Source organism: Boleophthalmus pectinirostris, unplaced genomic scaffold, assembly GCF_026225935.1.
Source record: "Boleophthalmus pectinirostris isolate CB_2022bp ecotype Guang Dong unplaced genomic scaffold, ASM2622593v1 HiC_scaffold_21, whole genome shotgun sequence".
Taxonomy (NCBI): Eukaryota; Metazoa; Chordata; class Actinopteri; order Gobiiformes; family Gobiidae; genus Boleophthalmus; species Boleophthalmus pectinirostris.
This window is the reverse complement of record NW_026571175.1, coordinates 19,434,480-19,577,480: the sequence shown is the minus strand read 5'-3', so window position 1 is coordinate 19,577,480 and position 143,001 is coordinate 19,434,480. Positions and strand designations below refer to the sequence as shown.

At 38.9% G+C, this 143,001-nt stretch overlaps 12 protein-coding genes across 16 annotated transcripts in view; 8 read left to right on the top strand and 4 right to left on the bottom strand.

Annotated features, from left to right (window-relative positions):
• ankib1a (ankyrin repeat and IBR domain containing 1a) overlaps window positions 1-3,870 on the top strand; it is a 14,217-nt gene extending 10,347 nt beyond the window's left edge. The window contains exons 17-21 of the mRNA XM_020932567.2: window positions 1-157; window positions 233-284; window positions 363-419; window positions 555-678; window positions 771-3,870. The exon at window positions 1-157 is cut by the window's left edge and continues 22 nt beyond it. Of these exons, the coding sequence (XP_020788226.1) occupies window positions 1-157; window positions 233-284; window positions 363-419; window positions 555-678; window positions 771-1,996 (1,616 nt within the window). The 3' untranslated portion in view covers window positions 1,997-3,870. The remainder of the gene's footprint in view (window positions 158-232; window positions 285-362; window positions 420-554; window positions 679-770) is intronic.
• An 878-nt stretch (window positions 3,871-4,748) lies between these two features.
• snrpd1 (small nuclear ribonucleoprotein D1 polypeptide) lies at window positions 4,749-7,211 on the top strand. The gene is made up of 4 exons (XM_020932839.2): window positions 4,749-4,873; window positions 5,322-5,398; window positions 5,900-6,091; window positions 7,037-7,211. The coding sequence occupies exons 1-4, from the start codon at window positions 4,860-4,862 to the stop codon at window positions 7,111-7,113; spliced, it is 360 nt and encodes a 119-aa protein (XP_020788498.1). The 5' UTR covers window positions 4,749-4,859; the 3' UTR covers window positions 7,114-7,211.
• Window positions 7,212-7,918: 707 nt separating this feature from the next.
• ggcta (gamma-glutamylcyclotransferase a) lies at window positions 7,919-9,570 on the top strand. 4 transcript variants are annotated; one of them, XM_055157007.1, is made up of 5 exons: window positions 7,919-8,157; window positions 8,233-8,375; window positions 8,559-8,704; window positions 8,792-8,831; window positions 9,332-9,570. In XM_055157007.1, the coding sequence occupies exons 2-5, from the start codon at window positions 8,259-8,261 to the stop codon at window positions 9,446-9,448; spliced, it is 420 nt and encodes a 139-aa protein (XP_055012982.1). In that variant the 5' UTR covers window positions 7,919-8,157; window positions 8,233-8,258; the 3' UTR covers window positions 9,449-9,570. The 4 variants fall into 4 exon arrangements, with proteins under 4 accessions (XP_055012982.1, XP_020788486.1, XP_055012981.1 ...); XM_020932827.2 differs by having other exon boundaries at window positions 7,951-8,157; window positions 8,792-8,924; XM_055157006.1 differs by having other exon boundaries at window positions 7,952-8,092; window positions 8,792-8,924.
• A 150-nt stretch (window positions 9,571-9,720) lies between these two features.
• Window positions 9,721-15,703, bottom strand: adnp2b (ADNP homeobox 2b). Its single transcript, XM_020932586.2, has 4 exons — window positions 14,794-15,703; window positions 13,903-14,038; window positions 13,460-13,564; window positions 9,721-13,390 (listed from the first exon to the last, which is right to left on the bottom strand). The coding sequence occupies exons 2-4, from the start codon at window positions 14,008-14,010 to the stop codon at window positions 10,457-10,459; spliced, it is 3,147 nt and encodes a 1,048-aa protein (XP_020788245.2). The 5' UTR covers window positions 14,011-14,038; window positions 14,794-15,703; the 3' UTR covers window positions 9,721-10,456.
• A 149-nt stretch (window positions 15,704-15,852) lies between these two features.
• Window positions 15,853-21,071, bottom strand: azin1b (antizyme inhibitor 1b). The gene is made up of 11 exons (XM_020932611.2): window positions 20,897-21,071; window positions 20,083-20,226; window positions 19,587-19,782; window positions 19,331-19,504; window positions 18,982-19,154; window positions 18,668-18,881; window positions 18,454-18,528; window positions 18,136-18,289; window positions 17,948-18,057; window positions 17,409-17,626; window positions 15,853-17,097 (listed from the first exon to the last, which is right to left on the bottom strand). Exons 3-11 carry the CDS (start codon window positions 19,686-19,688, stop codon window positions 17,022-17,024), a joined length of 1,296 nt encoding a protein of 431 aa, XP_020788270.1. The 5' UTR covers window positions 19,689-19,782; window positions 20,083-20,226; window positions 20,897-21,071; the 3' UTR covers window positions 15,853-17,021.
• Window positions 21,072-23,457: 2,386 nt separating this feature from the next.
• atp6v1c1b (ATPase H+ transporting V1 subunit C1b) lies at window positions 23,458-28,112 on the top strand. The gene is made up of 13 exons (XM_020932772.2): window positions 23,458-23,618; window positions 24,195-24,343; window positions 24,482-24,549; window positions 24,640-24,725; window positions 25,041-25,135; window positions 25,249-25,340; window positions 25,574-25,672; window positions 25,901-25,969; window positions 26,538-26,630; window positions 26,746-26,839; window positions 26,994-27,091; window positions 27,174-27,297; window positions 27,467-28,112. The coding sequence occupies exons 2-13, from the start codon at window positions 24,212-24,214 to the stop codon at window positions 27,563-27,565; spliced, it is 1,149 nt and encodes a 382-aa protein (XP_020788431.1). The 5' UTR covers window positions 23,458-23,618; window positions 24,195-24,211; the 3' UTR covers window positions 27,566-28,112.
• Window positions 28,113-28,538: 426 nt separating this feature from the next.
• si:ch211-215i13.3 (brain and acute leukemia cytoplasmic protein) lies at window positions 28,539-29,593 on the top strand. The gene is made up of 3 exons (XM_020932692.2): window positions 28,539-28,677; window positions 28,833-28,957; window positions 29,468-29,593. The coding sequence occupies exons 1-3, from the start codon at window positions 28,539-28,541 to the stop codon at window positions 29,591-29,593; spliced, it is 390 nt and encodes a 129-aa protein (XP_020788351.2).
• Window positions 29,594-31,608: 2,015 nt separating this feature from the next.
• Window positions 31,609-59,931, top strand: spire1a (spire-type actin nucleation factor 1a). 2 transcript variants are annotated; one of them, XM_020932726.2, is made up of 18 exons: window positions 31,609-32,067; window positions 37,540-37,571; window positions 45,058-45,318; window positions 47,673-47,798; window positions 49,904-49,978; window positions 50,378-50,542; window positions 51,099-51,185; window positions 51,717-51,846; window positions 54,356-54,403; window positions 54,821-54,975; window positions 55,058-55,124; window positions 55,206-55,351; window positions 56,239-56,268; window positions 57,017-57,154; window positions 57,241-57,311; window positions 57,391-57,418; window positions 57,494-57,645; window positions 58,045-59,931. In XM_020932726.2, exons 1-18 carry the CDS (start codon window positions 31,722-31,724, stop codon window positions 58,301-58,303), a joined length of 2,316 nt encoding a protein of 771 aa, XP_020788385.1. In that variant the 5' UTR covers window positions 31,609-31,721; the 3' UTR covers window positions 58,304-59,931. The 2 variants fall into 2 exon arrangements, with proteins under 2 accessions (XP_020788385.1, XP_020788386.1); XM_020932727.2 differs by lacking the exon at window positions 56,239-56,268.
• A 3,269-nt stretch (window positions 59,932-63,200) lies between these two features.
• Window positions 63,201-67,276, bottom strand: klhl38a (kelch-like family member 38a). The gene is made up of 4 exons (XM_020932459.2): window positions 67,192-67,276; window positions 64,183-65,539; window positions 63,602-63,707; window positions 63,201-63,490 (listed from the first exon to the last, which is right to left on the bottom strand). Exons 2-4 carry the CDS (start codon window positions 65,536-65,538, stop codon window positions 63,201-63,203), a joined length of 1,752 nt encoding a protein of 583 aa, XP_020788118.1. The 5' UTR covers window position 65,539; window positions 67,192-67,276.
• An 11-nt stretch (window positions 67,277-67,287) lies between these two features.
• On the top strand, window positions 67,288-79,242 carry fam91a1 (family with sequence similarity 91 member A1). The gene is given in 25 exon segments (XM_055157454.1): window positions 67,288-67,544; window positions 68,293-68,377; window positions 68,679-68,830; window positions 69,703-69,760; window positions 70,970-71,037; window positions 71,115-71,228; window positions 71,355-71,445; window positions 71,522-71,584; window positions 71,773-71,879; window positions 71,984-72,022; window positions 72,435-72,547; window positions 72,634-72,743; window positions 72,990-73,102; window positions 73,474-73,560; window positions 73,638-73,767; window positions 74,222-74,370; window positions 74,990-75,124; window positions 75,549-75,662; window positions 75,730-75,802; window positions 75,892-76,038; window positions 76,411-76,512; window positions 76,654-76,777; window positions 76,880-76,949; window positions 77,244-77,275; window positions 77,277-79,242. Coding segments are annotated over 25 exon segments (2,496 nt in total). The 5' UTR covers window positions 67,288-67,472; the 3' UTR covers window positions 77,425-79,242.
• A 4,403-nt stretch (window positions 79,243-83,645) lies between these two features.
• Window positions 83,646-85,562, top strand: lratd2a (LRAT domain containing 2a). The gene has a single exon (XM_020932835.2). It carries the CDS (start codon window positions 84,072-84,074, stop codon window positions 84,900-84,902), a length of 831 nt encoding a protein of 276 aa, XP_020788494.1. The 5' UTR covers window positions 83,646-84,071; the 3' UTR covers window positions 84,903-85,562.
• A 17,760-nt stretch (window positions 85,563-103,322) lies between these two features.
• Window positions 103,323-109,201, bottom strand: trib1 (tribbles pseudokinase 1). The gene is made up of 3 exons (XM_020932719.2): window positions 108,589-109,201; window positions 107,651-107,943; window positions 103,323-105,254 (listed from the first exon to the last, which is right to left on the bottom strand). Exons 1-3 carry the CDS (start codon window positions 108,913-108,915, stop codon window positions 104,780-104,782), a joined length of 1,095 nt encoding a protein of 364 aa, XP_020788378.1. The 5' UTR covers window positions 108,916-109,201; the 3' UTR covers window positions 103,323-104,779.
• Window positions 109,202-143,001: the final 33,800 nt, after the last annotated feature.

Genomic DNA, 143,001 nt, shown 5'->3' with positions numbered 1-143,001 from the left:
AAGACTTGGCTCAGAAAGTCAACCGACCGTACCTGCGCACGCCCTGCCATAAAATTGTCAGTGCAACGCGTCTGGTACAGCAGAAGAGGCAGGAGTTTCTGGCATCTGTGGCCCGAGGAGTGGCTCCAAATGATTCTCCTGAACCTCCACGCAGAAAGTATGCTCTTAAATGTAAATGGCTAAATCCTACACTCCTAACGGACCTAGTTTTAACAGATTTAACTTTTCTCAGTTACCCGGGAGCATCGTGGGATTGGGAATACCTGGGTTTTGCCTCTCCTGAGGTAAAATATGCTGTAACAAATTATAGACACAGTGATTTTTTTTTTTTTTTTGTAGATGTCTGCATTGTTTGTTTTTAGATGGGCAGTCGGCACTCAGTCTTGGGAGCAGGAGACCAAAGAGATCGACATTCACAGGTAGCACACTTAGAGCTTTCTATGCAGGTGCAATAGCTACATTCACTTTTGTACAAACCTAAGTGTACAAAACATGATTTATTAAGCTCAGCGGAGCTTTGCGTTATTACAGTGTAACAAGTGGACTGTGTGCAGGATTTTGCTGACATTCAGTACCGGCGCAGACACCGGCCCCGCCGCAGAGGAGACATGCTGAGTCTGCACAGCCTCCGAAGCAGCAGCAACACTCCAGAGACCAGCCGCAGGAGCGACAACACAGGTGAGCCAGGGCATGATTGGAAAAGCCATAAATCTCCTCAGGTAAAATGTGTGATGTATGTTACTCTGCTACATTTTACCTTTGCTACATAGATGGTTTGGAGAGAGGTGAAGGGCGCAGACGTGTGCTGGGATCTCTGGATGAAGACGACCCCAACATCCTCTTGGCCATCCAGCTGTCCCTGCAGGACACCCGCAGAGAGAGGGGTCTGGAGGAGAGGCCCCCAGATCGAAGAGCCGCTTCTGCTGGAGAGTTGGTGGACCTTGCTCTACACTCCCTCAGCACAGATGCACCTTTGGGTGCTTCTACAAATGCACCTTTGGGCCCCAGAGGCTCATCCTTCCCCTTGTCTCTCCTGGACCCTCCTCAGCCCCCCAACAGGACCGATTCACAGCCCCCTGTCCCAAGCTCCATCCCACTCCCTCCTCCTCCCCCCTCCCTGAGCGCAGAGCTGCTAGAGCTGGGAGATAGCCTCTTAAAACTAACCAGTCTTTCCCATTCCTATGACCCCAACACACAGCGGCCATGGGCGTGCTCTCAGTCCATCTGTGGGCCTCCTTTCTCTATGGAGGCAAATCATAGTGACCCCACCCACCGAGCTGATCAGGACCACCTCAGTCTGACCGAACTCCACTATTGCCCCTCTAGTGGTTACTCTGAGCCTGAGCATAGTGCTCCCTCTGCACAGACGTCCACTCTCCTCGCCTCATCTGCCCCGGACCACCTGCCCTTACATGTCCCAAAGCTGGACAGCGCCTACTGCTCAGAGCCCCAGTCTGCCTCTGCCCCTCACTCAGAGCCCCAGCCGCCCACCCAGCTGTGCCTGCCTTCACCAGAGCCTGAACCAGAGCTGCTGCTCTCCCCAGTCATTCCTCCGGGGGGCCCTTTCACCCCCAGTGACCCTGAGAGCCTCCAGGCTCTGGACCCCACTGCCAGTGCCCAGCTGTTGGACAACATCATGGCCTGGTTTAACAACAACATCAACCCCCAGAACAACCCCCAGAGCCTGGCCCTGATCCCCTCACCTCCCACTACGGAGACTGATTCTTCTCCGGACACCCTCACAGAGACAGAGAGCGTGGCGTCCAGAGACACTGCACCTGTCCCGGCGCTCTGGCAGCCCCTGGAGGGTGAGCCAGTCCCTGGCACTGCCAGCCCTCGTCTGGAGCTGGAACACAGGGAGTCAGAGGGGAGTGCGGGGGGTACGCTGTCGCTGGACGAAGAGCACACACCCCCTCCCCCTCTGAGCTGTAGTCCCACTGCCCCACAGGATGAGTCCTCACCGGAGGAGTGGGAAGAGCAGGTGCACCTAGTTTGACAAAAGCTGAGACAGGACGATGTAGTTATGTCAAAAGCACTGATCACAAACCCCAGTGAAGCCTCTGAGTGGTTCATGTATTTTACTGTAATATCTAGAGAGGACTCGCTCTGCATACTTTGTCCAAATGATGTCATACTTTATTTTTAAGTGCTTTTGTCTGTTGTAAAAACAGACATTTTTGTTAAGTTATACAGATGATTAGTTTAATACATACATGAAAAAGCTACTGATATCATGCACATACAATGCTGCATATGTTTTGTTTGTAATAATTTATTCTCCATATTTATCTTTGTAGTTCAGGGTAAAGTTGTGGTGCTGTCCCTGCTAAACTCCAAACTTGCCTCATAAACACAATTGTTCTGTTAGCGACACACTGATACTGTTAGCCTGTGTGCAGCTCCTGGAGCCTGTTGAGCGTACTGTACAATCAGGGCCTGAAAGTGTTTGGACCTTCCCCCTACTCTGTGCCTCAACACTGGACCAGAGGACCTGCTCCTCACATTCAGAGCTGTTACTTTGAACAGGTCTGTGTGAAACAACACCTGAGGGAACGTGTTTCCATGAAGGCTTCCTGTTTGGTCCATCCTGCCACACTCCACATGCCAGTATTTAGATTTCTGTGCTTCACTAAACTATTGCTTTGGCTCAGTTTAAACCAAAACTATATTTCACAACACTACTCTTAGTTAAAAATTTTGTTAGTTATTTTTTTTCTGTGATTTTTGAAACACATTTCACTCTACTGTTGTACACTACTCTATGAAATACTGTGTATAATTCTGTACATGTATTTTGACTCAGTTTTGAGTACAACCGATACAGTATTTCTGTTTATACTCAAGATTGTGCAATGACAATATTTATGACAATTAAACAATTATTGAGCCAAAGCAATTTTTTAAATTATCAATAGAAAGTCTATGCTGACACATTTCCAGTTTGTCCTGATTTTAGTGATATTTCTACCACTACTGGCTGTTACTCTCGGTGATGTTAATAGTGTCAGTGAATGAAGTTTTACACTAATTAATCTTTTTGTCTTAATTTTTCATGGCAAGATGTATGTCCATGTGACATCACAATTATGTGTGCCTTTATTTTAATTTGTGTAATTAGTTATTGATTAGAGTCATTTAGGCATTTTACATTTCTTGGTCTGGAAAACATTACGTAATTACAGATTTTACAAAAAGTTAACGCTATTCAAGAAATATATTTTACTATAAATCTACCTTTATGTACAGTAGTGTTATCAGTCATTTAGTTTCTGGGGTTGCCATATAAGGTTTACTTTCTATCAACTACCTGTTTACAAAAATATTCAACACTGCCTGTAAGAAGGCTGATGGTAATACACTTGGCCAAAGGCAGTTTTGATATTAACATTATTAATGTTTCACAAATCCATCAATCATTCCTAGTGTTAAGGTTTAGTGGTGTCAGGGCAGTTTATTTAGTAAGGTGTTTACGGCATGTTTTAAAGAGGGCCAGTGCTGAAGTCATGGGCACTCAAGGTTTTATCTTTTCTTTTCTTCAATAAAAAAATACACAAGTGCTGACACTTGACCCAGAGCAAGTTACTGCAGACAGGACAGATCAACTTAAGCATGCTCTTAACATGTTCAAATGTTAAATGATGTATGGATTACTGTTTTGATGGGATTTGGTCCAGTGCCATTTAATTTATCTCAGATCAAATTGTTCATTTGACTGAATCTACAACCAACCAACATGACAGAGAACTGCACTCTTGCAGATCATACTTGATACATTCCCTATGGGTCTTGAGGCGCCTGATATGGCCAATAAATACTGTAAATGAAAAAGTCAGTGCAAAGTTTACCCTCAATAAAATGGACTGGAAGTATGTTGTGTCTTCCTTCTTCCTTTATCCAGTTTTGGGGCACCTTAAACCACATTATGTCCATATAATGAAAGTATATATACTTTATACATTTTAAAGTGTTGGTGAGTTCTTGAAGTAGTGTATCCTTTATTAAATTTGTATGTATATTATACTTTATTGACCCCGAAGGAAATTCAAGTTTTTCTGCAGCAAACTTGCACATTTGCTACAACAGTTACACTGCATTTCTCAGTTTCCTTTGAGTAACAGTTTAAGTGTAGTTTAACAGGAGGACTGGGCAGGTAGGTCAGACCCTGTGAAAGAGCCAAAAGTGTCCATCTATTTGCTGCAGCATCACAGCATCCAGGGGGAACCAGGTGAACACAACAAGAAAGGTCTTGTTTTTTCTCTGCTTAGGTGATTCAGTTGGTAATGAAATGGTTCATTCCTTCAAAGTGTTTCCTCTGAAAGGTCTTCTGCCGCATTTTGAGCCACATATAGTGTTAAAATTCTGTAGCATCTCAACTGTCCATAGCTAGCTCCTTAGTTAGCCTTTTGCAAAGTCTCCATGGATACGGGAAAAACAAACGGCTCATTTCACAAAGTCCAGCAATCCCTTACTTGTGTCCTTTGAACTGCACATGTTGCACTTCTTAGTTGGTTAAAATCTCCACCACTCTCACCAGTTGTCACCTACTCTGTTGCAATAGTTCAGGGCATTTTGACAAAAGTCGATACAACACCAATAATTATACACAATTCCTCAAGGGCCTATTAATTGTTTGATATTATTAAGTCCTTCCAAAATGAAATTAAGGAAAGAAAACTTTCTTTTTGTTGCTTTCAACACCTTACCAATAGGCGGCGCTGAAGGGATGGAAGGAAGGGATTTTTAATTGACGTCATTTTTCGGCGACATAAACGTACACCCAACAACAGCGGCCTGTGAACCACAGGAGAGCTGCAATTTTTCTCTTTTGGTGGAGGATTTGTCTTTAGTCCATCACCACTATGAAACTAGTTCGGTAAGTGCATTTAGGGTGAGCCTGATTGTTAAGAAAGATGCACAGAAATGTGATAGATTTTGCGATGCGTTTGGATGGAGTTGGATGTTTATAGATCAGGCGGGAACGGTTGAATGGGAACTAACCCGGACTGGATATGATTGTATTAACAGGCATTTTTCTTTTGGCAATGTTACATGTGAACGTTACAAAAAACTGCACCAAGCAGCATTTTGCAAAAAACAAACAAACAAACAAACAAAAAAAAAACTTATGTGCCTGCATTTTCGAATGGATGAGGAGGCGTCTTTGTTTTGGTGCTTCGGTCTCATAAGTAGCAATCGGCTGGCTAATGCTAGCTGTTCCCATTTGTGTCATTTTTCTTTGCAGGTTTACAATTCAGGACGACGCACAGCAGGTCACGATTAAGACTACAATAAATGTTAAATGTTTTCTTTGTCATCTACAGGTTTTTGATGAAACTCAGTCACGAGACGGTTACAATTGAGCTTAAAAATGGCACCCAGGTCCATGGCACCATCACAGGTAAGTTCTGAATGTGAAATATAGGCCAAGCTACCCTGAAGTATTTAATTATTGGCGTTAGTGCTCTTTGTAGGACCTGTGTAAGATAATGGCAAATTACCATCTTTCTAAAAAAAAAATTTTCGAGTTATGATACATTTGTGCCAACTCTTCGTGTAACCACAGACTAAAACTGCTCAATCTGTAAGTTAATTATATATATATATATATATATATATATATATATATATATATATATATATATATATAGTGTATGTATAAATACACATATATATTTTTTTAAAGGGGGGTGGGGGGGTCCTAACTGTAACCTGCACATTGCCATTATAGTTTGTTTAAATGCATATTATCTGTAGTGTTATGTTCATCAAAACTTTTAAGAGACAATAAAAGCTGCATAAAACATACTGACCTACTGATGCATGAGGATAATGTAATTTTATTTCACAGAATTGATTGTTTTTCAAGTATACTCATGATATTTCTCACTCATTTTCAAAGGTGTTGATGTGAGTATGAACACCCATCTGAAGGCTGTCAAAATGACCCTGAAAAACCGGGAGCCGACTCAACTGGAATCACTTAGTATCCGTGGCAACAATATTCGATATTTTATTTTGCCAGACAGCCTGCCTCTGGACACCCTGCTGGTCGACATTGAGCCTAAAATCAAGTCTAAGAAGAGGGAAGCAGGTGGGTGATGAGCTATATTAAATAAATGCAACAGCTAAACCTACAGTTCACACATTGAAAGTGTTAAGGGCCACAGACCATTTACAATTGGCCATCCAGACCTCGTCGTATTCACACGTCATCTAGATGCTACTTGCATTACTGCGGTCTGGCAGAAGAACACCGTAACCTGCCCACTGTAGTGAGTCCAACACTGTAAATGCAAAACAGTGAGCAACGCCATAGACCGTGTGAGATATAAGTTACAGTCTTTAGCAACGTGCACAGCTCTGCATGGGAAAAGTCATGGGAAAAGTTGTGGTAAATGCATTTGACCTGCAGGTGCAGCTGGAGTTTGAATTATCTGAAATGCAACTTAGACAAACTTTATTGGCCCACAAGGGAAATTTTTAGGACATGGTAGCTCAATATATTATAATAACAATGAGAAATTTTAAATAGTAATAATAAGTTCAAAATAAGTAGCAAAAATGGCAAGAGACTGGTGTCAAATAAGTCATAATTATAAAAATGTATATGTACAGGGTATAATACAAATAGAGAAATAGTAATACAGATATATCTTTGCTATGTACAAGAGGTTGCGTAGAAAAACAGTGCGAAGATGATATGATGATTGACAGAATGTAGTTATCTATTACATGAGGGCGAGTTGTTGTTTAGCTGTAGTCTTTTGGTTTGTTCTCTAATTTCTGCCACAAGTGATTTTTGTATTTTTAAAACGTTGCTTTGCAATAAGTGCCAGGGAAGTTTAAAGATGGCCATTTAAAACATTCAAAAATCAAATAAACTTATATTTTACAAGGCTATCATCATTTTGCAAATTAGTATTTTATGTTTTTGTGCAGTAAATAACTACTGAAAATTTATACAATTTATGTACAATCTACTCATGAGAAAAAAAATCTAATAATTTATTGACATTTCTAATTTTGGCTTTTTCAGTGGCAGGCCGTGGTCGAGGCAGGGGCCGAGGCCGTGGGAGAGGCCGTGGAAGAGGCAGAGGTGGTCCGAGGAGATGAGCCACTAAAGCTGCGTGTACAGGATTTTTGTTTAATTTTGCAGAGACAAGGTTTTGTGAATTTAATTGTTTTGTACATTAAAGTGCTCAAAATGTAAATGAAGTTGAGCTTGTGTGTTATTGCTGCACAATTTTTCTTTATTCTTTTGTTTACAGTTTATATCAAACAGTTCAATAAAACCTTACCTTTTTTTTCTTGTATACCCTCATTAGAAAATGATATTTGGACTAACCTTTTAAGAAACATAAATTTATATGAAAACCTGTACTCTCACATGCTTTTTTTGGGAGAGGGGGGGCATTATGTAATATGCTCGTAGTCACTTCAAAATATTTTTTTTTCCCAGTTGGGAGGGAAACTTTTAAGGTATGGGCTCCTTTAAACAAATGATTCTATAAGCTCAGTTTGTACCGTATATAAAGCCCATGTCCATGAATATTGAATTAACCAACAGTCCCATTAGTTCCCGTTCTAGTCTAAAAGGGAGAGGAGAATGTGCACTGGCTAATTTTATGTTTAAAAAGCCTGACTGATGAAAAAAATTATCATTTGTAACTCAAATCTGGGAAAGGGGGTCTTTTATTTGGAAGGGTGATTTTTTTTTCAAGATATGAAAATAGAGAACACATAACAAATGGTATAAATTCTTCAACTTTTAAAACTAAAGCTTAAATCACTTGTTTTTGTTGAGTCACTATAAGGTTGCATACAGTTAAAAATTACGTAATTTGAACTGTATTGAAGAACTGAATCGAGCAGCTGCCACAACAAGACCCAGCCTGCTGAGAACACAAGACCCTGGCGGCACTGTAAAGGTGAACTGTTCACCTCTGCGCCTGTTGAGTTTTTTTTTTTTTTTTTTTTTCCCTACAGTGGTATTTTACGGACAACGCGCGGTAAAGATTTTGCTTCTCAGTTCAATTAAATTCATTCTGATTTTCAAAGCACTTCCGGTATGAAAAGTCAACAAGCGGAAGCGGTACGTTGTATTTAGTTTGGGAGCAAACAGCTGACCGTCATTGTACAACGTAGTCACAAGTGCAGGTTGTACGGTCCATTCATTTTATTATTTATGTATTTATTTTTATGTATTTTTATTTATTTATTTATTTTTGACAGATCTGATCTTGCTCCAGTTTGAGAAAATGTCTAGTAATGATGACGGGCACTTTTCATATTTTGCGTTTGGAAGCAATATGTTAAAGCAAAGACTTCAGTTTAAAAATCCCTCGGCAACATTTTATAGTACTGGACGACTCAAGGTAAACAATCTGAAAATATCTCTTATTTATGTACAAGATTCCTTATGTTAGATGCCGTTACGTCGATTTATCCTGAAATTAAACCGTTCACAAATTAAAATATGATTGTTCTCACGCATAATATGAGCACTAATGATGCCTCTTCTGTGTCATTGAATCTGTTCATTTTTATTTTGTGCACAGGACTATGAACTCAAATTCGGCTACTGGAGAGTTGGTGTGACATCGGCTTGGAAAGGTGCGGCAGCCACCATCGAGTACTGTCCAGGTGCTGAAGTCTGGGGAGTCATCTGGACCATGAGCAACAGCAATCTGTCATCACTTGACAAGTGAGACACGTAGTTTTGTTATAACATGTTGAGGATCGTGTTGTCTTCATTAAATCTAGCCAATAACATCTCTAATTTCTCTAATAGTCAAGAAGGGGTGCAAAGAGGGATTTACTCGCCTTTGGAGGTGAGTGTGGAGACGGAGCATGGGCCAATACTTTGCAGGACCTACCAGATGAATAATTTAATCGTAGACCTCCCTTCACCCCAGTATAAAAAGGTAAATCCCAGGTCTAGCATTTGCTTTGTCCGTAACAAATACATTTCATACAGACATAGTATTACCATATTGTAGTCCGTGTTCCCATGTACTACTCTACCCCTCAAAAAGAAATTCTAATGGTTTATATTTTGCAGTATTGTCCAATGTAATAAGGATGTGCTTTGCAGCGGTCTACGTTTGTTTGAAATTTCAACATGGCCGTTATCTGACTCTATATGCTGCTTTTTAACAATACTTCATTTGTTTGCACTGCTAGTTTTTGTTTTCGTTTTTCAGTCTATCGTGTGAAACATATCTATTCTATAACTTATTCTATATCTGCACCATATTGCTAAGGTATTCCAAGTTTTGTGAAGTTTATTCCTTGATAATGCCAATAAAACCTTTTCTAATTGTGATTTTAGGTTGTGTGTTTGGGGGCGGAGGAGAATGGACTTCCAACAGAGTACCTCAACAAACTTAAAAGTATTGAAACGAACGGCTACAGTGGCCCCTCCTTACTAGATCAGCTGAAAATATAAATTAGACCAGAATGTTTATGTAAATGTAAAACGGTTTTACAAGTTAATTACTGGTTAAACAGAAGTCATGTGACTCATTGTATTTAACCGGGGGACAAAAATAAAATGAATCCAACAACTTATTTTCTACTTTCATCCCAAGTGTTAAAATGACATTCAAGATTTTGGTGTGCTCCATGTAACACAAATTGAAGCTTTTTATCTTTAACTTCACCTTGATATAGAAAAACTACTTCTCAGCTTTAGCATGCTTGCAATTTAAATTTGCTCTGGGTCATTTACAATTAGAAAACAATTTTATTTAACCATACATATTTGCCTTAACCAGGTTTCCACATAGCAATGCTTTATGAAATAGAGTAAGAAATATAGTACAAAACATGTGAGGACAATAAGATATCTCAGGAATTTAAAACACTTTCTACCTTTAGTACTTTTTATAAGACACTGAAAATGCACACTTTACAACATCTTCAATATGGTAATTGACAGAACAATGTCATGCAAGCATGGTCAGAGAAAAGCAGTAACCAGACACTCATGAACTGCTTTAATAATGTTACATTCTTATGGCCTTTTACATGGCACCGTCAACATATTGAAACACACTGAAAATATATCTCCTATGATGAATGTAATGTATTTCAATGTCAGGGGAGGAAGTGGCAATAAACAATCCAATGCACATTAATGGTGTAAAGGTAAAAATGACTATCCTAGATTTGAAACAGGAAACATAAATACATGTTAATTTAAAAAGTGCAGCAGCAGGAATCAGTGCTTTAGTGAAGATTCTATGGTGGGGTGAGGCTGTACCCTGTACCCTTAAGATACGTAATCTTGTTGACATTAAAGAAAAGAAATCCAGACTAATGTGGGGAAAAACTAAACCTCACTGTCAAGTTGATGTGCAATATACCATTATCTATATGAAATGTAAAATGTGGCACAGTTCTATTCTTTACTGTGTAACAAACATATGGACATATAAGGCCATTCATATTTTTTTTAAATCTCTTTTTCATCTTCTGATAGTGGCTGCGCCGCTTCCACTGGTTGCGCCGCTTCCACTGGTTGCGCCGCTTCCACTGGTTGCGCCGCTTCCACTGGTTGCGCCGCTTCCACTGGCTGCGCCGCTTCCACTGGCTGCGCCGCTTCCACTGGCTGCGCCGCTTCCACTGGCTGCGCCGCTTCCACTGGCTGCTCCGGTGATTTTGTCTCCTCCTCGTTCTGGTCCTCCATGTGCTCCTCATCAGTGTCTTGCTCGGTTTGGTCCGAGGTTTCTGGGGGCTTCTGTTCAGGAATGTCCAGGTTGTGTTTGATTTTGTTCAGCTCCGCCATGTTAAAGCCAAGGAGTATAGCTGCTCTATTGTTCTTAATGTTCTTCATACACTTCGTACGGCGTGCACTAAAAATGGCTGCTAGCTCTGGTTTTGTGAAAGACAGCCTTTTGCACAGCTCCTCAGTCTCTGCTTTTGTCGCATATGGATTACAGTTGAAATATTTGGTACAAAATAGTCGCCGTTCCTCTTCACTGCGGCGCTCCATTGGTGTAGGCTCCAATGCCAGCTTCACAGTGGGATTGACCTGAGGTTCAAGAGGAGGCTTTCCCTGCAGGTGTGGCTCGATCTTTAGCTTCTGCCTCTCCGATCTTTCATGCTCCAGCTTTTGGCGCTTGGCAGCCCTCTCCTCTCTTTCTCTTTTGTTGGCCTCCATCACTGCCTTCAAAGCCGCTTCTATCCTTTTTTGGGACTGCACCTCCTCTGGGGTTTTAAGTTGCATGTCTGAGTTTTTACTGACAAGCCCTTTGACTAGAGTCGAAGCAGGTGCTAAACCTTGTTTAACTGCTATCCCCTGTGGTACTTGAAGGAAGTAGAGACCAGATGATTTGTTTGTCATTTGTGGAACAGGTTTTGCAGGAGCAGCTCTTGTTATAGTCATGGTTGTTCTGGAGGGTTCTGGTACAGGTTTGGAAGGCTGTGGCTGTTTGGGGGAGCAACGGCAGCGCTGAATGTGAAGCATCACAGCCTGTTGCGTCACCTTCCCTGTGTACACGCCATTGCAGTAAATGCACTTGAAGGCTTCAGTCTGAAGAATGGCATGGATAGTCGGTGCCACAAAATGTTTCTGTTTGAGATGCTGCAGGTGTTTAGCTTCACTGGAAGACTTTTCATCACAAAATGGACAATAGGTGCTGCTGACTTTAACAGGCCCAGTACTGGAGCTAGATTTGATGCACGGCTTTAATTTAAAATACATGTGTTCGTTTGTACTTGTGATGAGAGCCAGATGAACCTCATTATCTCCAAGCACTTCTTTTGGGCCAGTTGTCTGTACATCAAAGTGCGGAAATGAAAGCACCCCTGGACTTTGACTGTATATTTTGCAATTGAGTTTGAGGAAATCACTGTAGGCTTTACTTGTTGGATTATGTTGTTTTACATGTTCAGATAGCTGTTTGATTGAGAAGAACACAGATGGGCAAGACACACAATTCAAACCATGCAGCAGATGCTGGAAGATTGTCGTCTCAGTGACCAGAATCTTGCACATTAGACATTTCATGGATTTATCTGCCATTTTCTTCAGGAAAGGTGCTCGAGCAACCAGATGTTCAGACTTGTCTGGAGTAGATTTAACTTGGTGCACTACCTCTGTGTGCATATCAAAGACATTCGAAGGGAACAGTTCATTGCAGTGGGGACAAGTGACCCATTTCTTTACTTGTGAGTTGTTTGATTGCTCAATGGGCTGAAGAGGTATGGATGTGCTTTGAGATACAGGCAATGTAACCTGCAATGGTGCAAATGTATATGTTGGCATGCCATTCACCCTGTTACCAGTTGGTATTAGGTGACTTAGGAGTGATTGTGAAGTCAACATTGTACCCTGTAGGGTAGGTGTATTTGGGGCTGTTATGTGTGTCGTTACTGCAGGCTTCACAGCAGTTGCAGCAAGAGCTGTCCCATTGGCTTGTAGTCCAGAAGCAAGTAGCATGGGCTGTGTTTGATGAACGGGTTTTGGTTGAGCAGGAGCTTGAACCAGAGGTAACGCTGCTGACTTGATGGCCACATTGGAGACAGTGGGAATCTGGATAGACTGCCCTTGTGGCAAAGTACCTTGCAGTGTTATGGTGGCACCAGGCTGAAGCAAGCCTTTAGCTTCGGCACTAGCTAACTGCACCAGAGCAGAGGCTTGAGGGGGCAGAAAGGCCTGGTTACTTCCCGGAGCACATATAAGAGTTGCACTGTTTGGAGTTCCTTGTAGAGTCAATACAGTTCCTGCAGACTGTCCATTGGTTGGTAACACCAAAGTGTTAGTGTTTAACAGCTGAGGTTGCTGTTGCTGTGCTTTTGAAATAATGTTTGGAAGTGTGAGAAATATTCCTCCATTTCCATTGACTGTTGGTTTGGGGACATAGTTCTTGTTCTCATAAATGTAAGATTGTACTTGTGTACTAACGTTATAGTGTGTTGGTGAAACCAACATGTGATGCAGCATTTGGTCCAAGGTGCCTGTGTTTCCTTTACACATTTTGCAGCAGTATATCTTCATAGTTTTTCCTCCCTGGCTCATATATCTGTATCCTATATATTTCTCAGCCAGCTTCCCAAGATGCTTCAGAATAATATGTTTCTTCAGTGCAAATATTAAAGAGGTTGGGAATCCACATCTCTGACAGTTGTACCTCTCATTTGCACGGTGAGTGACAGCCCTTTCTGTTGTTTGTGGTGAGTCTTTTAGAGTTTGACCATGAAAGAGGTATGCATGTTTTCTGAGGACCTTGGGGTGGCCAGTGAAGGAGCAGTGTGCACACACTGCCAGAGAACAGAGGGACTGCATAAAGGAATGACATCTTGAGACATGGCTCCTGAAGTTGTAGAGATTTTGTGTCGAGTACTTGCACATGGCACAACACAGACTCCGAGAACGGTAAGGCCACTAAAACAAACAAATGCATTTTTAATGCCATGACCAACTTGTCAATTTCAATCCATGTGCAAAACTTACCCTCTTTTCCATTCTTCCATTGAATCCTTCTGTGAAATCAACCCACTCTGTGTCCTCAAATGCATCTTCGTCATCTGAATTTTTCTCTGAGTTTTCATTAAGACTCTGTAAGTAATAGTATGATATTATTTTTTGTCAAACTTCATACCAATTTATGTGCCACATGTATTTCTATTTATATGCATCTCTGAAGATACAGGATACAAAAAAATATTCTGCCTTAGTTCCAACAGATGACCAATGGAACAGAAAAAAAAATAAAAAATTTCCATGGGAGAACTGGGGGGTCTTGCCTTAGTCAAGGCAAGACCCCCCAGTTCTCCCATTCTAGCCACAAGGCATCCAGGGAACAACATAGTACAAGCACACAATAGTAAGGCAAAGATGTTCATAAATTTAACATCTCTACAATGTGCAAGTTAAACCAAGAAAAAGTTGTGTACCTTGAGATACTCCTGGCAGTCCTCAAGGCCGATATCACCAAGGACCTTTTTAACAGATCTCCGCGCCTTCCGAATTTTGTCCACACTTGTAACTGGAAGTTGATACATATTTCCTCCAGGAAGATTGGGGAATGGGCTGTAAAAAGTTAAGAAAATGTAACAGTGACCATCCACTAATAAAAAAATAATTAAACTACTCTTGTTCATTTTATCAATACATTTGCTTTTATGTCAAAATACTCATGTAGACACATTAAAAAAATTGCACCCCAATACTAGTAAACTAGAACTAGTGTAGTAACTAGATACTCAATTGAGCATGATCTATACTAAAGAAAATTGTATTATAAATGAATTATTAAGTGTTACAATGGATCAGGCCAATTATGTGTACAACTGTAATAATAAAAGAGATGGTAAAGGAGACGTGCGTGTATGTTTTGTAAGTGGAGTACTGAGATCTGTATTAAATAACTATCTTATTCCCTAGTATTAACGTGCTTTAAATGTATAGTCAATCTATTCATTGACGAGCAAAATCAAATGTTTTTATTAGTACCCAGTAACCTATGTTTTAAAATACACCTAATAAACCATTTTAAAACAAAACAAAAAACAAACACGGGCAGATCACATTTGGGGTCACGGAGAACTGACATCCCTGATGCTCATGCGACACAACTCTCAGCAAAATATATGGTAGAAGTTGGATTAGTTTATGTAGGCTACTGCAGAGAACAGCGCGGTCACCTTTCTCCCCAATACACTGTCCATCAACACCGGTCAATGCTTCAATGCAGCCCCATATTTGACACACATGTACGATGATCAGAAGGATGTGACGTTGTTTTCTTTAATCTGAGGATGCCCCACAGCACTCGGCATATTTACCTCGTCCAAATCCAGCAGTGTTGATAGTGGTCGCTGTCTCCTCCACCGATGTGACTGCTCACTGTGTGTGCGTCGATGACTGCGCCTACTGCCGGTGCAGCTCACGCACAGTCATTAAAACGCTCCCTCGCCACTGAGCGCACAGCAGTACACACAAACTTATGGAGTATAAACACGAAAATTGCAAACGTACTGTTTATACAAGTTATTTCTGCTCCAGCTTTTGTCCCTTTCTTCCACTAAAGAGAAAAAAATGGCGCTCAAGTTCAGGATATGACGTATTGTGTCTAATTTGCATACTGCCCTGAACTGACCAATGGGAACGGTTTTACTTTAAAACGATAAATAGCGTTTTATCTCCAATAAACAAAATCAGTTTTTGTTCAGGTAGTGTTCAGATTACATATTTTTGCGATACCTTCAAAGTTTATTAAACCAAGTAGTTGTTAATCGATTGGCTATCACACTCCATCAAAAAGTTAGCATAGGGGCGTGGCCAGCCAGCCCACTTTCAACAGTCACGTGATACAAGAATGGGGCTAGCCAATGAGCTGTCGAGTAAACGAGCTAAATGGGCGTGGTTTCGCCAATTACGTCATATCATGCCATTTTATTGTCCAATGACATCCGTACACAATTTTGATTGGCCGTGAATTAAAACGGATAGTATTAAAACAGATAATGTTAATGATCATGTTAATTGGTTCTATACACATTTTTAACTCCGAAATATTGAATGTGAATTGCATTTGCTGCGATTTTTTTGGTGTTGCGCTAAACGGCGCTAAATGCGCAATGGCTAAAAACTGGAATAAAATTACAAAATTATGTTTATAATGATTTTTTTTAATAAACTATAACATTTTCCACATTGTCTGTACTGAAATCAAGGATACTGTACCACAACTGCTAATAAACGGTTACCGCTAACCATTTACTGTCGCTTCAGAATACATTTGAGTACCACCGTAGAATTAGGATAAAAAAAATAGATATATACACATAACCTCTAAAATGGATTCAGAAGTTATCAAAATGACACAAAAATGAAGCAAATAATTTCTGTCAGAAATGTATTAAATTATCAATTATTACTTTAACAAGTACAATTTACAGTCAAAACCGGGTATGGTCCATTAGTGCCTTTGACAGCAAGTCATTAATACATCAGTATTTAGTCACAAAAGAACAGGATTTTAAGAAGCTGTAGATGTTTCTAAACAGACTATTGCTTTACATAAAACCTTTTTGCCATCATTACAATTGGAAGGCATGAGGGAAAATGAGGCAAATGAGGTGTGCGTACAGCTCATCAGTGTTAGCTAATGTACCGACTGTTAAGATACATGCTTTTTTCCTGGTTCAATGGATGCATCCCCCCCTCCCAAACAAATATAGTTCAGTGATTGCAGCATTGCAGCAGGATAATTTACAACTTCAACAAAGTTGCAACTTCTGGCAAGAGCCGATAGTATTTGAGTGAGTTACTCCATTAGCTTTGACTCCTATAAATTATCCTTCATGCCTTACAAATAAATGGAAAGGCAGCGTTCACAAATGTCAATTACAATACCTTTAATTCATGTAGTTTTTAAATAACACATTCTGTCAGGATTCAGGAACACTGTAGGGCCACAGCATAATTCATGGCCTAAATATCTCTAGTTTTGAAGAAATTGGTCATCAAAACTATCAAATAAATATATTGCAATGAGGTGAAATGCAACAACAAATAAATTATTATGAAAGGCATTAACTTTTATACAATGCAAATAATAGGGTCTGCTGTATGAAGACATTTGATCTAATGCTTCAAAAAATCTAGACAAAACTGATGTGTTCAAGACAGGGTTTACAGACTGTAAAACAGTTAATAATTAAAGCAATTGGTTTAAATTAATTGTGCACATTGTAAACTGAATTTGAGATAGGAAACAAAAAACACCATCTCTAAAGAGTCATCCATTTTGTTGCATGTTTCTGAGAAGGTTATATCTACAAACAAGAAGTAAATTAGAGAAAGGAGTGAAATGTTCTTGAGGTACCAGATTCTGTAAACGGATAATTTACTTCTAAGTCCAATTAGTGAGGAATTTGTATGACATAACACTTTCTGAGGTGGTTGGAATGTTGACCACTTTGTGACCCTCGTTCTAAAACACCACATTGACCCCTCTTGTGATGGAGAACCGTGCAACATTATAAAGGACAGGGGTAGTAGGTGGCATTTACGCACTGTACTGGCCCATGGTGAACATCTTCATGGCACTGTCCAAGGAAACACCAGCCTCCTGCAGGTCATCCCTGTACATAGCAAAAAAACTGGGTCAGTCAAACTTACAAAAAGATAACTCCCTTTGACCGACAGGTAGTATGTAGTCATTTATTTGAAAAAATATATATTCTAAAGAGTAGTTTTATCATTCCACTTTTAACATCTCTTTAACTTATCTGTAACAATATGAATCTTTGTTATTAGCAAAGATAGCTCAATAATGATCAATATGTATTCCTTCTTACCATTCTAGCATACAATTTTGACTACTTGAGCGACCGCTGCTCTTGACCCATCTTAAAACTGACACTTATTGAACTGCTGACTCATGCATACTGACCAGTCAGAGATGGACACTGTGTAGAACACAGGCAGCTGAGACGAGCTGGACAGGCCGGTGGAGTCGTCCAAACCAAAGGCGCCTATGTTGGAGAAGATTAGCCAGTTCCCCACAAACAGCTCAGGCAGCAGGCAGCGCTCCACCACTTGGTCTAACTGGTCCAGAGAGGGGCCCCACAGGCTAGAGGGATATGCCACTTCTTCCGCACACAGTGAATGCTTCAAGATGAATAAATATATATTATTATGAATATTTTACAATAACCACAGACTTAAACAATTAGGACAGATCCCATAACTTATTCCAATTGGGCAACACAGGACTTTCTCTGTTGTATGTCCATTATGGCAGGTCGTTGCTTTAAAACTACAATTATTCTCAAATGTTTACAAAATGTGCATTTCATAACCTTTACAAATTCTGACACCACTTCCCAAAATAGCTACAAAGCATGACTTGTACTGCTTCCTGAGAGTGGCCATCAGATGAGTAATTATCCTTGAATGAAAGTTATCTCTCCTGGATGGAGACCTACTAACCTTGTGCACAGTAGGGGCAGCAATTGTGTTTCCCAGCAGCTTTGGGCTGAATGAACCATAAACACCTTCATTCATATAATACAGGAACTCTGTATTATCATTGTTCTCTCCTGCAAAAAAGTGCATTGGGTTAGGTCAGTAATACAACCTTTCCATTTGTTGAAAGAGCGGACTCAAAAGACACGTACCATCCCAGGGAGAAGTTGCTAACTTTTTGCCGATGACATTAACTGCCAGACTTAGAGCAGAAGCAACATAAAAACTGCCTGGTTCGGCAAGCACTTGAACCCCCGACAGTGGAGGAAAGTAAGCATCCAACAGCGGCCTAATTGCAGACTCGACCTCCAAAAGAGTCACAGAATTAATCCACGTTCTAAATAAAATTCACAAGTCATGAAAATGAATGCCATTCATCGGTTTAAGTAATGGCAACGGTTCTCTGTTAGTATCCATCATTTGTGTTACTACACAGGTACAACATTACAACTATGCAGTAAAAATGGTACCTGTTTGAGCTGAAACTCAGATCCGCTGAAACCGCCACCAATGTCCAGAATGTCCATGCTGAAGCCGAGCTCCGCCTAAACAAAAGAAGACCAAAAATCCTACGTTGAATTACAGAACTGCATCATCAAAAACAATATAGTTCTGTTTATTTTGGTGAACTGAGTAAAAACAGTTTCAATTAAAATCCATAACAGTGAGGAGAAAACTACTGACCCCCATGTCAAACACACAGCGGGCATCAGACAGAGCATGGGTGTAAGCCTCCTGTGCGTCTTGGCATGATGTGGGAATATGAAACGTGACCCCAACCACCTGGACACCCAGCTCCTTTGCTGCTTCCAAAAGATGGCGGCAGCTCTTCAAAGAAGAACCAAAAGCCATGCTGGTTTCAGCTGCATGAGCATCTGTGGTCAACTGCACCAGTAATCTACAACAAGTCAATTAAACAAAATTAAACATTTCCATAAAAATAAATAAATAAATATAAAAACTAGAGTTCAAACCCTTTAAGAGATCATTTGTCTTACTTTGCACCAGGATGGAGTCGAGAAATCTTGGCCAATTCGGCTTCATTTTCACAAACAAGGAGCTGCACGTTGTTCTTGGCTGCATGTTTGATGTGGGCCAGCTGCTTGCAAACACCAGACAGAATAATATTCTCTGGTGGGACACCGTTCTCCAGTACCAGGTTGACTTCACCCTGAATTGATTATTTATTTATTATTATAGAGTTTATTAAAAACTCATCAGCATACAAGCAATCAACTTGTGACTGTTATGCAATCATAAAATAAGTTTTGTGAAGCATTGTGTATAAGTATAAGTATTGTTCTATAACAGGATTAACAGATTACAAAAAAGATAAGCTTTCCTTACCTTGCTGGCGCATACAAAGCCCAGTCCCAAAGAGGCCAACACCTCAATCACTAAAGGATTGCTGTTGCACTTGACTGGAAAGTATGGCTGAAGATATGGCACAGTGCTTTGCCAGCACACGTGCTGTCGCATTAGGGCACCAATGTCTGCCACTACAAATGCATTCTTCTCAGCCTGCAATGAAATCACAACTTTAAATGAGGAATTGATGCAAGTAACGCCTTGACCAGACAAAACAAACAGTGTTTTAACTAACCAGAGCTTGCTCGTAGATGTGTCCATCAATGACGTCTTCAAGCGTCACTCCTCCCTCCATTAGTTCAATGATGTAGCTAGGGTTGTCTGTGAGTCCTTTCATCTCAACCGTATTCCGCAAAGCAAACAATCATAGGAAAAGATAATAAATCAAGGGGTCACGACTGAGCCAATGGGTCCTGCCGGTATGCAACAAACTGAAAAAGAAAAAGTGAGTTCAGAGAGTGAACATGAGACATAAAATAAAAGCATACACATATTGTGTATTTGTTAAATGCATTCAAGTATTGAATTTCCATTGCAAAATTATTCTCACTTTCTATAACTGGAACATGGTTTCTAGAGACATGTAATGTGTCATTTTTGCCTTGTGTTTATAGTCAATAGTAACAAAACTGACTGATCTATACAGAAATACAATGTCCTGTTGTTTTGTTTTCATCCCCAGAATTTAAAGAAGAACCCCAGGTAACTGAGAGCAAAAATACTACACTCACATGGACAAGTCAGGAGATGGACCTGTCCCGCTATCAGCTAGGATCCCAAGGTGGCTCAGCGTTGAAGTCAAAGTGCTCCCGGTAAAGGGCCGCCCCTAGGCCCTCCGAGAAGCGCTCATACACTGGTGCTGTAATGGGGGAGCCCTGGGACAAAGAGAGTAAAGATGACTTTGTATACAAAATATAATGACACATACTGTACATAATGTCAAGACAGACACCCTGTGTTGTTTCAAATTATTAAATTAAGTTGTAGATAAAAGGACATCAAAACAAATACTTTACAGCCTGTAAGGCAAACATATCGCCAACAAAAAATAGCAGCAATGTAACCTGACAAAATAGAAATGCGCATGCGCAATACTAGCAGTGTCAAAGTTGACTAATGCGATATTAATATTTAACAGCGTCAGAGAAGTAAAACCTGGAGGCTTTGTTAACACAAATATCATATACCGCAAACACAGAATACGATGGCAATGAGTAAATGCGGTAACAGCCACGAGCATTATGGCTGATGAGACAGTCTTTGAGAGTATCGAAGGCACGTCGCAATGTCTGTAGCTCTTCGAATAAAATTATAAATAACTACATTACGGCCGTAAATATTAACACATTTTGCAGTGGCTATCCTATCATCCCACCGAAAACAACTAGGGTGTGTGGAAAAACAACGTATGGCTGAGAATTTGTTCAGAGAATATAATGAATCAGTCAGTCATGTGCGGCAAGAAGGCAGAAAGACTAGCCCGCCATGTTACCGTCCGTTTGATTCACTCCAAGGAATTCCTCTCAAGAAGTCCGTTGTACTTACGTGAGATAACGGCTTGAATGTTTTGGAAAATCGTCTTCTCTTTTTCGGCGGAATTTTTAAAGAGTAGTGGACACAACGACGAAAGAAAGAAAGGCGGCTGTTTTGGCCATATGTTTAGGAGGACGGTTTGACTGCGGCTTCTCTCTCTGCATGAGGAGGGAAATGAAGCGAGAGAGGGACGAAGAGGAAAAGGTAATCAAACAGCCCGGGGGCGGGGCCAGCGCTCATTTGAGCCAATCAGAGGAGAGCATTGCCTAGACCATACCAAATATGTATTTCCGAATGTCTTACAGCTAGCGGTGGATGTTTGTTCAGGTTACATAACCATGAACCTCCGTAGATGGCAACTCCCTCAATCAAGCAGTACAAGATACACGGCTGTACTATGTTGTTGGGACATCTTAAAGTTGTGTGTATTCTGTTGGTCGAAAGAAGTCAATTCACAATTCTGGTAGACTACTTAGTCAACTACCAGACTGCTGTCACAATTTCAGTCATTCATTCTTCATCCATTTAGCTCAGACAACGGCAATAGTCTAATGGCCATTAAGCTCATCTTGACAGTATATACAGTCAATATTCATAATGCACATGTGCTACACTTTAACAATGTATTTTGTCTTTAAAAAAAAAAAAATAAAAATAATATATATATATATATATATATATATTATATATATATATATATATATATATTATATATATATATAATATATATATATAATTATTTACCCAGTAGGCTATTATACGCCCATTTCAGTTGCCTAATTTTATTTCAACAAACTATTTTCTTCTGTCAAGGTTATGTTATTAATTAGACTACTGTTGGGAAATTATGAAGCAAAATTGAAGCTAAATAATTAATAATATATACATTTTTTTTTCTATTTTACTAGGCATTGTAATATAACCTAATTGGCATTTAAGTAACTTGTTTGCTCTCACACCCATGGAAATCTTTGGTTCAGAAGGTAAACAAAATACCTTATAGCTAGACTGTATATAGCACACTAATATTATGTAGGTTATGTGTTATTCAGTATGCTATTTTATTATGAGTGAATACAAGCATATGTCATTGGTCAGTTCTCAGTGGTGACACTGGGTCAAAAGGCAGACTCAGGCAATCACATGCCACTGCTGTTTTCGCAACATCTCTCAGCTGTCCCACTTTGTTACTATTATCTGTACTTGAAAACGTAAACAATTTCAGTACTAAGATATTATAGTTAAACTGCACATATATTTATAGCATTCAGTTCAATACTTTGTAGATTTTCTACTAATTTGTGATGAAAATCATAATGCTTGTTGTTAAAACGAGAATGAACATGGCAATTATAATTTTTTTCTTAATGAAGAGTGAGCCTGCAGCTAAATCCCGGTCTTATGACATATATTTCTGTAGTGCAAACCACTATGTGTTTTCATGTGTTTATATGATACTGCCTGACCACAACAACTCTTATCTTTAGATTATGGCACTTCTGGATGGCATGGCCTTAAAACAGACAATAAAACTTTTTTTTTTTTTTTTTTTTATGATGAATATAAGAAATTCATTGCTGCCTGAATGATTTTAATAAAAAAGAAGTGTGATTTTATTAATAAATATGACATATCCTAAAGCACACATCAGTAATTGCCGATAACAACAAGGGTTGTAGGCATACACCATTTATTACATTATAATAATGCCAGTCGGTGCCTGTAAGCCTGCTATCTGCTATATTGAACTGAGTCATTTGCAATATGAGTCCACAGAATAAAGCCCAAACATAAACCTCAAAACAGCGTGAGAACATGTTTAATCTGATTTTATGCATCCATTCCACTAACATCAATGAGCTTATTATCCAGAGGAAGGAAATGTAATTTTCAGCCAGAATAAACCACAAACAAACAAAATGCATAAATAATCAGTTCTCTCTAGTTTTAAAATAAACATTGTGGGACATTTCTTAAATGTTATAAGAATGATGTGGTTAAAAACTCATGTTTCAAATAGTACTGCATGACAATAAGCTTTTAAATAGGCCTTACAAACTAGCCTAATCATTATGTTACAGAATGAATTGTTCCATTGACATTGCTACCTTATAAACTCTATTTCACTTGTTCACTATGTTCACCTGTTTTGTGTTTATCACTAGAATTACTGGGTAGAAATATCCACAAAAACAAACAAACAAACAAACAAACAACAAACAAACAAACAAACAAACAAAAAACACTTTGATTAATTGAATTGAGTAAAAGCCCAATGGTTTAATGGTTTCTATTTCAAAGATGAACATTTTCTTCATCTTAATATAAGTTTGGAGTTCAACATTTGTTTTTGAGCATGTGATAACATGCCACATTGGCTCGGGGAATGATACAGCTATATTATAAAATAATAATAATAATAATAATAATAATAATAATAATAATAATAATAATAACTTTTTTCAGTTTTGTGATATTTTTGATATATTTTTTGACATAAAGCCCCTGTTTTTAAACCCTATGGTTTTAACTCCGCCCATCACAAGTGTCCGCAAAAGACATTACGCATGCGCAGCATGACTCCACTGATCAGCTGACTTTGAATGAGATGCTTTGCTGTCGAAGGACCTTTTAAGCTTAAAACCAGCCAATAGATCCGCGCAATGCACGAGAAGACGGTTCAGTTTCATTAAAACAATCAACACGGATTCAACACTGAAACTGCTCTATTTAGGTAGGTTACAGACAAAGCAAAGGTTGATGTCGTGATTACGTTGCGATCATCAACAGAAAGCTACTCCATTAACTGCTGCATGGTCTGTTATTTGTAGAGTATCTTTAATCGTAGACGTTCTGGCAGATGTTGCCTGATTATTATTGTATTCGTTTCATTTTTAAAAAATGTCTTGCTTTACTGATTAGGATTTATTGACCATGTTGTTGTTCGTTCCTCATAACACGCTGGTCATGTGACAGTATCAGCAGACTCGTACAGAAAGGCCTCAGCCATGTCTGTCACAGCTAAATATTATGGACACGAACTCCCATTCAAAGTGTAGAAGAGGGAATGCCATTTATGTTAATTTTAGGTTAAACAGCCTTACTTATTTGGCCATTTATGGTATTTTAATTTGTTTATATCTTCAAAAGTTACAGTATATTCCCATTTGTAGAAGATTTCATAGTTTCAAATAAATAAATATATATATATATATATATATATATATATATATATATATATATATATATATATATATGAAGTCATTCTGTTTGTTAACTCTTGTCATTAACAAGCTTTTCTATTGCATAGTCTTCTAAACCACCACCATGACCGAATTCTGGTTGATCTCAGCACCAGGAGAGAAAACATGCCAACAGACCTGGGACAAGCTGATGATGGCCACGACCCGCACAAACAACCTGTCAACCAACAACAAGTTTAACATCCCGGATCTCAAGGTTGTCAACTACTCTAATGTTAAATTCTTGAGATTGTTTTAAAAGGATGAACTCTGTCCTAAACTGATTAGTCATTTAGGCAAAACAAGAACTCAACATGGAACATTGTTGAAACCTAGTAATTTTTCTTTATTACAGGTGGGAACATTAGATGTCTTGGTTGGTTTGTCAGATGAACTAGCTAAATTAGATACCTTTGTGGAAAGGTAAAAATTCCCAATCTTAATTTTACACAGTAATTGTAATAATATATAGTGAGCCTCATTTCAATGTCTGTGCTATTTGATGGGTCTCAGTGTGGTGAAGAAGGTGGCCCAGTACATGGCAGATGTTCTGGAGGACAGCAGGGATAAAGTTCAAGAAAACCTACTGGCCAATGGAGGTAATTCATGTAGGGTAGGCATGTCACAATAACAAATCTTGAAGTGCATATATTGCTAATAAGTAATAAATTCTATTATTGGAATATTATTGAAACATATTTTTGCCATTGACATAACAACTCTAAAGCTTAAGTACTCTTACTCTAAAGCTAGTTATCAAATATTTTGATATATATGATTGTTCCTTCTAACACGTAATGAACAACATGTTGATATAGTGATTATCGTGACAGGTCTATGTAGCATCTTACTCTTCAAATGCAGTAGAGGTTTGAACAGCATATAAACCCTTGAATGTCTTTTGTTCTCTGCAGTTGATTTGGTAACTTACATCACAAGATTTCAATGGGACATGGCTAAATATCCCATTAAACAATCTCTCAAGAACATATCAGAAATCATCTCCAAGGTAGGCAAATATGCTGTGCATAAGCAATTGAAACAATGTATTATCTAGTATTTGATTATACATAATATTAGTGTTTAGGTCTTAATAATACATAGATTATTATTTTTCTGCAGCAAGCAATGCAAATTGACAATGACCTAAAGGCTCGGGCTTCAGCTTACAACAACCTGAAAGGAAATTTGCAGAATCTTGAAAGAAAAAATGCGTAAGCACTTTTTTCAAATTTTCTTTGGTAAATACATTGTCCCTTTTAATTAAGCTTTTTGTTGGAGCATTTCAGTTTTGTCTTGATTTAGGACACCATCTTGTGGTTTAATGTTGTATAGTCTGCTACAGCAGTCTTCATATTACAAAAAACTGTTTTTACAACACTTGTTTGCAGGTTGGTTGTTTTTAATGTTTTGCATAATTTCTGTTTTGTTTTGTTATTTTGTTTAGGGGAAGCTTGTTGACCAGGAGTTTGGCTGACATAGTGAAGAAAGAGGACTTTGTATTGGATTCCGAGTACCTGATTACTATGCTGGTTGTCGTCCCTAAGTTAGTACATTATTCTACCCACATAAATATTGCTTGTTATTATTAGATATTTAAGATTAAATTAAGTAGAATTTTTATTGAATGTATATGCATCAACCCAAAGACATCTCACATAATCAGTTGGCAAAGTAGTCAGTGTCGGTCTTCTGTCCCTTTTGCAGTAAAAAAAGATTTGGACATGCTAGTTACTTTATATGTACCTGTAATTTTCTTTTGTTTTTCTTTTAGAACTGGCTATGCTGAGTGGCAGAAAACATACGAAACTCTGTCAGAAATGGTGGTACCCCGTTCAACAAAGTAAGGAGTATTTATGTCACGATAACTTATAATTCACGATAATTACACACATAATACTAGAAAAGCACTCAGAGAGCGCAGACCTCTGCCAAGGACTACCCCCATTTTTTATATAAATTGCGATAAAATCAGTCTTCTGGATCAGATCCGGATCAGCCTTTGCAATATGAAAGAGGATCCCATTGTCCATCCCTGAGTCAAATTTCATGGGGTTTGGTCAATAATTAACCGAGATATTGAGAAACAAAATTTTTGGCCCCATTTACCACAATGTTAACTAAAATTTCAAAGTGATCCAGAATCCAGGATTTCTTCCGGATCACCCCCAAAATGAAATCAGTTCTTCCTTTTCACATTTCCAACAAATCCTGAAAATTTAATCAAAATCGGTCCATAACTTTTTGAGTTATGTTGCTAACAGACAAACAAACAAACAAACAAACAAACAGACAAACGCCGGCAAAAACATAACCTCCTTGGCGGAGGTAATAATGGCCTTCAATTTGTTTGTTTTGTTTTTTTAGAGTGTTAGCCTAATCATGATGTTATTTTACCTTTTTTACTACAGGCTGCTGTTTGAGGACACTGAAAGTGGCCTGTTCAGCGTCACTCTGTTCAGAAAAGCCATTGATGACTTCAAACACAAAGCCAGAGAAAACAAGTAAATATTGATTTAATCTTAGTTGACTTAGAGACAGAAAATTAATTTTCTCTTGTTGTAGTAAATCTGTGCCTTCATTTATAGTGTTTGGTGGCTGTTTTGTGCCTTTATGTAGGTTTACTGTGCGTGATTTCCAGTACAATGAGGAGGAAATGAAGGCAGACAAAGAGGAGATGACACGCCTGTCCACCGACAAGAAGAAACAGTTTGTACGAATGTATTTAACAAAGCTCTTAGAGATGCGTTACGGCAATACACTGTGCTAGTCTGTATGAGGGCAATTTAGCTAATAACACATTTGTTAAATGTGTACTGCATGTGTTACCTGATATCTAACTTATTTGATCTGCTTATTTGAATAAGGGACCATTGGTACGATGGCTCAAAGTGAATTTCAGTGAAGCATTCATTGCATGGATTCACATAAAAGCCCTTCGTGTTTTTGTGGAGTCGGTGCTGAGGTAAGAACACATCTGTTCATCTGTGCTCATGATTTATTTGGAACCTTTTCTGATTATTTTATTTTATTTTATTTTGGTGTAGATATGGGCTGCCTGTGAACTTCCAGGCTATGTTGCTTCAGCCAAACAAGAAGAACATGAAGAAGTTGAGAGAGGTCCTTTATGATCTGTACAAACATTTGGACAGCAGTGCTGCAATCATTGATGTGAGTTTTCCTCTTTAGTAATTATTTCCTGCTGATAGTCATGACAGAATTGAAGAAGAATTTAGTTGTATGCCTATGGTTAAATATTACTTTTTAATAAACATGTTCTTGTATACAACATGAAATTATTTGTTATACATATGTAAAATTATAAAATGCCTTTTTACAGGCCTCTATGGACATTCCAGGGCTAAACCTGAGTCAACAGGAGTACTACCCTTATGTTTACTACAAGATAGACTGCAACTTGCTGGACTTCAAAGTTTAGTTACATTACATTGCCATCTTGCATTGAGTTTTATGTGACATTTACACATATATAACTGTGCTTTTTTAAACACTTTTGATTCTTTGTGTCTCTTATTTTGGGACAAAACCAACATTTTTGTTTGAAAGTCTGACTGAGAAATATCCTCTAACTTCACAAACATTTTGTACATTCCCTGTATTAAAGTTGAAAATTGTGCATTATGAAAGTACTTTATTCAAAGTGGCAATTTGCTTTGTATGCTGTTAGGGAGGAGTAACTAGATAATGTTGCATATTTTATTTATTTATATAATTATTCTAAACTGATGTATATTTTTATTTGTTGTGAGCTCTATGTAAAAACTGTCTGTTTGCTAGTGTTCTATTTAAGTCTGTAAAAATACTCGAAGCGTTTGCTTTAACAGGTCCTAATATATAATGCTTGGTGGTTGTAAACTTTTAATATGTCTGTATATTAAGCTACAAATCCCACTGTCTCGCAGTATCTGAAATTGTATTTAAAGCTCATATAATACAGAATTAATAAATACTGTATGTGGTTAACACTCTCGTCTACGATGTCATGTATTTTGAAGGGACTAAGTTGTTAACAAACAATTATTAGTGAGTAAAAATGATCCCTGTGGTCAAACTTAACCATGCCTATAAGCAGCAATTATACATTTTAACTTAAACTGGTCACCGATTAATGATTTATTTATTACATTTAGTGAAAATACTCTTTTCTAAAAACAGTAAAACCTGTACAGTACAGATGCCTGGCAGAATGTTGCTGATGCTGCGTGAGTGACGGGGTGTGGCCACGCCCTTATCGATGACGCACACAGTTGCCGCTTGTCAGTCAGTGCGCCGTAATGGACACGGAAACAGGGATGCAGATGGAGTAGAAGAGGCTAGGAGGATGGTGCTGTGACACGAAGCGTGCCGCTGGCCATCTCTCGTCGACACTGCTGCTGCAACACCTGCTCTGGATGGTTTTCTCGATGGGTTGTGGGGGGAGTCGGGCAGACGCCATCATCGAGCCTAGGTACCATGAAAGCTGGACCAGAGAAACGGAATCGACGTGGCTGACCAATACCGACGTAGAGACCCCTTTGCCTGTAGCTACCAGTAAGATAATGGGTTTTGTTTTGTTACAGTTGTATGGCATCACAAGTATGCAAATGAAAATGCTGTTTTTATGAGGAACATTTTGGTGTTGGCATTCTGAAATCTATTTTCATAACTCCAACAACGACCTGTTCATTGTGCTGTAACTGTCTAAGGCAAGGCCCTGGAGACGAACCTGAAGGAGAAGAGGATGGTGAACACAGGAACCCAGTGCGGGAAACAGACCCTGGGCCCCACAGGCTCTGGGCACCCAAGGAGAGCCAGACGCTCTCTCAGTGAGGTATGTCCCCCATTTTTTCTCTTCCCCTGTCATAATGCTTTTTGTAGTGCATTTTTGTATGTAGTGCATTTTCAGTAGTGATCTCCTTAAAGGCCTTTTCTGTAGTCTACAGAAAAGGCACTACACACATGATGATAACAGCTTTTAGCCTCTGAAACTTAGTACTTACATTGAGGAAATAATACTGCAGAAGCAAGCGTCATGTAGACTAAACAATTCTCAACAGCAATTAGCCTAGTAGCAATAGCTAAAATTAAGGTACAAGCATTTTAAAACAAGGTTGCAGTGCACCCTTTTGCACTCCTGTAGACCTGGGTCTGTCTTTTAGCCTAAAACGAACAAACTGAAATTAGGTAGTTTTATGCAAAATTACTTTCTGATTTTACAACAACATACAATGAGGTGGGTGATTAATCTCAGCACATAGGGCTAGTGCTTCATTGGCTCTTAAGTTCTTTTCAGTGGTGTGACATTTTAAGAATGGAAGTTCAAAAATATGTCTTTTCATAGCAATCCACTCGTGACTCCAAAAGAAGGGCTTCGAAGGAGACCAGTATTTCATGTAAAGATGGCCATCTAGTAAATATCAACACGACTGAAGACACTGAATCTGGAAACACATGTGATGGAAGATGAAGTAAAGCCAGAACTCCTTAGAGGATGACGGCCAAAGCTGTTTGCAGTTTGGGTAAACAAGGGACATATAGCAACAGATTCATGGCTGCTAATCTCAGCGATATACAAAATACCTGCATATGTCTCCATCCAAAGACCTCGGATGCTGCATTTTCGTTGTGCCATTGCAAATGCATGTGTGAGGCAGAGCGCTCCACTGTGCTTTTACCCATGGATGCTTCTGGTGGTCAGGGAGCGAGTCACTGTGTTCTAAATCAAGAGTTAAAGACAGAGCGATTCATATGCACATGATAATCACAAACTGCACATCCAATGTTTCTGTGTGAGGCCTTCCTGGAAATAAGCTTAGTTCTATTACGAGTGTGATATGACCAATGATGAGGCTGTTAAATGCCAGTATATGCTGTAAATAGTTTACATTCAGAAGAACCCGAAGTGCTGTTTAAGATACAGAGATATGGAGATATAAAGCCTGAAGTCTTTTCCAGCCTTTGCTGAAAGAAGAGACAAACTCACCCGCATGTGCCTACGCATCATCTTCATTTGTACTGCCCTGGTTTTAAGACTTTTATTACTAGGTGTTCCTTGATTTTTACTTTTTTTGAGTTTCACTATACAGAATTTTATTATTACACATGTGGAGTTGTTATGTATAATTTGTGAGGCTTACATGAATCTGCATGTAATAATACAGGCAGAAGCTTAAGGCACAAAATGTGCAGTGGCCACCAGATGGCAGTGTTGATTTTTTAAAAAAAATATAGTTGTGTCAAGCTCTCAAGAGACTGCTGCTGTCAACAATTACTTAAAGAGACCATCAGAGTAATAAAAGCTGTTCAGAGCCATCAGCTTTAAAAGTTGTTTCAATGTTGTGCTAAATTAGATTGTGTCTTATGCCCTGGAGATGTTTTTGATCTAATGAAATTACTTGAACTGATCTAAATGGCCTCTTTGGTCTCAAAGTATGAGAAATACTAACTAAATAATAAACATCTACACTGAAAACTACTGAGGACAATAACACAAAGTACTTAAAAGTAATGTCAGAGTCCCATTAACTAACCAACCACATTATATTTTATTGCTTTGAATCTTTATGGGCTGCCTGCAAAAAGCTAGGCCCTGTGTAGGTTGTTCATAATTAATACCATGTTCAACAAGAGAATTAAAAGCTTGTCTGATATTTACCTGAAAATATTTGGGTGATCCTCAAGACTACAGAGAAAATCTCTTGTAGACTGATGAGGCAGAAGCTGTCTCATTAAAAGTACACCACAGTCAGACCTGATTAAGGGAGAACAATGGCTGCTTTGGGTGTGCTGGACCTGCTAGCTGCGTATTTCAAGGGCTTTGGGGCATTCCTAGAGAAGTTCACAATAGGTACACACTTGACTTTCATGTTTTTTCACTGGATCCACCAATCTTGTACATTTAAAGTGTCTTCTCTTCACAGTCACAATTTTTTGAGTAGGTTTCTTGCTCAGTCGCAGCACGGCATGACATAAAATAAAATCGATTCATTTAAAAAAATCTGCCAAGTCCAGAAGAGTGTACAAACCTTTGCCTAAGAGCACAGAAACACACCTAATCAATTAGGCAGGATGTAGGGATAATGTAAACTTTTAATTGAATTAAAGACAATGCTTGTTTTACTTTAATTCAATTTCTTCTTTGAAATATTTTGATTGTGGTCGTGGAGCAGTATTATATATTATAGCATATAACTATAAATAATATATAACTATAATATAATATATATAACTATATATAACTATATATAACTATATATATATATATATATATATATATATATATATATATATATATATATATATATATATATATATATATATATATATATATATATATATATATATATATAATAGAATTATATAAAGAATTAAGAAGGAGCTGTGCCATAGATCCATGAGCTGAACCCGCAGGCGCTAGGACCGCGCGCTCCTTCTCTCTCCACGAGCCTTCCTATGAAGGTTAGTGTCTGTGCACGAGCCAGACCCACACGATCACAGCTGAGTCAAACGAAGGTAGTGTGGTTACGTGCCTGTGATGTGACACTACGTTTTGAGTTTAATTTCTATTTTAAAAAAGGATATACGATGAAGTGAGAATGGCAAAACGACCGGGGACTGACGACGGGATGCTGCCTTCACCCACAATTCCCGGGGATTTCGCGGTGGATTTTAACACCGAGGACCTGAGCATGGGCTGCGGTGACGGAGTCGAGGAGGTCTCGCTGGATGAGATCTTGAGCCTCTACAGTCAGCCCATAAACGAGGAGCAAGCGTGGGCTGTGTGCTATCAATGCTGTCGGACATTAGCGCAAAAACACCGGCGGAAAAGCTTCAAGTCCAACGGTGCAACACCTGAAGACTTCCCGCGGAGGATCGAGGGACCCGCGGATGTGGCAATTGGGAGAGACGGGACTATCAAATTAGTGTATAAAAGCGTTTCAGGTAAATTGGATATTGCATTCACACACTTGTCTGATTCGTGTAGCTACGCATTTTAAAATAACAGGGTCGCTTATGTCTTTAACTGCCAGGCGACAATGAATTATTTTTCTGCACAATTCGTCCAGGCCATACGCAGAGCATCTTCACAAAGACGCCACATTGTTGTGATTTCTTGCTTCTAGCCATGTGGGGAATGTGTTTACAGACGGTCGTTGCGCTTGTTAATAGCACATAACAGTATGTAAATCAAAACAGAAGAAACACCGCATTGGGCTATTAATAATTCATAAACAAAGCGTTACCTCAGCCTGTAGTGTATGTTTTATGACATAAACAGGTCTTTGTATGAGCCTATAACTTCAATCAGTGGGGCAGCTATATGTTTGGAAAAATTAGCTACAGTGGTCGGTTAGCCTCAGCAAACATTGGACCATGTGATTGATTCAAACTACAAAGCATCTTGGGTACAGAGCATAGACTGGATGGTACAGACCAAATCAAGGCCATAAATCTTAACTGCTGGTTCAAAGCAGTAACTGAAAAGGCAAAGTCTAATATGAGTCATAATGGAACAAATAGTGATGATTTGAACATAATGAATATAAAATTCAAACATGTTTGCCCTTAACCAAGACCAGGCCTCTAATAAAATGTGATATGAGGATGTAGCGTATGATGTTAAATAACTACAGGTCGTTTATTAGTCCCAGGAATATTTAACTCATTTGACTAACCCAACTTTATTATGCAAAACTGACTGTTGTGAGCTTTAAGCCAAGTTATAGTGTTGTTACTTCATCAGAAAGCACACCTGAAATTGTGTTTTATTTCATTCACACATGTTTGAGTAATCCTTTATTATTAGTCCGTCTACATCTCCAATGTTCAAAATGCTTTTTTCCACCTTATGGTGCCATGAAGCAGTAGTTTTCAAGTAAACAGCTACCTGTTACCTTTAGTTCAATAAAGAATTCCAGGGCTGAAATCATCCAAATAATTCTAGTGAAGGTGTATGGAGGTGTTAACATAGTGGAGGACTTCCTGTGTTACCAGATGATATCACATCATGGAACAGAGTGTTTCAAATATGCAGGGTTTGTGTATTAAACATGTGTAAATGAAACAAAACACAAGTCTAGGTATGTTTGTGATGCGGAAACAACATTATAATATAGATAAGAAAATAGCACAATATGGGCCCTTTAAATAAACCAACTGCTAATTTGGGCTTTTGTTGATAAATGCTTTGTTTACAAGTAACAATATTAAAGACCTTGATACACTTAATAAACACTTCATATCAAGATTTAACTAAGTTAATACTTAGGATCATTAACTACCTAATGATTTTTTTTCCAAGTTAGTTAAGTCACAGTATTGCCACCATACAGCCTTGCTCCTGTTTAATAGGTTTAGTGGTAAATTCTCCAAATACATCTGCTAACAGAGCCAAAGCCTTACGTGCACAAGAATGCTTTCTATTCAAATAGGCTCGGAGTTTCAAAGCCTTTCCCTGTTCGTAACATTCCTGTAGAGTGTGAGTGATAACGTTAGGAATCAGTGCAGGAGGTGTGGTTCTGAAGGAACTCACCAGGAAGTTAAAAGTAAGTATTTTTTCAGACCTGTCTTCTGTGTTTTGCCCTGCTAATGGTTTCCTGAATCCCCTATAAACATCAGAAATTAATTACTGTGAATCAGCAGCTTTCAAACTTTTCACATAAATATACAGGACTATTCCAGGCCTAATCTAGGGCTAAACATCATTGCCACTGCAGTTCTAAGCGAGAAATTATTCAAAGGAGGACAACAAATTATAAAATGAGCTCTTTATTATTAGGCAAACCCACATAACGAAGGGCTACTTATAGGAACTTGTGTACTGCCAGTGAGAGATGTACCACAGTTTGAGAAACACCACTGTAGATAATGGTTTGAGTTATCCTTTTTGCCCCTCTTTGTGGTGTGGCTGAGGTATTTTTGAGAGCTTGGCCCTGTTCCTGATTTGTATTAGGACAAGTGATGAGAGAGACATGAGACCATTTAAGCAGCCAGCAGTTCAGACTTTAGAGGTTATTCCCTCAGTTACACCAAATCACTGCTTATGCAACACACAGTATGTATCTCCTGCCCATGATCCAATGACAACATGGTGCATCCTCTATTTTACCCGCTCCAAAATGTATGGAAGCAACCCAATTTCATTTACTGAGGCTATACTGAAAACAGACTGTACTTAACTTCAGCAAGCAAAAGTTATAGCTGTAATGTTAAGTGGTCTGTCATATTTTTACATTGTAATATGGTAGTTGCTGATGTATGTAAAAAGTTAGTTGACTTTCAATTAAATACATGGGATTCTTGTGTTGTTTACCATTTAACATTTCATTCTTCTAAAATGTGGATGTATTTGAAATTTGGACTTTGATATAGACAGGGTACATCTTCATACACTGATTAAATACTTCATGAAGACTGGCCTATTTGTATATAGACACATTGACAAAACAAATCATTCACCCCATTTAAAGGCTAAGGCTAAAAAAATACTTTTTTTTCGAACAGGAAAAAAAAACTTTCTAAATGCAGCCAAAACTACTAGTTATTTTTAGGTTTTTATGATTTTATTAGTATCCCCTTTTATGTTGTTAATTAAAGCCAAGCAATGATTAATTTCCATTTACATTTAATAGTCAACCCACTGTAACACAGATAGTGTTCACAGATCACTTTGATTAGGGAGTTTTATGTGTGGGAAGTTTTTTACAACATACTTAAGTCAACATTTAATTTTGACTTAATGTTGTTAATGTCATTGATTTCCCCCACAGTGTGTTATAGCCAAAGTGACACACCAGGCTGCTCCAAATGTGCCCGTCCTGATTTACTTGTCCTGTAGACTCTCGGGACCAGGCCACCTCCCTCGGACAGGACTAACACAGAGCTCACTGTTCTCATGAGCGCGCCTGGGTGACTAGTTATTTTTTCCTCCATCTGTCCTTAGCTGTAATTTGTGGACTCTGAAGGAGATGTTTTTCCTTGGATAAGGCCAAGAGCTCTAGTCTAGACTATACAGCGACCTGCTGGCAGATAGTGTATTAGGGCTGGGAATCACAAGGCCTCTCTGGATTCGATATGATATTTAATACATGGCTCATGATGCGATATTATCATGATATGGTGATACATGTGGTAATGGATATATTGCACTTCATACTCTGTGATATATTGTTGTTTTTTTAAGAACCAAATACATGTTAGCAACAATATTTCTTTGTTTAACCACTACTTTTACAAAGTTAATATGAACTACACTTATTTTAATAAAAACTGTGAATGTGTCAAATGTATTGCAAAAAAAAAGCTTAAAGATAAATAAAAACACTCTTGGCAATATATTGATACAGCAGCCCATGATAACGATACTGTATCACCAAATGTAATATGATATATCGATATTTCAATACTTTTGTACACCTCTAATATGTATTAGTATTACTGATAAAATATACTCTAGGATGATATGTGTTAGTGCTGTAGTCCTTTGTTTGAATAGTATTTATTTGGGCCACAGCAGAAAAGGAAACTATATGTATAAGTGAGTTAGCTGGGGTTTTGAGAGTGAATAGACTGTTTAATCTGTCTTGTCATTTATGAAGATGCTGTTTATTTATACTTCTCTGTGTACTTTTGTGACACCAGTAGGCATGGGACAATGTTGAAATTTGTGTGTTGTGCAAGTACTGTGTTCTGATTATTATGGCTAAAATAACTGTGATTCACAATTATATCACGATAATTATTAAAGTTGCTGGCAGTTTAAAAATGTTATGCTTATGAATAATTAGAATTAAAACTTTATGATAAGTTACATATTTAAATGACTGTTATAAAATTGTACCTTGCTATTAGTGAAAACAAGGATAAGTGGCATTTTTCTGCATATTCTGATACAATGGCAATCTTTTTAATTATGGCGATTACACAAAATCTACGACAAACTATTACCGTGTACTCTTTTTATCACAATAAACAATATTATTGTTTATTGTCCCATCCCTAGCAACTGGTCAACCAAAGATGTCTTTAATCCTCCACAAGGCAGCCCTAATAAGTTGTGAGCAATCTGTCTATGGGCTGAAGTTTACTCATGTCACACCTGTGTACTCAAACTAGGGCTGGGTATCATTAAGAAGTTGCCAATACGATATGTACCTCGATACATAAGCCACGATATTATATATATCTTGATATAGTGAGCTTTTGATTTGATACGATATATTTCAAAATGATTCGATATGATTCAATAAAAATAATTGCTAAATCATGGCTGTGATACTAAAAGTCTTTGTTCAGACACTTCTTGTACAAAGTTCATATGAAGCACACCTAGTTTAATCATCAAGAAAGTGAATATGTCAAATATGTCGCATAAGCGAGTCTCCTTCCTCTAAACAAGCAACAAAACTGTAGCTCTGTAAGAAAATAATTTGGTAAAATATACCAAGAAATACTCTTGGCGATATATCAATACAGTACAGCAGCCTACGGTATCAATATTATACCATCAAATTGAATGATATATATCAATATTTTGATATTTTTGCACACCTCTAACTCTTACTCTACTGCTGGATTTAACTTATTTTGTGTAATACTGTTGCGTAATATATGACACATATGGTTATCTAGTTTTGCGTACTTTCCCAAATCCCAACCAACAGGTTTATTAAAAGATGCTTCTTTTGATCTTAAAAGAAAGGTGCACAATTTTTTTTTTATATATAGATGAATCATAGTAGTAGAGTTCACTACAATTTCCAGTGTACCCTGTGTTTTATTTACAGAAAATACTTTGGTGTGCAGGTAAATAATACTCACAGTGGTTTAAACATACCTCTGTATTAATGAAGAAAAAAAAAGGCGTTGTCATAAAGATTTACACCTGGAAGACTAGATGCAGTGTTTGTCAATAATACACAGTCCAGCTATTCACCAGAAAGAGATTTCCATGGAAACCTCCCAAGGTCATTGTTGGGGTTGTGTTTCTCTTTTTGAATGTGAGGGGGTCTTCTTTTAGCACATAGTCCCCAGAGGCAGAGTCTGACACCTCTGCTTGTCTGAGTGGAAAGACTTCTATGAACAAAACAAAATCCTTTATTCACTTGTGTTACTCAAGGAACGCCCGGAGGCAATTCTTCATCATTTCACCTCCCTTTGAGTTAACGGTTACAAAGCTGCACTCTCAACACGTAATGATAAATATTTAATGTACAAACACAACGTCATGATTATATTGGATTTGTCAGGCTGTTTCTAGATGCCATGCATAGCTTTGCAGAACATTTCCCATAAATTATTCAGAGGGTGTGTAGCCTAACTGATTGTCTGTGTCTAATAACAGGTTAGGTCAATAATAATAACAAGAGCTCTGTGTGAGAGAACTAATGCCTCCTCCCCCTTCTGTGATTTCAGATAAATACAGACCGCCGCCTACGTCATTACAGGTGAGTTCTGTTCAGGTTGTACCCCTGCTCATCATACTAGTTTAATATGTCATTTTTCAATATGGTAATTGTACTTGAGTTTGTACAATTTACACTGAAATGTCCTCTTTGGACTTGACCGAACATTCTCTCAATGAATGGGTATTTTTCTTACCCTGCATAAACACTCAAACTATTTCTGAAGCTCTTTTTCACACACCACAAAGAGACCAACATTACAAGTTGTACAACCAGCTTGTCCTCATTAGACTATGGAACTCTGTTCACTCTTCATAGATGATAAATAAAAATAATATTGATACATATTTCCACAGTAGACATTTTAAGCCATCTGACATTATTCAAAAACTTGCTCATGCCTGACTTGTGTGAAAGACTTGCAGTGTTCATGTAGGAGTGACTGTGTTTTATTTCACTTTATTTCACACAGTTTTGTTTGTGCTTTGTGTGGCTTTTCATCACAGCAAGCAGTGGATTTTCATCTATGTATTTTTTTATTTTTGGGGGAAAAAAAGCCACACGGCATAATTGAACCCTACGTGTTTGACCTGGAGTCTATTTTTTACGTACATAGATAAGTACAGAACAGTGGGCACATATAGGGGTAGGTGAAAACTGAAGTTTTCTGAGGGCTCAAGTCTGAGATGCAAGGTAATAGAATAAAATAATACAATTAAAATGCAACTCATAGTAACGAATTATATGGGAAGACCATTATAACATAAGGCTGATTCCACGTAATATAACCTTAAACTCTGCTGGCAAATTAATTAAACGTACCATTAAAGGGCCCAGTTTATGCTATTTTCTGAACTCTGTTATAATGTTGTTCCCTCATCAAAAACATAGCTCAAGTTGTGTTTTGTTTAATTCACACATGTTTAACACACTAATCCTGTGTTTTTAGGCTGTGTTCTTCTCTCAAACTGAAAAAGGTAAAAGGTAGCTGTTAACTTGAAAAACTACCACTTCATGACATCATAAGTTGTAATGGAGCATTTTGAGAATGACAACATGTGTGAATGAAACAAAATATGACTTCAGGTGTGGTTTGTGATGAGGTAACAACATTATAATATGGCTTAAAGCTGACAAGAGTCAATTTTGTGTAATTGGACCTTTTAATTATCACTGCTTTTGTATAAACGTATTTCTGTGAACAGCGGCACTAGGGCTTGTAGCATGTGACCTGGAAAAGTCAGCCTTGCCTGAAACCTCGCTACAAAACAGAGCATACAGGAAGCCTCATCATGTGTACATAGACTTAAATGGTGTGGTCAGCTCTGTCCATCTTCTGCCATGTTTATTCAAGAGCTCATGTGATTGTAGGTGTGTTCATTATAAGGCTAAAGAGAGATCACTAAGAGTCCACCTCCTCTGCTGTTAGACTCTGCTTCTACCTAAACCTTACCTTAACCTTTATTAATATTAATTTGAAGTATTGAATGTTAATTATATGTTACAATAAATAAAGCATACGCAGGGAGTGTTTTGCTTTGGTAATTACTTAAAACACCGTTGCATAACAACAATTGTTTACCAGTGTCCAGCTGCAGCAGGTCTAAAACTAGAGGCACACCCAAAGCTAAAAATGTGTGTATTTATTAGCAACAAGCAGAATTTAAAATGGAGCATAAACTGTTATGTCAGTTTTTCAGTGTTTTTCACTTTCCCATTGTAAATTATTGTATTAAAGATCCATTTTACTGTGGACTTTCAGTGAATGAAAATCACTTTTAAACCACAAGTGTTAGTAAAATTAGTAGGTTCAAGGTTACTTTATTTGTACCAATGAGTAGATTTGTTTGTAATGACTAAGTAAGTGAGCAAATATTCTATATAAAAATTGTGAGGCACTTTGTACATCTTTTGACCAACCCACTTCCGCACTGTATACCTATTGGTACAAACAAATGTAAGTTTGTCAATCAAATTATGTTATACATGTCATATGATAATGAATATATTGTTCTCTAGTATTTTAAATTTTAATAATATGTGTGTGTTGCTCCCAAGTCCGTGCATTCCTCAGAAATATTTCACTACATATCACGCAGTGTTGTGGATCTACACACTGACTGTAAACATGTGACCCACTTCTCTGTTGCCTGCTGTGTGAACAGAATAAACATGTGCCTTTTCTGCGTCTGATTGTAGTGATTACATCCCTGTGACAATCTGAGATGTCGGTTACACAGAGATTCACTTGTTTTCTTTTTAATGCTTTGCTGATTGGTCAGCCTCTGTAGGTGAGTGGAGGTGGATTTATCCAATCACGGTAAAGTAGATGGCTTTATTGAAAACTAATACGTAAAAAGGAATCAAATTGAAATAATGATTCATGTTTTGCCTGTATTGGAGGTTTACACTAGTCAATTTAGAATATTCTAAGGACTGTCAGTTGTAATATTTTAACCCTTGAGATGAAGTATAAATATTGATTGTCTCCTGAACTCGTATATAGACCATTAGTTTTATTTCCATTGACCTTATTGCGTTTCAATGCATCTCACTTTTATTTTAGTCATTTCATTGATTTCCTGACTGTTTCACTAAAAAGCCTTTGTACAGAATTGGATTCATTCCCTGGGGTAGATTTGTCCAGTGCTCTGATATGTGTTGTGCACTTAAAGCATGAGAAATTCAATATATTGAGTAACGTGAACTGTCTTAGTCGGCAAGTTCTAATTATAGTTCTATTCTTCCTGGTTTATGTTGGTATACTCTTTCACCTGTCTGTCTCACTTTGAACATGTTATTTTCATCCAGAGCCTCCTCATCGGCTGTGGTGATGCTGATGGTAATGGTGAGGAGGTCCTCTACATTTCGAGGCGATTATGTAACTGTCTGTGATGATGCTTCGCTCTAGTGCCGCAGTAACTGCTGACAGAGGCTTATCCGACTGCCTTATGAACTCTAGAGCCGCAGTGAGCCCAGGGCTGTGGATACTGGGGACAAGACTGTCACCACATTTGTATTTTAACCACAGGAGAGGTTTATGGACTTAACCAACCACTGCCTTTAAGGCATTTTTCTTGTAAATGTCATACATAGCTGAGGTCTACACTGATATGTGAAACAATTGTTAAGTAGTCCATAGAAAATAAATGTGAAAATGGACCATTGTTATGAAAGAAGTTTTAGAGTCACAATTTTTATTAACATTATATATTGAATTATTTGAATTATTATAGAATACACTGCAGCAACATTAACCTTAAAGCCTCAGCATTATGATGTTAGAAAGCAGTCAAAGGTGCACTGCTCCTATCTCTGCGACAGTGTAGTAGGAGACCATTGATAGTGCTTGAATATTTTGGCGTTGTGCGACTCCACACAGCTCATATAGTCTTGACTTGTGTGTGTTTGTGTGAGAGCTGCTGCACTTTGACAAGTGGCCCATTCTTTGCCCATCTGCACAGGCCCTGACTCACTGATGTGTCCACAGTCACGGTCCGTCCTCCTGTGTCTATCAGACTGACAGCCCTCTGTGGATTTCACTGTTGTTCTTTTAGCCAGGCTCTTCGTAAGTCAGCTGACTCCTAATGAGAACTGTTTTAGTCTTATATAAGAGAAGTTCAGACTTAAGAGGGTGATTTATCACAAGCCGATTTTGGCTAATCAAACTAAATGCACATCTTGGCTCTGACTTTGAAAATCAAAAAGGATAGAAGCAGCTTGACCCTTACAAGAGCGTTTTAATTCATTTTGGTCACATGAGACACCGTGCTCTTTCCATACAGAACACAATATAGTTTACTATTAAAACATGCCATACAGACAGGATGTTTCTCTTTCATACTTAATGCATTCATCACATGTTACCAGAGCAAGATTTTGTATATCATTTCAGAAATATTTGTCATGAACCAAACATGTTGTTGATACTTGCATTGTCTTTCTTGTAATCTGAGATGTTTTACTTTCTGTTCTGTGATTGTTTGAGCATCTATAGCTAAATGCTTAAGGCAGCAATGGCATGTAATGGTAGAGTTTAGTTACATTTTCTTATTGACAAAATGACCCTCCTCATTTTTCACCTGAGATTTCTATGCAACGCATTGTATTAGATGCTTCATTGTTTAACCCATTCAAAGCGCTAGTATTACAGACAGTGGCCAATATTTTAGCCTGAAGCCCAACGGATTTAGTTGCCAGTTTAGCCGTATGAGTCCCCTGTTGCTCCGTCAACTCCTCTGGCTCCTCTTCCTCTGCTCAGTCCTCTGAGTCACTCTAGTTTAAATAAGATTGTGGTGTGTAATTGGAAAACTAAGCTGTCCTTTTTTCCTATTTCCTGTTCAGTCTTGAGTAGTTTCACTGCAGGAATCTTCCTCATTCTTGTGACTTAATAGTTTTATTGAATAGATATGACTATGACATATGGGAAGTAATTACCTCATTATTTCAGACGTTTATTAACACTGACAAAGTAAAGCTCTACACTTTTCATTTTAAGTTTGATTGGTTTCATGCAGTTTGTTTGATCAATCTTTGCCTTAAGTTCATAAAAAGAATCACCATGAGTAATTAAATCTGTGACACATTTGTTTACATGGGAAAAATTGGCTGACACATTTTTACATACATAGCTAAATATTGGGTATATTGCTATAAGCGAAAATATCTTCCATTTGTCTTTACTGGGACTTAAAGGGCTGTTATGCTATGTTCTAATCTATGTTTTAATCTTGTTAGCATCCAAGACTTACCCAGAGTAGTGTTTTGTTTCATTCGCACATGTTTAATACACAAACCCTGCATGTAGAATTCTCTCAAAGATAAAACACTCTGTTCCACCTTGTGATGTCATGTGGTAATACAGGAAGGACTGTATTTTTAAACTCCATACACCTTCAGTAGAATCATTTTGGATAATTTCATCTCTGATAACAAAATAAGCTATAACTTCAAAACTACTGTTTCATGACATCACAAGGTGGAACCATAGACTGTATCAAAATGTGAACTAAGCGAGTGTGATGTCACCCATAGCTTTCAGCACCACTCAAATGAAGCTTGCGATGTCAGGCTATATATTATGATTAGGATTTTTAGATGGACAAAACGGCGAAGAAAAAACAAACAAACAAACAAAACACCAGGATCATGTAGAGCGGATTAATACGAACATTTTTAAGACCAAAATGATGAGGCTCACAGTAGCAGTTACAGAGAGAGGGGCGACAAGGTCCTAATTGAAGTCAATGGGAGCCAGGGTTAGTTGGAGTCGGAAGAGCCGCATGTGAACTTCCTATTTGGAACGCGGCGGCTAGTGTATATATACCTCCTGTCTATTTATATATACTATGTCCATGGGTACAGAGGATTTTGAGCTTCGAGATGTAGACAGACTAATAATAAAGAATTATTCAGACATGTGTGAGTGAAACAAAGCACAACTCCAGGTGTGTTTTTTGATGAGGTAACAACATTATAACATGGCATAAAGCTCACAACATTTAATTTTGCATAATATAGGACCTTTAAGTGAAGACCCCCACATTACTGTCATTGACCTAGTGTGTCCTCGCACTGCTGTGACCATTCTGCAGATGGATTAAAGGTTACATAATCATACAAGGAACTGGCTATTTGTTTTAGCTCGGGAACAGGATTACTGGTGGCCACCAGAGATGGTTGATAAATTATCAGAATTGTCAAACATCTACGGTCTGTTCTTTTTGGGTACAACTTTTATGGTTTTGCAGGGGGAGACATGGGGCATCATTGAGCTTCTTAACAGCTTCATTGTGAAAAGATTTTAAGTAAAAATTAACTTGCAGTATGTGCCTTTACATCCATGTAAAGTGCACTGTTCACATAAAATTCCACTTACGGTGGTGATGATGAGCTGCTATTCTGTTTTATATTCTGTATCATAAAAACAAACTACATAATACAAGGCAGTTATTCAAACAAAAAATCAATTAAGGCTACTCCCATTTCTCTCTGTGACACAAGTACAGGTGGTAAGCAGAATATATAATGTTCAGGCTCTATTGGCTGACGCACTGCTGGGTCTACTCCCTGTCTGATTGTCCGTAACGTTGGATACTCCCTCTGACTGCACCATTGACCGGTGCCTCTTAAACAGCACCAAAACAAGAGCTTCACCCAGTTTAATCCACCTTTGTGTTTGTACGCCAGCCTGTACAGTGTGGTAGAAATGACTCATCTAGGATAGTACATTCAAATATTTCACATACCAATCTGTGTTTATATTGTACACAAAAATACTCCCTGTAGAGAACAAGAACATATTTATAGTGTTAATAATTTAACATACACATCTGAAGTTGTGTATTATTAAACCTTAACCTACTATAATGACTAAATGATTTAATTGGAAGCATAAAATACAACCAAACTATGGAAAGCTTTTAGAAATTCAAGAAAAATCTCTGCCTTGGTGTTAATAAGTGAAGAAGTGTTAGTCATAAAGTGCATCACTTTTGTTTTGAGTACATGAACTACCCTTTTTGAACCTAGACTTGCTCTAACAGTTCCATTATAATTAGAGGGCGGACCCAACTTGGCAACATTATATAATTTTATCTGATATATAAACAAATATAGAGTGATGTGGTTTTAAAATGCCCCTTACGAATAACAAATAATCACTCAGTTACAGTTGTGATCATTTTAGTTTTAACGATATTTGTTTGATTTTTTATCAGTCATCACTATCAACACTAGGCCAGTCACCATCTGCGCTTCACGTAGAGCTGTTGAAACTGGTTCTCACCTTCTCCATAACTAATAAGGAGAAGCTGTTGAGACATGCTCAGTTCTGAGAATGAGAAAATATAAGAAAAGTACACTATATTTTATATAAAAATAGACTCTGGTTTGTTGTGTCCTCATTTTTGTAATTAGTAACTTGAATTTAGTAATTGACAGTGGTGGATGAAGTACTCAATCTGTATCTGTACTTTTACAGAAGTACAAGGAGAGTACATGAGTACAAGGGCAAAAAGTTACTCAAGTAGAAGTACCGCATAAAAAAATTTACTTAAGTGAAAGTATAAAAAGTACCTGTTTAAAAATGTACTTAAAAAGTAAAAGTGTTTTGCGATTTTTAGAACAATTAAATTATGAAATGTAGGGATTTTGAAAAAAGAATTTAGCTGAATTTTAGTGGTTCAAGTGATTTCAGATTTTTTTTTTCTTTCCATTTTTGTTTTGTTCAAAGCTAGGACAGAAACTTGAATTAAATGTACCAAAAAATAAAGTCTCAGCCATTTCAACAGGTCTCAAACCATAAAGAAAAGTACATTTTACTTTTCAGTCCAGATTTTAAATGTAGTGGAGTAGAAAGTACAGATAACCTCTCTCAATTGTATTGAAGTAAAAGTGAAAAGTATTCACTGTAGTGTACAGATACCTAATATTTATACTTTAGTATTGTACTTTTACTTTTGTACTTTGTTACCTTCTACCACTAGTAATCGACCTGCATATCCTTAACTCTTGTTTTGTTGTACAGGTGATTGACTCTCTGGGCATCATGATCTACAAAGCTCTGGACTATGGCCTGAAGGAGAACGAAGAGCGTGAACTGAGCCCACCCCTTGAGCGACTTATCGACATGATGACCAACACAGAGGAGACGGAGAGTGACTCCTGTCCTGACGAAGGCTACGAGGCTACAGAAGAGGAAGAGGAGGAGAGAGAGGAGGAAGAGCCAGTATCTGTGACTGGGGCCAGTACTGTGAACCGGATACAAAGCTATAAAGACATTCTCAAGGTGAGTCTGCTGATCAGTACAATACATGTGCTATGTCCTAACAGTATACAGAACATACTGTATTGTCTTCATATCTGATCAATGTAAGAAGGGACTATAGGTTGACATACCACAGAGTTAAGAAGCAAGTGCACCTAATCAGTTATTTAGATCAAAAGGGCAAAAATGTAGTTGGTTGGACTAAGGATTGATAGTGACAAGTTGTGCGAAAAAGGGAACAACACAGCAGGCCAGTGACAGATGAAATATACACAAATGATATTTGAGATTGGTGCAATGATCCAAAGGTTAAAATTATATAATTCTTAAAACATACTTGTTTGTATGAATTCATGAATTTTATGGAATGATTTATTAGAATTGCCCCACATACACACATGCCCGGCCTTGTCACAAGCTTCTATGACGCCAATACCAAGAACATATATGTGAGAGCAAATGATTTTTCAAAAACATCTGGAGGTGCAGCGTCCTACCTGCACATGCCTTGACTGGTTTCAACATTTCTGATTTTTCTGCATATTTTAAAGTCCCTCCAGACTTCAGTCACTTCAGTCATTTCAGTCTGTGTATTCAGACACATATGTTATTATTAACACATGACCTGCCCAAATAAACTCTCCGGTGGAGGCTGTCCTAAAGTAAACTCCCCAGGGACCTCTAAAAATGTGCCTCATAAACTCGTCTATGTAACCATCTGTACGTAGTTTATATAGTTTTGAATTGTAGTTGAATTTAGATTTTAGTCGTAGGCCCCTAATTGTTGATGAGAAGTTTGATTAAATAAGTACACTTAACTGGGGGCTGGTTTTCCAATGCAGTTCTCACAGTTGCTTGGTGAAGGTGAATGCACTGACTTGAGAAAACAGGACTCATTGTTGCAACATTAAATAAAACTACCCGAATAAGCGGGTGAAGTTAGATGCCATTTTGGGTAGAGATATAATGGTTCGCCAATATTTGGAATTTTTAGTGTATTGGCTGTCGGCCTTAAATCTCCAGCACAGGCTGTTTTGCCTAAAATACCCATAGAGCTTTATATTTCACTTTAGTGCAAAGAGATAACTGCTGAAAACGTGACTACACAGCTCTCTTGTAGATCTGTGGTGAAAAAATGGTTGTGGGTGAGTTTATAGTAAATTTAAATTACATAATTTGAGGACAATAATCAAAATTGGTCCTATATGGGCCCAAACATTTCAGTACTGGTATCGGCCATGAAAAAAAAAGGTTGATATCTGACCTTCACTAACTTTTTTGGTTTGCCCTCCTTTTTAAAAGAAATTAAGCTTTTGTTAACTAGCCAGCCAAATTTGATCACTATTTTTAAACCTTCCCAAATATTCAAAGAATTCCAGTTTCATAATTTTGGAATAAACAAGTTTCGTTTGATACAGATCATTGATATTATCGCTATTACCACAAACATATGACACAGCACTTTCCAAAGAAGTGAAACCCTCAGGTGTTATTTTACCTGTGATTTCCCAGCGCATATGCTGACAGAGGCTCATCCCACATGCCTGTAACACACCCTGCCCTTTAAAGAAGTGAAAATATGTCATTAGGCTGGTTTTTCTTCTGTTTGTTTTGCTTGAAATGATTTTGGTCTCATCCATTACTTTGACCTTTAGGTATGAAAATAAAAGCTTCCCATCAGAGCTTTGGCCGTCCCGTTTTAATTCAAAGCATACTACCCTTCTGTTATTATTGTTAAAACATGACAAGACAAAAAAACACTACTACAAAGGCGAGAGCTTTAAGGTTCTGTATAACACAAAATGTACTTTTATGAGCTTTACGCCATGTTAGAATGCTGTTACCTTCTCAAAAACAACCCTAGAATTGTGTTTTGTTTTATTCACGCATGTTGAGTGAACCTGTATCATTAGTCAGTCTACATACCCAAAGCTCAAAATGCTCTGTTCCTCCTTGTGATGTTATGAAGTGATAGTTTATTAACCATTTCTTTTCACTTTTTGTTTTGTAGAAATTGGCAATTCCAAGTGTGAAATTATCCAGATGATTCTAGTGAAGGTGTATGGAGTTTAAAAACACAAAGGAGCACTTCCTGTATTACCACATGACATCACAACGTGGAATAAACTCATCTTAAATATGCAGGGTTTGTGTGTTAAACACATGTGAATGAAACAAAACACAATTCCAGGTCTGTTTGTGAAGAGGAAACAACATTATAACAGATCAGAAAATAGCGTAATGTCTTTTAAGGATCATTTATAGAACTTTAGATTATGCAACATTAAAAAAATGTAATCTTCACCTTGAATAAATCATGAGTCCCACATTTCCACTAACTACAATACATAACTAAATCCTGTTTTTCTCCACAGATTTGTTCCTCCCACCTCCCGAGCCCCTCAGATGCACCCAACCACTACCAGGCTGTGTGTCGTGCCCTTTATGCAGAGACCAGAGAACTGCACACGTTTCTGCTGAAAATAAAGAATGCCAAGGAGGTATGAAGCCACAAATTACTACAAAAAACTCCTCTTAAATGTATACAGGCAGCATTATATCCTAAAAGCAGATGTTACCAAAAGTTCTACATAGAGATGCACCAATATACAATATTGGTATCAGATATCGGCACCGATGTTGAAGATTTTGATGGATCGTATGTCTCTTTAGCTTATATCCTATTTGTTAAGAAGATTAACTGGACAATGTTGACCCAAACACCTTGTAATGTTTTTCAAAGTTGTTCTGTAATTACTTTAAATGATAAATAACTATTACAAAACATTTTTTACCATAGGCTGTGTGTTTAAAGGAAATTAATAACTGGATTGGTGCAACCCTTGTTCTACTGATACTTAGAGATACCAGGAAAAGTAAAAAGGATAAAAACTACAAAAATCGAAAATAGAAAGAAAGGCCATTAAGAGTTGAGATCTGGTCCCCTGAAAATAGTCTCTAATATTGCCCAACATGCTGTTAATGCAGTTACTTGCCATCTTTCAAAATAAAAGTAGAAGTAAACTGTGATGTTAGAAAGTCCCAGACATTTTACTTCCATGTCTAGATTTACCCTTTTTGTTCTGAAGTCCCACCCCCTCTACAGCCTATTGGACTAATGGTCTGTCTGAGTTCAGACTATGTCCCTGGGCAACCCCGTGTTAGTCCAGTACATGCCACTTTATTTCAGACTGGTTTGGTGACTCTTACTGATGCAAGCTGGCAGTCCATTCACCACATCAGACAAGATGAAATGTGGAAAAACTGGCCTCTAGAGTAAAAAGATGTGACTTACAGTGTTTGATATGAGAGATATAAGTAAAGGCTTTAGCAAAAGGGCAAAATAAAATATGAAAATACTTTTAGCAGAAAGTGACAGTACTTATAAAAATAGGGTAACACTTTAGTTTAGGAACCATATATTAATAGCTATCTACTAGTAAAATGGATAATAAGCGCTTAATTATGTCTTTGTTAATATTTATGAAATACTTTCCATGCATTTTTATCTAAGGCTGTATTTCACAGCAATACAATATATATTTTTGTACACACTGACATTTTAATAAGCATTAATAAATGTTTTATAAATATCAGTTAATGGCTAAGTAACAGCTAATTATCATACCATCATACCCAAATACCAGTTAGCGATTAATATGTGGTCCTTTATACTAAAAAAATGTCCCCAAAAATAGTATTTAGTTGAAAGTGATTCACTGTTAAAGCCTCAACAGTTGAAGCACAATATGAAACCCTGTTGTAGCTAAGCATCTTATAGAGTGGGTTACTTTGAACTTCTTTGGAATTTTCTTGTCCATACGGTTCACACGAGCTACAGCACAAGGGCACTGTGAGTTAGTTTCTGTAAGACGTCTTTTGCTATAACAGACTGCATACATGAGGATACATTACAAAAGCCATTTGTCAAGGCCAATGTAATGAGATTCATCTATTGATTTAGGTCATTACCAGCAAAGACTTGACTGAAATAAACATTGTGCATAAAAGACTGATGCGGATGACCTGGTTCAGAGTCTGCTCCACTATCTGTGATCTTAAATCTGCCATGGAGAGATGGTCATGTTTAATGTTTTGATCATCTGACTAACAATCCCAAGCATGAGATTTAAGATGCATTTGATTAGTGAAGTGTATTTTTAGAAGTCATATCAAGTCAAAGTCATAACCTTTTATGGTTCTTAGAGGAGTTGGTACGTTTCATAACACAAAAGTTGTAATTTAGTCGTCTAATGTATAAGTGAAGTAATTTACGCTGCTGTAAATAGGAAACTATGTCAATGAGAGTAGTTGCTCTAGTCTACTTCTTTTGGGCTATGTATATGTCTATGTACGCATGATGTAATGAAAACAAAATGTAACAAAAGCCCAAATAAACTAAACTAAATCAATTGATTTTCTCTGTGGTTCACAGTCAAAGTAGGATGTGCTAAATGTTTTCCATGCCCATGTTAAACCACTGTCATCGATCATTTGACAACACTGGTGAATGTGCCCGTTCACACTGGGTCAATCAATGCCACCCCATAATGATTTTCAAATGGGTGCAGATTGATTTTATATTTTTTGCTCTTTTTCTCATTAGAACCTGGAGAAAATGGAGGGTGAGACTCGTGAAGAGGCAGAACAAGAACTCAACGAGCTGCAAAATTCAGACTGGGTGAGATAACAAAATGTAACAATTAGTACACTATAAAAATGTATTTTCTTGTCCTGTTCAAAAGTGTCTGGAATTCAGAATCAAGGTAGACAAGGAATATTTAACTGGATTTGTAAACATTTTTTGGCTGTTTTCATGTTAATAAAATTTGAAATAAGAATATAAATCTGCCAAAGTGTCAAATTGTATGGCTTGGCTAAGAGGTAATAAATAGAAGTGAAACGAGTCAGAATCATGGTGTAAATAGTGAAAAAATCAATTGGAGTCCATTAATAAAAATAAATCATAACTTACTGAAATTAAGATTCACATTCTAAATTTAAGGCATTATTAATCCATACATAATTTTTTTATAGTACTTTAGAATCCTTTTTGACATTTATATTGTTTTGCTTTCAGGCTCGATTCTGGGTCCAGGTGATGAGAGATCTCCGACATGGTGTCAAGTTAAAGAAAGTACAAGAGCGACAATACAACCCACTGCCCATAGAGTACCAGCTAACCCCCTATGAAATGCTCATGGATGATATTCGCTCCAAACGATACAAGTTAAGAAAAGTCATGGTAAGTCAAAAAACACTCTTTTTCTTTAAATGTCCTATATTATGCTAAATGGACTCTTGTGAGCTTTTAGCCATGCTATAATGTTGTTACGTCCTCAAAATATAGCTGGAGGTGTGTTTTGGTTCAGTCACATGTGTTTGACTAATCTTTCTATTAAGTCTATATCTCCAAAGCTCAAAATGCTCTGTACTACCTTGTCATGTCATGAAGCAGTAGTTTTCATGTTTACAGCCCCTTTTTCCTTTTGTTCAGGAGAGATACACAGTTTAAGGGCTGATTCTAATAATAAAGGTGTATGGAGTTTAAAAACTCTGTGGAGCACTTCCTGTATTGCTACATGACATCATAAGATGCAGTATTTCCAGTTTGAGAGAAGAACTAAATATGCTGGGTTTCTGTATTAGTGTGAATAAAAAAACAACAACACAACTCCAGGTATGTTTTTGATGAAACAACGTTGTGACATAGATCAGACAATAACATAATATGGGCCCTTTAAAAGTTTGTTCCTTTCTTTGATTTTGCTGAATTGATTTATCTTTTAATTTCTTTGCAGGTTAATGGAGACATCCCACCGCGGTTAAAGAAGAGTGCTCACGAGATGATCCTTGAGTTTATCAGATCACGGCCTCCTCTCAACCCGGTGAGTATCATAAGATCATATCTCCTAATCTGCCCTAATGCGTCTCCCACCTGCACATTAAGCTCTAAACCACAATTGGCCGTGGTCCTACTTTTGGTTAGATAACAGTGTTCACTACAAAAATATTCATTATTTGCTTCAAAACAGAGATCATAATATGGCATTATAAATACAAATACATAAAATATGTGAAAAGCTATTTAGCAAGTAATTAAATCTGAATAATTGCTCTTCCATTATTACTATACACTAAAGCAATTCAAATCACAATATATGAAGGCTGTGACTCCAGATTAGGTATTCAAATGAACCTAAAAAATGTCTCATTTGAATGAACCTGGAAGAGGAGAGCAGGGAGGCATAAGAAAATATTAATTAAACTTGGTAGATAGTTTTAAGATGTTATTTGGTTATTAGTTTGTTAGTGTGTATTGCTTGTTCATTGCAATATTGTGTAGCCTATGAGCCTATGCTAACTCTGCATGTAACTGTCACTAATTAGTCTTGTTGTTGTCTGTTTGATGCTGTTAGGTGGCGGCCCGTAAACTGAAGCCCCACCCGCCTCGCCCCCGCAGCCTACACGAGCGTCTCCTGGAGGACATTAAAGCCGAGAGGAAGCTCAGACCTGTCTCACCTGACATGATCCGTAGACATCGTTTGGGTAAGACACAGGGATTCCTAACATACACCAGCTGTATTTGTAACTAAATAAAGTGGACTAAATCATATTTCTAATGACCATATAGTTGCAGTAACCCTTCTTCCTGTTTGACTTTGGTCACTCAATCAGAAGAGTTTACAGACCGCCAGTAATGTCTTTTTCTTTTATTTATAAAGTTAGTAAAGTATGCCCCTTCTTTGACCTAGCATTTATTTACTGAGGATTTAAATAGCCATATATTTTTCTCAAAGGATGTTTCTCATGAGTGCTTGGTAAATAGGTAGATAATCTCTATGGTATGTAGTGGCCATCGTCTTAAACCACATAATAGCTTTTAATAATGTGTGTACTTGTGTACGTTGCAACACTAATTGGGTAGTAAACCCACAAGATGGCTTTTGTGTGGGAACAGAATGTTACATATATGGTACATCATTGATAAGTTTTTAGCCTTGTTATGGATGCAGAAAAGTACAAGCACAAGATAAATTGAATATCTTAATAGATTTCTGTCCTTGATAATGCAGGATAGATCTCTAATAATATATAATATAAAACTGACTGTTTCCGCCAAATTCAAATCAAATCACTTTATTGAATTTATTGGATATAAAAATAATAGTGTAACACACTTGTATTTCCCTCACATATTCTATTATCCATATTTTAAAGGTGCATTATGTAGCTTTTGTGGTAGGTAGTTTGCCACCTGGTTGTCTCCAAGGAGAAGTTGCTTTACTACGGAACATTCCAGGAAACCCAATTGCAACTCCATGGAGAAAAGCAGGTCGTGATTGTGAGCATCTCGCCTCAAAGGTTACTTGAAAAGTCACATAGTGCACCTTTTTAAACAATAAGAAGTCTATTTTATTTTGTAAGCATTCCTAATTAACATCAGTTAACATATTGATTAATTCTTTTCCTTTGTCTTTTTCTAACCTGTGTGAATCTATCAGTCATGCGCCCTCTTAGAATGTCTTTCAGTTTTGACTCTTCAGGTAACGCCATCTCTTGTGTAGTTCAGTGAGATTTCTAAGTCAAGGCTAATTTTAGCTTCTGCTTTTGTGTGAGTGCACCTTCCTCCTCACCTCTTGTAGTCTGTGAATGACACGCTACTGTCACATGTTGCAGACTGTTTAGCACAATATAATTTAACTACAAATGTCTGAAATGTCTAAATGTTTAGGATGCAAGAACTTTGGCTTCTTTGTAAATTGTAGGACTGCACAATATTGGCAAATACTACTGTGTTAAAGGTGCACATTGTATCTTTTTGGTTGGGGGTCCGTTACCTGCTTGTTTCTATAGATATGTCATTGCTCTACCTGGAATATTCCACAGTATGACATTAAACAGGTATACCTTACATTTATTAAATTGCAGGTGGCTTTATAGCAAAAAATACAGAGACAAATATGCATTCTGATTAAGAGCGTGGTTGCCTCTCCACACATCTGAGCTGTAACTTTGTCTGGTGTGTTCTCCACGGAGACGGAAAGGTTTAATGCTATACTGTGAAACATTCCAGACAAAACAATAACATCTGCACTGAGAAAAGCATTTGACAGACCCTCCACCAGAAAAGTTACATGGTGCACCTTTAAGTATGCTATAGATTTTGTTTTGAGTCACTTGAAAATTTGTTTTACTGACAGCTCTGATAAAACAACAATATTGATATAAAGTCTCTCTCTTTGTTTGACTTGCAAATATACACTTAGGCCTGTCACAATAATTACTATCTTAACTTATTATTAGTATTATTAGTATTCAAAAATTAGGTCTTTTTTTTATCGCATGTAAAATTTCTTTGCACTACAGGGACAGTTATTTTTTGGATATACAAAAATATTTAAGTGTTTCATTCTGCTGTTTGTTTATAACAGCTCATGATTTTTTAAAATAATATACATTCAGAATAGTTTTTGTGGTTTAAATCTGCTCTTGGGTTTTTGTGTCAGTGGCATATAGTAGTTTTAGTATTATCATTCATTGTCTATCGTCTATATTTACTTAAACAATATATCAAACTTATTTTTTTTATTGTGACAGGCCTATTTACAGTTTCTTACATAATAGTAATCAGTCCACTAATTATTGTGCAGCCCTAGTATGTTTAAAGTGTAAGTGGCAGAGGTCTATCTGCCAACAAGGTGATGAGCCACTGAGTCAAAGCTGGTCTCTACAGTCATTTCAGTCATTCAGTCATTCAGCACCAATCACCGCCCTAATCTGCCTGTGAAAAATTACATAACCCCTCTGGATGAATAGTTGTATAAGGCAGATGACAGTTTGAATGTGGGGCAACATAATCCAATCTGATGTACAAGAGTAACCTATGCCTCAGTGTCTCTGCCTTCCCCCCTGCCACCTGCCCCCTCCCCCAGCCATTTTCCTGGGCTTTACAACCATGCACACTCTGTCACTGTATGTCAGTGCATCCACAGGTTAAATCTGTGCTGCTGTTGTGCGTGTAAATGTGGTCCTTATTTATACATTTTTTTCACAGGTGCAGGGAAGAGCATCAGCACTCCTCAAGATTTGTGTCGCAGCTCAGGTAAAGTATCAGGATATCATATTTAAAGAGTCTATATTGCACAAAATTGACTCTTGAGACTAACTGTTGTTATCTCATCAAAAACATACCCGAAGCTGTGTTTTGTTTCATTCACACATGTTTGAGTAATCCTTTATTATTAGTCTGTTTACATCTCCAAAACTCAAAAGGCTCTGTTCCACCTTGTGATGTCATGTGGTGGTAGTTTTCAAGTTAACAAATACTTTTTAGCTTTTGTTCAGTAGAGATTGGCAATTCCAGGGCAGAGATTATCCAAATTTCTAATGGAGGTGTATGGAGTTTAAAAACACAGTGGAGCCCTTCTTGTATTACCACATGAAATCACAAGGCAGTACAGTGGGTTTTCTTTTTGAAAAATAAAATCTTTTTAAACAAATATGGTGTTTTCTTCCGTAGACACCCCGGACAGTCATAGGAAGATGGCTGGCAGTACACAGTCTCTGACGAGTGGCACCCCAACTCCAAACCAGGGCGCAGTCCAACCACTGTCCCAGAGAAAGAGGCTCCTCAAGGCACCCACCCTGGCAGAACTGGACAGCTCTGAATCTGAGGTACTAAAACACAGTCATTGCACTTTATAGATAATAATTTATTTTACAATGGTGTTAAATACAATCCATATTGACCTTCAAGGAGGAGACATCAAAGAGTAGCTCCAGTATAGTGGAGGAAAAACTTGCAGCAATCGCAGAGAAGAAGCGTATGTTGTCAATATTATTTTTGCCAATTTTTAAATTTGACCATTTGTCCTTATTTTAAACGTTCATATCTTCTCCTACAGCTCCCCCCAAATTTCTTCCAGTTTCTGCGACCCCACAGCCAGACAAGCGCCAACCGTCTCCACAGAGGAGGCATTCAATAGAGAAAGAGGCCCCCACAAGCGTACGCCCCTTCATACCGCCATCCAGACAGAGCTCCAAGTCTTTGGTATGTCCACTCTACAAGCTAATTCATAATGTTAATTTAAAGCTAAACCATATGAAATCCTATTTGTGAGACTGAACCATTTGAATGTTTTCTCCTCATTACTGAGGATAAGTTGCCCAACAATCCTGGTACAATATGTCCGTTGACGTAGGCTTCGTCCTGTGACTGCTCATTTGTTTTCCATGAGGTCACTGTTTGTGCGAGTCGTATGATTCTAGTGAGGCTGATGGATGTAATTGAAAGCACAGGATGGGCCGCTGTATGAAGACGACTGAGATAAAACTGCTCCATTCTCACCAGTGTTAAACAGCTGATACTTCATGCCAAACCGGGACTATTTATGATCTCCTGGCTCAAAAAATAAAAATAAATGCAGCTTAAAACTAAAAAGAAAATCTACAGAATGTGTTTGTGTAAATATATGTATGTATACTGAGAATGTAAACTACTGACAAAATATTTTTCAACATCTAAGGAGGGGGTTGGGTAGGCAGTAGGGTAAGTAGTTCATAGTAGTGCAGTGATAGTGACCCCATCCCAAAGATTGTTGGAAATATCAGGTGCCATAGGGGGTCCAATTTTGTTTCATTTCACCTGCCTAATATGAATTATGTTAAGTGTGTGATTGTTGGTGGTTGGAAGAGTCAACGGTGCAGATTGGGAGCCTTGCTTTTGTTAGTCTACCCTATGGCAGCTGTGCTTACAATAATATCTGTGAATGAATAATGCACAAAATTATTTTTGCATTCTGTGATTGGTTTTGGGCCTAATGGTAAACCAGACAAAACATCCAGGAGTTGTTTTATTTAATCTTATGATGCTTCCTGTATTTATAGTAAATGGTACGTTGTAGTAAAAGTATTGTTATTCCCTTTTGTGCTGGCCAGGTGAAGGGTGCTGGCGCAGCTCAGGGCACGGTAGGTCTTTGCTGTTACTATAGACGTATTTCATACCATTGTTTTGGGGACCTGTTTCACAACTTCATTTCTGTGCATGTGTGTGTGTACCTACAAAGAGGAGGAGATCTGTGACACATGTTAATAATATACAACATACAGACTCAACACAAGCCATTAGATGTGTTTGTACAATACTATATAACTATACAGTATGTCATCAAATCTCCTTCTACCACTGTGATGCCATTGGTCCATTATCAAATGACGTCAGTGGAAAAAATTAAACTGGTACATGGGTGTGGGGTTTGTTTTATAACTTCTTTATGTTTTTTGGTGTTTGGGAACTGCTTGCGTCACTCCATGATTATAGCATGTAAGCCTACCACAATATAATTCAGGATCAGGGGTACATTTTGTAAAAGTGGGCAGAATTTTGTTATTTTAGTTGTAATACGATAAGGTTTGAGCTGTAGAGGGTTGAATAAGTCACTTTATGGCTAATCATTGGTTTATTCTGCTATTTATTTGTTGCAGCTCATGCTTTTTAATGATAGTGTATATTTAAAAAATATTATCGTTTATCAGTATTTCTGTGTAGCAATATACCGTGCTTCAAAATTTGTTATCGTAACAGGCCTAATAGCATGTCTTTAATTCACCCTCTGACACTGGTTTGGTTACATGGTCTGTTTCCTTCCATCATCTCAAAGTAACTGATTGTATTAAGATGCATTTGTTGTTCAAGTTCCTGTCTATTCTTTTTCAGGAGGAGTTTTGTTATCCAGTTGAGTGCCTGGCTCTCACAGTGGAGGAGGTCATGCACATCCGCCAGGTTTTGGTCAAAGCAGAGCTAGAGAAATTTCAGCAATACAAAGACGTCTACAATGCACTCAAGAAAGGAAAGGTATCCATTAAAAACAGCTGTCTCAAGTTATCTGAAATGCATTTTTGCAAGTTGTTCTTGTTTCCTAACTCATTGTTTGTTTGTAGCTTTGCTTTTCATGTCGGATAAAGAGGTTTTCACTCTTTACGTGGTCATACACGTGTCAATTCTGCAAAAGGTAAGTTAAAGTACCATTGTGAATTATTGTTATTATTATTAGTAGTATTTTCATTAAAAGTAATAATTGTGTGTTTCAGACCTGTGTGCTCTCAGTGCAGTAAAAAGGTTGGTGACTTTTTTCTGTAATACTTCAGTTAACAGTTATTTAGTTTTGCTTATATATAAATCATATGGTTTCAGATGCGACTTCCCTCTAAACCTTATTCCACGTTGCCCATTTACTCTTTGGGTCCGAGCTCTATGGCCAAAGAGGAGGGCTTGACTACAATCCCTGATGCTGACAAACAGCCTTTTGGACAGCACCGCCACAGTCTGCGCCGAAGTGTTCACAAGTAAGACACAATTCTAATTACAAGAATGAAATTTAGATCTTTTTGATATACTAGTTTTCTCAATGGATATAGGAAAAACAAACAGGTCATTTCACATAATCGAACAGTCCCTTACTTGGTTCCTTTCAGCTGCACCGGCTGCACCTCTAAACTGGTTAATATCCCATGATATGATGTTAAAAACTGAGCTCAAAAAGCAAAAAAGTTCAAAAAATTGTCAGTGTGTGAGCCAAGTACTACTACTCTTTTGCCGTGGGATCATGAAAGTGCATATTTAAAGTTTCAAGACATTTATAATTGATTTGAGTCTGTCTTGAATCTGGTCATTACAGAGTTCAAACTCCAGTGGTCTATTCCATGTTTTATTTCAAATTCCTACTTATGTGCTTCTTGCTTTAGGTTGTCCAAGCACACCAGCAAAGATGGCAAGCCACAGGAAGATCTGGAGCTTCCCAAGGAGCTGACAGAGGACTGGGTGACGATGGAGGTGTGTGTAGACTGTAAAAAGTTCATCACAGAAATCATCTCCTCAAGCAAACGTAGTCTCAGCGTGGCCACCAGGCGAGCTCGGATCAACCGCAAAACCCAGTCGTTTTACTTGTCATCATCGGCATCTGCCAACTTCAGACCGATGGAGCGAACCATCAACGAGGTATAAACGAAACGGACATAAATGGCCAATGTTTTCAAACAGACATCAGCATGAAGACAATAGATCCCACTTTGCTTGTAAAAGGTTGTAGCACCTTACCCTTCCTCTCTCAGGAAATGTTGGCACGCTAATCGAAAGTTGTCATGAAGCGGAGTGGCCAGGACTTTTGAATTAGCTGCCGAACGACTAAGGAGAGCCATGTATTTGTAATAGCAGTGATTAGTCAGGAAAAACTATTGTGTAAACAGGCACATGTTTCTACATTTGAATATAGTGGAAAACTACATTTATTTCTATAGTTCAATACAAAGAGCACATTAACAAAATACTGTTATCCACGAAGTATGTAGTACAATGAGCTTATGGTCTGATGGTGCTTAGGCCTGTCATGATGACCAGTTTTGAAGCATGATGTATTGCTACAAACATATATAACGATAAACGATACTTTTGAAACTATATTATGCCACTGACACAATTTAAATAAAGCCGGATAATCCCAATAAACCATTTTTTAAGTAAACAGTATCATTAAAAGATGACTGATGAATGAAGAGGCAGAATCAAATAGCTGATGAACAGATAATTAGCTATAGCAGTTATTTATTCAACCCTCTACAGCTTAACTCATGTCATATTCCAACTAAAATGACAAAAATTTCCCCATTATTACAAAGAAAATGTATAGGCAATATATATTGAGCCCCCAAAATATTGTTCTAGCTATTATTTATTGAAGATAATTATCATGACAGGCCTAATGGAGCTTATGGTCTATTAGCATAAAAACACCAAGTATTATTTATTTTCACTGGCATTTAGCAAATGTTTAGAATATATAGTTATTTATGAACTATTGACAGTTAATTTAGTCCACAATATTCACATGTTCTTACATGTGCCTGTAAGGTCAAAGGTACAGTATACTCAATGAAAGCCAAATTTTGGGTGAAGTGTAGATAGTTATAAAGGCGCATTCCCTAATATTAGCTATAAATGTTCCTATTCCTGTTTACTGAGCACTCAGGAAATATAAGTAATATAAGTGATTGTGTTTTGACAGAGATGCACTGTAGAGACTCCTGTTGGGTCTGCCACTCCTCTCACTCTTCCAGCAACAATTAATATGCCAAATGTTACTTGATTCATTTTGTAGTTCATCTCACAAATGCTATTTTTTCCACTGTTAATGGGGTGAAATTGTGAGCAGTGACAGGATTATATTTTTCAGCCTGGGGTAAAGAGGGGTTTTAAAATTATGTAAATTTCAATTCTGTGCCTGGTGCCAAAATGTAATGTGTTTTTGAATGCCTTGTTGAACTGCTGTACATATGTGTCATTGAAACAAAGCAGGTGATGTATATGAGATGATGCCTTTTTATTAGAAGCACAGAAATGGTGTACATTATATTTAAGAATAGGCACACATTTATTGAAATGAAAGTACATTATAATTTAGATTTTATTATGTTCAAGCTTAGAGTTTCAGTCTTATCTCCATTTTCATTATTTAGTTATATACTTATTGTTAATAAAATATGTATTTTATGTATAGTTTAATATATTTCAGTCAGTGTTAACGTTTTAGCACATTTATTGGGCCAATGAACTGTTTATTTCTTTATAATTTAGATTTTTTAAATATATATATATATATATATATATATATATATATATATATATATATATATATATATATATATATATATATATATATATATATATATATATATATATATATATAATATATATATATATATATATATATATAAAATATTCTTATTGCTATTTATCAGAATCATGTCCTAATTTAAATATGAATGAAGAGCAGAAAACAACAATGACATTCACTACTACGATTCAGCTGTTGCATTCAGGACTTGCTTCTAAAATGCATCACCAGCTTTTCCTCAAGGAATGTGCGCATGCGTCCTTCTGTTTTTATTAAAGAACAGACAATAAAACCTGAAGATTTTACTATTGATCCGGGTCTTGTTGTGTGCTTTGCTCAGCAGCAGATGGCGATAGACACGCACTAAACGCAATGAACTACTCAAATGTTCACTTAAGCTGTGTTCCGAGGACCTCTGGTGGTAATCATATATTGCAGGTTTAGTCTTGCAGAACTCAGAACTGCGCATGTGCAGTTTTAACTATTATTTGATAATATGTTTATTGACCAGCGTTTTTATGTATTTGAGGTTGGATTTCTTTTAATGTTTAAAGGAGCACTGTTTAAGACATCTGGTTGTCTACATCAAATTGTTCCATGTTATGGCATTAACCTTATTTGTCTCCATAAAGACAAATATGATACCACCACGCCAAGTTACAGGTCATATCTGTGGAGAGGCAGGACTACTCACAGTACAAAAGCCTACTTTACATGGTATTTCTAAGCAATAAAAACACCTGTACTGCACTGTTTTGTATAAAATCTCAGTGAGACAAATACGTGGCGGACCCTCCACAACAAAGGTTCCACATTACACACATAATGCCAAATGCAACTTTTAATGCAATGCTAAACTCTTCAGATGAAATGTAGTCTTCATAGAATACAAAGACGTATAAAATCGAAATAAATGGTCACAGGAAGTACTTAAACCTTCTTATGGGCTCACAAATTCCCAGCAACTTGTTCTTCAGTGTATTAAACAGCCACCTGCCACAGGGGATACTTTGGCTCTGTTCCTGGTGATTTCCTGATGGTTGGTAACAGAGACTGAAAATAACTTTGTGACCAACAATCTCCCAAAGGCTGACCCCTGATCCGTCTCTATGGGACTAACAACAAGCAAACACTCCATAAACACATCTCCACCAGTTAAGTACTTTAACAGCTATAAAACAATCTTTACACTAATACTAATGCTAATGAGAAGCCTAACTAACTACTACTTCTAACATCAATGTTGCTTTTTGGTTTCCGGTCTCAAACATGTGAATTATTCCCCACTAATGGCCAAGGATTCAAATGTTAAGAGTGAAATGGGATCTCTTTTGCTAAGTGCCTTCACTGTAAACAGGTCATTACTGTACTAACAGCAAATAAGCCGAAACTAGAGACTGGGTAAATCACTAGATGATTGGCACTGGTATGAAAATCTGTAAGGCTATAACATGTCAGTCATACTTGGACATAAACATATGTGTTGTGGTAATGCAAGAAAAACAGCACTATAAATATACTGGGCCATTTGCAGGACATGTGGTGGCAGTTAGTGATGCATGTATGGCAAATGGGTCACCTGATAGCTGTTAACATGTCTCAAAACCTGCGCTGACAGTTCTACCATTGACTAAACTCAATATGTTCTTCTAATGGGGGGATTAATTTAAAGCTAAAAGAAAATATACAGAAATTATTTTTGACAAAAACATAATAAAACTACTAAAAATAACAAAGCATAGGACAAATGTGCAGTTACCAGCAAACCATATCAGAATAGATATACTTTCGCCACGTGTTGCCTAGACACTAGTAGTTACCATGGTGAGTGGATGTGCAAAAATGATTGTGTCAAGAAGATATTTAAAGTTTAAGAGGCAAATAATTTTTTTTTTTTTTAAATAAATTTTATAATCAGTTTTCCAGATTGTGATTAGTGAAGTAGGATACTTGTAAAAGCTAGGGTCATAAGGGGAAGGAATTATTTTGTTCACCAGTCCAAGGCCATTGTAACCCCCACAGATTCCTCTAAGACATAAACTGTCAAATATTTTCACATCACAAACATACATGAGCTGCCTCAATGTTTTTCCTGTTGATTCTTTAGTGCATTTGTCATCACAGTATACATTATAACCTATAGAGAAAGGTTTTCATCAATAATTCGTCAGCATGAAAAATTATAATGGAATGTACTATAAATCTTTGTGGACTTATTAACGTATTACCTTTCAAATCCAAAAGCTTTAATTCTCTCATTTAGTTCATTTTTTTTGTTGTTGTTGTAGGACTTAGATCTCTAGATCTTTAGATCTCTACTATTTTACATAAATATAAATATGAAGGCAGAATTACCCATCCTATTAAAGGTGCACAGTAACTTTTTGGGTGGAGTGTCAACCACCTGCTTGTCTCCATGAAGATGTTATTGCTTTATCTAGAACAGACATGTCAAACTCAAGCCCGGAAGCCAAATTTTGCCCGCGATATATTTATATTTGATCATATCAAATATGTATTAGAGCTGGCCCATTGGCTACAGATAAAGACATTACTTATTTAAAATTTTGTTACTATTTTATATTATACTTGTTCTGGATTCACTGTTTAAGCAAAACTATTATTAATCATTTATTTTAATAAGAAAATATTTAACATTACATATCTCAAAAGAAGAGAAAACATGCAGATGTTGTTGAAATTTTTCAATAAATATTTAGTTTGCCCCACGACTTTTAATTTTTAATTTAATTAATTTAGTTTTTAATTTTGGCCCTCTGTGAATTTAAGTTTGACACCCCTGACCTAGAATGTTCACAGTATGGCACTAAACTGATGCCACCAGTTGCAAGTTACACGTCGTAACTGTGGAGAGGCTACCCTGCACTAGTGAGCAGTCGAAGCTGTTAGGTATGAAAATAAACAAAATCTGAGAAACATGCAGGTACTGGATCCTCATCAACAAAGTTACATAAGGCACCTTTAAACTAAGATCCCATAAACATTTGTCACACAACTATCTCAGTTTTCTTCAGGGTCTCCGGTTCACCTCACCCCAAGTGCCTTCACAAATGACACCCATACATGTCAGCTGAGGTCCCTTTTGAAGCTTATGGCCTGGGCTGACATGCCACTGATCAGCAGCATAACCCTGGATTCGTGAGGGAATGCAGGGCGGCCTCCAAGTGGTTTCATGACAAAGAAAAATGGGACCACATGCTGTAAAGACAATCATGGTGGGTTGGGTCTGTTGGTAACACAGACTAGAGGCAGAGAGCCGTGGTCAAATAGTTTGTAAGGTAAAGATCCCTTTGAAGTCCATACATCAGTTTTAGGGTCGTAACACTCAAAGCAATCAGAGTCCTCAATAGTATCATAAGCATTAAGAATGCGTCCCCCAGTAATGTAGAGTTTGTTGTTAATCACGGTGGCGCTGTGGTGCATCCGACGCTCCTTCAGATTCTCACATTTCACAAACTTGTTGGCTTTGGTGTCGTAGGCAATCATACGACGAGTGTAACCTGTACAAAGGAAAGGAATAAAGAATAGGGAAAGGATAAAACCCAGACAAACTTTATTGATCTACAAGGGAAATTACTTGGACATGATGTTTTTCTTTACCCACAGCTTACCTCCAACAATGTAAATCTTATCTTCTATGACAGCAGCAGGTGCACACACATTTTTTACAGTTCTGGTCTCCAGTCTGCACCACAGGTTACGAGAGATGTGATACACCTGTTAACAAGTTAAGATGGTCAAAAGACAGCATTTCTGCTGATGTACTCAGAAATGTTACACTATACATTTTCTATATCTTTTGTGAAACCACAACCACATTAGTGAGAGTTCCTGTACCTATGTACGCCAATAACAGTGGATGTTCTCAACTATTTATGTTACATGTTGTGGCATGTTGTCCAATAAAACCCTAACACAGTGGTTCTCAAACTGTGGTGCAACTGCTTCTGGTGGTATGTAGACTTCTATTCAGTTAAATTGTGTTCTTAAGCTGGTGTTGTTTTCTTCCTCCTTTGCGGTAGTCCTTCTTTAGAACTTTTGTAGCAAAGGTGTAGTTCTTTTTTACTGATACTCAGGAGGCTAAATCCTTTCTTAGGTGGTACTTGGTGTGAAAAGTTTGAGAAGTTTGATTTGCTATTGTACTTGACTATTCATGTATTAAACTTCAAGTGTTTCATTTTACTGTATTTACCTGAATCAGTCTGACTGGATTCTGCATTGCATCTTCTCCTCCAAAAACATAGATCTTTTGGTCGTTAGCAGCAACAGCAGGATGCAGGACAGCCGTGGGCATTGGCACCATAGACTCCCACTGGTTAAACATACTGTTGTATCTCTCCAATGATGGAGTGATTTTCTTGTCCACACCTATCCCTCCTAACACAAAGATGAAATGCAGGTAGGAGACGCTCTGGTGGGCATAGCGTGGCTGTAACATGGGCTCTGCTGTCCTCCATTGGTTGGTCTTAAGTGAGAGAGTGTAAACTGTAGCACTAACTGAACTGTCACCTGAAGCCATGCAGAGGCTGAGCCCTCCCAGGACATACAGGATGCTGTGAATGCACACATAAGCAGCTTTATACAGCCGCAGTGGAAGCTTAGCTAACCACTGCCAGCGGTGAGTCCTCTCGTCATACAACAAAGCTTCTCGAGAAGTTTGTTCATTGTTTTTTCTTCCTCCTACGACCACTAAAGTTTCCCTGCATGTGTAGCGCCTCGGTGTGGTCCATAAGGGTTTGAGCTCCCGGCTGCATTTGGAGCTGACGGAGAGCATGAGGCGCCGCACAGAGTCTATGATTTCAGTGCACAGAGTAGAAGACTGCACCAGAGGGTCATTGGCGATGAACTGGAACAAATAAGTGGGGTGAATGAAACGCAGACGCACCCTCTTGAAGAGATCATGTATGGCACCACGTCGTGAGAATGGGTCATGATGTATCCACGCTAAAAGAGTTTCAAAAACCTGCTCCTCTTCAGCACAGAGGCGGTCGTCCTCTAAGTATGACATGAGTTCAGGCAGAGAGAGTTCACAGAAGTCCTCTGATGCAGCAACATCAGAAAAGCTCCTCACAGCCATCTCCTTGGCGCACTCCTTCAGACTCTCACAGTGCAGAATCTCTGACAATCGGATCATGCTCAAGCAGTTTTCTGGACTGAGCTGCTCCTGGAGGAACAGGGAGCAGGCCTCAAACAAACCCACATAGTGCAGCATGGAGGCAGCCTGCATCACAGGAAGCACATTCTCCATAGTGATGGTAATACAACCTGTGTACACATAGTCCACGATGCCACTGAGGACCGAGGAGGAGATTCCCTGGAGGTTGACACGCGCCTGGCTGCTCTCCAGGAAGTTACTGCAGAACATGGCTCTGAAGTACGGGCTGCTGGAGACCAGCACTGAGCGGTGACAGGGGAACTCCTGCTCCTCACTGCAGAGGAGCACGTCCGTCAGCACCCGGCTCTGCCTCAGGCTGTTCAGTTGCGTCAGGAGGTGCAAAGGGAGCTCTGAGTCTCTGAAAGTGAAGGAGTCTCTCGGCCCACATGCCATTCTGGAGGACAGGAAAAACCTTTAATAACTGTATAACAATATTTGTATAACACACTGAATTATTACTACTATACACTTACTATTGTTCAAAAAATTACTTTTGTACAGTACACAGGTAATTGGCCTCTAAACAAGCAAATAAATCATTATTAGGGACAGTAATTATTTTAATAAACACAGTGGCAGCTACAGATTTACTCCTAAGGCCCTGAGCAGTCTAATATATTTAGATCACTAATCATTATTGTAAATTATTAAATGCCAGTGACTAGAAGCAAGATTTTATCATATTTACTCCACAGAGACAAAACAAACAGATAATAACTTCTCTATGGCAGAGTAATGAAATTGTAATTCAGTAACGAGGATAAATGGTTTAGTAACACGTGCGTATACAAGCTCACACACTCAAACCATTCATCAATACTTACATTATGGTTTATGTGGTTAAAAAGTGAGGAAGAAGCAAAATACAGGCAAATTAAAAACAGATATTCAGTCCATAGTGCGATAGTGGGACATCCCGTGGAGCCAGTGTGAGAATAGGAGCATGACACAGGGAAAATGATGGTGTGGGGCAAAGGGGCTCGCCATGAGGCCGCTGTGTACATTCCTTATGAGGCTAAGAATAGCATGGTGGGCCAGTGCGACTGCCCGGCCAGGCCCTCTCATGTGACACAAAGCTGTTTGGGACCCTGCTGCCAGCTTAACGGCTTGGGCAGGGATCCAGTGGAGAGATACAGAGAGAGTTTACAAAAGATGCTTCAGGGGGGTTCTGAATCGGCCATAAAGCCCACCCAGGTTTAATCAAAGGGTCCCATGACAGCTAACCCTTCCATCCCATTGCACTGTTTAGGTCCTCCCTCCATCAAGTGTAACCCAGGATGAGGTAAAAATAGAGCACTGCTGAAGGGTGGGCTTGATGTTGTTGTATTATGCACATAGCTAACACTTTTCTTTCTTTCTTTTTTTCTTTTCGGCAATGATATCAATTTAGCAGATAATGGGTTTACTGACTATATATCCACTGTTGCCTATAAAGTCTTCAGTTCTTGTTCAAATAAAACACAGCATTTCTCTTTCTCATTTAAAGTGGGATAAGCTATGTTTGCATCATATATTTTTGTTGTTGTAAAGAGTTAAATCCTCTGTTAACAGGCCTGGGAGTCTTTAGATTCTTCCTGTATCATCTAAGCCTGGTCCTCCAGATGAATTATTGCCATGTTTGCTTAGCGACACATGACAACCACCTGATATTACATGAAGTTGGATTGAATGACATAGCTGCAGGAAAGCAAGCTGACAGCAAGTGAGATTTTATGGTGACATGAGAGCAGCCTGGTTGTTAGCAGTATTCATCAAACGTGACATCTCTAGCCTACAGTAACTTTCTCCTCAGTAAGCCCCTTTAGATTATGTAACCTAATACGTATATGTAACCCAAATCGAGTTACAGTTTAGATACGCCATTAGTTATAATAGAATAAAAGAATAAAAAGTTGTAAAATAAAATTCACTGTTGATTCCCCACAGCTTGGATAATGCAACTTTGCTTCTCACATGTATTTTGTAGGCAACAATACATTTTTATGAGATTTTATTAGATCTAGCGAGCATAACTAAGCGTATAATTTAATAATAGCATATAATTACCTCCATCACCTGTGATGTACCAACTCCATTCATTCCAGTGGTCACACCTCGACCGGAAGTGACGAATGTGTCCGCAAGCGTGACGAACAGCTCTTTCGAAAATACAACAAGGAAGTGGACGTTTATTCTAGGGGGAAATAATCTCGGGGCGATACATTTCTTTAGGTAGGGGATCTTCACTCGGTAGGTTAGTTGTGTGGAGATATTGTCATCGTGGACTCCCTCGAGGTGCCGCTTTTTATCGTCTCCGGGGAGCTGCTGTTAGCTGCTAGGTGCTAGCAATGAACACGGACGTGGAATTTCACATCAGGCAGAACTATCCGTGGACCAAGCTCCCTGCTAATGTCAAACAGGTATCGGGTTTGGGCTTTCTAATGGCTGATGGAGGGATGGTGTGAAAGGGGACGGCGCCCTGTCTTATGTTGAACCTGTCAATGTCACCGTGCACCGTGTGTCTTGGAGGCAGCTGTCAGTGTGTCCTCCTCTGCAGGCTTTCTCCATTCAACCAGCCATTGCTGACCATGATTACATTACAGCCATTGAGAGAACGCTGCCTCCGCTAAAACTACATTGGCATCACATGACAGATTGTTTAAGAGGTGGCGCCATATGCTTCTAGCTCCTGGATGTCACCTGCACTGTTGCAATTACACAGCTGGGGGCAATATGTTTTGCTTTACTATTATGAAGGTATTGTGAACAATATACGAGACTATAAATAGTAATAAATCCCTCCTCCTCCTTTACATGCACTCCTCAAGTAGGGCTGTGCTGTATATGTCACTTCTGAGTGGGGGCGGACATCGAGCCTAAGGACGTTTTGTACTCAAATCTCCTTTTTAAGAATCACATGAATGGCCAACGATTTGTTTGACAAAAGTCAACATATTACATGTCAGATTCACATTACTGTAGATCTATAATTCGATAATTAATTCAGATTGTTTTCAGATTGTTGTGAAATCTTGCTTTCTTAAATCAGCTTCCATGTCCAAAAAAATTTGGATGTTACAGAAATGGAGCAACAAATCATATTTGGAAAGTTAATATTTGAAAGTGTTTCACATTAATGACCCTTATTCACCTTACCTGTTCCTACAGAGTTTGGGGAACTCACAGCGTGAATATGAGAAGCAGGTTTTATCCTACAGCATCCGCAATCAGCTGCGATTCCGCAATAACTTAGGTGAGTTATTACCCCTAACTTTATCAATTCAGGCACCCACTTAATACAAACTACATATTCTATAATGATCTATCTTTCATAAAATAAAAGGAGATTATCAAACAACATTCTCAGATCAAAATCTTTGGCTTTATCCTCTTAACAATAATAATGTATTTTTTTATTCCATCATGTGCACTTTTTGTCTTTGACCTTGTCTTAGTGATCATTAGGTTTTCTTTACACTGGCCAAGCTGTTTCAATTGACTACAGTGCTTCTCCATTCACTCTGTTGAAAGTGCTTTGTTTGTTTTACGAGCAGTGCGCCACGTGAGGAAAGATGAGCGGAAGTATTATGAGGAGCTCCTGAAGTATAGCCGTGATCACCTGATGCTGTACCCCTACCACCTGTCTGACATCATGGTCAAAGGGCTGCGGGTCACTCCCTTCTCCTATTACATAGGAATTATGGAGGTAAGCTAATGTGTAGCTACTAAACCAAACCACAATGCAAGCAACACTACACAACTTATTGTTATTATAACATGTATTATATTATTAACAGTAATTGTGCCACATTTTTTGCAAAGCTTAGGGTTAGGGTTTTATCGCTTTTGTCCATTTTTGATTGATCACCTGGTTTAATTTTGGCTTTGGCTATGTCTAATTTGGCCTTAATCCGGCTTTAGAAGTATAGATGATTTATTAATCACAAATAAAGATTTTGCCCTCCTCACTGCATGTTCAGCCTCTGATAAGGTCTCCATGGTTTGAGACAGCCTCCTGCTGAGCTCCAGTCAGAGGCTGTGACCTGCGGTTCTCCTTGACTCCTGCTGACAATTAGATTAGAGTTATGTTTGTTTGTGTGATGTGAAGGTCACCTGGGTGTTGTTATTCAGCCTTTACAATCCAAAACTAACAAGTGGGTGGCACAGTGCCACAGTAGCATCTGCCATGGAGCAAGGAGATCCTGTTTGATTCCCAGACCGTTAGACCTGTGTCTGTGAACTTTGGGTGGCAGGATATTTACTCAGTTAACAACAATGTATTGCCTAGAAACAACGTAGTAAACCAGTAAATACAACATCATATTATTTTATTTTTGGGAATTTGTTTTAGTGCGGTGTAACATTCCTACAATAACCAGCCGTAGCTGATGGAGTTATTTGAATGAAAATAGCCCATATCTGCAAAACTTTAGGGGGCAGGAGTGCTACTTTGATGTGTAGAGATTGTACAAAATTGTCCTTTCAGTGCTCTTCAGTGAGCCCATATTTGTCTTTATAATCAGTTTGTCAACTTATGCAGAATGTGTTTTTAAGACTGTCTCCTTTTTTTATCACCAGGATATTATGAACAGTGAAAAGAGCTACGACTCCCTGCCCAATTTCACTGCTGCTGACTGTGAGTCACATTTCCTCTATACATTATAAGAGCTTTGTTCTAAAATGATTAAGTAATGATACCTGTAGGATTTTTTAACGGTTTGTGTTCATGTGACAATGACGTCAACGTTATTCTAAAATACCTGCAGTGTAAAATGGAACTGGAGGACCGGTCAGAATTGTTTGGTAAAATTTGCTGTTTAACTGACAGATTACACAGTTGTTACCCTGTTTTATGATTAATATCTCCGTCATCATCAAGTCTATCCACATGAAACTAATATTGGCATAAAGTTCAATGCCTTCTCTGTCAGCCTAAGCCATTTACAATAAGAAAAGTGGTGCCCTTATTCAACCCCAAAGACATAATAGCTGTCAGTGGAAAGGACTTTAAGACATAAGATTAAACTTAATTTGTATGTATTAATATTCAGAGGAGCCTCAAGGGTAGGGCTGTTGTTTGACTTTCTATAGTTGTGTCCCTGTCAGTTTGGGGGTGGTGCCAGAGCCTGGTCCTGGCAGTACAGGACCCTCTTGCTGTGAGGACAGAAGGCTGCCCGCAGGTCGTCCTCCTCTCTCCTCTCTGGTCCCAGAGGAGCTGTGGATGTGCTCATGTGGGCGGACGGTTGTGTGTTTTTGTCTGGCTGAAGCTGCAGTACTGAAGTGTGTGCCTGTGTGTGCGTGTGTTTTTCTTCTAAACTAGGGCTGGTCGATATGATAAAAAAATTTATCACGATTTTCTTTCTTCATTGCCTAATCACATTTTTTTCCCTCTTATTTAAAACAAATAACACTGACTTTCGTTCTTAATTTCAATAAAAACAATATAGTCTTTTACAATTTCAAATGTTTTAAATCTGAACTTTGCTTTGCAACTGCTTTTACTGACAGAGGATTGGCTGTAGGCCTTTTGATTATAAAGAATCAATCTGATCACTGATGATTAGAAATGACTCTCTCCTAATCGAGCCTTACTCTCGATTACATTTTGATTAATTGATAAGCCTTTTGCTAAACTGTAACCCATCAATGTGTTAAGGATAGACGCTATTGTGGATTGAAACTGGTATCTTTTAGAGGTTACTGTAGATGAGTAATTTCTAAAGCTCCACCTGAGTCATGCTTTAATTTCTTGTTTGACATAAATAGAAGTTTCACACACAGCTGGACATTGGGATGTTGAGTTGAGTGCTCTAAATGTAAAATGCCACTTTTCATGTTTCCACAGGTCTGAGGCTTCTTGGCATTGGGAGAAACCAGTACATTGACTTAATGAACCAGTGCAGGTCCTCCAAAGTGAGCTACTCTAAAAATACATTAATTTTAGACTCTTGGCATTATTTTTTGCTTATATATGTTAATCTTTTTATCAGAAATTTTTCCGGAGAAAATCAGCTCGGGACCTGCTCCCCACTAAGCCTGTGGAGATCTCTGTGGAGCCGTGGTGGGTCGCACAGACAGGCTACATCACCGAGGATGATATCAGGGTGGGTAACACATGTCATGTTTAGTAATATTTTTAATACAACAGAATAGTCTATTCATAGTATTGTAGGACTATATCTTCTTCAGATATACTGTACATGCTCAATCTCTACTGTGTATACTTCCAGGTTTGCTCTACAGCTGAGAAAAAGGCTATAGATAAAATGATAGACTCAGGTCCTCAACTCGCTGGCTCAATGGAGTACAATGTGGTGCTAAGTGAGTTTTTATTACAGCTATTTACCTATATTACACTATGAAAGTTTATGATTTGAATTGTACATGTGTTTTTTAGGTTTGTACAATCGAGGTTTTATCTACCTGGATGTGCCCATATCTGATGACAGCTGCATTTCAGGTACATCAGTTTACCAGTTCATTTACCAGTGTTTGACATTAAGCATCCAATTTAATGAACAGATTATTTGTGCAGACAAGCACATAAAGCAACCTGCCAATATCTAGTGCAAAAATATAAAGTGTGTACACAGTAATTAGTATGGATGTGATTTTGATTATGACTTTATGATCGTGTGTGTTTTTCAGTGCCTCCATTGGAAGGCTTTGTCATGAACCGAGTCCAGGGCGATTATTTTGAAACTCTTCTGTACAAGATCTTTGTCTCCATTGATGAGCAGACAAATGTAGCCGAGGTGCGCTTTAGAACATCTGAATACACTGAATACAATATGAGCAGATGTTTATTGACCCGCATCTTAAGTGAATGCTTACATAAACATTTCCTTGTGTCCCTCAGCTTGCTAATGTGTTGGAGATCGACTTGGACTTGGTGAAGGTGAGTTGAGTCTTTGTGTTTCAGGGACTAAATGGTTACAATCAGAAAAGCTGCAAAACAATTACAAAGGAGCCAATTTCTCTGTATTCCAGTATTGGGCACTTTAGTGGGAATGACAGATGATGATGCATTGACAAATTAAAATGAAAAAACTGCTTTTATTGGTATAATTGTTTAATGCATTGTTTACATCTCTGGATGTCTGTCATCACGTCAACTTATTTTCATTTTATTGAGACTAAATTAAAAGTGGCAATTTGTTACAGAAATAAAATTGAGTCACTGACTGTAGGTGCCAAGAACTGTGTAAAAAGTGCCAACAGTAGCTGTGTTAATGCCAGATTCATTACATTTAAGATACAAGTAAAGTTTAGACTTTGGGCATAAAATATAAGTTTGGATGTTTTGACAGAATGCTGTGTCCATGTATTGCCGGTTGGGCTTTGCTGTAAAAAAGGGTCAGGTCTTCAGCTCAGACCAACTCCATCCTACCTGGAAGAATGCTCCCTCCGTCAACAGGCTCAAGTATTCATTAAACTCAATAGTTGACATGTATTTTGCAGTGTATCTCTGTCCCTGTTGTGTCTGACCTGTGGTATGTGGTCTGTCAGGAGCACCATGGACCCCCAGAGGATGCTGCTTTCCTGGGAGCAGGGGAGTCCCGTGATGGAGGGAGGCTCATCTGCCACCGACACGGACACCACCAGCCTGGAGGACCAAGGTCTGACTGACTCACACTGGTGCAAATGTACACACCCTGTTTCATGCTGATAAAAAAAAAAAAAATCTTCTTGGAAGTGAAGTTTAGAAACTGTACTTAATTAATCCCGAGGAAAGTTATTCTCTAATGAAGATGATTACACAAGAGTTTTGGACCGGTCTTACTCTAATTTTGGCCGAGATCAATATTAAGTTGGCACCGCCATCTTAAACATTTATTCACACAAAGGTTTTGTCTTTTTTTCAGCAGACACAGCAAGTGTTAGCAGTCTGAGCATCCCTGCTGCACCAACCAAGAGGATCGCTTTTCTCTTTGACTCCACCCTCACAGCCTTTCTCATGATGGGCAACTTGTCTCCGGTCAGTGGCTCAGTGAAAATACAATAATACCAAGTTATGTATTGGCCGGTCATGATAATTACTGCAGTATAGCGACTTATAGTTCAATACATGATAGATGGAACAATATATTTTGGGATTCAGTACTTATTGTGTGTAGAATTTATTTGTAATAAAAGAGATTTGAGGTATTTTTTGTTGTAATACAATAACATGAATTGCATGTTACCCCATCTTGCATTATTGTTATTGTGTCAGTAACATGAAGTAGTTTGAATATTTTTGTTTATCGCAGTGTAGCTCTGTGTGCTTCAAAAGTTTGTTATTGTGATCGACCTAGTCATATAAATAACACATTGTTGACTAAAAACATACATTATATATCCTTACAGAACTTGAAAAGCCATGCAGTGACAATGTTTGAGGTTGGAAAACTGTCTGATGAGACACTGGACAGTTTTCTGGCTGAGCTGGAGAAGGTAAGCAGGGTTAATGCATGCAAGTTTCCGAAAGCTCCACTGTCAAATCACAATTGTGTGTATTTTCTTTCATTCAGGTGGAGTCTACAGCTGAAGGAGAGGCCCAGCGTTACTTTGACCATGCACTCACTCTCAAAAACACTATTCTATTCCTGCGCTACAACAAAGAACTTACTCAGGACCAGGGACCAGACATCCCAAACATAGGTAACACTTTTTAACTGTAGAAAATAAACAAAATAATGGTTTTATTAGGGTCCACATAAAAAGTATAATTCATTTTCACTTATTCAAGTTAAGAATTAGGACAGCAACATATAGCAAACAATTGAATTGTAATCACAATTTGCAAGACTGTCACTGAAATAGCATAATTTTTCTACAACCGCAAAACATCCGGTTTAACCTGTTAACCTGTAGTTTAGACCTACGCATGCATGGGGCTTTTGTTTTATTTTAGTAGTTAATTTTAATCCACGCTTAAAATGTGGACTTTGAACTGAATCTTGTTAAAACATAATCGCAAATCTAATCGCAGTGCTTGTCAGAAAAAAAGCACAGTTCATTATTTTATTTATGTAATTTTTATGTTTTCTGTTTTTCCAAAGTTGTGTAACTCTTCTTTTTTTATTCATCCTTTCTTGTCTGCGCTGCCCTCTAGGTTTCCCATTGGACATGCTGCGCTGTGAAAGTCTGTTGGGTTTGGACCAAGCCACATGCAGCCGCGTCCTCAACAAAAACTACAAACTACTGGTCTCCATGGCACCACTTAGCAATGAGATCCGCCCCATCAGCAGCTGCACGCCCCAGGTATGCTGTCTCTGGCGGGAGGCCGGAGTGGACTGGGGGCTTTAGTTTAATATGTGTTTTGGTTTGGCTGCGGTTGCCCTGTTGCTGTGTGTAAATACTCTGCCTGCTGTTGCCCACGACGACAGCGGTACACAAAGAGAAGAGTGAGTGAGGGAGAGAGGCTAGTAGTAATTTCTGTTCTTGGCCACACTCCAGCATTTGTGGTCTCCATTGGGAATATACTTCAACTCTTTGCTGTTTATTCAAAAGCTTGTAGATGCTGGGGAACTCTCTTCTCCATCTTCTGCATATTTTTTTTTTTACACTGGTCCATACTGTTATTTTTGGCCAATGTGTGCCATCCAGTGTTGCTAGGACAGGCTTAATGAGGCATTGCCTGTCCATATACTGAGAATGAGAAAAACATGTATGTGTGCCCTCTATAGGCAGTTTGAGGTACTGGCACCCCAGGTTCAGTTGTGATTGTACTTGTAGTGAGAGGCTACATACAATTATACAAACTGTATTTTTTCAATATGCCCAACATTCATTAAAGCTCTGTTAGTAAACAAAATGACTAATTTTAGAAAATGATCCCTGTGTCTGACATTTGTGCCCTGTCTGCTGGTCCTCCCTGCAGCACATTGGTCCGGCCATCCCCGAGGTGAGCTCCATCTGGTTCAAGATGTACTTGTACCATGTGACCGGTCAAGGCCCGCCATCTCTGCTGCTGTCCAAGGGCTCCAGGCTCCGTAAACTGCCAGACATCTTCCAGGTTTGAACTAATCCTTCATCATGGCTGAATCACTATAAATTATTAAAAGAATGTAAAACATTTAGTATTTCATTTATAAGAGAGGAGATAGCGAAGGCTTAATGCACCTGGCCTGTCATGATCAAAGCAGACACATGCTGTGGCAGCTGCGTCGTACCTGTGAGGCTTCCTGCAGGTTTAGGTTCTCGGAAATATCTTGGGAATGTGAGACGGTTAACAAAAGAGATTTCATGTTAACAATGCACAGGGGAAGATGATAATATCATGCAAATGGGTCACTTTTTAGAACAGAAAAGCATGTGGTCTGCTAAATAATTTTTCAAAACCTAACTTTTAGCTTCACTTTATTTTAGCTTAACAGTTAGTGTTATGAGTTAAACTAAATTGTGAAGTAAATTTGATTACTTGTCTTTGTTTACTTCAGGTCTATGACAGGCTGTTAATCACATCCTGGGGTCATGATCCTGGAGTTGTACCCACATCCAATGTTCTCACTATGCTCAATGATGCACTCACTCACTCAGCTGTACTCATTCAGGTATGTTTTGGTTTCCTGAAACTCTTTGTTGAGATGTTCTGTATTAATAAATTATCTGAAATCTCAGGGTCACGGGATGCATGGCCATGGAGAAACCGTTCATATCCCATTCCCATTTGATGAGGAGGATCTAAAAGGAGGTTGGTTGTTTCCAAGAACAGGTGTAACTATTTTTACATTTGAAAGTGAAGAAAATGACTGTAATAATCTGATTGTCCTTCCTGTGCAGAATTCTCTTACTCGAACATGTGTGTGCACAAAGCCCTGCAGAAGCTAAAGGACTTTGTGGACCTGGAGCACCAGTGTGGCTACATCACGATGCTTAACTCCAACAACAGACATCGACGCAGGCCCAGTGACGGAGGGGAGTGCAGGGGTGAGCCCAGGCTGTGTGCTTTTACACTGTGCATTTAACACTCAAATGATCAACAAACTTAACCTTATTAAACCATCAACACTGTCCTTCCACCTAATTGCATTTTAATGTGGCCATGCAAATTAGATAAGATCACACAGACCACTTTGATTAAACTGTTTGACAGGATAATTGTCACTTTATTGAGATGGCCTTTCCTAATGGATAATTATTGAACAATTTTAACCATTTAAATGTATAATTAACAATGGTAATTGCCTTCATTGCAAATATACATATGTAGGTAACATAAGCCTAATAATAGAAATAGATAATGTATTGTGCGTGTTTGATGTGACTTCTTCAAGGTCACAAAAGCGTTTTCTCTTTCAGGAGAAACTCATCTCGGTGGAGCTTTGGACACTAATGGCAGCACAGAGTCTTTTGAGCTGGTCACAGAGGAGAACAACGGAGAGAGCAAGTCCAAAACAGACAGTAAGCGTAATGATATAATAAACACAAATGTGTAATTCAATGTGATACTAGTTTGTTGTTTTAACTGTTTCCTGCTCTGTTTAAATATCATGTGTTTTGTCACATCATTTATGTCTAGTCACTCTCCTCCTTTTATTTCAGCTCTTTCTTGTGAGGATGAGTGGGTCCCTCTTGAACTGTGCTTTGGCATGCCCCTCTTTAGCTCCGAGCTGAACCGCAAAGTGTGTCGGAAGATCGCCTCTCACAAACTCTTCAGCTCTGAGAGGTGAAGTCAAAACAATAGACTCAGAAACATCCTGAGGATTGCAGAACTTTTCAGACAGACACATTATAAACGCTATAGTCAAACTCTCTCAATGTTTTTCAGCCTCCAGGAGCTGCTGCACTCCAGTCGAAAGCTTTCACTGAAAGTGCTCAGCTTCGTTCAATCATTCCAGGTAAAACATTTGTACTGACAAAAACTGGAATCCAAACCCAGCCAATCTATAAAAGAAAATATATAAAAGATCATGAATAGCCATATTTTGTCTATAAAAAACAGGATGTACTAACCGTTACCCATTTACTCATGAATAAACTATGTAGCTGTTGTATTGAATGGTTAAACTATGTACGACATGAACACAGACTCATTTCTCATGTTTTTTCCCTGTTGACATGTCTCCTTGTCCCACATATTCTATTGTGTGCCTGGTGGGCTCTGACCTTTGCCCTTTGCCCTGTGTTGGCAGGATAGCGGCCTGGGCTCTGACCAGGACAGTGGTGTCAAACCCTTTGAGCCAGCCCCCGGCAGAAGCTGGGGTCCCACTGCCCGCCCTCAACCTGCTCTTCAAGGACGGACAGCTGAAGGAGTGGAGCGGGCGGGCCCCTCCTCCACTGGACATCTCAGCTCTTCAGAAGGAGCTCACATAAAGTACTTCAATCATAAGGAATTCACCACTCAATGTAAAAAAAACTGCTGTCCTGTAGTGTTGCGTCTGAGAAAATGAGTTATTGAGGTCTGCATTTGTGTCGCAAGGACCACTCCCTCTAAAACCTCCTCAGTAGAACATGGGGTGAATGGTCATCTGCACTTTGTCTTTTACTGACTGTGTGAGCAGACACTGGCACCACCCCTGGCTCTTCCTTGTGACGCATCCTGTCCATAGCAAGGCAGTGTTATCTGTTGGAGTGGTGCTATACAGTATAAAACAGTGATGCAGCTAAAGCCTATATTCAGTAACTGGATCCACACGCGCTGTTCTGACTCTGCAGGCCTTGCCCCTCTGTCAGTGGATGTTTTGTGACCCTTGAGAGCGGAGCGTATCGTCTTTAATATTGTATATGTGTTATAAAAATGACCCAAAAAAATAAATCGCAGTATTGAACTGACCTCTTCAGGAATCATTTGACATATGCATTTTAGGACCTCGTCTCTGGACCTGGTCGACTTGGGGCTAAATCCAGAAGTCGCTGTGTTTCATGTCAAGTGGTCTGATGCATGATACTGTTGCACAAATATTCCATAAGAAAACTTTACTTTTACTAGTGTAATTGTTGTTCTGGGCATCTTTGATTTGCACTGTGCAGGGATACTCCGACCCTGTGGCTGAAGTGATCTCATGTTTTTAGTAGTTTAATAAGGTAAATGAAGTGCACATCATTTTAAAACAATGGCCACAAGAAGGACTTAGAATGGTCTGTTATCATAATTTGAAATTGCTAATTTTATCTGCTGTTTTTTATTACATATTTAGACACCAAAGACCAGTTTTCTTTATGTACTTTTATTTTATTTTTTATTTTACTGCCTTACAATTATCTGCCAAATCTCTAAACTTGATTTGCTATGGTTTTGAAATTGCTTTGCCCTTTTAATGCAATTTTATTACATTTAATGTTTGGCCTTTTGATTACTTTCTGGATATATCATAAGCTAAACTGGTTTACAACCCACAGATGAGTTAATTGAATTCAGTTAATTGTATCTTGGTCAAACCTGCAGTGTCTAACCCAAGCTTGCTGCCCTAAAAAAATCTGTTTACTCTGGGTTTTGAAAAATGGGTTTGTAGTCCGAGAGCAGAGGGAGACTTTGGTGAATCGCTGTGATGGGCCCATGGGACAGAAATGCTAATATGTGTTGCCCAGCATCTGAAAGCAGTGATGGCCCAAAAACTGTCTGAAGCATTTTTTTCAATGGGACTCAAAAGAATAGTCTATTTCATTGTGTTCAGTAGAGAAAACCCAGAAAATACTTTTGTTGAACCTACCTTCTGCAGTTTTTGCATTAGTTGATGCTGAGCTAGAAAAAGACTACAGTGAGGTGTGAGCATGACACCTGTAGACACTGTTGTGAGTATGTTGTGTATGCGTGTAGTGCGCACCTCACTCTTAAATGTGTTAAACATGCATTCACACTAAGACCCTGTCTGTCTGGTATCTACTGTAGTTCTAGTACCCAGCCCTCCTTCAGTATACAACCACCACCTCAGTGTTTGAATAGGCTAGTTTTAAATGTCCATGTATACTTTAGGAAATCTTTGTTGTAGCTTGTTGGGACTGTGAACATCATTGACTGAGTTATTTCTGATGTTGTTCAATGGTTTAAAAAGATGAAAGTGACATTCCTTCAACATGATCTACCATCTCTGTTCCCTTTTGCTCCAAACATGTTATTTCAGATAAATATGTAAAAAGCATATGAAAATATAAATAAATATGTAATAAATGCAGATTTTTCCTTCACTGAAATACATTTTGTGTTATTTTTTTAAATCTTAACTTTGTTCTGAAGCCAGGTGTAACAGATGGTATGCGGGATGCGGAGGTCCGGATGCACTGTCCATCTGCTTCAAATATTCTCCCTGTGTTTTTAAACACACTCAGAATCCCAGTTGAATCATGGTCTTAATGTTAAAATGCAAGTAATATTTTTTTGTTATGTTTATTATCAGTAGATGTCTGACTTAGCCAACAGAAAGGACAGTCCTGTCTAATTGTCTATATGTCCCAACCTGTGTGATTTCCCAGCAGCCCACATTAATGTCACTGGGGGGGCACTAGGGCAGAAACTGGGTCATACCACCTGAGGCATGGAGACCCTCTTAAATAGGCTGCTGTGTGTCACACTTATTACTGTCTGAACACCTTTATTCTGGACCAGTGTTGGGCAGTAAGAAGTTACAAAGTAGGGATTACTGTAATCAGATTACTTTTTTTAGTAACACAGGAATGTAACTAGTTGCAACAGAAAATTTAGTAATTATATTACAGTTACTTGGGCTAGTGATTTTTGTTTTCCCCTGACAAACATGTACATTATCCATTAGAAATGTACTGTAAAACAGTAAAAAAATAAACAGGAGCATGTCCTCTGAGAAACTGAAACAAAGTGTCATTACAGTGAAGAATTCATCCCTTTTATAAGTTGGTTCCTGAGCTGCATGTCAAAGTAACATGTAGTAATACATATAAGTATAGTAATAAATACTAAATAAAGTAATCAAAGTAATATTTAGATTAAGTAATCTGACCAACACTGGTCTGGACTGAGCTGGAACTCTGTATCTGGTGAAGGTGTGGCCTCTTTTAAGTCAGTGTAATTTTCAAAAGTCTTCTAGGTGTAATGGACCAAACCTCAGCCAATATGGTTTTCTGATTGTATAATGTGATGATGTCATTCTGCCAGATTGTGGACAAGATCCAGTTTTTCCTATTAATAACATTGTACTTTGCTATAAAATATCCAAAAAGTAACTGCATTTAAATAAACAGATTATTTGTCTAGACCAATTAACATCTTGTTATACAACAAAGCGCTTCAGTTAATGACATAATGACATATATTTTAACTGGTCCCGTCTGTATTAAATAATATACTGGCCTATAGAATGTTGTAATGTCATCTGAAACCCAGCAATAGTGAAAGATCAACCTGGTTTTGCTCTACATGATTTCCCCAGCAACACTGGAAGAAGGGCCAAATGTGGAGGACAACAGAGATTACCTGACCTTCACCTGGGTTTATGATTCAAATTCAAGTTTTGTATGTTTCAGCAGACACAATTTAGGGGCAATTCATTTGGCTGAACTTTATCTGACATATTTAAAGATGCATTGCGTAACACTCCCAGTGGAGGGTCCACCACCTGCTTGTCTCCATGGAAATGTTGCTTTGTCTAGAATGTTCTACAGTATAGATTAAACCTAAGATCAAATAAGCAGGTTACAGCACTACACTACATTACAGTTCAGATCTGTGGAGAGTCGCCCCTATTCAGAAAAGGAACTATATTTTTGAGCAACAGAAACATACGTTATGAATAAATGCTAGATGTATAAGTTTAAAGTCATACCATGGAACATTCAAGGCAAAGCAATAACATCATGGAGACAAGTAGGTAGCGGACCCTTCACCAGAGAAGTTGCACATTGCACCTTTAATATTCATCTTCAGAAAAAAATTTTGTTAATTTTGAATTGACATGAAGTCAGTACGTACTTACTAATTACATCGCACCTTCTCTTTACCATTACAGTATCTCACAGCAATCGGTTCAAGACAAACAAGACTCAAGAGCTGCTCTGAACCAGATAAATAAGTGACCTTTTCCTAGCCTTTCTATTCTTTTGTTCTCTCATCACCCAAGTATCTGAAAATTGTGAGTTATAAAATGGATTATAAATTCATCCCATAAATGCAACACATTGTTCCTGTTAATTAAAAAACAACAACACTTGCTTTACACAATTTCCCAAACTAATTCTCTCCTCGATAATAAGCTGAATTAAATCTATGTTAAATCCTAAATGACCTAGATTGAATTTGACTAAACAACAAAAGCATTGACTATGGATTACACACACAAGGCAGAAATCAGGCTCAGAGATCAAGCTTGGCCCACTTCATTAATTACCTTAATAATGGTATCAGGGAGCTCAACGCCTCTGCTGCACCAAGTATACCACAATTAGTCAAGAAAAGCTTTTTATTTTAGAACTGGTCCTATCAGCTATGTGGTTTCACTGAGAGTTTGTAATCTGTGCGTTCTGGCTGCTGAACAACTGAAAGGTCAAGTGGAGGCTCTTTGGCTTATGATTTGGAAGTGAAAATGCAAAACAGTGCTGTAGTTATAGTGATTTTATGCCGCTGTCAATGCATTTTAACCATAGTGAGTTACTGACAATATATTTTTCATAGCTGATGCTGATACCGATTGTTTAGCAGAGCAACCGATGGCTGATAAACTTTTGAGGCCTATATTTTGGGCCAATTTAAAATATTTTCCCTAAAGATTATCATTTAAATTTACTACAAACTCACCACAAGTCATTTAAAAAAATATATATATATTATTATTATTATTATTATTTTTTTTTTTTTTTTTTTTTACCACAAACCTGTAAGAGAGCTGGGTTTTGTGCAGAAATCTCATACATCAGCGACATCAGCCTATTGCTAGAGATTTAAGGAGCATAGTCGGTATGCTAAAAAGTCTAAATATTGTTATATCAGTTAGCCAATATTTAGACTTCTATCTCCAACCAAATACCAAACAACCACTGGCTTATTTAGCTTTATCATTATAGCAACTTCTAAAACAGCATATTGTGTCTAGGAGTGAACATTTTATATTTTGTCTTCAAAATGTGGACATAGTGGCTTGTAAAGGCCTCATCCCGTCAGATCTCAGAAGCTAAGCAAGGCCGGGCCTGGTTAGTACTTGGACGGGAGACCACTGGGAAAATCAGGTGCCACAGTGGGGTGCCAGTGGGAATAACTGTCATTGTGTCCTTAGGCAAGACACTTCACCCACATTGCCTAGTATGAAGGAGGTGTGTGCATGAGTGATGGCGGTGGTCGGAGGGACCGATGGCGCCGATTGGCATGGCAGCCGCACTTCTGTCAGTCTGCCCCAGGGCAGCTGTGGCTACAATAGTAGCTTACCATCACCAGGTATAGAGTGAATGAATAATGCTAAATAATACTCTGTAAAGCATCTTTGTGACAAAAATGTCTGTGAAAAGCGTTATATAAATAAAGACTTTCTTATTAACTTAAAGCTGACTTGTTAAAAGTGTCAGGACTGATCAGAATTAGAAGGATTTGCCTCAACCAAACTGATGGTTAGATAGCAGGATCAGACCTGTACTGTACTCTAAAAGTGTTTTGGGGAGTAACTCAGGTGAATAGTTGCCATGGGTGATGTGATGACCAAAAGACCCAGTAGGCTAAATGCGAGATGACATATTCTTTTCTTGTAGTTTTCTTCTACAGTTTGCTCCAACATCATCGTCTAATCCAGCCTCTTTGACACTTGCAGGACAGATGCTCTCTCTCAGAAGCTGCCATTTTGGTGCACGCTGAGCACTTTCTACCTTCCTTTGGGACACGGTGGTGAGAAAATAGCCCATAACTGAGAGCGAGTCAAGGCAGGCCACAAGCCAGTGCCAGTGAAATTGAGACTTTATTGCCCCAGTAGGAGACAGAGGGGTGCAAATGACGACGATGCATGGGTCACTCAAGGATGGACAGGTGCTAAAAGAAATAAAATGACATATATTGGGTACTTATTACTGTCCTCGCTTTGGTAAAATGGTAACCACATTTTAAATTGGAAATGATCATGTCTCTTTAATAACTTGGTAATAAGTAGCTAACGTGAGGTCTGCCCTGTGTTCCCTCGTCCCCCAAATATAAATCCCCATATATAAATTGAATATATACTGGCCTGGCCCTATCCTGCAATAACAGATACAAGCTGGAGCCTTGCAACCAGATTTACTGAGGTACCAGGCCTGAGAAATTCTTGGGCTGTGTTTCGCCTTCTTGTCTTCATCTATTACACATTGTAACTGAAAATTGTAAAAATAAAAGTGATGAGGAGAAGTTTCTTTACAATATGCAATAGTGTAGTTTGTACTGACCATTCAAGTCTGACTATTGTGGTGTATAAGATGCTAAACGACAGATAAGGTTTATAGAACAGGCTGCAACATTGTAATTTGATTTTGTAATGCTTTATTAGATCAAATAATGGGTGATTTTTGTAACCCATTCGCTGTATCATTTGCCAACAGAGAGCAGGTAGGTGTGTTTACTGAAGGTAGGGCAGTGAATTTTGCGTGCACTTCCGCTTTAAAATAAGAGCTGAAGCGATGCTGAGCCCGGGCCATTGAGAGATCAGTCTCCGATCCAGACGCACCATCACTGGCTCAGCATTACACTCATGGTTTACCTTGATCAGCTTACCTGGGACTGTTTTCTTTACTTGATTCTTGTTTGTGTACGGAACTAGAGCAACAAGTAAAGCACGGCCGAATATCAGAAGCCTAACCCGTGAACGTGTAGACAGTTCCAGCTCAACTCCACTTGTTGATGTTGAGGCATTTCGTGCGTAATTTGGTTCAAACGAATGCTCTACGGAAAAAAGAAAGTTTAAAGTGGTTGTGTTTGGCTGGCAGGTGGTGATGTCTGATGAGTAGGCAGTTGTTTTTTCGGCTCGTATTACACGCTCACACGCGAGGCTGCCGCAGGTGGAGAGAGCCGTGAGCGCGCAAGAGGAGACGGAGGAAGCGGTATGGGTAGCCAGATGGACAAGTTGTCTCATTTAAGTTACGCTGAAGTTCCGACGGTGGACCCAAACGGCGTGGACACAGAGGACGGACCGCGCATTGGTGTTTCGTACATATTTTCCAACGATGACGACGAGCTGGAGGAAGGCAGCGCGGTGGACGGCTCGCACACGGACCCAAACCAGGAAGAGAAGCACTTCAACCCGGGGGACGAAGTGGAGTGCGCCGTGTACAACCGGGGTGAGTGCATCTACGAGAAGAGCACCAAATCCACCAGCCTGAACGTGTACTCCCCGGAGAACCTGCTAAATAAATGCAAAGCGGGAGACTTGGTGGAATTTGTAGCCACGGGGCAGTACCCGCACTGGGCCGTGTACGTGGGGGACTTTCAGGTGGTGCACTTACACAGAGCGGAGGTCAAAAACAGCTTTCTGACTGATGCGAGCCAAGGGAGACGGTGCAGGATTGTGAACGACTTTTATAAATTGAAACCTCTCGGAGCGGATATGGTGGTGCAAAACGCCATGGAGCAGGTGGGACTCAAGGACCGAGAATTGAGTTGGAGGAATTCTGAGTGTTTTGCGGCATGGTGCAGATTTGGAAAGAGGGAGTTTAAAATGGGAGGAGAGATACGCATAGGCAAACAACCATACAGGTTAAAAATATTTGTATCGGACAAGCGCTCGCACGTGTTGGAGTTTCAGAGTCTCGAGGACATGGTTATGGAGAAGCGCAGGAACGACCATCTGGGCAGGACAGCCGTGTTACAGGAGCTGGCGGGGCACCTGAGCAGCGTGGAGGAGGTGGAGAGGGAGCCCGCTAATGACAACCACTGACCCAGAGCCAAAAGAGCGCATTTACCACCTGCTTTTTAATCTGTAGCAAACTGCCATTGTCCAGAATGTTGTTTTCATATGAATGTCAGGTTATTGCCTTAAAGTACCATCATAGCAGTGGTTCTCAAGCTGCAAAAATAACCACCTATTTTGTTATCTATTTCCAAGTAGTTTATTACATTGTCAACACAACTAGATACAATACTGGCATTACTGCCCTCAAACTTAATAAGGATTTGACTCTACTAAATGAATGGTTAGATAGCAGGATCAGAAGTGTACTGGACTGAGGTGAATGGTTGCTATGGGTGATGTGATAACCATAATTTTCCTAGTTGTTTAGATTTCCAAGTAGTTTATTACACTCTAAAGAGGTCAGCGCAAACAGATACGTTTAAAAGTGGCATTGCTGCACCAAAACTTGGCATATTTTTATGAAGCTATTAAACTATTAAACCATTGCAAAACCAGAATGTAATCAAGGTACAGGAGTGGGCTTCACTTCAAAACTGGAACAGGAAATGAAACAGAAAATTGCTCTAAATCAAACAATGAACCTTAAGAAACCCTGACTGGTACCATTTGAGAACCAATGCTCTCATGTCAATGGCCTTACTCACATGGAAGCGGAGCGATAATTAAACCATTGAACTAATTACTCACCTCTTTTGGAGTTGTTTTTTCACTTACTAGGAGTCACTTACACACTGGCATAGCTCATAGAGTCTGGTGTTTTGATGCTTGTGAAATCGCCTCTTTATTCAAACAACACTGTTATAGCTGATCAATAAATGCAACCAAGACACTTTTGAAATGAGAAATCTGGGTACATTTGATGAAGAAGATTTAACTTGTGATATTTTGGTGTGGTATTGGCAACCCATGCTTTTATACTCTTCACATTACTTTCAGGTGTATTTGGATGTAGTGTAAATATCTTATTGGTACTGATATGGTCAAAACAACAACTAGTCAGCAGCTCAGCTCAGGGAAAGGCAATTGAAAACAGATGAATTAGCAGAAGGACCATTTGGATGACAAACCTTTTACACAAGCCCTCAATTACTCTTTCATAATAAACATGCAGCTCAGACCATCTGCCTGCATTCAACGGAAACAAAGGCTCAGACTGTGGTAAACAGTCTTTTATAAACATACATTATTGGCTATTTATTGGTGAACATACATTTAGATGCAGTTTGTTTTCCTCGAAGGCTGGAAAAATGAAACATATACTTAGCCTCGGTTCAATGTTATTATTGAACAAAACTAGTACTCAGCTGTGAAAATACAGTGGATATAAATACTTTTGACAAAGTGAAAGGTGCACAATATTTTGTCTGCCAGTTTCTTGATTCTATGGATATGTCCTGCTTCAAATGTTCCACAATATAACATTAAACAGATCTTCCTTACATTTATTCAATTATAGGTGGTTTTATTGCTCAAACATACCTAGAAAAACAGACATAAATTGGCATAAGATTGCCTCTCCGCACATCTGATCAGTAACTTGGCCTGGTTTAGTTTCCCTGATGATAAAAAAAAAAGTTTTATGCCATACTGTGAAACATTTCAGACAAAGCAATAACATCTCCATGGAGAAAATCATTTAACGGACCCTCCACCAGAAAAGCTCACAATTCACCTTTAATAATAGTAATTACTGATAATTTCTGTATTTACTTATCTTTCAATACATGAAAGATGAAACACTACATTTTGGGGCTCAGTATTTATTGTGTGTACAATTTCTTTGCAATACTGGAGATATTTGCCATTTTTATCTAATAAGTTCAAACTTGAGCTGTACAAAGTAGAATAAGTAACTTCTATGGCTTATTACTGGTTCCTTCAGCCAGGTAAAGGGTGCTGTTTAATCTGTAATATGCAGTTTTCATATAGAGAACATGCAATACAGGCCTATCAAAATTATTTGTACCCAGGGCCAGCATGCCTACATCCCTGCCTACAACAATTTTTATGTTGAAGTTCAGGCCTTTTGATACTGTCTATTTAAAAATCGGTTTATGATCGTCTGTTGCAATATTTGTTTGTAACAATATAGAGTGCCTCAAAATGTGTTATCATAATTCATGACAGGCCTATGAATTTCACTTTCTTGTTATATACCTCCAAAAGACAGTGACACTGATTCCATCTTGCAATAGTTAGAATACTGAAGTTAGAGGCTAGAATACTGTGTAAAGACTCAAACAATGGATGCTCTTGGTCAAGGATAAATGCGTCAGCCACAATATAAACAGTAAACAAAAACAACACATAGCTAATAAACTACATTTCTTTTCATTCCCAAGAACCAAAGATATTGCCATGTTCATAACATTGTCAGCATATCCACGTTATCTGTACCAAGACGTGTGCGACTTGTAGAAGTATCTTAGCTTGGACATTGCTTGTATGTAGACTGTATAAAGACCATAGATTGTTATTTATACAGTACATAGTCTGTTATCTAATGATATGACTGCAGCGAAGAAGTAGATTTATCTCATGGTGCAGTCTTGCTAATTAAAATCACTGTGTCTGCTTCCTATTAATAACAATGGACAATTGATTGGCATGGCAAAATTTTAATCAAATCTGAAGAGGCATATCCCTCCACATTGACATTCATTTGTCTTCAGGGTATCAGCTGCATTCACACTTTTTTTTTGTATGTCTTTTGTACGTTCTCCCTGGAATTAGATTTAAAGCCTTGTGTTGTTGTCCCTCCTCGACACAAGGCCAGTGTGAACAGCCCTCTCAGACAGACACACACTTCACTGATGTCGCTATATATAATGCTCTTTTTCACAGCTCCCAAAAATGTATCAGAAATATTCCCTATAACATTTTTCTGCAGGGAGTGGGCTTTAAAGGGCCCATATAATGTTATTTTCTGATCTATGTTCTAATGTTTCCTCATCACAAACATACCTGGAGTTGCATTTTGCTTCATTAACTCACTCATGTTTAACACACAAACCTTCCATACACCTTCACTAGAAGCATTTGGATAATTTCAGCCTTGAAGTTACCAATTTCTACTGAGCTAAAGGTAAAAGGTAGCTGTGAACTTGAAAACTACCACTGCATGACATCACAAAGTGGAACAGTGCTTTTAAGCTTTGGAGGTGTAGACAGATTAATAATAAAGGATGACTCAAACATGTGTGAAGGAAGCAAAGCACAACTCTAGGTGTGTTTTTGCATAAGTAACAACATTCTAACATGGCTTTAAGTTCAAAAGAGTAAATTTTTCATAATATAGGACACACTGGGGTAGTCGTTGGCACTTATGTACAAGCTGTGTCTCTAATTGTGATTATTCGAAATTTTGATTCAATTGCATTCTGTCTTTTAGTGCTTGTAGCTCTTCATTTACCCATGTGACATTTTTGTGTTTGGTTATTTCATCATTTCAATTTTAATGCAACACATGGATAATATGCTTGGTTACTGCCACCACGAATCTGCTCTGTGCAAACCTTATACCACTCATGTTGGTAAGTGGTATTGATACAGACAAACTGGATCTTACATAACTGCCACTAAATGTCATTTTCTACTGGCAGCCCTCACAAATTGGCACATGGTATCCTGCTATTGTGTATTTAAGTTTGTTGGTAACATACAATTTGATTTTGATGCATAATTTCATTGGGTATTTCATTTTTGCCAGCATTTCATTTTAAGATGTACAGAACATTTTCACCATTTCTACTGGTGCATGGCAATGTAATACCTTTGATTTTAAGAGCACTCAAATTAAAAGTAAAATTCATGCCTATCTGGAAACAATACTGTAAAGTAAAGCTGTATTCATTTAAGTGTTTTCTGTTTCTAGACTGGTTCGCTTTCCGGTGAGACCAACACAGCCGTAATAATAGAAGGCTGTCTGATTACACCTGCCATGTGGTCTGTGGCTACCTGTGCACACAATGGCTCTTTGTGCTGCAGTGATGCCCAGAAACTCCCCCAAAGCCCCAAGCACAACTCTAATAATGGGCATGAAGTCTCGGTATAGTAGAAATATATAGTGACTTTTTCACATGCTAGTTTTCAATCAAAATTAGCATGTGACTTTTCTGGTTGGGTCTCCATGAAGGGGTTAAATTAATCTACAAATTCAATCAATTAGTCAATAAAACTTTATTTATAGAGCCCTTTACATCATTCAAAGTACCCAGGGTGCTTCACATTAAAATCAACACAATATAAAAAACAATGAAAAACTATTAAATAAAACAAATTGTGTAAAGTATCACTGCATGACTGGGTGTGAATAGATGAGTTTTGAGCCTGGATTGTACATCGTGTAAAATTCTAATACCAATGCAATTTTAGACAAGTCTCTCCCTGTCTTCAGTAGACAGAATAACTGTAAATGTAAAATTACAGTGAAAAGCAGGAAGAAACATTCAGCAAATAGTCAAAGCATTCAATCACAATTTGTCAAAGTCAGATCCTTCCTTTTTTTGCTTACAGCTTTGAATGTGATTTTTTTTTATTATTACTTAATGATTTTATAACTGGTGTGCCCATGAAGTTAGCTGTCATAATGTTATGTCTGAATACTTAAAGGTGCGCTGTATAACTTTTGGTGGAAGGTCTGCCACCAGCTGGTCTCCATGGTTATTGCTTTACCTGGTATGTTCCACAATTTGACCTTAAGCATATGTATTTCCATGGTAACAGGCAAGTAATGCCATGAGGCCAATTAACAGGTCAGATCTGTGGAGATGTTACACTGCGTACAGTATGCATACATGTTTTTTGTGTAACTTATGAGCAATAAAAATGACTGTAGTTAAATTAAATGTAAGATATAAGTTTCATGCCATACTTTGGAACATTCAAAGCAAAGCAATAACGTTTCCATGTAGACAAGCAAGTGGCAACTCCTCCACCACAGAAGTTACACAGTGCACCTTTAATAATGCTTTTGGTCAAATTGTTTAGTACCAGTCTAAGCCTAATATGTCTGTCTGTTTAGGAAAAGCTTGTCTTTGCTTCTCAGTTTGTGTTTTGTTGTGGACGCTGCAGCAGTTGGCCTCTTGTTGCTGTTTGTGGTGCAGCTGAGAGACTTGAGATGCACGAGGGGCAGGTGCTTCATTGTCTGCTCATGTGGCTCTTCCCCACAGCAGCTCTGTTTGGCTACACGTCTGATTCTGCTCTGGCCATTTCTCTTGCTCTCTGGAGCCAAGATCACATTGATGGAGTTGTTCATTAGCGTAGCTGTGTTGTGATTGGTCGGCAGTTTTCTTCCTGTGGGCTGAACAGTTTAGACCTTGTTCGTAGTGTGGGAAGCAGTGAGTCACTTTGAAATGTAAAAGCCACATTACCATATTGTAACCTACCACTGTTAACGCACCATTAGGCTGCTAACTCAGAGGACACAGGGGCAGGGTGCTGGTGATTCAGAGGACACACCGAGCCAAGAGCCTCATTTTCTCTTGTTTATGTGGTTAAAAGGAATGAAAATTAATTTAATCAGAGATTAACTTTGCTCTTTATATAAATGCCACTGGATTTTTAATCTGTCTAATATTACAAGGACAACATCTGCTCTTTCCATGGTAATATTGGTGTGAGCTTTGCTTGACATTACTTCACTTGCTCCACCTTTTATATTTTAAAGGTGTTCTATGTAACTTATTTGGTGTAGGCTACACCTTCTGCTTGTCTAAATTGAAATGTTATTGCCTTGCTTGGAATCTTCCACAGTATCATACTGATGTTATTTTCTTTGCCTCTTACTGCAAATTGGGTCACCTCTCCACAGAACATACTACAACTTAGATAGATAAGTGTAATATTTTCATTCTTTGGAACAAGCAGGAGGTGTACCCTTCTCCAGAAAAGTTCCATAATCCACCTTTATTTTTGTCTTATCTGGACCAATGGATACATTGAAATAAATACTTTTAAAGTTAAAATTTGCATCACACAACTCTTACACAATACATGAAGCAATGAAACATATAAAATCTGTTTCTATGTCAGTATAGGTCTCCATCAGGCCCACTCTGTTTTTATGCATTATACTCCCTACATTCCTTCTGTACATAGTGTGCTGCACAGTTCTTTTCCACACTCCTCACACTTAATCTTCCTTTTACTTTTCAACCAAACAAAGTTGACAACAAAGACAACTAAAATGTGGGAGTGTGATGCTCCAAATTGATTTGCATTCTGTGTCTTCTGCTCGTCCCGCTACAATTTCCCTCATAAACAAGAAAATTACAGCAACTTTCATGAGGCTGCCAGAGTAATTACTTTTCAAAGTGCCATGTTCTTAAAAGCACACAATTTTAGCATGCAGCAATAGAAATTTTCAGATTAGTTATGAATGCACGTAGAGATTTTTAATGACTCCCATCTGCTTTGCTGTCATTTTCCAAAAGGGCTGCGCTGACTTTGCTCTCACATCAACCTTTTTGTATATGAATGAAAACCAAATAGTATCTGAAATGACTTAAACATACAACAAAGGGTTATCTGGCTGAATTTTGAGGATGCTTCTGCGGTGTTGTAACTCTATTCCACTTGTACAACAATCTTCACTTCTCTCTTCTTTGGACTGGAAAAAGACATGATGTAAATGCCACATAATCATGGGCTGTGTTGTATACAGAGTATATGAGTAGTATCATTTCAGAGTGGCCACTGTGCAGTGTCATAGAAGTTATGTGTGCCATAGACAGTGTGTGTGCCATAGACAGTGTGTGTGCCATAGACAGTGTGTGTGCCATAGACAGTGTGTGTGCCATAGACAGTGTGTATACCATAGACAGTGTGTGTGCCATAGACAGTGTGTGTGCCATAGACAGTGTGTGTGCCATAGACAGTGTGTATACCATAGACAGTGTGTGTGCCATAGACAGTGTGTGTGCCATAGACAGTGTGTGTGCCATAGACAGTGTGTGTGCCATAGACAGTGTGTGTGCCATAGACAGTGTGTGTGCAGTACAGAGTAATGTTCAGTCCTCGTGGCGGTGCTCTTGGTGACAGCCACTCTGAATGGCACATGCCATCTGTCTGAGAGGTGGGACTGAGGTGAGGCTCTGAGTTCACGTCACTGTCGTCCTGTCCAAATGGATCCATCGATCACTGTGGCTCTGTGTCATGAGGGGCTCAGGACCTGTCTGAGAGTGGAGGTAATCAAAGACACACATTTGCAGTATGAAGCTGGCTGTATTTGGGTTTGGCCTGTTCTCCGTTGAGACTGTGCCCCCAGTGACTTAATCAGCCTGAGCCTGAGTGGTGAGCGTGAGCTCCACTCTCACCTGTCTCTTCACACAGACCATTTGCTCACACAGATTGTCACTGTGCCCTGCTTCCAGCGCTAATGATGCTCTGGGAGGTGCAGGCGCTGTCACCAGCTCTGCTTTAGAGAGGCACAAGTGACTTGTCTGCAGAGCTGGACAGCTTCGCACTGGCTACAGTCAGGTCACATCCACATGATACAGTTATGTCTCTTTAAATCTCTGTTTTCTTATCACTATTGAGTCTAGGGACAAAATTAGACCAAATGAGCTCCAATCAGACTTCTGCCCAAACAGACAGATGCTGAGTATGTCATGTAGGCACAACAGCTGTGTGATGGCTGACCTTTACACTTTCTCTAATTAGGTAATGCTGTACTGGAAGTTTAATTTAGACTTTTTTCAGTTGTTAAACAACTATGGGTGAAATTAGAAAGGGCCCTCATTATTTCACACCAAACTGTTGCAGACACGACACAAACTGTTGGAGGTTAATGTCTCCAGAGGCGCAGACGCACAGCCCTTTAGATCCTCACCTTGAAATGCACTCACCCAGGGCTGCTGTGCACATAGGAGCTAGACTCCCTATGGAGAGTGTAGCTGTAGGTCAGAACTTAAATAAAGCCACAGAAAGAAGATATATGATTCATCCAGATTTGAAGCCTTAAGAGCACCAACCGTACTGACGAGAACATCCATATGCTTTCACTAACTACTAATTAGGCAAATATTCAAGCCTATCTTTTTCTATTAAATAAATAATTTCTGTAAATAAATCACCTTTAGTGGCCAGGTGCAGAAACAGCCCAACTGTCCACTGTTCATTGTATGAAATAATGGTATTATCTTGCAGAATCTGAATAATTACTTGAAAATAAAAGGTACACCATGTAACTTTTCTGGTGGATGATCAGACACTTTCTTGTCTCCTTGGGGATCTTATTGCTTTGCAGGGAATGTACAGCATTAAACTTGTCTATCTTGCATTTGCTAAAATACTTTGTTGTGTTTTATTTCCAAGAAAATGTAGTCTTACTGTGAGTACCTCTACAGATGCGACCTGTAAACTGAGTGTATATAATGTGGTACAGTTTTGAGTAAGTAAAGGTGGTTCTGTGAAATGAACAATCCTTAATTCACGCTGGTGTTTCTGCTCTACCTTACTCTCTGTGTATTGTGCTCACAGTTTGAGTAAAGCCCACGATAATAGGCTCAAACTCACGAGGTGCTATGTCATCACCCACTACCTACTGCGTGCGTCAAAGCTCTGCAAATCCAGTGCTCTGAGAAAGTTGATTACAATAACAACAAGAAAACAAGGATCACATCCACACTGATTAGCATGGATGTTTCAGCAGCAGGTAATCTAACAGAGTCATGCAGTGGTACAATTAAAATAATCTTCAATTACTTTAATGCTGATTTGAGTTTATATGTAGCCAACTGGGATAATAATAGGCATGGAGCTATTCACAGAATATGGGCAGATGGAATTACTCAATAAGTGGAAATGTTTATTGTTCTTTCAGTGTTTTTTTTTTTTCAGTGTTTTTTTTCCTTCCATTTTGGCAGCTAATGTAGTATGAAGAATTATCAAACATGGGCCTAGCTGTATAAAGAAAGATTTGAGGCACCGGTGTAACAGGAAACTGAAGCAAAGCATGCCAGAATGGTGAGTTCATTCTTTTTTACTTAAGACCAGGTTGTGTTAAAGTTAAAGTAAAGAACATCAGGCAACTGTCAGACATAAAGACCACTACTGCTAATAATAATACATTTTATTTATAATGTACTTTACACTTGAAGACAAATCTCAAACAGCTAGTAAGTAAGTAGGGAAGTAAGTAAATAAGGAAGGAAGCATGTACGTATAGGCCTGTCACGATAACAAATTTTGAAGCATGATATATTGCTACAGAGATACGGTACAATACTGAAACTACTTTATCCCATTTACACAAGAACAATATGGCAAGATAATCCCAGTAAGCCATTTTTAAATAGACAGTATCATTCAAAAGTCCTGAGCTGCAACAAATAAATAGCAGAATGAACCAATAATTAGCCATACTAGTTAGTTCTTCAACCCTCTGCAGCTCAAATCATAGTATATTACAACAAAAACACCCCAAATCTCATTACTTTTACAAAGAAAATTAACACATGATAAATATTGAGCCCCAAAATATATTGTTTTCATATTTGAACTATGCGTCAATAGTTCCATCCATCCATTTTCTTCCACTTATCCGTGGCTGGGTCATGGGGGCATACTTCTTCTAGTTCATCCGGGGGGACTCCAAGGGGTTCTGAGACCAGCCGAGAGACATAGTCCCTCCAGCGTGTCCTGGGTCTTCCCCAGGGCCTCCTTCCGGTGGGACATACCTGGAACACCTCCTAAGGGAGGCGCCCAGGAGGCATTCAGAACAGATTCCCGAGCCACCTCAGCTGGCTCCTCTTGGCGTGGAGGAGCAGTGGCTCTACTGATGAGATCCTGTGGTCCCCAAACCGGACCCCCTCCAGCCCCTGACTGTGCCTAGAAATTCTGTCCATAAATACAATGAACAGAACGGATGACAAAGGGCAGCCCTGGTGAAATCCAACAGGCACCGGGAACAGGTCTGACTGCCGGCAATGCGAACACAGCTCCTGCTCCGGTCATTTATGGGGAACGGACAGCCCTTAACAAAGGGCCCCGAACCCCATACTCCCAGGACACCATGGGGGCACGATCGAAGGCCTTCTCCAGATCCACAAAGCAGGTGTGGACTGGTTGAGCAAACTCCCATGAACCCTCAAGCACCCGATGGAGAGTATAAAGCTACTCTAGTGTTCCACGGCCAGGATGAAAACCACACTGCTCTTCCTGGATCCAAGGCTCAACTACTGGCCAGATTCTCCTCTCCAGTACCCTGGAATAGACCTTAACATGGAGGCTGAGGAGTGTGATTTCTCTGTAATTGTCAATATATTAATAATCATTACAGGCCTACATGTAAGGACGTAAGGAAGTTAGCATGTAAGTAAGGAAACAAGGAAGTAAGGTAGTACTGTAAGCAAGCAAGCAGAAGCATCTGACAGGGAGGTAAAAGGGATTGTTTACCGAAGGCCCAATTCAGAGAGGGACCCCTCTCAAATTCATTAATGTTCATTTTTCTTTGGACAACATGTTGCCCACAAAGATGATTTCCACCCCTGCTGCTATTATTGCAAAGGGTGTGTTTGTCAGTGTTCTAATTTGGTCCTGGTTTGAGCCCATGTCCTGATGCAGACTTGGTTTAGTTCTGTTCTAGTCCTGTTTTAGTCCTGTTTTACCCAGTGTAAAATATTGGATTTAATGTAAAGTATGTAAACAACATGAGCAAAATTACCCAGCTCTATTCACCGGTTTGCTGGTGGCTCAGCGCAGGCTCTAAAGTTTTGTTTGGACTAGAAACTGTCACTTTGTTTACATGTGGGTTTTGCAGAGTTGCAGAACATGTCTCACAAACACCTATCTGTCTGTGTTTGCCTCAGGGGAGCAGTCTGCACTATTTAAATGGAGAAGCAGAATAACAAACTATACCTCCACTAAGGTGCCATGTCAAGTCCTTGTAACAGTGAAAGAGTGTTAAACCAGGCAGAGGGAGTAAGATAAATTACACTATCTATGATAGACCTGTAGATTCCATTCTAGCATTACATTTGTCTATAAATGTGTTGTATTAGAAGGATTGGTGAGACCTGTTTTTGTGGCATATTAGTGTCTTTGAAATCCTTCCTGTCAGCAGTGATTTTAACTCTGGGAAAACTCAAGGTCAGTCTGATGGTTGCTTGGAGACCATCCTTTGTAGAACAAGGATTCTGTCCATTCAGGCAGAGATCAGTGGAGTGGGGATCAGCCAGTACAGTGTGTGTTAGATCTGAATTCACAACACAAACAGATATGAGAATATACAAAAATGATTCAGTCCACAATAAGAGTTCCTAATAGAAAAAAGAAATGTATGTTTACATTTAGGCAATACTGTCAAAAATCCTGATATCTTCTTGCTTTGTTCTGAAGACAATATGACTATCCGTTGAAATTTAATGTCCTTGTTTTTTGAATCTCAGATGTACAGTATGGAATTTTCTCAATGTGGCTTGTCAATTGTAATAGAGTAAAATCATACTCTGGAACATTCTCCACAAGACAGATGAGTTTTATGCCATACTGTGCAACATTACAACATTTCCATGGAAATAAGCAAGAAGCGGCTCTCCTCCAGTTCAAACAGTGAGGAACAGTCCATTTGTGGAAATGGAAGAGTAAAGACGCTCAGTATAACAATCCATGTTTTTAATTTTTTAAGTGCAATAAACAATCCAAAATGAAATAAAGAAATAAAAAAAGACATGCTATAATCTGAGCATATTTTCTGACTAAACAGTTACATATGGCATAAAGTTTCCTGAATCTGTTTTCCTCATCTTACCTTTTGACTATGGGTCGCATGGAGCAGTAAAGGCTCAGTGTCCATGGCATTGTGCGTTCAGTGACGTGCTGCAATGCTCTCTAGCACAAATGTAATTACAGGCTGACAGTGGCAGGGGCCCCAACAAAGGGCCAATAATCAGTGGTTAGAGTTGTGGCATGCAGCTTGTGACCAGGACAGAGGCAGCAGTGCTGAAAAGTAATTAAAGTCACCCACAGAGAGGAGCCATGCAAAGAGCACACTTCTGCCTGATGTTATGCCTTCTCCTCCTCCTCCCACCTCCATCTCTTCCTGCTCTTCTCCTTTCTCTCCATCCTCTCTTATTGTTTCTTGTCAGTTTACTCTGTTGTGCACACGCCCTTTACTATTGTTCTCTTCACTGTACCTTCCTCTAAAGGCCTTTATTTTGTCCATCATTCCTTAAGTGTGTCGTCTGTCTCTGAACCACTTTCACCTGTTGGGGAGTTGAAAAAGAAGTCCAACACATAATTTAATAAAGAAAATACAGCCAAAAAATAAGTCTAAGATACAGTCTAAGCTCATATGTTTCATCACATTTTATTATTATTACTTGTTGGATGGTTGGTTTATTATCTTTAGCAATAGGATTTAAAAAAAAAAGTGGTCAAGTTCAAGGTCTGAGTTTGAGAATTTGTAACAGAACCATGATTACATTTTAGTTTTGTTACTTAAGTGAAACCACAGATACCAGTTAAAAAAATCTACTCAAAGTAAAAGTATTAGTTAGTATTAGTATTACAAATACTTGTTTACTTTAAGAGGTAGGTAGGTAAGGTAGGTAGTTGGTATTTCACACAGATTCTCAGATCTAATAATTTTGACAAAGATTTGTGCTGAATTTTGCTCAACATAAATGGAATTAATAGTTTTTTTCCCCCTAACTCTTTTCCTTTGTGTATTTTTTTTAGCTCAAATTATGATCGTGTTAGAAATATCCCCCTCGGCCTTCTCAGCAGGTCTCGAACAATAAAAATACTTTTACTTTTCAGTACAGTTAAAAAAAAGTGAAGTAGAAAGTACAGATACCTGTTCTCAAATCTAATGAAGTAAAAGTATCCATTTTAAAATCTATTTAGGTAAAGTACAGATATAGATACTATTTCTGCTTTGTTATGTTCCACCACTGTTTGAAGCCAAGTATGGGCACTGTAATGTCTAAAGGTGTTTCCGTCTTTATTGGCATGCTGTGGAAAGATGGAGCTTATCTTCAGCTAAGTCTATGTGCTATGTAAAGTATTGAAAGATTAGCCTGCTCACAGTCCTGTGCTTATAGAGGTGAGAGGGAGAGAGGAGGTAGAGAGAGGAGGAAGTCACTAGTCACTCTATCCTCTTAAAGTCTCATGTGTTTGGTTCAGTTTGACATGGCCTGCTGTCACTGCTATTGTAATCAAGGGTTAATGCAAGTCTTAAAAACAAGACATTCAATTTATGGATCATATGTAGATTCTGATTTGGACAACATGTAAAGCCAGCTCTTATCAGACTTCCAAAGCTAAAGCTTATCTCTCAAAGTAACTGCAACTTGTTTATTTTGGTGCCCCGAGTGAGGAATAAACATTGTGTTTCAGTTTCATGCAGCTAAAATCTGGAACAATCTTCCAGGAGAAGTGAGACAGCCCCCTGTAATGTTTAAATCCAGACTCAAAACTGTTCTGTTTAGCTGTACATATGACTAAAAGGTTTTTATTCTGCACTCTTGTTTTTAAATGTACATTTTATGATGTTTATTGTTTTTATTTGTTTGTATTGTCATTTTTAATGCCTTTCCTATTCTGTAAAGCACTTTGTGAATGAATTGTGCTATATAAATAAATTTTCCTTGCCTTGCCAGTATGAACCATCAAAATTGGTGAACTGGTGAATCTAGAATGACTCATGTAAATGTGTCTTAATATATAACACTGTGATTAACAGGCCACTGCCCCAGTGTGCACAGGTCAAAGCCATAATGACAAATAGGCCACCAACTGACAAAATGACAAGTCAACACAGGAAGTCCTTATAACCATATCATCCAAGAGAATTTTTACAGTATTGACTGTTGTGGCTAAAAGCTGCTTTTAAAAGAAGGTCAGGAGCTTGAAATTCTCAGAAGACTGTAACTTTCACAGCTCAGTATGTGCATGATTCAAATGACTTCCTTTAACCTGTAACAGATTCAGAAAACAAGTCCATAAAACCATGCTTTTATCTGATCATTCTTCTGTGGGGTATTTGACTATGTTTCAGAGGGTGTCCACTAATCATTCAATCATGACTAAAAGCATCGTTTTAGAGGGATTTACCTCTTTGGTTTCCAACTGAGATCAGATAACCACCTGGATCACACAAGGCCGTTTTGTTTTACCCACTGAGATGCAAAGCTACAGTGGGATAATGTACCTCAGCATCTTCCGCTTTGAACTTTTGCTTCTTGGAATTATTTGCAAATTTATAAATAATTTTTGTTTTAGTGAATTATTTGAGGAAAAGGTTGAATTCCATTCTTTCCATTACCTGCTGCATATACATTCTACATACAGTCCTGCAACAGTGATATCTTTGGTTAATGTGTGCGTTTAACCACAGTGAAAAGCACAGATTGGATAACACAGCCCATTTCCTGTGTCAGAGGTGCACTCACAGGTAAATGGACCATCTATATTCTCTGCAGGTGACATGGGCCCTGTGGTGGGCTCTTATGGCTCCCTCCTTCAGTGTGGAGTCTCTTACACAAACATGACATTTTATCTGCCTGGTTACCACTGGCCTTTATGTGAGCCAACAGTGTATGGCGTTACTGTGCAGTGGAGAGGTTTAAGAACAGTCTGTTTACATGGTTTGTTCTGGGGGGATCAAATAGAAGACAAATGTTGTGTGTTTTCATCTTTGTCTCTTTAAGGGTCCATAGCAAAAGAAGCATACATTATATATTATTAACCTTAAGCCTGACATTGGCAAAGGGTACATAAAGTTTACTTTGTCTATTAGGCTACTTACTTATGTCATGTGGTAAAGACACATTGGGTGTAATGTATACAGTCAATGCTGTTTCCAAAAATCAATACATTTCTTAAGTTACTAAAAAAGGGAAGGATCTGGCTGCAGACTTCCACGGCAATGAGCCATCCCGCAGGCCTCAACTAGGAGGACCCTCTGACTTACCTCCTTCCACAGGTCTCTAAAAGTAAACAAAAGACTGTCATGTCAAAAAAAGGTCCACTCTGGCCACAGTTTTCAGCATTACAAAAGATAACATTGTTTTACACCGAAGACAAGGCCTAAGCATAACTATTACAGACTCATGCCTAATCTTAACCAAACACATTCACACACTCATGCTGCAACACAAAGGGAGTTCACTTCAAACTAGAAATGAAATCTAATGGTGATAAAAAATGTCTTTGAAGTCCTTTGCTCTAAACAATTTTAAATTAGATTTATCATCTTCAGTGACCTTTTATAGACCAGAAACTAAGGCAACAACTGTTAGAAAGTGTAGGCTAATTAAGCTATTTCTTATGTAAACTAATGTAAAATGTTGAGGGACTTGTCTGGAGATGCATCCTGGTGGAGGTGCGGGACGGGTCCTCTTGTTGGAGGTCTGAGGCCAGACGCATTTGAAAAATAAATAAATAAATAAAAAAAAAAAAAAAAAAAAAAAATCTAAATGTCAAACACTGCCATCTAGTGGAGACATGTTTAACCGTTAATTTATTTGATTAAAACAAACGTGTCATAAACTTATGTTGAAAAGTTCCCCTGAAACTGTATTCACTAATACAGTGACTGCTTTTTAGAACATACCCAGTTGGAAGTTTGTGGTGGTTTATTCTGATTATCATTTGGAGTTTATAAAACCTTAAATATTCCCACATACCGTCTAATAAACCGTGAGTCACAATAAAGCAGTTTTCTTTTTCATCTGAACAAGAGTTTTTGGGTTTAACGCCGAATCTCCAGGTCCTCATCACTGACACTTGTTCCTCGTGTCTGTGCTGGAGAGTCTGTTGACCCAGAAATCACTCAGATGTATTTGCCTCCTGTAGTGGTGAATAACAATGTTAAAACTAGAGTGCAAACTTAAAATTTACTTTCATTTACTAGTTTTGATGGTGAATGACATCGTCTTGCTGCATCAGAAAATAGGAGACAATGGCTGGCCCAGGCATCTGTGGTATACATGGATCACTATTGATATTTTACTAAAGCCATAATCGATTTTTTCTTAAAGAAACGATTTTTGATTCGATTTTTTTCTCCCCTCTCCACTAAAAATGCTCTGCAAACTACACAACATAGTAAAAATGTAAAAGATTGTATTCAGTGTCATACTTAAGCCACTGGGGAAATCTTGGGGAAAAACGCTTGACATGATTTGGCATCAGTGATTTGCATTGTCTTTCCAAGCGGAGAAAATAAAAATCGATTTTCTTCCAAACAAATCGATATGAACTTCAGATTCGATTAATTGATTTAAGCTTTACTGTCTAGCTTGCCAAACTCTTGTCGTCGGCATATTTACCACGATAACTGGTGAAAACATTACGTGACAAATGAGGTTTTAAACTAAAGGTTTAATGAACCATATTTTGTTTTGTTTTACCTGTTAGCTGCAATACTTATATTGTCCACGGGAGTGCAGCAGAGATCACGTACAGTGCGTTCACTTGGATAAATCCTTGGTATGCCCCGTGTTTGTGAACACAGATCAGAATACCAGCCACTTTACAAAGCATTTGCACTTCTGCGAACCACCGTGAGACCTCCGAGGGCATCTGTTTTCCAAAATAAATCTGGTCACAGTTGTTTAAATGTTGAGAGAGTTTCCATTGCACCAGGACATTGTTTGGATGTCAGTGATTTCGGGGAAGTAATAACAGGTGCTTTTGTGCAATACATCGTCGTCCTCATTTCAAACAATGTAGGCTTAATTACAGAGTTATTAATAGAGCATTTACAGACCTGCTCAAAGATGTGCGCTGAGAGAGTGGGGGGTCTTGTTTAGTTTACAATTTATGGGTAAACAAATATTTTTTATTTGTGGGAGATTTCATTAGTAAGTAGAAAGGGCAGCTGAGTGAGTTAAGGGTAACATTCCATTAATTTACACAAAGACAGATTGAGAAAAATCTTTTCTTCACAATACAAATTTCCATCACAAACTGATATTTTTAAATATATTTTGATCCTATTTCTTTCATATGATGTTGAATAGTTTATGAAAACACTACAACTCAAACAAGGTCACTGTAAATCAGGGAAGTATCTGACAATAAGGGTGTTAAAACAGGGGAATGTACGTCATGAGGAAGTCCACCTCTTCCCCTGAATACATTATAATGGTTAGGTAAGCTGCATGATGGCATATTAGGGGGTTTACACGTAGGGTGAAACATCTCTCTGACAGGTCCTGTTAGTACATACAGTGTGTAGGATTACTCCAAATGCAGCTCAATCAAAATCCAACACAACATGGCCTACTTTTAGGGACTCTTGGTTGGGCAATGAGTGACATGACAGGGTCTCAGGAGGACAGACAGACACCAGGCTCCCTTGCTGATATATTTTCTTCTCTGTATAATACTGCTTCAGTAATTACAGGCTTCCAAAATGAGTATGTTAAGTATTATGAAATAAATATTTTGTGTATAGACAACTGGCAAACTGATCTGGTGGCTTTATTTATTATTACTTAAAAGTGCACTGCATAACTGGTGGGGATGTTATTGCTTTGTGTAGGATCTTCCACAGAATGGCATTAATGTATCTTTTTATAAAACACACAATCTTACTGTGAGTGGGGTCACACTCCACAGATCTGATCTGTCACTTGCTCCGGTAATGTCCATCAGAAAAGCAACATATTGCACCTTTAATGCTCTAACAATAGATTGATATCTCTACCAAATTATATGATCTAGAAGGCTAAAATACATTGTTGAAATAGGAACTGTAAATGCCATATTGTACATTATGGATTTACTTATTGCACAATACTAAGCTTGTGTTTATAAAGGACAGATATTATCTTTGGTCTTCATTAAGTCTAGTAACATTAATCTTATAAAGCCATTTGAATCCTGCCCTAATTCATATACGCACACAGTGAAGCAGGTATGTACTTCACTTACACTGGGATTACGCAAGCCCCGTCCAGTCATGCCTGTGGTAGTCATAACATGGGGAGGGTGGAGACACGCCAAGCTCTTATAGGTCCAACTATGATTCACCAGCTAACGTGGCATGTGATAAAAAAACAAGAGGTATTTTTCTTTAAACTGCGTCCAGCTTTTGATTACTTGACCTATAGAGATGTTTCCAGGAAAGACCTTGCACCTCTTTTGACATTTGAGTGAGGGGGTAAATGGCACACTGCAGAAAGGTCATTGTTAAGTGCAAAGATGGTGAGAGGATTCCTTAGGGATTTGAAGCAATGTAAGAAATATCATGGAAAATTGAAAAACTTGAATGCCCCATGGATGATATTTCTCTTTAAAGGTACTGTACATTGTGTAACTTTTTTGGAGGAAAGCCTGCCACCTACCTGGCTTATGTCATGTTATTGCTTTGCCAGGAATGTCCCATAATATGGTATAATAGTTACACAGTGCACCTTTAAAAACATTTAAGGCATGCTTTTAGTGGTAATGTCCAGGTGTGGTGAAAAAAAAGGATTAAACAAAGTCAAGTGATTATGAAAATGTGTTTTTTATTCAACAGCATCACACATAAACATATGTACATATTTACAGTCTATACAATGAATATACATACAGTATCTTGTGTAACCTGTAGGACCACGAGTCTCTAGGTTGTGTCACTAATAGATTATGTCACAGTGCAATAAGAAGTCTGTGCACCCGTGTCAGTTCAATACACCACAGAGATGCATGTCTAACTATAAAGTACATCTAATGAGACTACTTCAACTACAAATATATTTTCACAAGTAGGTTCCTGTCTGACACCAAATGTAGACAAAAGCGAAGTGTTACGTATCTCATAGAAGCCATTTATGTGAGAAATTAAATAAGCGTTTCTCAGATGTGCTAGACTTGACAGTACCAAAACAAAACTGAAGCCTGTGAAGCCGAACGTCACTGAAACGCAACTTCCCCGAGATCATAGCACATCATTGTCATGGCGCTCTTGACTACGCCCCGAAGAATTAACAGCAATAAAAAGTATTATAAAGTCTATTGTAAAAGTCCCATTTGGAGGTGAAACGGTCACAACAGATTCTTCCAGCCGAGGTCAGACCACAGCTCAAGTGTTGACTCACAAGAAACATCAAATAGGACCAGATTCAGAGTTTATACAACACAGTGATACAGGCCCCACACTCAGCGCTGTTCACACAACCCAGCACAACAGAAAAGAACAGAGCTGCTCCAATCTGCTTCATGTGGACATTAACTATCTACTGACACAATGACTCACTGTAGGATATTAGTTCCATTTAGCAGGGAATTTGGTTTACATTTGCCAAATACAGACTTAAATAGACAAAAGTTATATTTAGAGTTGTTTCTAAATGCATTTACACACATGAAACATTGACATGACATTGAGGCCTGTCATCCTGCTGTGATTGCTGCGTGTGGCAGTTTCTCTATCAGAGTCTTGCGCTCTGAGCCTCTGTGTGAGTGTGAGGTTGTAATGCCCTGCTCTGGCTCTGGTCAAACTGCCACACTCAGAGTAACACATCAGTCTGTGCGAACAGTTCCTCTGTCACAGACACACTGTGAGTCAGACTGTGGAGCCTGCAGCTCAGCAACCCACTGTCACCAGTCTGCTCCTGTCATCTGCTCCTGTCTGCCCCTGTCATCTGCTCCTGTCTGCTTCTGTCTGCCCCTGTCATCTGCCCCTTGGTGTGTCCCTGGTCAAGATCTAAAGTCATTGAGACACTTTTAGCACCAAAATATATTATAAAAATATACAATTAGAAACACAATGAAAATCATTGTGAAAATGCCCTTAGAAAGTAACATAAAGACAAATACAGTACAGTGGATATTTCCGAAACGCTTGAGGTTGTATTTACAGACACCAGTCACAGACAGGGATCTGAAAAGTGCCAATGTAAAAAAACAACAATAGATCCCTGTGAATGAGTCTTTTGGTCCCTCAGTCTGATATGAGTTCATCAACAGAACAGATCCTCATCTCTCTCCACATTAAACGATGGCACTGTCTGCTCCGCTGAAATCACTTCCTGTTCCGTCTGCAGTACTTCCTGTAGTGATGGTGGCTGGTGGAACCATGGGTGGGCGAGCAGCTCTGTTGCAGTCAGTCTCTCAGATGGCTCTCTCCTCAGCAGACTCTGCAGGAGACACTTAGCTTTGGGGGACAGGCCCTCGGGCACACAGCACTGGCCCCGGCGGATTTTACAGAAGAGTGTGGCAGGGTCTGGGTCATGGAAGGGGTAGCGGCCCACCAACATGGTGTACAGCATCACCCCCAGGCTCCACATGTCCGCCATTTTACCAGAGTACGGAGCAGAGCCGCTCAGAATCTCTGGACTGACATAAGCTGGGCAGCCATGTGTGTCTGACATGGAGTCATTCCTTGGATTTTCCAAAACACGGCAGTCCTCGAGGCTTTCAAGTCTCACCTGAGTCCTGTAAAAACAACAGCATTCAATTTAATTTGTGTTGTGTTAAAATTTAAGACACTTATCAAAGTACTCATAAAGAAATGTGTGGCAAACAACACACTGTTGGTACAGTTCAAGTAATGATGACATAATGTGAAACATGTCCGTGCAATTTGAATGTCATCATGGAAAAACAAACTTCCTCTGTTTAGCCCTGAGCCACACGTTGTTCAGTGGACTAAATCACTCTCACCAAACTCCAGTGAACTCCAAGTAGCCCAGAGTTTGAGACACAGAGCTGCATAAGCAAGTTTCCAGTATAAACACACATACAGTACAAACACAGGACCCCCCACAGCCCCTCCTCTCCCCTTCTCTCTGCTCACACACACCACTATATTTAGACATGTTAATCACCAGGAGCGCATTTAGATCTATGAGAATGTGGAGGACGGCACACAACTTTATCTTTTCTGCATTTGGACTATGGGAAATTTAGCTGGAAATACAGCTATTGCATAAGAGGATATTTTCTACACACTGGCTCAATGTATCAGACAAATAAACTGCCATAAAATGGTTGATCTTGTACAAAATAAGCAGCAGGCTGAATCATTAATCTATTTTGAGACATCATGCAGTTGTTAGACATAAATGACACCAGAGTTGTTATAACAGAAGAAGCATAATATTTGAACACACAGATAGTGGCGCTGATAAGTGCGATAGCGACCGAAATGGAAGAAGAGAAATCAAGTTGGAGGGTGGAGAGAGTGACTCATCCTGGTGTTGAGAGTACATATCTTCTCTCACTCCTCTCCAGCCCGGGCTATCTGCACCTGGGCTCCACACTCGCGGCGCCAGCCATCCCATAATTACCCTCAAATGGCTGTTGCCACATCGGTGACGCACGGGAAGGCTGGCCCGGCAGCAGTGAAGCAGCATGCCTCACACAGCTAGTCACCTTCCCTAAACTGGCTCTCCAAGTGCTGCCAATGGGGACTCATCTCTGTCAATGTGATGTGTCTTTATCGCATGATCTGACCAGAGATGTGTTGCCCTGACACAGACATTGCATCACATTATAATTGAAGGTATGAAAAGAAAAGATACTATGACAGAATATGAGGTCAGAAACAACAACACAAAATGCCTTATGAGTCCATTTTAGAGAAGGAATTGACACAACTTTAAACTCTATAATCCAAGTTATTATTATTATTATTATTATTATTATTATTATTATTATTATTATTATTATTATTATTATTATTATTAAGCCTAAGTGAGAGAGTTACATGACATCATCAATATAGGAGGACAACCTCTTTCAAGTTAGAATAAGATTTTGAGGTAATGCCAAAAAAACCTACGCATGGAAAAACCTCATCATGACTGTGAATGTGCAATGCGGACGTAGAAGCGCTCATATATGGACAGGCACAAGCTTGCATTACACATACACTGTGACTCATTGCTGTTGATGTGGGATAGCTATCACTGAGGACACAAGCAACTTCAACTTTTCTCACTGGCTGTCTGCCTCCATTCATCCAGCAGCGTGACCCTGCTCATCCAGAGGTCACGGCTGGGGAATGTTACAGCCGAGGGGAAAAAATGCATTAGGAAAAGGGACGCGGGGGGGGGGGGGGGTGTCTTACAGGAAGAGAGTGTGACGCAAGGGCAAAGAGACGACAAATAGTTTAGCAAGCGCCGTTTTGTGAGTCCTCGCCACCACACAGCTCTCTTGTGTCTATGTGGGAGGAACTTCAAAGTGCATATGAATAGACTCCTGTTACTAACTATTGTAATGCATATTTATGATGTCACATATGAATAAGTAATAATGACTAATGCAGACATTCAGAAGTTATAGACAACAGAAGGGGCTGATTGTCTCATTCAGCAGCCTCGTCTCGCAGCTCTGCCAACAGAACACCCACTGCACGCTCGCAAAAACCCAAGCCACAGACAGTGAGAAATACAGACAGACAGACAGACACAAAGACAGACAGAGAGGCACAGAGCTCCATGAGAGCCTCCTACATCCAAACCTGCACTACATGTCCCACAGTATCAGCTGTTGCTTTTGCATTCACTGACTCTGAAAGAATATTACAAATGTGGTGCCACTGTATCTGCTCACACTTGATCCCCATTTATACAAGATACTAAATGAACAGCTTCTTCTCATCATTTAAATACAGAAAGCAATACCAAATACCACTAACCAAAACCATATCTAATCTTGATCAGTCACAAAATATGGTTCAAACAGGTCCCAGAGTTAGTCTTTGAGTATTTTGCTTGATTGCATAACACTGCATCATAGAAGATATTGGAAGACATGCATGTTGTTAATAAATGGTACTGCATGTGTCTGCTTAATTCTAAAAAGTGAAGGAAATCTTTGTCCCTCACCTTTTCTCATCTGCAAAGACAAACTTGCGGAGCTTGAGGTCCCCCAGAACTATGCCGTTCTGATGACAGTGAGCCACAGCTAGCGCCACCTGCTGGAAGAGTCTGCAGGCTTGCTCTTCGTCCAGCCTGCGGCAGCTCTTCACCAGAGTGTGCATGTCCCCAAAGTCTCTGTCCAGGAACACATAGGCTTTCCTCTCGCCCAGGACAATGTCCCTGATACCAGCCACATTTCTGTGAGGTGGCAGGATCCCGTAGGCACGGATCTTCTCCTGGTACACCACCATGTCATACACCTGAGGAGAGAAAGACTGTGTCAGTGATGTCAGAAAACAAAATGTTTTTGATGATGGATCAATACAGGGTTTGGCAAGAGTGCATCAATGGATTTCTAGAGTGTCAGAGAGCATTGCACTGGACCAGTGTAGCCAACTGTACATTTCATTATGTACTACTGAACGGTATGTTTCATCCACTTCCAAGGATGAAATAAGCAGTTATTGCTAAGTTATTTTAGCATGAACATTTACTATTTACCAATATGTATTTTCATCCTATATATGCTGTTTTAAATTTACAGTTATACCACTGACGTCACATAGGACACCTTGAGGACCTTACATGGACCGCGCAGTGCCCGGATCACTGCATAAGTGATGCACTTACTGTGCCTTTAAGGGACCATGACGTATTGCACTTTAGTGTATACAAATAAAGTTGATTGTCCCATAAGCCCACTTGATTTGTTAATAGCAGTGCGATGTGGTTACTGATAAAAATAACCCAATAGTGAAGTAACACTGCTGCGTAGAGTGTGACACATTTGGTGAAGAAAATGCCTCGCAGTGATGATACACGGCAGACGGGCTGTTGAGCAACAGCGCTGTCTCGAAACACCACTCATTCAGAGAAATTGCACAATGACGATGGATTGCGCATACCTTGCACAGCAGCTCCTCTCCCGTGTCCGTGTTTATGGCGTTGTGGGTGCTCTCCCGCTCCGATAGAGGTAGAAGCAAAAAAGGTCCTATCCTGGACGGTCCCTGGTGCGGGTTGGGGGTCCTGGGGCTCGGGGTTGTTGGTGAGGTGGGGGAAGATCCATAAATAAGACTATGCGCGTCCCCGGCTTCAGTGCTCAGTCTGGGGGATTTGGCTGGAGGCTGATCGTCCGAGTCCAGCCGTTTGTGGGCTGCGGGTCTCCCATAACGGAGGCACGTCACCGGACTGCTGCTCCACTGCAAGTTCATCCTGATGGAGCGGTGTGCCATGACAACACGTCGTGCGTAAAGACTTAGAAACACTTCACAGCTGGGGACTCCATTCCTTTATCTTGTTAAATTCCACAAGGTACCCGCCACTCAGAAGTGACTTAGTAGTTACGGAGAGCTGACAGAGAGGAGAGAGAAGCAGAGACAGAAAGAGAGAGAGAGCCCCACACTCCCGGAGCGCCAGAGAGTGAGTGACTGATGTTTCAGCTTTCTCTCCGCCCTAAGCAGCCCAGTCCACTCCTCCTCCCGGTGACACAAGCGTTGAGCAATCCTCAAACAGCTCTGACTCCACTCCGCTGCTGTGCTCTGATGAAACTATTACCTCTCTGCCGCGCGCTTATTTGTGTGTCTTGTTTGTGGCGATGTTGTAACCGATCCGGCGTTTCGTGCAATGAATGGGAGATTTTGTGCTGATAGTGAAGCGGAATGAAGAAATCAGCGCGCGGCTTATCACGAGCGTCTCATCAAAAGCACGCGTTAGAAAATCATTAACTGGACTGATTCAATGTCTCCCTCTCATTACCAACAGTTACACCATGGACCTCCCGTTAAATGGCACATCTCAGGGATAGGTTGTTCCTTCCCGCTGCTCAGGGACTCTTTGAGGGTTTCAAATCTCGAAAAACAAGATCAATTTATAGCCTTTTAACAGTGTAATAATGCACAGATTTTTCTCCATAGCATATACAAACCAGTGCACAGTCTGAACATCAGCTTGAAGGGCCCATATTATTTTCTATTATGTTGTATGTTGTTTTCTAACCAATGTTATAATGTTGTTTCCTAAGAGTTGTATTTTGTTTCAGATCTTCTCTCAAACTGAAAGCGCGCTGTTCCAGCTAATATCATGTGGTAGTGCAGGCAGTGCTCCACTGGGTTTTTAAACGTGTCCAAATCATGTGGGTAATTTCAGCCCTGGAACTGGAGTCACTTCTGAACTGAAGGCAAAAGGTAGCTGTTAACTACTACTACATGACAACACAAAATGGGACTGAGTATTTTGAGCTTTGTAGATGTAGATGGCATAATAATGCAAAACAAAACACAACTCCAGGTGTGTTTTTTGATGAGGAAACAGACAACATTAGAACATGGCTTATAGCTCACCATTTTGAGTATATAGGGCCTTTAATTAAAACACTAAATAGTAATTGTAACTACATGATATGGAAATTCATTGTAGACCAGACTTCATCATTGCAACTTGGGAGATTTTTATGTACAGAAAAAAATTCTCTTCAAGTCATTCTGCTCAGGAAAAGGGTACCAAGACGGTTTCTGACAGGTTGCATAATGGATCAAATGCAGAAAACAGTTTTCATACATGAACAATACAATTTCTGATGTGGTATGAGTTGCATGAGATGTGAGTTTAGTGGCAGTTTTTCCCAAGCTCATATTTACTGAGGGGATGTTCAGGTCCAGGTGTGTGACCATATCTGACACAGAGCTGTATTTTTCCTCCTCTTGGCCTGGCTCGTTCTATGACTCACCCTCATATAAAGCCCTAGTGGAGCCATAAGCAGCATTCACATAAAATATGCCACAGCAGCGGCCCCAGTAAACAACATCACACAGTGAAGTGCAGTGCCTTGTGGAGTGGCAACAAACAGGGCCAGCAACACTGTGCAATCACTGGGAAAACTGTGCAACATGAGTACAATGATCGGACTTATGTGCAGAAATATACAGCGTGAAGGCTGTGAGGAAGAATTCAATTGTAAAAACTGCAGCATTGCATCCCATAGTGCAGAGCTGTAAGAAGTGGCAAATTTATATGATAAAAAAATGTATTGGCAAGTGATGCAAGAACTATGTGTACATTGAACTACTAACCCCCATGAATGACCTGTTTAACTTCCTACACCACAGTTTGCTTCCTTTGCCACAGTGTTATCTTTTTGTTATGAAGAACATATTTGCTAACCTGGCCAGCAAGACGCATTCTCGTGATATTTCACAAACTCTTGAGAACCCATCTGGCCAGACTCCCGTAGCTGAAATTGTGCCCAGGCCACCAGTGGTTCAGACCAATCACAGGGCAGCACTGCGGTTTGGGCAGAAGCCAGACATGCAGAGGGAAGCGCTTTGAGCATTTGTGGGCTGGGGGAGATGTATGTGCTTTTCTCTCAACTGGACTTAACTAAAGTTTGATACCTCGCCTTGCTCCAGTGTTGTGACACTTTGGCCAATCACCTTCAAATATTCGTCATGATGTTCTGCAGTTTCCCGCTCGCTTTTAGAGAGAGCTGTTCCAGATCGATAAATGTGTACAACTCAGAGTGCTGCATATAAAAAACCATTAGTCTGGTTCTAGTGTTCTTTAAAATAAAATAAAAACTTCAGTTTTGAAGCACCTGATGTGGTTCATAACTTCAAGGCCCAAACTTCTGAACCAAGTTTAATGGCTTGAGGAGACATATTTCTCAATGATTAGCTTAAATGGATGGACATTTGACACCAATCAAAACCACATCCTGAGAGACCAGAGCTAAAGGTCACCCTGCAGGTTCCGTTGGGAAAAGGTGGCAGTTATTTTTAGGCTTTTTCTTCTTTGTGAGTGTCCCACGACAAAGTGAGTCACATCGGATTGATGTGTGAGTGTCTCTATGAGCAGTGCTCTTGTCATGTGGTGGAGCAGGCCTTCAAACTGGTTTCCTGTGTCACTGCCGCCTCTAAAGGTTCTGTTACAAACAAGAGGAATTGTGGGAAAACACAGACAGAAGCACAACATGTTTTTAGATTAGTATTTGGTTATATAATTGACATGTGTGACATTGTAATGTTCATATAAGCAGTTTTAGGTGTTATGTTTGATAAATAGGATGATTGGTAAGACTTGCTTAATCTGCATTTCAAAAGATTGCATTGTGACTGGGTGGGTTGCAAAATGTTTCAAATTTATCTGTGAGTCAGCATTTGAACTGCACTGTTAACAAATCAGCTTTCCAAAACTAAATAACCATCTCATCATCAAGAGTGAATGCAGGATTAGAGCACACGATCCACAGTAGAGGGAAAGAGACCACAAGGCCATTGTGCAATCACAATGTAAGTCAGAGTGCTCAGATACACTTTTACTTTTACACAGTGGTCAGACAGAGTTGGTTTATTTTACTGATGTCTGATCATTAACACGTGACTTCAAGACACAGTTCAAACACATGAATAAAAATATTTTAAAATATGGCAATGTGATTTTTAACATTCTTATATATCATTTCACATTTGGTTTCAGTGCATTCTCTGTACATGATAGTACACCTTCTTTTCTGGGAGTGGGTCATTTCCCCATGGGGATAGTATATTGCTCTGTAGAATGGAATTATCTTTCTTGTATTTATTCAGTTACAGGTAGTGTAAGTACTACAATTTCCTTGCATTTTTATGCTGTTAAGATGTTACCTACTAATGGATTAACTTTAAAACAATTTAACACTTTCTGTCCTGGCCATGAGAGCTATTAGCAGTTTATTTATTTTCTTAAACTATTATTGATGTCATAGTTTAGTGTATATTTAACTCTCAAAAACCAAAGCTACCTATTAAGTATATCTTAATGTTGCAAGAGAAGGTGTTGTGAAAAATAAAGATTACTATTTAACCCGGATTTTTGGTGAATCATTTTTACAGTACAAAGGTTTCTTAATCACGCTGTGAGTGTGCAAACAGTTTCCAATGTTTAAAACTGATTGTAAATTACAAGTGAACTGTTGAGGAAGTTAATTTTGAACTATAAAAAATAAAAAGCATAAAAAACATGCAATCTTCTGCCACTGGTTGTTAAAGGGCCCATATCAGGCTGTTTTCTGATCTCTTTTATAATGTTGTTTCCTCATCACAGACATACCTGGAGTTGCTTTTTGTTTAATTCACACATGTTTAACACACAAACCCTGCACATTTAGGCTGTTGTTTTCTCAAACAGAAAGCACTTTGTTCCACCTTGTGATGTCATGTGGTAATACAGGAAATGATCCACTGTATTTTTAAACTCTGTACACCTTTGCTTTAATCATTTGGATAATTTCACCCGTACAATTGCCAATTGAGTTAAGTGTAAAAGGTAGCTGTTAACTTGAAAACTACAGAGCTTTTTGAGCTTTGGGGATGTAGAGAGAGACTAATAATAAATAGTTACTCAAATATGTGTGAATGAAAACACAACTCCAGGTATGTTTTTGATGCGGAAGATATGGACAATTTACCAAAAGGTCACAGTTGACCCAAAACAAACAAAGCTTATATGGCTACAGAACTTTTCTACAAGCGCACAGCAGTTCATAAAGACGTGGGGCTTCAAATGCTTATCCAGTAGTAATAAATATACTTATATTTTTACAACCTTGACTTCACGAAGAATCACTCAAGTTCAGAATAGTTTCATGTGGACAGACTCCAGACTGACAATGGTCTGCCCAAACATCCACGTCCTCCTCCCTCCTCCTATCTGCTCATCTCTTCCTTTGATGTTTTAGGTCAAGGCGGGGTTAAAACTATACTCCGCTTTATTCCTGGCAACATGAGAGATTTATGGGAATCAAAATGTTAGCTTTATATGCTCCTAAAAAAAGAGATAGAATCTTTTTTTCAATACTGATATTCATTTAACATTGGAAACACACCTACACATTGTTCCCTGTTATTCTCCTAGTGGGGAGTTGCCATGTTTGTTCATACTCTGCACAAAGAAGACTTCCCCAAACAATTTCTCTGAAACTTTAAAGCAGTGCCAAAACCTACAATGAACTGTATTAATCTGACAGTGTATTTCAGTGAGACATGTTGAGAGCAAACTTGTAGTGAACCTCCATCTTGGAAATCTTAGAAAAGATATGTTGCAATAGATGTTATGATGACTCAAACACTTCGGTATTCCTCCAAATGACAAATGATGATTGATTGTGGTGAGGAGATTTTAATAAAAGTATTTACAAGAAAAGTCTGGTGTAAAGTTATATTTAAATTGCATAAAAAAGTATAAATATTTGCTACTGACTTGAGTTTAAGATTTTACGACAATAGTGGAATGCTGTCTTCCAGTGGTGGAAAAAACAGAACTCAAAGGGTGGATTATTTGAGAGTTGCACGCTGAAATTAAGCCACAGAATATTTAAGAATTTCCATGGGAATTATAAGTAAAAAGAAAAAAACAAACATGTAATTTTGAACCTACAGCAGTAAAATCTACTATCAATTTACAACAGAATATTGTGTACAAAAGGATTTTCTGGGGGTCATTTGGGGTTTTGTTTGTGTTGCAATATAACGTAATCTTAGTTTGTACAGTGAATAAATCAGAAATAGGAAATGAACCGTCACAATTGAAATCAAAAGTAATTTCTTGGGAAAAGCCCTTCTATAGACAATGTCAAGTCATCACCTCCTAATTTCACTTGAAAGGGCTTTGTACTTCCTATTTTATCCCACGAATAGTGTTTAGCAACTCATTCTCATTCAGCACATGATTTCACTGAAACCCTTTGGCTTACACTGGCCCATGCTTCCTGTTGTGAATGGGAAGTGCAGGGCTATTGTGCACTGCAAACACACACGCACGCACACACACGCGCACACACACGTCACATTTACTCTGGAAGGACCGTTTCCTCATTTACACAAAGTGGTCTCAGTGCTCCATGACGTCACCCAGAGAGGAATGTGAAATCGCCCATTGAGACACAAGCGAAACTAGTGATGTGTGACATCACGGGGAAAACATGGGATTTTATTTAATTGCAAAAGTATTACAAAGTAATTATTAGCACTACATAAAATGTTAAAATACAGGAGAATATCACTAAAGCATGAAAATGAAATGCAATCTTCAGAGTCAGGACAGTCTTAGAAATGCCAAACCCCTCCCCAGACACTTCCTCCATTTCTTCCACAGGACACCAAGATGTTGAATTATTGGTCTTACATTTGTTTGTTTGTTTTGTAAGTTTGTTTTACTGCTGGTGGCTTGAGTTATCACCTCCTGAGTATCTGCTCAATGGGCCAAAGGAGAAATAGTTAGGGCCTTGAACCCTCTCCTTTCTTTCTGAATTCTCTTTTAGTGGTAAAAGAATATAGCTGCAGATAAAAGAAGATACACCCAGATCAAAAGGATATGTTTGGATCACACCTCTCACAAATCCCATTATGATATTATGAGCTGTGTAGACCTGTTTGCTTTAGATACACAAGACGAATAAAACTACCTCCAGCAAAAACAAATCCTTATTTACATTCTACTACCACGCACAGTCACAGAAGAAGACTTTCCAGGTCTCCATCTTTCCAAACACTCGTCTTCATCAAACACGAAGAGCGAAAGGCTTAGCTTCAGAAAAAAGTCATTAATTGCAGGATAAAACCCCATGTAACAGGATTTCAATGTGTGTTAGCGCTGCTCTGCTCCAAAAAGGAGATTTACTCTTATAATCCTCTGATGAAAGAAATGGCCAATTATTTCCATTACACTGGAATACACAGGCTCAGTCAAGGCTAGGCCAGCGGGAGGAATAGCTATAGCAAAAAAACATGAAAAAAAAAAGATAAGAAAGTCTTTTGTGTACCCTGCGTTCAACCTGAATGTGCAAACTGTCATTCCACATAAACGACCTAACGCAAAGCTGTAATGATATGATTGCCACACGACTCACGGGAGGGAGATAAAAGCTAACGTCGCAACATTAGCCAAAGCGTACAATGGCTGTAGAAAATTAGGCCCAGTGTTTCTTGGCGTTTCATCAGTTTTGAAGGATGTTGAAAATATGGGTTAACGTTGGTTGAAGTTTGTGTTTGATTTTTGACGGCAGTGTGGCGTCATAAAAGAGTACACACGATGTTATTGAAACAGACGCCACATCTTTCAAAGGAATTAATTCATGTGAGCGTGTCCCTGGTGAGTGATGATGGGACTGAGATCTCATTAAGTAGACAGTAAACCAGACAGATGTGCTCCCAACACATCTGGGAAAGCTCTCCAAAAACATCTCATATTATGGACTTGGCTGATCTAATAAGTCCTCTTTTAAAGTTATTTAAAGGTCCAATATTACACTATTTCCGATCTATGTTATAATGTTGTTTTCTTGTCACAGACATACCTGGGTTTTGTTTCATTCACACATGTTTAACACACAAACACAGATAGACAGACTAATAATAAAAGGCTCCTAAAACATGTGTGAACGAAACAAAACATAACTCCAGGTCTGTTTTTGATGAGGTAACATTATAATAAGACTCACAAGGGTCAATTTTGTGTAATATGGAATTGTTAAAAACTTCCAAACTATTCATAATTGCTTTTTTAAAGATAAAACATGTGGAATGGAGAACAGGACCTCCAACCACACTACTCTGCATTCTGACCTCAATCATCAAGAACAATACATATAAAAAGTAGTGACTAGAAGTACAGCACCAATGAGGAGCTGCTCTCAATATGTCACATTTGACCCAGAGTTTCTGACAGACTGATGGACACATAGAGACAGAGAACTGGAGAGATGCCTGTCCTTTGGGGAATAACACAGTGAGGTCTGTAAAGCCAGAGCTGGAATCATAAAATATGTAGTAGAGCTTACAATATTCTGTAGAGTTTTGCCATTAGTGTTATAATCTTATACAGTTCACTTTTTTTTTTTAAATGAATTTACAAAATTCAAGACAAAACTCTTTCAGTTTCCAGAATGTGAATGTGATGACAGTTTTTCCTGTTGATTGTATTGTACCATGTTTTTTTTACCATCCATCCATCCATTTTCGTCCGCTTATCCGGGGTCGGGTCGCGGGGGCAGCAGCCTAAGCAGGGACTCCCAGTCTTCCCTCACCCCAGACACGTCCTCCAGCTCCTCCGGGGGAATACCGAGGCGTTCCCAGGCCAGCCGAGAGACATAGTCCCTCCAGCGTGTCTTGGGTCTTCCCGGGGCCTCCTCCCGGTGGGACATGCCCAGGAACACCTCCCGAGAGAGACACCCAGGAGGCATCTGGAACAGATGCCCGAGCCACCTCAACTGGCTCCTCTCAAAGTGGAGGAGCAGCGGTTCTACTCCGAGCTCCTCCAGTGTGACTGAGCTCCTCACCCTATCTCTAAGGGAGCGCCCAGCCACCCTGCGGAGGAAACTCATTTCGAGCGCTTGTATCCACGATCTTGTCCTTTCAGTCACTACCCAGAGCTCATGACCATAGGTGAGAGTAGGAACGAAGACTGACCGGTAAATTGAGAGCTTCGCCTTTTGGCTCAGCACACCACAAAGGTCCGATACAGCGACCGCATCTCTGCCGAAGCTGCACCAATCCGCCTGTCAATCTCACGTTCTGTACTCCCCTCACTTGTGAACAAGACCCCGAGATACTTGAACTCCTCCACTTGAGGCAGGGACTCCCCACCCACCCGGAGAGGACAAGCCACCTTTTTCCGGTCGAGAACCATGGCCTCAGACTTAGAAGAGCTGATCTTCATCCCAGCCGCTTCACACTCGGCTGCAAACCGCCCCAGTGCACATTGCAGGTCCTGGCCTGATGAAGCCAACAGGACAACATCAGATGAAATCCTGTGGTCCCCAAACCGGACCCCCTCCAGCCCCTGACTGCGCCTAGAAATTCTGTCCATAAACACAATGAACAGAACCGGTGACAAAGGGCAGCCCTGGCGAAGTCCAACATGCACCAGGAACAGATCTGACTTACTGCCGGCAATGCGAACACAGCTCCTGCTCCAGTCATACAGGGACCGAACAGCCCTTAGCAAATGGCCCCCGACCCCATACTCCCAGAGCACCCCCCACAGGACACCATGAGGGACACGGTCGAATGCCTTCTCCAGATCCACAAAGCACATGTGGACTGGTTGGGCAAACTCTCATGAACCCTTGAGCACCCAATGGAGAGTATAGACCTGGTCCAGTGTTCCACGGCCAGGACGAAAACCACACTGCTCCTCCTGGATCCGAGGTTTGGCTATCGGCCGGATTCTCCTCTCCAGTACCCTGGCATAGACCTTACCGGGAAGGCTGAGGAGTGTTATCCCCGTATAGTTGGAACACACCCTCCGGTCCCCCTTCTTATACAGAGGGACCACCACCCCGGTTTGTCAGTCCAGAGGTACTGTCCCCGATCGCCACGTGATGTTGAAGAGGCGTGTCAGCCAAGACAGCCCCACAACATCCAGAGACTTAAGGTACTCAGGACGGATCTCATCCACCCCCGGAGCCTTGCCACCAAGGAGCTTGCCAACCACCTCAGTGACTTCAGCCAGGGTGATGGATGAGTCCGCCTCCGAGTCCCCAGCCTTGGCTTCCTCCTCGGAAGACGTGACGGTGGGATTGAGGAGATCCTCAATGTATTCCTTCCACCACCGGACAACGTCCCCAGTCGAGGTCAACAGCTCTCCCCCCGCACTGTAAACAGTGTTGGTGAAGAACTGCTTCCCCCTCCTGAGGCGCCGGACGGTTTGCCAGAATCTCTTTGTGGCCGTCCGATAGTCCTTCTCCATGGCCTCCCTGAACTCCTCCCAGCTCCGAGTTTTTGCCTCCGCAACCACACAGGCTGCAGCACGCTTGGCCCGCCGGTACCTGTCAGCTGCTTCAGGAGTCCCCCGAGCCAACAAGGCCCGATAGGACTCCTTCTTCAGCTTGACGGCATCCCTTACTTCCGGTGTCCACCACCGGGTTCGGGGATTGCCGCCGCGACAGGCACCACAGACCTTACGCCCACAGCTCCGAGCAGCCGCATCGACAATAGAGGCCGAGAATGAAGCCCACTCGGACTCCATATCTCCAGCCTCCCCTGGAATCCGGGAGAAGCCCTCCCGGAGGTGCGAGTTGAAAGTCCCTCTGACAGAGGGCTCTGTCAGACGTTCCCAGCAGACCCTCACTACACGCTTGGGCCTGCCAGGTCTTTCCGGCTTCCTCCTCCACCAGTGAACCCAACTCACAACCAGGTAGTGATCAGTTCACAGCTCAGCCCCTCTCTTCACCCGAGTGTCCAAGACATATCCAAAAGATAAACTCACAAATGTTGAACCTAAACATTTCTATCATTGTCTAAACACAAGAATTCACATTATGGCAAAAAAATCTAGCCAGGCTGCTGCCACCTAGTGCATCCACTCAATTTCATTTCTCTCCAGCGACTAGGTCAGGAATCAGAATACACTAGACGGTTTGCTAGAAACCGCCTACTGTTGAGCGAACAAATACTAATGCTGTGAGGTCAAACGGGTTCCATGAAGTGAAACCGTCTGATGAATCATGCTAACAAAAATCTGCACTTTAACAATTAGGTCAGTCCATATGAAATCAGCCGCCCTCCCCTATGAGTCATCTCAGATTTGGCTTATAAATTTATAAAACTTTATAAAACTTTATAAAATTTTATAAAATTACCAAATGAAAGAATCTCAAATTTTAGCTCAGTTCCTTGAGTCATTCCTGAGTTATGGCCTGGTGAAATTTTGGGGCCATGCTCACTTTTTCTGACACCTTAATTTATAAGCATGTTTGAGAGACCATAACTTCATTAAAAAAATAGAGCTAGGAAGCAGAAAATTTGTATTATTGTAGATGGTTGTAGATTCCGAATCTGTTGTCAAATATTGGGTATCTTTATTAAGGGGAGCACTGTGGGGGTGCAAAATCTCACATTTGTTTGCCGCTCAATTTATTTTTTTCAATTTTTGAGGTCCAAGCTCTATTTACTTTACTATTTACTTTACTTATCTATTTACAAGCAGATATTTACAAACTAATTGCTGAACCTGAATATTTGAGAGAACGACCATTTCTGACAACAATCTCACACTTTTCTGAGCTTTCATGTGGATGGTGTGGAGTTCCAAATATGGTCACAGACCAAATGTGATCTTTTTGGCCCCTTCTTTGGACCCTCAGTTCCTCATGTGGGCACAGTTAGATGTTGATATAATTTTTATTAATAACTTCCTTCATTTCAAACGGAATTTTTGAAAATTAACTATCACGGGTCATTTTTGGTGGAGAGTAGGTACTTTTCCACCTGCTAGAAAGGTTCAATTACCTTTAATAGCCTTAAACACTATTTGCTTGTGAGATTTTGGGGGCCCACAGCACCCCCCCCCCCTTAATAAAGATACCCAATATTTGACAACAAATTCAGAGTCATCTATGACCAAAAATCTATAATAATACAATTTTTTTGCTTCCTAGCTCTATTTTTTATGAAGTTTTGGTCTCTCAAACATGCTTATAAATTAAGGCTTCTGAAAAAGTTACATGGCCCCAAAATTTCAACTGGCCATAACTCAGGAACTACTGAAGGGATTGAGCTTAAATTTGAGATTCGTTCATTTGGTGATTTTAGAAATTTTTTGAAAAAAATTTCAACCAAATCTGAGATGGCTCACAGGGGAGATTCCTTGAAAATAACTGATTTCATACGGACTGACCCAATATTAATTTTAGCTGCCCCCCATCTGTATTAAATACCATTGGTCTATAGAATGTTGTGATGTCCTGTGAAACCCACAATGTGATGGTTATGTCATTGGGGGAAAATAAAAGTCAATATCACCACGTTCTTCATCGTTATCCCAGATGTACACACATTAAAACACAGATTGATAATACACAATGTAAACTGGAGCCCTGCATTGAAATAGCCTGCTTGTCAGTGCTCTTCTAAATGTGTGTTGAATAATATTTACAAAATGTTCTGAGAATATATTTGGCAATTGCAGTTTTGTTCAGCGGTGAATCATTTCTCTAAAATAAACCCAGTCAGTGTGAATCGCAGGAAGAGGGTTTTTTTTTTGTCAGTTCTGTAGCACTTTTGAGTGAGAGCTGAGTCAGTGTGTCTGTGTGTATGAATGGTAGACAGGAGAGAACAGAGCGTCCAGCAGTGTTCAGGGACAAACCAAGGCAAAAGTACTTTTCATAGACTACATATATATTGACATATCTTTCACTAGTGATGGGTGTCTGAGTGTGTGCACGTACAAGGTGTGTGGGGAGGTAATTACAGAGCAGGGCAACACACATTTTAATAGTGACACGTCGTAATAATGGAGAGGCAGCGTGATCTGTCATGTTCTCAGCTGCCTGGAGATATGTGTGAGAGTGTACCACTTAGTTCAGTTCTGATCTTGGATGAATACAGTCTACTTGCTTATATGGATTGCAAAGCATTTTCATGTATTATATTCAGATTTCAAAGTGCACTATGTAACTTTTCTGGTGAAATGCCTGTTGCCTGCTTGTTGTCTCTGGGGAAATATTACTGCATTGCCTGAAATATTCCACAGTACAGCATTATACTTATATGGTGGCAACACCACCTGGCCAATTTGCAGGTCAAACTGCTCACAGTACAAATGAATATTGTCTTACAACAAAAAAACCTATAAATGAAAATAATGCAAAATAGAAAAAATTCCAGTGGATTTTCCACCAAGAAAATTACATAGAGCAACTTTAAATCATTTTTAAAATAATCAAAACTACAATTGATTTGCAGACCTCAGTAAACAATCCAAAAACCAAGTGTCATCAATTTCTACATTGTTTCTCTCAGACACTGTATTTGGTTTGTGCATGAGGTAACCCAGGTGAGTGTAGCATTTTGCACTGAGTTGATAAAAATGTGTGGGAGTAACGGAACAAAATAGGAGCTTCATTGACAAATGTAAAATGTGGTTCAAGCGAGTGTTCTGAACAGTACATGTCCTACTTCTGATAGCTCTATGCTTTTGTGCATGAGGTCATTTTCTCATTCATGCCTCAACAAAAACAAACTGTAATGGCCGTCTATTGAACGCAGTCGTGACTCCTGCAACTCAAATGGTCTATTTAAAGCTTAGCAGAAGAGGAGATGGCTCTGTTTGGGCTCCACTGGAGACAGTGTTGAGGTTTAGGTGTCAGGCACATTACCAGGCCGTGACTCAATGTTTAGAGCTGGTTTTCCCGTACAGTTTAAAGTTATATCACTTCCCCTCAGGGTGAATTCTCAAGAGGTTAGACTAATCCGGTGTCTTAATTCCACAGCAAATAGAAACAAAACACGCAAAAAGGCTAAAGAAAGAGTTGTTTTCTGAGATGAAAATTACAGAAGATAACATAAATGAGGTCTAAACGATAATGTGATTTGAATACTGCATTTATGGGCAAACTACAATATGTTTTATTCAGCATCATACTTACCTCCAGCCAGATGTGTGGTCTCTAAAAGGGAGTGCATTCTTTGAGGAAAATATCAGGTTTGTGTCTGCATCAGTGTTACTAAACAGTGATCCTTGTACAGCGTTGCAAGAGTATTTCCACTCCCATGGCCCACTTCTCTGGACTGTGCAGTTGGGAGCCACTTTGACATCTTACACCTGTCAAAGCATTTGGAAGCTTTAACTGTTTATACATGTTATATTTGTAGATGTGTTGCTATTGCTTTCAGTAGAAAATACCAAAAAACAAAACAAAAAAACAAACAAACAGAATAACTGTATCAAGATGGGTACATACCTCAAAGTAGTTTAAAACCTGGTTTTACACAAATGTGTACTGTGTAAACTCATGTTTGGTGTGAACTTCTCCTGCTTTTATACAGTTTAGTCAGTAGTCCAGCACTTGGCATCCTGTGCTGGCAGCGACTGCCTGTGGTTGTTTGGAATCCAGAAGCCTTTTATGTCAGACGAGACTCACATAAAAGGATGGACTACATTTAGCTATATCATTACTGAAGGATTAGTAATACTCAAGGGATACTTTAAAGCATTTGGGTGGCAGTGGCTCAACTACAGCTTGTGCATTGTGTCCTTGGGCAAGACACTTCATCCAATGTGTGAATGTGGTGTGTAGTGAATTCTGGCGGTGGTTGGAGAATCCTCTGGCAGTTGTGGTTACAGAAGTACCACCACCTGTGTAAGAATGAAATAATAATGCATATGATTTTAAAGTCATTTAAGTCAAGTCCTACATAAGATCTTAAGCTTGATCTTAATGACAAGGTTTCAACATACAAACACAAAAAGGAAATGTCTTCAATAGCAATTATACAATATTTAACTTCTAAAGATTCCTGGTTAGAGTCCAGAGTCAAGGCACTCATTTTCGTCACTGCAATGTTGTTTTTCTGGTTGGCCATAAAGTCTTGAATACGATGGACACAGTATTTAGAATGTCTATTTATACAGTGCACAAAGAGATGGCCTGTGGAGTGTCTCTTTTGTTGCTAGGCTGGTAGTAGACAATTTAATAAAGCTAACTCCGCTGTAACTGAAGCACAGACTCTGGACCTATACACTCCTCCTGTCATTAGCTCACTACAGTTACACACAAGACACAAGGAGCTGCTCTAACAAAACACAGATGTCGTCCTCAACAGTGGAAAGTCTTCATTTCAGAGTAAATATTTGTCACCAGTGAAAAGGTAACTGGAAACAGCAGCAGAAGCTCACAAAAGATAAAGTGTCAGAAAGCAGACTAGTTTCTACTCTACTAAGGCACCGTTCCAGTCTTGCAATATTAAAGTGGCTGTACCTGTTTTTCTCCATGTAATTGACCAAATTTGAAAAACCTGCTATCTGCTGTCTGCATTTAAAGTGTTATTAATAGACATTGTATTTAATTGCCATGAACGCCATTTACATCAGGCTGAAGGTGGAACAAACCTGTCACAAACATTGCCTCTTTTGTGTAGGTCAGTGTTCTTATGTGCATTGTTCCTGATAAATAAACAAATAAATGAAACTAAACTTATATTGCAGAGAATGAGGAAGTGTGCCATTAGCATGATGGTTGTTGTTAGCTTTACTCTGGTTTCTGAAAGTTGTGCTTATAAAGTTAAACAAATCACGCAGAATAATTAGAATACTAGGAATCATTTAGTAAAGTAAGGAAATACTTTGGGCTGCCACAAAATTTAACTACTTCTGTTTTTCATTTTCATAAGATAGTAAAAATCAACCTTTAAAATACCCCAAACTGGACCCGTAAATTGATTTTCAGTGTAACTTTGGTGCATATCTCCCAATTGAAAATGCAAAGTGATTGGCAAAGAGCCTCTTCACACCTTACTGAAGCTCATGCACTTTCTCACCTGCTCAGATGTCCATAAAGACAGAGGGTGAAACAGGACCACCGTGATCGTCTCCACACCCTGGTTTTCCCAACGTTTTACAAGCTTTTTGACACGTCTAATCCTGTGCAAGTTAACTCAACCCAAAATGAAAGTATTCTGGAGCTCTGTGGGGGTAGCTCTGGTTTCACTAATGCAATCAAGGTTCTTTTCCCCTCACCACAGTACTGTCAATCTAAAAATGTGCATAGATACAAAAAAAGTGGGTATCAGATATTCCCTTCTTCCCCTACAGTTATCAGCGTCTCATTTATCAGGTTTGAGTTTTGTCTATAAATAAATGTCAGGCCATACTATTTTAAAGCCAAACCAGTGACAGAGCTACTTTTTGCTCTTTTGGGACTCATTTGGAAATTCTTTTTACGAATGATTTTATGTTTTCCTCTCTGAACAGGTGTTCTCAGTTAAAAACATTTTATGATTCTAAGGAATAATGATGGAAAATCCAAACAGTTGCCATAGCAATTAACGAGTCAAAACAAATGTTATATTTTCTGAATGGTCAAATATCATCTATACACAGGAAGTGGAAACTCATGAATAACTATCATGGGCTGTAATTGTGAGATGACCCTCACATGATACCACAAAGCTGCATTGTGCTTGGACCTGCTCTAATTTATGACTATTTGGTACAAGGCCAGTCTGTTTTATTACAATCATCTGAAATACTTAAAGTTCCTATGCCAGGTTAGACTACACATTTTACTAAAACACAGTTGAGAGTAAAAACATTCACACTTGTTTTCCCAATTTTGCCATTTTTTATGTTTAAAATTTTACTTTGTGGTTGGAAATCATTACATTACACCATTCCCTAGAAAAATGTCTCTAATGTCCACAGAAGTTATTATCTGACAAATACAAATGTAAGAAAATACATGGAATCATGTTTAAAGTATCAGGAAAAATGTGTTTCTTACATGTAAAATGTGTCAAACTTTTGGATAGAATTCTCTCTAGTGTGATATCATCAGAACTTTTTGCTTCCCCTTTTCAACTTTTCTTTTGCAAATTGCTTTTTGATTGGCATAAAACTATAATTAATTTTTACAAGTTATAATCACACCAAACTGAGTCAAAATGAGAGTCATAAAAATCTGTCATACACACTTTAAAGTGTTTCTCCCAGGTCCACTGTCCCTGAAGGAAGGAACTCCTTGTCTTCAGGAAGAGATCTCCCCCTTACCCCCTACCCTCCCATCCTGTATCCGCTCATGTCCAAACAAATCCTCTTTATTTCACAGTGTGGACAGGATATAAGGTCTATCTGTGTGTACTGCAGGATCCTACAGTCTGACATAATGTCTCTGTGATTTATTTCCTCCACCCTCTCTCTATCTCTCCTCCATCATCTGACAAAACATTATACTCCAGGGAAGTTGCATATGAAGATTGGTGATTGATGAGGAGTAATGAAAAGCTCGCCTATAACCTTGAGCTCTACTACTTGTGCTCCAAGTAGTAGTAGATCAGGCACACATCTCCCTTCGAGGCTGCAGATATGGTTACATTTAGAAGGAAATGCAGACTGATGAAGTAATGCTACAATTGATCCAAGGTGAAGAGAATTTAAACTAACACAGACTGACAAAACAGCAGCCAAGAATTCATTTTGTTTTGCTCACTGTGGAATGGAGAGGCACTTAAAACGGGAGGTTTTGAAAGACTTTATTATTACGATAACATTGTACAATAACAAATGTTGAAATGCTTGGACCACGATTCACTGGTCGGTTTTAACGGTGAGTTGTAATGGTGTGTTGTCACATGCAGTGCACCTGATGTCCTTCTGACCATCATCATCATTCAGACCTCAAACCCCTACTGAACAATGTTTATTTGCTGTAATATGAGAGAACCTTAATTTGTACCACAATGAAAACATTTCAGTGTTTCAACAACAAAGTACAAGAATAGCAGTGTTTGAAAAAAAAAGTATAACAAATAAGGATCCAGCTTTTTCAGTTCCATTACAAATTCTGATAATATGGCTTTAAAGTTTTTACTGTTACCCAATATTAACCTCGAGCAGAAACTGAAAACAAAGGATAAAATCAGATACAACTGAACTAAATGTGTTATGCAGCTGTTATTTAAATACAGAACACTTTGTATAAATAGTACATTGTCTTGATACATCAATTTATATGTCCAACCAGGATATCGACTGAACCGATATTTGGAAACCAGTCATTGCTGATATCCGATACTTAATTAACTTTAATTAATTTGCAGTATAAATACAAATTAAAAAATAACCCTGTAGACTTTTGAGATGGACATGTGTTGCATCACTTCTGTTCTCCTTTTATGACAAGACCAAAAACAACAATTTCTGGAAAAGACCTACTGTTGTTTTGTAGTAAATACAAATGAGAGCAGTAACCTTTTCATTATTTATTGACTATGTAGCTCCGACTCTGTGACATTTGTGTAAAAATATGCAGATATTTCAGTAGCAGATGAATTTGAGCTTTGTTAAATCATTCTGGATTCACCACTGAACAGAAGGCACATACCAGGCCTAGTATGGGTTGGAAAAGCACCATGTATTTGTCCAGATGAGATAAAACGGCTGCAGTGTCAAACGCAAGCAATGAGCATATTTTCCATTTATTCGTATTGTCCAAGGGAACTTTAATCTTCAATCTTTTTTTATTCTTTTATAACCAAAAGTATGTATCACTCCTGAGAATTGTTCATAAATTTTTCTTTCATTCTTTCTTTTTCTGTTACTGTTTTGATGTGTGCTTAAAAGAAAAAATTTAATGAAGCCATGCAATCCTGAAGCCTTCTATAATGAATATAATTTTCGGTGAGTTTGATGTCTTACTGTCTTTGAAGTACCATCTCCGCACCCTCCTCCTTCATGATATGCTGCCATGGTTGAGACATGGTTCTGAGGGACATTAATATGAATGACAAGCTTGCTTCAACCTGAAACCTGATTATTAGTAGCAAAACTCCAATTCCTCGTGTGTGGTCTGTGACACTTATCCTCAGCCCACCATCAAAACAAGGGAACATTTTTACATTTCAAATTTTTGTCATTTCAAAAGCAGCTCTGACTTGTGTTTTGTATGGTGTTGTGAGACAAAGGATATGCACAGGGCCAGATGAGTCAAGTGACAAACTGCTTGTGTGGAATCTGCCTGGCTCGGAAACCCATCATTACTGGGAATACGAGCGCATCACGGACACATCCACCCAATTAAAATCTGACCCAGGATCAGTGCAGTGTGTTAGAGCATGTCGTGGTTCATCCAGACGTTGTTTGCATCATGTGCTGAATAATTTAAAGTGTGGTATGTGTGACCCAAAGCACATGAGAATGGGAAAGGGCTTCTAAAGTTCACAAAGGGTTAGTTTATTGGTTTATTAGACAGTAGCTAGACAACAAATTAGTGAGAAAAACTGAATTTGATTTGAAGAAAATTGGTCAAATCAACTTGTGTACCTCTGTTAGAGCTAAAAAGTATAACATAAACTGGTATCCCTTTGAACAATAACAACCATAAAATCAGATGAAAAATAAAATCTCACAATTTTAGGAGCCACCCAGGATTGCTTTACCATTGTCAATATAAATATATATATTAATAGATTTGTGAGGGGTTACATGTCCTTCTGTCCTATGAATTGATGAATCAAATACCATACTGGTATTTGAATTGAAATGAATTGTTCTTGGTGTATTTACATGTAAACAAAGTTGTGAACAGCTCATTGTTCCAGTTCCAGGCTTAGTTAGTTCACATCACTGTGTGCTCTATGAAAGACCTGGTGAGACCTCTTTGTCATGGTGCAGATGGAAGCACTGGAGTATCTTCATTTATAAGGCCATGTCAGGACTGCTCCCCCTGTATCTGACTGACAGCTCTGTAGCCAGAAGCACTAGTGATGCTAACCTAAGATCTAATGCTGTCTGTGCCTAGAGTCAGAACAGAGTTGGGTAAAAGGCCTTCAGTTTTACTGCACCAAAATCATGGAATGAACTTCAAACTAAAAGTAAACGTAACAATCTGGTGTTGCTAAATATACGTACAAGAGACTTTTAAACATTTTGGAGGAATAATCTTCTTGTTGTTGTCGTTTTACATGAGGAATATTTGTATTTAATTTTTTTTTAGTGGGTGATGTGTAATCATGTACAGTTTATTGTCCCAAGGTTTCTCTGTCTCTCTGTTTAAAGATTGTGAAATGTGCTGCCTTTTGGCCAGGACACATTTGGAATAGAGCTTTTTAAACTCAGTGAGGTTCTCCCGGATAAATAAAGGTTAAATAAAAAGTAAATACATAAATAAATGGATGTAGGATTACAATAGAAGGCAGCTGATGTAAAACATACTAAAACAGATACTTTGCTGGGACAAGCTCAGAAACAAAATTCCCAAAGACAGGGCTCAATACAGCCTTACAAAAGCCTTTAATATGCATTTATCATAAAAGAAAGAGGATTTGTTTTTGCTACACCCCTGCTCAAAGTAAAAGGGACTCACACTCTGCTTAGAGATTATTGGTTGCGTTTTGAAGAAATCTGTCCATGGGGATGTAGGAAAATAAATTTGGTTGAAATGTTTTTCCTCACTTGAGGACACTGAAGTGACTGGTGTGTGTGGAGTGATGTGGATGTGAGCTGGTGGAGGTGCAGACAGGAGCGGAGATGCATTTGTGTCTACACCTCTGACTAACCCCGTCTTATGTGCGAGCTCAGGGCTGTCACTGTGAATTCACCAAACAACCCAGTGCACTGACAAAGGCGTTACAATCACGACACACTCCACATATGAGAGCAAAATCTCATTATTGCTGTGTAGTAGTTGGAGTGTTGTGTGGAATGTTGTCCTTCTGTGGTACAAATAAGCTGTGTTGAGTTTGGTTTAACTCATGTTAGATGCATTATACAGTGGAAATATATTATTATAATATACTATACATAAACAAGAAACAGCTGCTAATGTGCTAGCTTTGTTTTGCGAAGCATATTGGTTTTAACCACACCTGGAGCCATGGGAGCTAGTACCCACCAAGGTCTGCTTCAGAGCCCTCAAACAGGGCATTACGGTTCACTTTAGATATTGGAAACAATTGCAGATGATACGATCCAAAGTGAACCAGTCGAAACAAGGCTATATAGAGCTAAAGTTTGAAATCATCACTCCATGTGGATTTTTACAGAGCCGTGGCTAGAGGTGCAGCCATTAGTATACAGGAAGAAGAGCAGGGGGAAAGCATATAGCCCTGTGGAGATCCTAGATCAACAACATGATTTACAGTTAGGGTTCGTGTTGATTTAGTAGTAGGTAGTAGGCAATTACACAAGTTTCCGTCCCAATAAAGTCAAGACTTTATACATAATGAACATATAGTTTATGAATTAAGTCTTAAGTAATTACTGTAGTCTTGGTAGTCTTCATAATATTTAGCTGACCTGAATGATTGTTATTCTCAATAGGCTCAGACCTTTACCTTTCACATTTTTGAGCAATGACAACAAACAGAGCGTTACTGGGAAGTCTGAGAGGATATTAGCCTGGCTCTTTCTCACACACATGCGCGCACGCGTGCTCGCACACACACATGCACGCACACACACACACACGCACACACACACTGTGTCAGAGCAGCGTGCATAGTTCATAGCTGACAGGGTTACTGTGTTACTGAAACATCTGTTTCATCATCTTCAATATTTGTCTTTCAACACAGGTGTTCCTCTTTCCTGTTTGTTGGGCTGCACAGGTTTTACTGCCAGTCGCAATAAACCTCACAAGATCTAAGTCTTCACTGATGCACATACATGTAGGTCTATAACATAACATTGTTATACAAGTGGGCCTATAACATAACATATAATTATACATGTAGGTCTATAACATAACATTTAGTTACACATGTGGGCCCATAACACAAGACTGACATGTGAAACAGAAGACCACCACTACACAACAAACACACAGTTGCTGTTGTATGGTGTTTAGGATGGAACTGACAAAGGGTCTGTTGTTGCCACCAGGGCAACTGGTCTATTCTGTTACATTCTGTTACAGGGGACAGGGAACCAGTTTATCACACAGGTTTCAACAATTACTTTTAGAGTAAAAATATAAAAAATGCGTTGAAATGGTAAATGTTCACATTTTTATATAGCGCTTTTCCACCTTCAAGGCACTCAAAGCGCCTTACAACAAGGAACCACTCACCCATTCACACACACATTCATACACCAGTGTACGCAGACACTTTGAGCGAGGTGGATTAAGTGTCTTGCCCAAGGACACAACGGCAGCATTCATCTGTGGGAGCTGGAATCACACCAGCCAACCTGTGGGTCAGTGGACCGCTCAACCAGTGATGTTTATGTCGAGAGCGGGATTCAAACTGCCAACCTTCAGATCAGTGGGCATATGCTCTACCAACTGAGCTACTGCCGCCCCAAACAACATTAACATCACATTGCTTTGAATCTCTATTCAGGGATCTGTGGTTCGTATGAGATTTGTGGTAAATATACTGTTATTACAGTTATGTGAATGTGAACATTGGATTAGGTTGAGCACTTCTTTTTGTTGAGTTGCACATACTGAGAGTGTGTTACTCACTGTCTGCTACTGTGGCCGGTACGTTCTGTCTACTGCAGCTAAAAATGAAACTCTCTCCAACAGAATGGACAGTTTGTTTGGGCCGTCAGATGTGAGGCCTGTGGGTGTACCAGCATAAAACATTTGAAAATATATTTCACACAGTTGTTTCATCTACTTTTGAAAGAGCGGTTTTGTATTGTGTTATTTATATTCTCACTACATTAGGAAGCCAGGATTACTATGTGTGGCCAGTGAGTAAATCAAATTCTCATTCAATTATTTCAGTAGAATGATGTATCCTGTTATTCTTAGTGTTTTCCAAATCACTTTATTCTATATTCTTCATTTTGGATCCCCATTTGTTATTAATGCAGCAATAACTATTCTTTCTGGAGTCCTCATAAAACACATTATCTGTGTGTGTGTCCTATAGCTGGGTATAGCACATCACCTGCATTGTTCACTTGGTTGAAACAGTTTAGGCATCCTGTTTAAAAATCTACTACCATGCAACTAGTTTGTTGTGATGATCTCTGGCAAAAAGTAAGGATGAGAAAATGAATAAAGAATAAGCAATGAATAACATTTGCAAACTAGAGTAGATCTTTTCATTTAAATTTAGCATCAGTTTGGTGATATGAGCCAGTTTCACAACACAATAATTAGATGCCACTTGCACTTACTTCAGTCATACGCTAATTCCCCAAATAAATGGTCTACTATTTTATTTGAAGTGTGAGAATGATTTAGTTTGCCTGCTTTAATGTTTTTTCATGAGCCATTATTTCACACAAAGCACCTGTCAGCGTGTTCCATACTTGACATTTTTCTGCAGACAGCACAAGGAGGACCGCCGGCTCTGACCTGGAGTCTTGGCTCTGGGGGTTATGGTTAGACAGGAATGTGCACGCTCTTACAAGTTCAGCCAATGACATTCACCTCCTAAACCAGGTGACCTTTACAAATTCCCAACAACCACCACGGGCAACTTGTCAAATCTGTTCTCCTTCCACTCAAAGACGTGCATAATGTCTCCTGATTCAAAGATGTTTTTAAACACAACTTGCTCTGACCTTTATCAGCTTGTTGCACAATACGAAAATGCAAAGAGAGCTTGTGCAACCCTTACAGACGTGAATGACACCAGGGGAGAGCGGAAAGGAAAAATCACGTGAAAATCTACCACTGTATTTCTAAGAACACATGTATTTGCTTTGGACCAATGTACTCTTGCACAATTAAAAAGCTACTAGCGATCACACTTTATGGTACTGGTAAGTAATTGTAGGAAACGCTGTAGTGAAAAACAGTGGTATGTATGAAATGTTTTATGACAAAGTAAAGCCCCATTTATTCATTCTTATGTGCAGTGACCTTCAGCACGTGACAAATTGTGTAACATCAGAAAAGTTATGTACTATTTCAATTCTTTCGTGGTTTACATCACAGAAATACTCTCTGGAACCTAATCTGCTTCTGAGCTGCTCTGTTTATTTACACTTATGAAAGGCTAGCAGGATTAGCAAGTCTTATATTCCATAGTGTAAAACTGCTAAGGCTTAAGATATTACTGTTGTGGTAATCAAGAAAAAGGACATGTTTAGAAACACTTTTTTTCTGTGACTGTATTTGTTTGATTTTAAAACATGATCACAAATGTAGTCAGGGTGTTGTATTACCATTTCCCACATTCCCACTTTTCTGTTGCCAAAACACAGTACCAAGGGCATACTCAAAATCCTGTGCATTTTAAAATGACAAAGGTCCAACTTGATAAATTAATCAGTAAAGGAAACAATGTGTGAACCAAGATACATTATTAAGTACATTTGAATCATAGTTAATTGTATTTGTTAGTACTTACAGTTGATGAACTATTTTGGTCTTATTATTTACATTCATCCTTGAGAGAAATTTTCAAAGTATAAATGTAGAAATTAGGCCTCTTGCTGAATAATATTATCACTGGCAATACTTGTTACGTTATGAAAGTGTACTATGATTGCACTCATGTACTCTGAGTTCAAAGAACAAGAAGAGTGGAAGTCCCCGTGGATCACTACAGTTCATGGTACTTGGTCTCACTCTCTTTCACAAGTATCAGTATAATACGCTCACTCAGCAGCCTGGAGCATGTGAAATATACTTCGACTTATCACAACTGAGCCGCCTCCATCTTTGCGTGCATTCAGAGGTTACAGTGTGTTGCAATAGCGTGTCTGTGTCTATCATAACTCGGGGCAGTTCTCTCCTGGGTTTGCTCGTCCTTTTGTGAATGTCCCATGTGAAGGTCAGTGTTGGACATGTGAGCAGCCCTGAGCTCTGCTGCAGGACTAATTCACTTTAAACCAAACGGCATGACCATAGACGGCGCATGGACTGACAGTGTCCTCTGTGTGACTTCTGGGCCTGTGGGAGCAAAACACTAACCAACAAGACGAGACTTTAGATCACGTGTCCCACATACTTGTTCTGTCAGTTAGGTATAATATTTCTATGTATACTTTTATTATAAGAAATGATTTTTTTTTCCATTTACATATTTATTTAATATTATTGTATAGTAGTAGTTGCAGGGTACAGGAACATATAGTAACTTCAGTTTTAAGACTTATATAAAGTTTATTGATCCACAAGGGAAATGATCTGGACACAGTAGCTCACACATCACGATATATTATAATAACAAAGAGTAAAAAATATAAAAGATAATAATACATCAGCAGCAAAACAGTAGCAAAAAGAAATAGTGACTGGTATCAAATAAAGCATAATCTGTAAAGTACAAATTAAAAAATATAGAAATATAGCCATACAAATATACAGTATCTCATCTATAAACAAGTGGGTAAGAAGAAACAAACAGCTCAAACAACATTTATGCTTTTACAATTTGCATCCAACAGCAACTATGATAAGTGAATCAGAATATTTATACGAGTCTCTATAATATTTTGTGTATCAACTGGAATTTCCTTTCATACGCAACTTGTTTTTCTTGGTGGACCAAAACAAGTTGACCAAAACCAGCCCATGCTGTGTGCTCTTTGGCTGAGCTCCTGCTGACACTTGAGGTTTTGGCCTTGGGATTGCACTGTGTTGCAGCAAGTACACTCTGAAAACTTCTCTCATGTACATAGCATTGAGCTTCATGGAGTAGCCATTGTTAGCACAGGCTTTTCACAGGTAATGCTGCGAGCCATTTTGTGGGCATAGTAATCATCAAGCTTATCAGACGGCTCACAATCAAATCCCTTTCCAATTTGTAAACTTTATCTCGGTTAAACCCTATCTACCTCCCTTCCTTTCACCCGCTCTGGGCCATGTAAGGACAAGGCATTGTGGGTAAATGCGGGTTAACTGTGTGTTTGATGAGATGTCCAGTCACTGCTGCCGGCTCACATTGTGCAATCAATGGGCTTCACTTAATTACCACAGATCAAACAGGAGCTCCATGGCAACCGCAGCCACTTTTTCCAAAACACAGCACTGAGGTGACATGCAGTTCCTCTTGGCTGACACACGGGGCAGGAGCACAGGAGAGTGTGTGATTTTAAGAGCAGCTGTCAGGGTGCACCGGTCAAACCTGTCCCACCTAATAATAACTTTAACTAACAGCCTTTTACTTTATGTAATTTGTAGTGGTTTGACATACAGTGTAAGAATGAATGAATGAATGAATGAAAAGAAAAATTAAAAGAAAGATTTATGAACTATATGACGTACTTCATTCAGTTAAACAGAAAAAAAAAAAAAAAATAGCTTGTTCGCTTTTCTGAGTTTCAGTCACTATCTAGACATGAAGAGTTTTATTCTGCACTATTTTCTCTTTTCTTTAAACGTCAATTTTATGATGATTATTTCAGTTTTGATTAATTAATGTCTTTCTTATTCTGCACGCTGAATTACTTTGTGTACAAATTGTGCTATACAAATAGACTTAATTATAGACTTAGATAAACTTTTTTGATCCACAAGGAAAATTATTTGGACAGATTAGTTCACACGTCACAATATATTATAATAACAAAAAGCAAAATGATAATGATAATAATAACAATATAATTATCATAACAATAAATGATAATAATAAATTCAAAATAAGTAGCAAAAATAACAAGAGATTGGATTCAAATAAACCATAATTACATAAACTGTATAGGTAGTAAAAAGTACAAAAACAAAAAATGTAAAAATTAAGTTTTAGCATTGATTGAGTCCAAACATTCATGAACCTTTGGCAAACAAAATGTGTTAAATATGTGAAAAATATCAAAGACATTTCAGAAATACCAGTTTTGGAGAGAGGAAATTAAGGATTCAGAAAACATTTTTCTGATCCACACTGCCCTAAGCCAGGATTTCAACCTCTGTAGAAACACATAATTGACTTCAAACTTCCATCCACCAAAGATCATTGGTAAGAAAAAACAATAGAAGTTCAGATGTTTTATTATTATTATTATTATTATTATTATTATTATTATTATTATTATTATTATTATTATTATTTTATTATATTTTTTTTTTTTTTTTTTTTTTTTTTTATCAAGTTTTGTATTGTTTTGAATTTCAAAGGTGCATCATGCCACTTTTTAAGTGGAGGGTCTGTCAAATGCTTTTTTTGATGGAGATGTTATTGCTTTATCTGGAATGTTTGACAGTATGGAAGCTTTCAATCTTTATGGAGACCACCATAAAGTTACAGCTCAGATCTGTGGAGAGGCAACCCTGCTGAATGCTAAATGTCAGAATGCCTGTTTTTCTCTGTTTTTGCGCCATGAAACCACATGTAATTTAACAAATGTAAGGTATATCTGTTTAATGCCATACTGTGGAACATTCCAGGTAGAGGAATGACATATCTATAGAAAAAAGTACGTGATGGACTCCTAACCACATACACAAAGCACCTTTAAAATTTCATGTAACAGAAACAAAAAATCCAAAACAAATCAAAAAGTGGAACACACCTCTTCCTGTTATGAACAATCAAATGTTTTACTGTAAACATGAACACGACACACACAAAGTTGTTACACTAATAAAACTTGATAAACTTGTGTGGTGGTGTTGCTTTGGTAGTGAAGTCGTGACAGAACTGGACACTCAAGCTGCGCGTCTCTCAGAGCAGCCGGCCCCTGTCCCCCCTGTGTCTGCTTCACACCAGTCACTCTAGTAAACTCACCCAGCTTGGCTCTCACACTCCAACTTTGAGCCAACTTCCAAGAACAAATGTGAAGTGTTAATACAAGTCCAATATCATCGTAACAGTCTCTCCATCTGTCCAGTCCTGCTCTGACCTCGCTAAGTTACTGTTTACGTAATTGGCTGTAATATTATGACCAATGACAGGTCTCTCTGGCATAAGATAAAATTTGTACTCAAGGGTGCTTAAAGTTGATAGGTTGAACGCTAGGAAAATTAAATGACAGGTTACGATGTATATTGAAACAGAGCATGTCCAAAGATTATTATAATTGACAGAAAAATCTTTAAAGAGCCCATGTTATTGCAATTTTCAGATCTATGTTATAATGTAGTTTCCTCAATCAAAAACATACCTGGAGTTATGTTTTGTTTCATTCACCTGCTTAACAAACAAACCCTGCATATTTAGGTTGAGTTCTTTTCTCAAACAGAAAACACTTTGTGATGTCATGTGGTAATACAAGAAGTGCTCCACTGTGTTTTTAAACTCCATACACCTTCACTAAAATCATTTGGATAATTTCAGCTCTGGAATTGCCAATCTCTACTGAACAAAAGGTAAAAGGTACCTGTTGACTGGAAAACCACCACATGACATTACAAGGTAGAACAGAGCATTTTAGGCTTTAGAGATGTAGACAGTCAAAGTGTCACTCAAACATGTGTGAATGAAACAACAAACAAAACACAAAGCATGTTTTTGAGGTAACAACATGAGGTAACAACATTCTAACATGGCTTAAAGCTAGTCAATTATGAGTGATATGAGTGATGACCTTTTAAGAGACAATGATAACATTTTGAGTCAAATGCTATTCTGGAGTAGTCAGGCTGGCACCACCTAGTGCCTTTGCTCTATTTCATTTCTCTCCAGTGACTAGGTCAGGAATCGGAATACACCAGACTCTTTGCAAAAACCCCAGAAGTGCAAGTTTGGGCACCAGCCAATCAGCAACAAGCCATACATTCTGTGCTGTCGACAATTCCAGAGACTGAGGATTTAAAGCCGAAATAAAGAGAATGTTTGGTGAATTTTAGCAGTTGGAAAGATGTTATTGCTCGTCTTCCTATGGGATTTGGGAAAAGCCGAATATACCAGTTAGACCTGTTAGCGGCGCATTACAGCTGCAACCAAATAGCAGCGATTGGTTAAATAAAAAAAAAAATGTATGCCTGCCTACCATCAGGCAAACAAATTCTAATGCTGCGAAGTCAGAGAGTTTCCACGAAGTGAAACCAGCTGATGAATCAGGCTAGTTCTGGAGTAAATGCTTTATCGATTGGACCATAAAGAAACAAAGCAGTCCTGCACTCACTTCTTGTAGTCTGACTAAATTGCTTATTTTTTACAACATTAGTAGTCATGTCGGAGTTGTCATAATTTTGCTGCTTTTGCTGAAATCTCTTCTTCCTCTCTCTCAAATGAGTGTCAAATTCCCCAGTGGTCTCAGTTCTGTTCTTGTGTGTGGCAATAGCAAGCGAATGACCGGTACTCCTATTGGGGGGTAGCTCCCTCTCGGTTCTCGTGCATGTGCCAGAAAGGGACGGAGGGGGGGGAGGGGGGGGAGTGGAGGGGAGTGACGGGGGGCAGTCCTGTCGTGAGAGTCCGCATTCCTCTGGGCAGCTCTAAATCCTCATGGGACAGACCTCATTAGTGCATTGGCTGTTCCCAGGCTGTGTCCCCACACAAGCTTCTCTCTTCTAACATTTTTGTCCTGTGAGGAGGTGATGCGTCTATTATCATTTCCTGTGTCTGTACAAATCAAACTGTGATGTAATGAAAGGTTCAGATTGGCATGTTCACATTCAGTGTTGGGAAGTAACTGAATATATGTACCACTAATTTTGAGCAACTGTATTAAGGTACAGTTACATTTTTCATTTGGTGGTATGCAGAATAGTTACTTTTCTAAATATGGTGGTACTTGATCTCACAATTTAGGCTTTAAACTGCACAGAATTAGTGAGAAAAATATAAAACACCTCTCTTATGGTGTGTTCAAGTGTGATTTTTTGTTCTCTGATCAGTAATAAATAAATACATAACAGTGAAACAAATACAAGCTGTTTTTAATCCTTTGTTGCATGTTTGTACTATAATTTAAAATGTATTCAGAATATTTATTATTTTAATGCATTTATTCTGTATTCTGTAACTAAATACATTATCAAAGCATTCTTTCCATCACTGTTCGTATTAAATAGAGTTTCACTTCTACAAGATGTTATGGTAAATACTAATCAAAAGTAAGAGCAACTTCAGATCTGACAGTTAAATTTGGCTATTACAGTTGCACCATTGCATTCCTTTTAGATGGAGTATTGAAAATCACGACTTCCAGTATTTGCCAGTAACCAGTTGTTTCAAATTTAACTGAAATTAAATAGGAGGTGAATAAGGTAAACACATAAATTACAAGTACACACCTTAAATTGTGGTTTATGAGCTCTAGCATATTGACTCTTGTAATAATATATGATTAAAATGAAATAACATTCTCCTCCCTCCACTCACAATGATCAAATATTTTACTCAATGTTGAATCTATGAATTAGTTTCTTTGTTTACAAAACAAATAAACACATACAGACAACCTCACTGGATGAATAAAAATAGCCACAGCAGCCCCATTTCTCAGTCCCTTCCCTTTTATAATCTCATCTAAAATTAGGCTCAAATGCCAAGGACCCTGTTATGTTCAAGTGCACTATTCTGGTACAGCTTCCCTCATCAGTGTCCCACAGTGAAGTAGCACTACTGTTTTTGACTTTAAAATCTCAAGGCACAACACAACACTTGACTTTTTCTCCAATTTCAACCTACTTTGCTTCTGCCCTGCTTGTGTTTGAGGATTATTTTAGCTCCAGACTTGGCTGGGGTCCTCAGAGTTGACCTGGGACAAAGATGATCATATCACGAATCCTTCTTTAGTTTCATTTTAGACACCTCTGCACAGTCCAGGGCATGTGTGGGAAACGCTGAGGTGTTTGTTTTCAACGTGGAAGAACATAAAGCGCGTTTGTCATTGCGCAAGAGCTGCAGACATGGCCCAGGCCTCTGCTTCACACATTCTGTTGAAATATGGCACACCTGGGACTGCTCTGGGATACTTCAAAACACTAGAAAATGTAAAACGCACTCAGCGTAATATTAGCTTTACAGATGACTTTGCATTAATGAGTGAAGATTTCAATTGCGACTTTGAACCCATATTATTCTTCTAGAAAGGCCAAATCTATTATCTATTGATACTTTGCAGTGACGTCATGCTGGGGGTGTTCTACGTGTACCTCTATTGGAGGAATGTTCAGCCATGGAGACACATTGCACACATTAACAAACACAGACAAAACAGTTTTAAGATTGTCTGGAAACTCAAGAAAAAATTTATTTAAACAACACATTTTCAGGAGCCTGTGATCAATTGTTTAACAGTACAGCCCATCTCACCTGTTGTAGTACCAACCAAGTCACCTCTTTCCGGTTAGATTATGTAAAAACAAAGCACAGATTGTCTAATTTGAGTAACAGAGCTTCTAACAGAGTAGTGCTTTCAGATAGCACATCGGGGAATGTTGATGACATCAGCTGCAAAGTATCAATTGCACTTGCTGCTAATACTTGTCAACTTCAACTGCTATAACAGATTATTACTACTAGTGTTACTATGTATCCACCGTTACGACACTGTCTGCAAAATACACATTTATAGTAGAGACACACTGTAAAAATATTGTTTTGTGAAATACTATTGGTCTAATGCGCTTACAACTTCCCTCAGGATCAATGAAGTATCTTTTTCCAATTACCAGATGTTTATCCACTTTTTAAATACATTTCAATATTTGTAGAGCAGGTGGTAAGTGCCCACCAAGACACTGCTTCCTCTTGTTTATTTCATTTAAGATTCGCAGCCATAAAACAACTCATTTGATACTGTATAAAAATAACCAGTGGGCAAGGTCCATTCTCTGTTTAGGTCACTAGAGTTTATAAAAGCAGTGATATGTTAATAGCAGATAAGCTAATGTGTTACCATGATGGACTGAGCTATACCAGGAAGTGCAGTCACCTGGATGATTTTGAGAGTAATGACCCGTTTTACAGAGGTCAGGGGATAGAAGCACCAGAGCCAGACCACATGAAGACCCACTCAAGCCTATAGGCCCAGAGCAGCTCAGAGCAGTAAGACGGTTGCACAATTCAGATGCACATATGCATACAATCTGGCTCTTACATTTGAAATCATTAACAGCTGCCATAGGGAGGAATAGACGAAGCCACTCAACAAAACAAGCAGCGGGAGACAGAAGCTGAACCCAAATCAAAATCATATTTATCTGCATCTGCAAGTGCCCATATTACACTATTTCATGATCTGTTAAAATGTTGTTTCCTCATCAAAAACATACCTGGAGTTGTGTTTTGTTTCAGTCACACATGTTTAACACACAAACTATGCACATTTAATTTCTTCTCTCAAACTAAAAACACTCTGTTACACCTTGTGATGTCATGTGCTAATACAGGAAGTGCTCCACTGTGTTTTAATATGCCATATCCCTTCCCAAAAATCATTTGAATGCTTTCAGATCTGGAATTACCAGTCTCTACTGACCTAAAGTAAAATGTAGCTGTTAACCGGAAAACTACCCCTTCATGACATCACAAGGGGGAACACAGCATTTTCATCTTGATGTGGACATGTAGACAGACTAATAATGCAGGATTACTCAAACAAGAGTAAATGAAACATAAACACAACTCTGGGTATCTTTTTGAGGAGATAACAAAATTCTAATGTGGCTAAAATCTCAAGAGAGTCAAGAGTCAATTTTGCGTAATGTAGGACCTTTAATGAACCCATAATTAAAGATGCAGCATGTAACCAGTAGGGTGTCTGTCCTTCACCTGCCTTTGTATTTTGATAAGCAATAAAACCCCTGTAATTGCAAGATAAATTAATTTAATGCTGGAACATTACAGGAAAAACAATTGCAGCTCCAAAGTGACTGGTAGACGACACTCAACAGAAAAGTGACATTGTGCACGTTTAACTAAAAACAAGTGAATTTAGCACACTGATCCATCTGCTGTAAGCCTTCATGATAAGCAGCAATGCATAAAACCATATAAATTACAAATAACACTACCATCAGCTGATATAACAACTGTTTTATGTTTTATAATGCCATTCCCACACACTCACTTCCCCCTTCTTCATGAATTGTGCTGAGCGGAGATATCCAATGGTGCCACTCCCAGACTCCAAACACAGTCAATAAATAACAAGTTCCTTTTTACTTTATCACATCACATGACAAAGAATTTGAGCTGACACCTGAAAAGTACCCATGAGAAGGCCTTATGGCTGTGGCTGATTTACGCCTTTTCTCTGAAGTAAGAATGTGTAGTTACAGTAGATGGTGCAGACTGGCTGGGGTTACTTATGTACACTGACAGGCTCTACACTGCCTTTCAATCACTGAAATGGGGACTGCATGATGAAGGCTTTTGACTTAAGTATGTTAGAGAAAAGAACATTAAACTAAGTGTCACCATAAAACAAGGGAGCAAAAGTACTCTGTGTATTTGGTGTATTTTGGGATGGATAACAGGACACTTAAAATGGATTCAGGTCTGAAATAAGATAACTGAATTAAAACAGTTACTGAGACAATACTCAAATAATGTATTAATAGAATAACTATTATTAGGACTATACACAAACTCCAAAACATGTGTTAGAGAATCAGTCAGTATCACTTTGTTTGACCTCAAAAGGCAAGTGAAACATTTATGGTTAACTTATAACTGTAGTCAACAATTACATTCAAATAAATAAATAAATAAATAATAATAATCTACATTTAGTGTAGTGATGAAAAAGATCTATATAAATACTCCATCAAGATTTCCCCAAGCTGCATCAGTTTCACTTCATTTTGGTCAAAGAAATCTAGGCCTATATATTTCCAGTGCTATTTAGACTGCCAGGGCATTTCTGTTTTCGATGTTCACAACACAATGTTATGAAAACCTACACATTATCAGGCCCACACTATTTTCCTCACTCATACTAGACCCACGTTGAACCATTACGCTCATATGAGTGTGCAATGTCTTTTTTCTCTCTTTTTATTCTCTCTGCAAATCCTGAAAAGTTACTAATTGATAAACCGTCCCCTCCACGAACCATTACACTACCTTACTGAGCATGTTCCTGTGACACAGGGGGGGGACAGTCCAGAGTTCCCAGAAGCCCTTGCAGCACACATCGCACACACAGCAGGTAGTGGTCCGGCTCTCACACACATGCAAACAACATACACACGCCAAGGCAGTGCTGTCAATGACTCAGGCAGTGACTCAGACCCGGGCTATGCGGACTCACTTTTACAGCTGCAGCACCACATTCACTAAAAGTAAAGCTCACATTACAAACAAACCAAGTGAACTCCACATGTACAGACAGATTAGGAATAGACAGAGTAACACATAAATGTAAAGTGGTTATGATAATGTATATTGGCTTGCCTCATAGAGAAACATAAGCATTTTGATTGTTGCACCAGCATTGCCTGAGATGGCTATAGATGAGTCAGTCCAGGAAAACATCACTTCTTTGTGTGCCAAACATATAAGAGGCTCTGTGTGACATTGCATTGCATTGCATCTACAATGTAAATTACTTAGGTTTGCGTTAATGAAGCTTTAAATGATACAATGTTATGTGCTATTGTGCATTGTGGTGTAGTCTCTGTCACTGTCTAAAATGCACACCAATCATCTGTGGAAAGGCTACGCAGTGAAGAATATTAAGAATATCTATTATATTTGTTTACACTTAATGAATCGTTCAAAGTGTGGAAAGAACACGGTGTCTCCATATCAGTGTCTCTTCAATTGCACAGGTCTAGTTGAAGCACTTTAAAATACCTCCCTCTAGTGGTGAAAAGGACAATAGCAGATGAGACAGAACAATAGGCTAAGGGTGAACCAAATGAGAAATCCAGTTTTAAGTGTGAATAGGGCGCATATGTTATATTATACTATTATATAATACATAATAACACGTGTGTAACGTATTATTCATTGTTATTCATGGGTTTCCTCTTCCTGTTAGATGCAACATTTGAGGACTATTATAATATATAATATCATAACTATATAATATTGTTTTAAAATGAT

Excerpts from the sequence above, each read along its gene's own strand:
- ggcta (XM_020932827.2), top strand. The coding sequence starts at position 8,259 with ATGTCTAGTAATGATGACGGGCACTTTTCATATTTTGCGTTTGGAAGC. Across the intron at positions 8,376-8,558 it reads ATAGTACTGGACGACTCAAG|GACTATGAACTCAAATTCGG; the intron begins GTAAACAATCTG and ends TTTTGTGCACAG. Across the intron at positions 8,705-8,791 it reads AATCTGTCATCACTTGACAA|TCAAGAAGGGGTGCAAAGAG; the intron begins GTGAGACACGTA and ends TTTCTCTAATAG.
- azin1b (XM_020932611.2), bottom strand. The coding sequence starts at position 19,688 with ATGAAAGGACTCACAGACAACCCTAGCTACATCATTGAACTAATGGAG. Across the intron at positions 19,155-19,330 it reads GCTTTGTATGCGCCAGCAAG|GGTGAAGTCAACCTGGTACT; the intron begins GTAAGGAAAGCT and ends TAATCAATTCAG. Across the intron at positions 18,529-18,667 it reads GCTGTGTGTTTGACATGGGG|GCGGAGCTCGGCTTCAGCAT; the intron begins GTCAGTAGTTTT and ends TCTTTTGTTTAG.
- spire1a (XM_020932726.2), top strand. The coding sequence starts at position 31,722 with ATGGCAAAACGACCGGGGACTGACGACGGGATGCTGCCTTCACCCACA. Across the intron at positions 51,847-54,355 it reads GATCCGTAGACATCGTTTGG|GTGCAGGGAAGAGCATCAGC; the intron begins GTAAGACACAGG and ends TTTTTTTCACAG. Across the intron at positions 57,312-57,390 it reads ACGTGTCAATTCTGCAAAAG|ACCTGTGTGCTCTCAGTGCA; the intron begins GTAAGTTAAAGT and ends TGTGTGTTTCAG.
- atp6v1c1b (XM_020932772.2), top strand. The coding sequence starts at position 24,212 with ATGACCGAATTCTGGTTGATCTCAGCACCAGGAGAGAAAACATGCCAA. Across the intron at positions 24,726-25,040 it reads AAACCTACTGGCCAATGGAG|TTGATTTGGTAACTTACATC; the intron begins GTAATTCATGTA and ends TGTTCTCTGCAG. Across the intron at positions 27,298-27,466 it reads GCAGTGCTGCAATCATTGAT|GCCTCTATGGACATTCCAGG; the intron begins GTGAGTTTTCCT and ends GCCTTTTTACAG.
- adnp2b (XM_020932586.2), bottom strand. The coding sequence starts at position 14,010 with ATGTATCAACTTCCAGTTACAAGTGTGGACAAAATTCGGAAGGCGCGG. Across the intron at positions 13,565-13,902 it reads ACTGCCAGGAGTATCTCAAG|AGTCTTAATGAAAACTCAGA; the intron begins GTACACAACTTT and ends TATTACTTACAG. Across the intron at positions 13,391-13,459 it reads ATGGAAGAATGGAAAAGAGG|TGGCCTTACCGTTCTCGGAG; the intron begins GTAAGTTTTGCA and ends TGTTTGTTTTAG.
- si:ch211-215i13.3 (XM_020932692.2), top strand. The coding sequence starts at position 28,539 with ATGGTTTTCTCGATGGGTTGTGGGGGGAGTCGGGCAGACGCCATCATC. Across the intron at positions 28,678-28,832 it reads CCCTTTGCCTGTAGCTACCA|GCAAGGCCCTGGAGACGAAC; the intron begins GTAAGATAATGG and ends TAACTGTCTAAG. Across the intron at positions 28,958-29,467 it reads CCAGACGCTCTCTCAGTGAG|CAATCCACTCGTGACTCCAA; the intron begins GTATGTCCCCCA and ends GTCTTTTCATAG.
- lratd2a (XM_020932835.2), top strand. The coding sequence starts at position 84,072 with ATGGGTAGCCAGATGGACAAGTTGTCTCATTTAAGTTACGCTGAAGTT.
- klhl38a (XM_020932459.2), bottom strand. The coding sequence starts at position 65,538 with ATGGCATGTGGGCCGAGAGACTCCTTCACTTTCAGAGACTCAGAGCTC. Across the intron at positions 63,708-64,182 it reads ATCCAGTCAGACTGATTCAG|GTGTATCACATCTCTCGTAA; the intron begins GTAAATACAGTA and ends ACTTGTTAACAG. Across the intron at positions 63,491-63,601 it reads TAAGATTTACATTGTTGGAG|GTTACACTCGTCGTATGATT; the intron begins GTAAGCTGTGGG and ends TCCTTTGTACAG.
- snrpd1 (XM_020932839.2), top strand. Across the intron at positions 5,399-5,899 it reads GGTCCATGGCACCATCACAG|GTGTTGATGTGAGTATGAAC; the intron begins GTAAGTTCTGAA and ends TCATTTTCAAAG. Across the intron at positions 6,092-7,036 it reads GTCTAAGAAGAGGGAAGCAG|TGGCAGGCCGTGGTCGAGGC; the intron begins GTGGGTGATGAG and ends TGGCTTTTTCAG.
- trib1 (XM_020932719.2), bottom strand. The coding sequence starts at position 108,915 with ATGGCACACCGCTCCATCAGGATGAACTTGCAGTGGAGCAGCAGTCCG. Across the intron at positions 107,944-108,588 it reads GAGAGGAGCTGCTGTGCAAG|GTGTATGACATGGTGGTGTA; the intron begins GTATGCGCAATC and ends TTCTCTCCTCAG. Across the intron at positions 105,255-107,650 it reads GTCTTTGCAGATGAGAAAAG|GACTCAGGTGAGACTTGAAA; the intron begins GTGAGGGACAAA and ends TTGTTTTTACAG.